Source organism: Alosa pseudoharengus, unplaced genomic scaffold, assembly GCF_046254945.1.
Source record: "Alosa pseudoharengus isolate Yale_2024_CS ecotype anadromous, Long Island Sound unplaced genomic scaffold, YU_APseudo_1.1 YU_APseudo_1.1_scf_4, whole genome shotgun sequence".
NCBI lineage: Eukaryota > Metazoa > Chordata > Actinopteri > Clupeiformes > Clupeidae > Alosa > Alosa pseudoharengus.
This window is the reverse complement of record NW_027468774.1, coordinates 40,167,133-40,311,311: the sequence shown is the minus strand read 5'-3', so window position 1 is coordinate 40,311,311 and position 144,179 is coordinate 40,167,133. Positions and strand designations below refer to the sequence as shown.

Genomic DNA, 144,179 nt, shown 5'->3' with positions numbered 1-144,179 from the left:
TGAAAACACATAATAACTAATGTGATGAAACTGTCAGCACTACTCTTTCCATATGACTGCTAACTTAGGTTAGCAGTTAGTCATTTTTTCATTTAGTCTCCATAAGAGAGATATCTTATCCAAACGCAGAATGCTGATTATTCAAAGCAAGTTATGGGATACACAACTGTGGGATACACAGATTATTTGTGGGCTCCCAGAGAAATGGCTCCTTAGTCCTTGGTGTTACATTATTGCCTTGTTTTACCCATTCAGTTTAGAACAGAAGGGAAACGTATGAAAATAACAAATGAAAACACCAAAATGCAGCCCAGCCGTCAGGCCTAAAACCCGGCTACATGGCATCTGCTCACCTTTGGCAGATTGATTTGAGCTTGATGGCTAGTGCCAGTGTCATCCCTCCAGCTGGAAGGGGTACCCACGGGAACAGTTGCCAGGGCGCATGATGTCAGATATTGAGTGGTGCGCTGTGATTTGTGGAGGCATAGTTGTTGACTCAGCTGACTGACCTTTTTGTGTGTGTGTGTGTGTGTGTGTGTGTGTGTGTGTGTGTGTGTGTGTGTGTGTGTGTGTGTGTGTGTGTGTGTGTGTGTGTGTGTGTGTGTGTGTGTGTGTGTGTGTGTGTGTGTGTGTGTGTGTGTGTGTGTGTGTGTGTGTGTGTGTGTGTGTGTGTGTGTGTTCCTGTAGCACCTGGACTGGGCCTGCTTGGAGCCCCGCTCAGAGCATCTCCTCTGTGCTCATCTCCATCCAGTCCCTGATGACTGAGAACCCCTATCACAATGAGCCTGGCTTTGAGCAGGTAAACACACATTCACACACACACACTATCTCTCTTTTTGTCTTTCTTTCTTTCTCTCTCATCACATGCACACATGCAGGTAAACGGTAAACACATACACCTCTACAAACCCCTATCTTGAAAAGGTCAGATGTACACAACTGGCTTGTCATATTCAAAGAATGAACTAACTGCTAGCATAACTGAAGGTATGGCCTCTAATGTCCCAGACCCTGTGTACAGCGGACAACCAGAAATATTATTATTTTTTGTCTCTTAATGCATCTATTCCTCTGAGGTTTGGCTCTCATTAGCTTTTCTTTGCTGTGTGTGTGTGTGTGTGTGTGTGTGTCAGACACCTATTCCTCACTGGGCTCTCATGCCTTTCTGATGAAAGCCATCTGCTGAAGACTAAGTGCATATGCCTTACCTGTCTTCTCTTTCTCCTCTGCCCATGCTGCGGTGCCTGTCGTCTGCCCTCCAGGAACGTCACCCAGGCGACAGCAAAAACTACAACGAGTGCATCCGCCATGAGACCATGCGGGTGGCCGTTTGCGACATGCTCGAGGGGAAAGTGCCTTGCCCGGAGGCTCTGTGGTGAGTGACCCACCCAGGAATCTGAATGGAAACCTATAGTTTTCTATGCATCTACTCCGATAAAAGTCCCTATTGCTAATCAGTTTATCTGCCATGAGTTAAGCTTAAGAAGTCTCTCTCTCTTCTGTGTGTAGGAGTGTGATGGAGAAGTCTTTCCTGGAGTATTACGACTTCTACGAGGGCGTCTGCAAAGACCGCTTACACCTGCAAGGACAGAACATGCAGGTAACATTCAGAAGCAGAGTGGATCTTTCATATGACTGCGTGAACAGTTTTACATCTGCATCAGGATCACATTGGCCCTCATTTATCAACTGAGCGTAGAAACCAGTGTAGATCCGAGGGCAGAAATCATCTTACGACGGGGCTCACGTGTGATTCATGAAACTTTCGTATCACTCCATTTCCAGGGTAAGAATAAACGTGTGTTGATGAATGTGGCGGCTGGAAACAAGCGTAATTTAAATCACACCCTATATGCTCGTTTTAAAGGCCTCGCCCCTAGAATTTACGACATGGAGGTGCACTATACGTCCAAAAGACAAACGTTTGTGACCTCAAGATAGCCACAGTGACGTTGCAAGTCCAGCTGAATCTTGTTCATTTTGACAGCTAGAAAAGTGTCATCAAGAAAGCTGGGAAACAATAGCGATTTAAGTGCAACAGACTTTATTTTCGCAGAGAGAACACCTCATACTACAAATACATTCATTACAAAACCATACAACACAGCCATTTGCCAATAATAATAAAAAATAGTTTATGACTGTTTTCCAAAGAGAAATTATTCTCTCCACATAGCCTATGGCTATCCTAAGCCATCAAATGTGTCAACATAACAGGCTACATTACGGCAAGTAGGCTGCAAATGTGCAGGGAAAAGTCTTAGGTCCAAGATATTCCATGAATTCAACTCTCAACTTCCCAGTCCTCCGTCGATTTACTGCTGCCCCATGCTATGCCGCATCAAAAACGTACACGTACACAAGTTGAGACTTGACGTGAGATTCGAGCGTAACCACTGCTCATGTTCAAATTTATAAATGCCCTGCTTTGCGTGGAAATGAGCGTACGCCTGTCCTACGCCTGTTTTATGTCATACGCACGACCAATACTGTAAATGAGGGCCATTGTATCTCTCCCTTAGTTGTTGTGTGTGTGTGTGTGTGTGTGTGTGTCAGCCAGCCCATGTTTGCGTATGTATATGTGTGTGTGCCTACAAGCAGATCTATCTTGTTAGTCATTCAACAGCTATATAATTAACCTTGTCTGTAATTTATCATGTCTGTGTGAGTATTTGTGTGAACTTGGGTCTCGTTTGTGTATGTGAGTACACACTGTGAAAAAACATTCCTCATGCTTGCATGTTGGTGCTATTTCTTTGGATATGGTTATGTGTGTTTGAGTGTGCATCCATTTAAAATAAGCATGTTGTGCAATGTCTTTACATACAGTATGTTAACATTCTTCAAATATCTGTCTGCATCTCCCCCTCTTCTTGCTTGCTTTCTTTTTAAATCTCCCTATATGTATTTCTCCCCCTCTTTCTCTCTCTCTCAATGTCTCTGCCTTGCCACATACTTCTCTTTTCCCTACCTTCCACAATCTCTCTCTCTCTCTCTAACCCCCCCCCCTCTCTCTCTCTCTCTCTCTCTCTCTCTCTCTCTCTCTCTCTCTCTCTCTCTCTCTCTCTCTCTCTCTCTCTCGCAGGACCCTTTTGGGGAGAAGCGAGGCCGTTTTGACTACCAGGGCCTGCTGGCCCGCCTCAGCGCCACCCACAGGCGGCTGCGGGAGAAGTGTCTGTCGGAGGAGAACGACGGCGACTCCGACTCGGACACCAGCTCCTCCGGCACTGACCCGGACAGCCAGGGCAGCTCCCAGCCGTAAGCGGGCCGCAAAGCGGGCTGGCGGCGGGGTGGAAGGGGTCGCGCAGTAGTCGTCATCTTCTGCGCTGCCTTTTGACTTTCGTTTTCTTGTCTGGACGCTTCTGTGCAGGCGAAGGGCAGAACCAGAGATTTGGGCTTTTCGGGTTGTAGTTGGTCGAGGCGCACAAGTGAGATGCAAAAAAAGACTCCTAGCGATAAGTCTTCAAATTTGGCTCCTGTCCTCACCATAGCCAGTGACCAGCCTTTTCTTTCATTCTTCTATTGGCCTCTTGGAAAGCCAGCAACCAATCAGGGGCAGGTTTTGACGGGGGAGTGGATGTCCGAGTATGTGGTCTGTAACTGTGGCAACTCGACTTTCTCTGGTTAAAGATGGAGGTAACCTCCAAATATCCCCTATCTCCCCCTCAAATACTCACAAACACGCATATGACTCAGATACAAAACATGCATATGACAAAAACATGCACACACGTGTAGTAAGGTATGGATTCACATGTGCACACATTCGAGTGACATACCCACTTACACACACACAGAGACCCACATATACACCATATTACATACACACCACACATCTAATTTCATTTACCCATTATCTCTCCAGCCCTACTTGTTCCTTAAGTGTGTGTGTGTGTGTATGTTTGAGTACATAAACACCGATATCTCCTCTTCATTGAGCCACACCACTTTGAGAAGAATAAAATTATGAACCAAATCATAATTGCATCAGAAAATTCATACTGAATTGCAATCCATGGATCTAAGAGAAATCAAAGCATAAATTCACACAAGCGTGAAACTTGTACATAATCTATATATATAGAGCATAGGTTGGAAATGATCGTGTTGATGTTGGACTGATGCATCTAATGCAAACAAATGATGACCAATGCATCCGGTGCCAATGTAGGGCGACCAGCATGGCCGCTCCTCTGGCTCCAGAGCTTCTTTTCAGTATGGCCTGATGATCTCAGCTGTGCAGTACTTATCCAGGGTCACCCCTCTGTGATTTCCACATACTACAAAGAGCCTTTGGGCCACCCCAGCACAGCACATCAGATGGATTCGGGGTTGTAATATGGCTTACAGTGGCTGAGTGGCCACCCTCAGAGGGGACTCTCTAAAGGGAAGTAAAAAGGAATGTGCTCGGAGACAGATTTTTTCTTTAGTTCAGAGAACACTCACAAACCTCTCAGGCTTTTTCATTACCCTGTCTGACGCCAAGGACTCAAATCTAAGTGGCAACCCCAGACAAGAGGAAAGTAAAAGTAAAACAAGCCCGCAAAAACTTTTTTTTTTTTACATTTGTATCCTTTTTTTTAATTTCTTTCCTGTTGTTGAGGTTTTTTTTTTTTTTCATTTTGGTTGTCTTGGTGTCGACTTTTGTGTTCTCTGTGCACCTTTCAGCACTATTACTTAAGCGATATTGGGTTGTCATGGAAACTGAATGCGCTGAGCGCGTGGAGACAAAGCGCTGACATCTGGGAGAGCGGTGAGGTGTGAAAGGCTCCCTTCCCATTTGGTCCATATTTCACATTACAGATGCACTCTTCCTCTTCTCTCGTGATTTGAGCGGTAGACTAGACTAGTTGGTTCTTTTTGATTGTTTATTCGTTTTCAGCTAGCAGCCATTTTATTTGACCAGAGCTCAAGATCTCAATTTTGAGAAGAACTCTCAGTTGTGATTATTGCTGGCATCTGAAGGGTCCATTTTGTAGTTTAAGCATCTAGTGACCGCTGATGTGATCCTTATTCAGGTAGCGCCTGATTCTGGAGTGCCTAGGACCCTGACCTGGGCTGTTTTCATTCTTGAGTTATAGTCCCGGCAATGTGACGGGTGGAAGGCTGCAGGGTGGACAGATACATAGATTGCATATTCTGTAAGAAACCCTTTGTCTGCATTGTGTATTTTTTTTTATTAAAATCAACTCCGCTTGAGTGATTCGCAGAAGATTCATGGGGACCTGCTACTGACAATTGTTTTTGTTCATTTTAAATGCCAGCAGTTGCTGTGGTGTCGTCTATTTTTTAGGATCCTGTCCTATCCGCATTGCAAAATATGTAGGTTTTTCTGGTGTACAGCGGTCTATATGTCAGATGTGATATTCTCCACTGGTTGTGTTAACGTTGTTGACCAACAGCTAGACACCAAGCAAAAAATTAATGCACATAAACTCCTATACCGCTGCTTTGCTGGGGCCCAGGTCATGCTTTCCCAGAGTGGTCAAACAGACGGTCCTGGTTCAATATGCACGCGGCCACCAGTGAGAAGATGTCTCTGTATGCACCCCCCTCCCCCCAATACGACTTCTGGACAACAGGGCTTATTGTTGTGAAGTGAGTCTGTACTCTGTACGTCGTTCCTTTTCTGGTTGTATAAGCTGTGTGAAAAAGTGATTTTGTCTCCGGAAGAACTGACGATGAGACGGGAGAATCCTCCTTCACATTGTCTTTAACCTGTTCCCTGTTTGTGATGTCATCACACTCTCTAATTGTGTAAATAATATACCAGTAAATGTATCGATCTATTGCAAATGTATAAAAAGAATAAATAACATCAATCTTGGTGCCAGTTACCGTTATTATACCATTATTTACATTATTTAAAGCAACACTGGGCAAAAATGAGTTTTTGTGGTATGTTTTCAAACACAACTAGTTTTGACATCATCTGCAAACTCATTTTGAAAGGATAAATGAACATGCCTGATGTTCACAACAGCCATCCAAGAATGCAATGCATTATGTAAGTAGTCTAAGTTTTCTGTTCCAGAACAAAACAAAAATGTAAAAATAACTTTCACAGCCAGACATCGCCAACTATGTTGCCTTTTATTGTGTTAGCTAACTGGTTTTAGGCAAAAACTTAAAACAGATTTCAATAGACATTTGAACCAAAAAAGTGTAGATGGGTAAATGTGTTTATATTATTTATAGGCCTTTACAGGGGGTCCCACATGCGGTGCGTTTGCAACTACCAAAAGCCAATAATTTATGTTGTATCTTGTGCAGTGTAATGTGAAATAGGCTTGGCTGTTGATTGACTATTGTGGGATATTCCCCTATATTTCAAGGAATTGAATATCTTTCCTGTGTATGTCGAAAATTAAATTATTCAAGAATTAAGAGCATTACATAGTAATATGAGCCAATCAGATTGAGAACATCACTGGCAGAAAAGGTAGAATTTCATTGAGGGCCTGTATTCCCATGAGCTATAGATAAGATAGTTGGGAAAAGCAGAGCGATTGATATGCTTTAGTGTAAAATGGTGGTCACACATATTTCAAATGTGTTTTTTGTACTATAATCTACCATACTTAATGTATCACACATCTGGGTTGATTAATAGAAATAAAACAAAAAATATTAGGAATGATATAGTAGTAAAATAGACAGACATAGCAGGGACTTGTGAGTGTCTTTTGGATGCAGGAGCCATATTTTAAAAGAGGGTTCTCTGAGGCACCCAGCCAGGAGAAACGACATGTCTATATTGCTTTGGGCTAATGCATGAAACATAATAAAGATTCAGCAAAATGCTAAAGGAACACATACAGCATGCAAACATTTGGGTGCCCCTGGTCAAAATGTATGTTACTCCTAGCTAATTAAGTACAATATTACCTGATTTCCAAAAATGAAAAAAGTACACATTTCTTTAACATTATAAGTGATAATATTTCATATTTTATAGTTTAAAAATAGCAACAACAACAAAAAAGTTTGAGGCAAATGTTTGGAGGCCTGCAAGGTTAGTACCTCATTTGGCAAGCAACTTGTAAACACATTTTGTTGCCAGCAAAGTCTTTCAATAGGTTTTTCTACCATTGTTTCCTGCTTGTTTTGTGAGATTCTGGGATTGTTTTGCATGCACAGGTTTTGTTTTTAGGTCTATCCACAGATTTTAATGATGCGTAGTGTAGGTCAGAGGACTGTGAGGTCTGTGGCAAAATCTTCAGCAGTACTGAATCTTTTATATGTATTGAAGTATGGATTTTGAGGTGTGTTATTAGTTCTTAAAATATATCCTCTTTTGATCTTCAGCTTTGTTACAGACAGTGATGTTTGATTCCAAAAATTAATTGAATTCTCTACTAATGAAATTTTCTTCTGCCACTGTTTAACCTGAGTATTTATTAAGCTTTGAAATTCACATTACTTTTCCATAATGATAGGGATACGAGATCTAAAACTATATCAAGATATTTCATGGTGATATGAAAATAATATCATAGTATCTTTTTGGCCATAAATCACATCATCTTGCAGTCTTGGCAGCCAAGCAAACAGACAATTAAAACTCTTTCTTTACCATCATCAGTTAACTCTTCTTACAATTGCGATCTGAGACCTTGGTTGAATTTATCTCTATCAGGGTACCCATACTTAAGCATGGTGCAAAACAAAGTAATGCATTCATTTCACATTTGACTCTATGGCTTTTGGAGATCAGTTACTTTTCTAACTATTCAGTAAAAAAAAATCAGGGGGGTTTGCATCCCACTATACATATCTGAAAGTTTGGTACCCACAGATGGTGCCAAATCAGCTGACATGGTTGAACTTTATTTATGCAATGTACTTGCCAACATTCAATGCAGAGTCAGACATGTGCAAGAGTGTAGGAACATACTTTAGCCAGAAGGTGGGACCCTAAGCTAGTCCTTCTCGTACTATACATTTTTTTAATGTAAAAACATAGGCCCTTTTGGGTAGGCCTACGTGTGGCCAGATTACCATGGTTCGATGTGATTGTGTAAACAGTATTAAAGCCAAAAACAACCCTAGGCACCCTAGGCTATGACACTTTTTAATTGATGTGTTATTGTTAGCCTTAAAGACAGACATGCAAGGCATTATCCCATCCATATACCACACACTGCCTGCATGAAAACATTTACTGACATGGGACTGGACATCGCCGTAAGTTATGCATGAATAAACCTACCTATCAGATTTTGTGTTGGTGTTTACCAACACCCAAGGCTGTGTGTGTGTGTGTGTGTATGTTAGTGTGTGTGTTAGTGTTAGTTATGACTGAAATAATGTCATCCCATTCAATCCACAGATTTCTTGGACAGAACAAAATCTGTTTTACAACAAATTTTTACAACCTTGTGTGGGCCCATACTGGAAAAGCTTTTCAAAAATCTGATAAGAATGAAAAGAGAGAGGCTTCATTCCTATGGTTGACATCCATTCTCAAGCACAAGTTTGCTTGCAGTGACCACCGTGATTGGCTGATAAACGACAGGCCTGTGCTGATGAATAGGCATGCTGCGCTAAATGACTACTGCAAAGGACAAGAGACGAATACATTTAAAAAAAGTAGACAGGCTACAAACTGTTGCCTGACCTATTGACAGAGTATGTTCGGAATTGTTTTTAAAATGCACCTTTATGATGACACCTTAGCATTGACAGGAAAGTTAATTTACAATAAAATGTTGCATGTAGTTGACATTGATTGAGTTTTGCTTGTTGGTTTTATTGCATCCCTTTCAAAGCTGCACAATTATTGCCTCACAATTGTGTGTGTGTGTGTTGTACAGTATGACTGACTCATGTATACATGACAGACATGATGAGCCAACAACTGATAGGCCAGCTTGTGTTGTGTCTGTGAACCTCACAGACAAAAGGCAGAGGAATTCATTTAGAGAACAGGAGTTTCATAGTTTCATTCAGTTATTATGATTGTATCTATTCAGAAAGGGCAACACTGATGCTGATGTAAGATGTAATGCAGATTCATGATGCAGGTTCTTAAATAACTTATTATTACAGGTCTAACTTCATGTCCAAGTGCATGTCAGATGCTGAAACCGATCCATAGCTACAGTCACTTAGTTCACTTGAACGTGCTATTTAATTACTCTCTTCCAAGGCTTTCTCAGATCAGGTTGCAGTGAGGTGACTAAGCAGCAGCTCCACTATCGGAGCTCCTGGAACACCAGCGGTCAAACAAAGCCTGTGAATCCGATGCCCAGACGCTACATTGACAATGTCATTTTTGCTCACATATTAGATTGAACTGAATAAAAACAGTGTGGCTAAGGCAAGGCTGTAATCATAATATACTTTGATGGGGACCATATAAAGACATAAATTGGTATGCCACTATTGCTGTGTTTCTCAGTGTGGTCCGGGGACCACTGGTGGTCCACAAGCTATCCCAAGTGGTCCGCGAGCAGACGTGGTAAAATATAATATAGATGAGTTTTTTGCAATATTGAAACACTGCCTATGTAAGCTACACCGCCTATGTAAGCTACACCAGTTTAAATCATATGAATCCTCTGACACAATAAGCAAGGTGCAAAGACAATAAGCAAGGTGGTTCAGTGAGTAGGCCTAATGTGTAATATACTGTTGAGTGGTCTGTGAAGCTTTCTTTTATTGGTTAAGTGGTCCTTGGTCTGAAAAAGTTTTGAGAAACAACAGGGTTTGGTTACAAAACACTGTCAATCCATTTTTGAAAACATTAATAAGTCTTGTTATTTAATTGTGTATTTCAGGTAATATCAATAAAATTGCAGTTCTGTTGTTTTGATTGAGTAAAGATAAATCAAATAACAATACCCAACTAAGTGATTTATGAAAATTCATTGAAATGGAGGATATAACATGGAACCAAACTCTTCAAATAATCATTAGTAATCACAAACTGGAAATGCTGAATAACTGACAGAGAAAGAGAGTGCAGAGGTGAGCTGATCTCAGTTAAGTGAAGAGACCTGATTACAGATAATTGCAGAGAAAGCACTGACTTGCCTTGCACAGTAATCCTCTCTAAGTCTTAAGCCATCGCTTACTGTATGTGAAAGTCGTAGAACACCAAATATGATGCTATTACAGTGGAAGTTTGCCACACTGTGTGCAGGGACTACAAGAGATTTATCAATATTTCTTGATGTGGCATTCAGATCAGAAATGGTTAGTTGTCCATTCCTGAACATCATGCAAGAAACTTGTTTACTGATCATTTTTCTAATGTTTTCACTCTGGTGCCTTTTAGCCCCTTCAGACCTGTTTTTTTTCTGTTGAGCAAAAAAAAAATTATTCAGCTGATTTTTACTCCTCTCCAATGTAGAAATAAAGGGGAAAACATAATTATTTGCTAAATCATGTCTTTATTACTATTTTTTAATGTCCATTACAATGGACGCCTCGACTAAATAGGTGTAAAATGACATAAGGACTTAGGGAAAAAACACTATGTTTTTTACATAGTAGTATTGAAAGTAATAATCACATATGACAAACATTTGGAACTGAATGTTTGCATGTGTCTGTATGTATTATAATGTCTATGAGCAAGTCAAAACATGAACATTAACTAATGTGCCGGATTGCGTCCACACAATACCTGTGGTGAATGTTCAGCAGTTTTCAATATACACACACAGTTTGCATTGTTTTTTGCTTTTTGTACTGTTGTTTTCACACAGTCTTATGAACTGAACTGTTAAATTGATTTTTTTAATTACATGTTCCAATACGGAACACCGTGGTATGTTTGCAACATATTTGTTTGCGTATATGGAGGGAATGTGCTTTACTGAAGTGTGTGTGCTCATTTTACTAAATTGTGCGCTCAATTTTGTAAATCACGTGCTTGTTTTACTAAACAGTTTGTTTATTTTACTACATTGTGGGCTCATTTGCTAAATTGCACTCTCATTTTATTTCATCACATTCTCATTTTAATGTTTGGAAAAAGAGCGCACAATTTAGTAAAATAAGCGTACTTTTTAATAAAACAAGAACAAAATTTAGTCAAATGAACACACTATGTACTGTAGTTAAACGAGCGCACAATACATAAAAATGTGTGCACAATCTAGTATATCGAGCGTACAATTTAGTAAAGCGAGCACATGATTTAGTAAAACGAGTGTATGTTTTCTCTATACATAGAAAATCTTGCAATGACACCCCCCAGGAGATGTCATTGCAAGATTGTTTTTGTATCAAGATAAAATACGCTTGTTTTACTGAATTATGCACTTATTTTAATAAGGGTGCGTTTGTTCTCAGCCACTCCAAGTTCTCTGAGCCAACTCTGAAACTTTTAACCATTCGTAAATTTGGAGCGTGGGTGGAATTATCGTTCATTTATTCAAAGTGTCACACTCTCGGGGCATCCAGAGCGTACTCTGGGTACTGTTATACTAACGAGAATAGATTGTAACATAGTTAGTACAGAACCCTATAGCGGTCATTGCAAGATATTTTTTGGTATATATCCAGAAAATGAGCGCTTATTTTACTAAATTGTGTGCACATATTACTAAATTGTGCGCTTGTTATACTAAATAGTGCACTCGTTTGACTAAATTTAGTAAACGTGCACACAATTTAGTAAAACTTACGCACGTTATACTAAATAGTGCACTCATTTTACTAAATTGTGCTCTCATTTTAATTGTTGTAAATTGAGCGCACAATTTAGTAAAACGTGCACACGATATAGTGAAATGTTATGTAAAATGTAATAAACTAGTTTTTTGAACTTCAGAGAGCTATTCTATTTTCAGAGTGTCAGATTGAATTTACGAATGCACCCTAAATTGTGCACTCGTTTTACTACATAGTATGCTTGTCTACTAAATCGTCCACTCTTTTTAGTAAATAGTGGACTCATTGTACTAAAATGTGCACTCATTGTACAAAAAATAGCACAATTTGACTAAATGAGCCAACCAATTAGCAAAATGAACACACTATTTAGTAAACCGAGCACACATTTGACTGAATTCAGTGCACAATCTAATAAAATGAGAGCACGATTTAGTAAAAATGATGACACATTTTAGTAAAATGAGTGCATATTCATCCAAAATAGCTGAAATAAATAAAAAATGCATTCAAAATTATAGCTTGGGTCTTGAGGATATGTCAGAACCATGCCTGGTGACACTAATTAAATGAGTGTTGGCCAGTGGCGTAACTATAGTAGGTGCAGCAAGTGCAGTCGCACCAGGGCCCGTGACCTCCCGGGGCCCGTTGCTACCCCCGCCCTGCCTCCTTTTTTTTTTTTTTTTACAACTTTAGAATGTTAGAGCACAGAGAGTGAAGCGTCACTTTGACGATCAATCGGAAGATGAGCGCTTAACCGATGCAGAGAGATACTTCAAAGTGCAGGTATTTAATGCAACTCTGGACATCATAATCAGTCAGCTCTCCCAAAGATTTGCAAGTATGCGGGAAACTTGTCATGTGTTTAAGTCTTTACGTCCTATGACCCTTCAACTCGCAAGTGATGATGAACTGCTTGAAAAGGCAAGACGTTTGTCAGACCATTATAGCAGGGACATTGCACCGACATTCCCAACACAACTCCTCTCATTCAGGTCTTGCTTTAAAGCAGAGATTTCACAGAAATCATCTATTTTTCAACTTGCCAAAATGCGGGTGGTAGATTATGACAGTGTAACATCCACATTCGGGGAAGTGTGTACTCATGTTGTTTCTGACATTGTGACTGTGGCAACAGCTAAGCGATCTTTTTTCAAACAGCAGCATGGGGCAGGATAGGCTCCGTGGGTTAGCTATCCTGTCCATTGAAAATACGAGAGCCAGAGCATTAAATATTGGGAACATTGTTGACGATTTTGCACAACGAAAGGCTCGTAAGATGGCCTTTTTCTAATGGCCTAATTCACGCATATTGGGGATTGTATGCATATGAATGATTATATTTGGTTTCTGGACGGTTAAATAAGTTAGGCTACATTAAGTTTTGTTTCTGCGCAGTGCGAGTATATAAGCAAGCAATCTACGCTTGCAGTTTCAGCAGAGGGTTGAAGAGGCGCATTGAGTGTTCCCATAATTCCATGCGAGTTGATGTTAATGCAGTAATATTAGATTACCCTGGCCTGCAGGCTGTTAATAAAATTATTTTTTAATGTTTTCACATGTAATGGATATGTAGTCGTGTGTTTTTTATTTGAAATTGTAATCTGTAACTACTAAACTACTTCGGTGCCTCAGGCCCTTTGCATAAACAATTGAAGTCACCCTTAATGTGTATTGCATGTATCAGAGCTAATTCATCCTGGGCCAAAGTTCCTGGGTATGGGGCCCGCGTAGTGCTCTCGCACCTGGGCCCACCATTGGGTTGTTACGCCACTGGTGTTGGCTAACATCTCCCAACACCTGATGTCCATTGGGATGGACATTAAACTTTGAAAAAATCCTGTACTACACTGTTATGAAATATATTCAAACTAACTTCAAATATCATCACCTGCAATGGTTAGAATTATACTGAGTGCAAATTGGTTAGGCTATCATAAACATAAATTTATATTTATGAGGGGGAAAAAGGTGCTTAGTCCTGTTCCTATCTAGCTTCAGAGCCATGCTTGTCTTGTCTGATGTCTGAAGTGCTCTCAGATTAAGTTACAGGCCCTAACTGCATTCTGATTGGTTCATCAGGATCCAATCAGTTACAACGCATAATTAAAATGGTGAAATCACAGATTTTCATTGGTTTAGACCCAAAAATATGTCATGTCCATTCCAATGGACGTGGGGTCTGAAATTGTGGCCTAAAGAGAGAGGGGGGGGGGGGTGATGCCAGTTGGGCAGCGATAGAAGAAGGGATAGAAGAGTGTTAAGCTCTTTTACAGCAATGCCCTGAGTTTACAAAACAAAGAGAATAAAAAAAAACGTATGTGCTGGCCGGAGCAGCGTTACTCGCCAGTGTACCCAAACCTAGCACAGACAGACATGAACAAACAAATAGGCCTAATAAACAGTAAAAATAAAACATCCATGTGCTGGACGGAGCGGCATAACTTGCCAGCATACCCGTAACCCAGCACACTTATTTGAAATAATTACTTAAGACATGAACAAACAAAAGAACATTAACAATTGTAGCACCAAAGGGCATACAAATGCTTTACACAAAGACAGGGACAAAGACAACAAACAAGTCAGGTATGGTTCATTGCTGAAGAGGTCAAACATATTGTAGGCTCTTGGCGATGTAGCCAAGATATTCTCCATTTATATTTCAAAGAGACCTGCAAGTTATGCATACATTCAGTTCTATCATGCATGTTCTTTGGAAATCCACAGTCCTACATATTTGTAGTTTTCACTTCAGCAGCAGTAGCAGCCTTTTTGAAACTGTTGTGAATGTAGTGATCAGGGTTTAAACCTTGCGCAGGGGGGTGGGTAGGGCGCTGTCGTTCCAAAGAAAAATGGTGCAATTGGTCAGTGACCCGTCCTGTGACCTCTTGCCACTTTCCTGAGCACAGGCATCTTTTCCCCACCCCAAACCATGTTTGATTCACATCTGTCAAACCAGGGGTCAGTTTCCAAATAAGGAGAAACCTGGAAGAGGTTGTTTGCCTACTGCGATTTATGTGGCTCAATAACTCCTCTCTAGTGACTGCACTGTTGTTGTATCTGTCTGTCTAACGTGCTCTTCCAGTAGATTGGAAATTTTTAATTAGTGTAGAGCATTGCCAATGAATGGTGGTCTGTCCATTTACAAACAGCCAATCTAAATGTCTGAAAGCTTGGAAATAATGAATATGGATAAATTAATGCAGCTCGGTATTACCAATCAGCTCCTCTCTAGGTGCAGCAAAAAAGAGTAAATCAATGGTGTAGTCTTGTTAGATGTAGTGGGTATACTGTGATGTAGTCTTGTTAGATGTAGTGGGTATACTGTGATGTAGTCTTGTTAGCTGTAGTGGGTATACTGTGATCCACCCCAAATGTTAATACGTATCCTTGCCTATTTTAAGTGAGTATACTGAGATGATGATGCTTTTTAAGTGGGTATACTGAGATGGTGATGCTTTTTAAGTGAGTATAGTGAGATGGTGATGCTTTGTAAGTGGGCATACTGAGATGGTGATGCTTTTTAAGTGAGTATACTGCGTAGTCCAGCGTTTCACGTAGACTACACCACTGGAGTAAATACACTGCTAAGTATACCTGACTCACCAAACCGTTCTGTCATGTTGTAAATGAGGGATGTTCAGGTCTATCTTTCATGAGAAAGATTGTCAGAGGGACAATATAAGTTATTTTTATATTCTTTTGCAGGTCTCAACCGTCTCTGTCTGGTTGTTCCCATGTTCCTCTCTATCTATCTGTCCAATCCTTAGACTTAACCTAATATTAGACTCATGAAACCCAAATGAACAAATTACACCACTTCTACTTATTTGATTTATTAAAACTCCAAGAATACGGTGGATTGATTTTCTTTGCATGACTGTAATTGGCCCTATTTTAATAACCTAATTAAAGAAATGTGCAGAGTCAGTGTACTCAGCCCAGCTTGGTTAAAGCCAGCTTTATGGAATAATCTTGACCATTAACATCAGTTGTAAATTGAGTATTAACCCACAATCTACTAACTTTCCTGAAGTGAATATTTCTTCATGTGTAGTTTATGTGACTAGGACAGGTGGACCCTAATCTTTAAGATCACTTGTCAGTTCTAGCTGTGAGCAGTCAGATGAAAGTGTCTAGCGATCAGACTTAATCTTATTCTTAAGAGTAAGTCTTATATTGGCGGTCCTGATTCCACAAACAGAGAGACAAGAAAAGAACAGTCAAAAGTATAGAAGTGTTCAGTCATCAATACAGTTCTGTCTGCCACTGAGTGCAACCTCAAATCACATGGTGACCTCAGGTTATTCCTCCTATAATAATTTTTACAATGATCAGTTAAAAAGTGTTTTAATTGATTTTAGTTATTGTGATAAGATTAGATATCCCAAAGCCAACATGTTCAGGATATAAGATAAGTGCAGGTTTTCTATTTGTTTACTGGATTTATGTAAATGTGCACTCACTAATAAAACACACATTTATTGTTTTAATAGTTGTAGGTCTGGTCCTGCCACAGATGTAGTCTTAAAACAATTGCATTTGATAGACTGATATCAATGGGACACATGCAGGAACTACCTTCAATATTAAAGAAATACAAATTTAAAAGTGTCTCAGTTGGACAAGTGATCTGTCATGTGAGATCCAACATGTGCTGGACAGGGTGAGCCATGCATCATAAATAATATGGTGGATGAATTAGGCTGTGGAAATTCTCTCATTCCATTTATGTACTATGTACCAGACACAATATGGTATGTCATGGGACCACGTGGCTCATCTGAATCATCTTGCCTTTACAACCAATGTCAACAGAAACGAGTACCCCTTCTTTTAATGACTCACTGCCATAAGCTAAGGAGTCAACTCTGCAGTGGATGGTGCACTTAACTCGTGTATAACGCAAAGATAGAATAGAAATCCAAATTGCAGATTAAGAACATATCTTATTCACTTAGTTACATAGAAACAACTAAATAATAAATTAGTTAACAACCTGGCTGTTTGTCAGAGAGGGTCTGTATAAACCGTCTTTCCAAATTCAAAGTGTTTTGAATTATTTAAATTCAAAATGATTATGGTATTTTTTTTCAAGCAGCATTTATTTACATCAATCTTGAAGTATGACCTAGAAGGCTTCTTCGCAATAGGATATGAATTCGTGCAAATGCTATTGATTACATGAACGAATGCACGCAGTAGCCTACCATACAAAGCAAAAGCAACTGTTGCTAATTTAAGTACATGTTCACATAACCATACATTTTACATTTCTCTCTTTATATGCTTGAAAGTGAAAACGAAAATGTTATTATCTCATTACGTTAATAAACCTTAATAAACGTTTTTAATCAAGGAGCAATTTTAGAAATGTTTCTTAATGTACCGGTTTTGTAGATAACCTTTTTCTGTAGCCTGTTCCACACAAACAACTCGTATTTAGCCTAGGGTAAACTGTAACATGTTTTTGTAATTTATTTGGTCTTAAATTCTCCTCTCAATTATGTTATAAGGGCTAAAAGAGAAAGGCATGGTATGTGGTATGCAAACGTATGTTTCAAAAGACTGAATGCACAAATATGTGCGTAAAATGTGAAACAATTTTATTGCATGTGTGCAACGTTACTATAACATATACATATATACATCATGAAGACCCAAAGGGGAGTCGACGAATTACAGCTTAAGACCACAAATCAAATCTGTTATTGTCCAGAAATTACGTCAAGAAAATGTTTTCATTTTATTACTGATTAAATCCATACCGGACACGTACAACCCAACATTAACGGAATTTATCTTATTCAGTAATATGCGGACAAATAATGCATAGTTTTTAAAACGCCATTGCTATTGTTTTTGTTAGGTTTGTGTGTGAAAATTTACCTTTCAAGGAAATCAGAATTTGTTCCCTGATGTGGTGTTCTACTAAGATGCACTATCTCCAAAAGTCCACATGGTGGTAGCATACACGTGCAAGACGAAGCTTTGTTGAAGGAGTGTCAAATGTAGTTAAAGTTAAAACCTCTTAACAATTATTTGTCGGTGAATAGATTGTTTACCACGAGTGACATAGTGGTATACAAGATATTATGACCTAAAACTAGTTAGCCCAATAAAATAACTTAAAACCAATTACAAACAAGTCCAGAGCTTAGAGAGCATGCTTGTCCTGTTCAATTTGAGGGGAAAAAAGGGGGCTAATGATATTTATCAAAAGCGCGATATGGTTTTCAACAGAAAATGCTACATTGTGCGGATTTTTTTATTTATTTTTTGCTGCTTATCCACGTTTGTTTAACGTTTAAATCTGGACTTGTGTCATTGTAGCGAACAATTAAATCGCACTAAGATTGAGATTTAAAAAAAACAACTTTTTACACTACTGTGTCCGTTTATTTAAAGCAAGTTTTTATCGGCACCAAAACTCCCAAGTTGGTTGCAGTGAAGTATTCGCGCGCCATATGTTGGTGAGCACATTGCTTATTGGAAGTGGTCTTTTTTTTCTCTCCATTTTGTTTGAAGTCGCAAACAACTCGAGCGTGGGTGGACGCTGTGGGAACGAACATGCACGTCAGAATTATTGCATAGTGTGCTCTTAATTTTCAGACACGAACTTTGTTTTGCTAATGGGATTTACCTGAATACCTCCTGTGTGTATGTATACTCTCCAGAGTCTTTTAAACAAACAGTAAATGTCTTTAATAACTTCGATGTAAGAGTTATGATATGCCTAAAGGTATATGATTTGCCTTGTCTTTGTTTCTTTCCTTAACTGATTGGCTTAGCCTATACTTTGTTTCTAGGTTGTGTGTTTCTAGGTTTCTACTGTGTTTTTTCAGTCATGCAAGTATGCAGGTTACATTTTACAAATTTGTAGCTAAACTCAATAGTATCTCTGAACAGAGATAAAAAAAATATATTTAAATGACTTTAAAAACAAAGTCAATTCTGACACTCAGTTTTGCTGTTCCACTAGGGTTCAAGATACCAGGCATTTTAATTAATGATAGTAAAGGAAAGGCATATAAAGTTGATTAATAAAGAAGTATAGCAAAGGTTTACTACATCACATGCCTCATAGACTTCATGCAAATATTTTTTTCCATTTTCTGTGTTTACAAATATTGGTATATCCAAAGAATATACGCTTCCCAACTTGGGCCACATGGATGAAATTATTGACCTCAGACTTTACTTTGTTTTTGATGTCCAAATAGTGGTTGATTCATGGTCCACACTATTCTGGTGATCCCTCTTAAAAAAATCATATTAGATACAGAGATAATGGCTTCTCCATGCTCTCAATTACATGTATGCCTGATACATTAAATTTCAACTTGACAGTGGAAACAACTGTTCAGTTGAGATCAATACACAACAGGATTATGTGAGTGCATATTTTTATACTTTGGCTTCAAGATTTGTGCAAAATCTTTAATTTGTTGAACTGTTGGATCATTTGGTTCTGTAAGCATCCACAATCACACAGACTGTTTTGTTAGAGCCCTTCTTCTTACTCAGTTAAATCTCCACAACAACCAAAAAAGTGGGATTCTTTTTGTAACAATTTTTTTCAGCAATTCAACTAATTTTAACTGTAATACAGACTACATGGGACAGACAATTACAGAATTGAACACAGAAAGTCCTCTAATACACACAGGACTTTCGATCAGCAGTCAATTATTGTTCTCATGTACCACAATCCCATGGAAGGACTAAACCTGGATTAAGGGAGTGCAGAAAGGGTAAGATTGGGGGAGGGTCCTCAGGCTGTGAAGATTATATAATATTTCTGCAAAGACAGCAAAGAGGGGCTCACAAAGTATGCAAGGCATTGTGGGAAACCACTGACTTGTCAATCACTCTCAGTTTCCATGGGAATGCAGTGGGGGGGCTGACCAACCAATTTTGAGTTCAACCATAGGTGAGGAAGGAAACCGTTGCCAGCGCCTCTGGGAGAGCTCATTTCAACATGCTGATTTTGTGACTAACACACATGGAGGCACCATCATGACCGACAAACAACAGAAACGGTAGACATCATCAGAAGAACACATTACACATTTGTGCTAATCACATTCTGTATTATTTCTGCATCTGCAAACCATGCAGCCTCAACTCATCAGAAGATTTCCATATCATAGCCCGAAGTTTGCACAAAGCACACACTTCTTCAGGCTCATTGCTCGCTTTTTTTACATATACATATCCATTTCCTTTCCCCTGACATTCTGTGGCTTCCGTTAGAGAACAGCCAGCATCTTTAAGTGAATGCATGGTAAAGCCATACTGAAGCCTACAGAGCTGTGGGCCCCACTCCTACAGGTGTTTGCATGCATTTGATGTAGCAGTGTTACAAAAAACACCTGTATGTTTTCCACAAATACATGGCTTTGAAAACCGTTTATAAAGGTTCCAGTGACTATTCGGATCTTGCTGAGATAATGAGGAGACTGAGGCAAAGCAAATGACGAGGTGTCAATTGAGCATTTCCTTGATATGGGGCATGCCGCTGCAGCACATACAGTACACATATATCTAAAGGATCCAAATGAGTGGTGATGAAGCATATTTGACATTGTTAGTCTCTAGCCATTTTAAGGTTACATATTAACGTATTGTTCTTTTTCATTCAGACCTCCATCCAAACCACAGATTATGCATGCCACACAGACCAACCCAACATACCTATCCTCCTTATGATGCTTTATTAAGACAGCGTTTGGCAGCTGGATTATTCAACAACATTGCGTTGTAATACTTTTTGTCACTAGCCAACATTTCAGACAGTCCACGGCATAATTTAACCCTTGCACAATTGAAGGACACAGATTTTATTACGCACAGGATTTTCTTGTTTAGGACACTGCAGCTATTCAGATGGTCAGTTTAAGAATTCCTGGTGGCCTGGCTAAGGTTCCAGAATGGATCTGCCATGGACCAAGGGAAGATTCTCCCCCAGGTCAAGGCCCGATCCATTCTGGGCTGACATGGGGACAAGTCACCGGGCAAGCATTAGAAGTAAACATCAATTAGCCTTTCTTAAAGGAAGCATACTATACAGACTATTAAATTGGCAATCGACTAGGCATATGCCATCTCATGAAAAAGGCAAAATGTTTTGGCTGCTGGATCAGTTTGATTTAACCCAATCACACAGCCCCAACCGATCGCTCTCAAAGAGCCACAGGCTGGTGGTGATCTGTGCCACAAGAGAGACAGGTCTACTCCAAAGAAAGCTCCCTCCTGGAATTGCAAGAGGTCTGCATCAACCAACCACAGAGCAGCCTTCCCCACCCCCACCTTAGCCTAAACCATGCTCCCTGTGCAGGGTATGCTGCAATCCCATCTGACTGGGTGTGTATTCTGAGGCTTTTCAGACCCTTTCATGTCAACAAGTCTCCACCATGACAATGTCCACTGGAAAGGGCCGTCATCATGAAAATTGAAAAAAGATTTAAATCTGAAAAACATGAATGAAGCTCCCAACCGAATGCATGGAGAACACCTAACCACTAGTAGTGCTAGTCTTCTAATCTAAATCTTCTGATAGGCTATAACAGTGTGTCTCTTTGATTGTTTTGGCTACTTCTGATAATATGTATTAAGTATTATGTACAGGTTTGCACCCAAATCCACAAACCCAGGAGTACCCTACATTTTGAATGAAATGAATGTGCTGTCTTCTGGAAGCAGTATAACTTAATTGTAAAAGGTGTATCCTGTATCCTTATTTGTGAGATTTCCACCATCCACATCATGTGTTATGCACTACCACTCAAAACGTTAATATGTACTGGAGAAAGTGAGAAAACAACTCATGTTTGAAATATAAATATTAATATCAACCTGGTATAATTCAAACCTCCCCCAATCATCTAAAACCACTTGTCGGGTTGTAGGATTGAATAGGTTGTTCTTGCAAACCCATTTCAGTTAGGTGTAGAATTTCACTGTATGCATTACCATTTGTAAATAAATATCAATATATGGGCATCTAGGCATAGCCTAGGTCATGTTGGCCCTATAATACTTTGCCCTTTATTTTTTAGCAATATTGCACTACGCATAAACATTTGGCTACTGGGCTGCGCATGGGAAACACAGTTTCAAAGCAGTGGCCATTTTCAATAAAGGTTCAAATCAATGTCCGTTTATGCGTAATATAAATTGATTACTCCGGAACACAATAAGCTATGTTGATATGTAGACTGTGATAAGCATTAGGCATATTGCCTTCCTATTGAACCTCATGAAGATGTAAATTATCCCATTCAATCACAAATAAATCCATAAAATAAATACAGGTAAGAGATTAATCAAATACTATCTTGTGTTACGAATAAATGATAAGTGGCTGGCGGATCAGACTGATTCCGTCACTTCGCCTATTACGGCCAGCCATTTTCTTTAAAACAATGACAGGCTGATGTGGCCGCCACGTCAACACATTTCAAACAGATACGCACACTGCCTGCATACATAGGCGAAAAAGGCTGGTGCAGTATTCTAAATTCCGGCTTATTGTAGTTTCATTGTCGCCACATTTGTTGACGTGGTCAGGTTGTTCAGCTGCAATATTGTATCTGATTAAGCGCAACATGTTTGGCAACAGTAACACATTATACAAAATGCATTAAGCTAATCGTAATAAAGGCTTAACCACTCCTATTGTGAACTCCTCTGATCGAAAACACCCATCTAATGCGAATGGGCTGTAGCACGCTTTGAGGCCTACTGTTTTCAAAATCCTCCATTTTGAGATCCGCTCATGATACAAAGCGCCACAGCACCACCATGGAGGCTGAGGGGAGTTGCCCAAATCCGGTATAGTGGAAGGTGTGCACTTAATCTGTGGAAATGGTCCTTTTACATTATCCCTGACTTTGCCTAGCCCACACCCCCTGTTACGGACGGCAAACTAGCCATGCTGACTCTAAACTACACTGGCCTAGGTCACAGCCCAGCGGCAAAATGGCCTAGGAGGGCCTTACATTTTTTTGTTTAAAACTTGAGGGCCTACGTGAACTTCCGGTGTGCAGTTATAGTCTAATTGCAAAAATAATCAAAGCAATTTTAATTGGTTGCAACATTACAAGAAGTATTTCCTGCGACATATGTCACATTCGGGAATTTGATGTGCAACTGTTGGTCTGTGCAATTGGTTTGTGGCAAACCAAAGCCCATATACTGTAGCATCGTCCCGCCAATGGCCTCATAAGGCTTTAAAGCGAAGTCGTGTTGCTTATTCTGTCAGATATAGTAGTCCAAGGAATTTAAAGACGGTTAAAACACAACTAAGTTGTCATTGTGTGTAGTAGCATATACAGCTTAATGCAACACTACGAATGTCATACAGTCTAGTACTGCCCTCATGTTTTCATTACACAAAGCCTTTTCAATCGGCTCGCCTCCAAATAACCTACTCTCCGATGGTTTTGCCCCTCATATTACGCTTGAAGACAGACTGAAGACACATATCTTCGGTCAACAGTGCACTACGTGTGCATGCTTATTGCTCATCCACAGACAACGGGAAAACGCATTGCACATATAAAGCTTAATTTCTCCAGCACACCCATCCGCTGGGCTGCTCAGGGAGAGAGGAGGGCGGCCCTTTCGAGCTACTCTGAGACCACGTGGTTTCCTCTTTGCAAACAAAAAATTAGTAAATTCGAGTCGGTTTAGAGGCGGTGCCATTCCTAGTCAGAAGGATCTGTGACAGTGCAGGGTACAGCTCGAGGTTGAGGGGCAGAGAGAGGAAAGAATTTCTCCCGATCCCGCCATACTTCTACCACTATTCCACCATAACCACCATCAGATTCATTCAAATTGATACCATTTCTACACTGCGAGAAATTCGCCTGGGTTGGCTACAGTCAAGGTTTCTCCACTTCTCTACTGGACATTATCAGACTACAGCATTAGTCCACCATTAGCCGAACTTTTCTCCTTTTTTGCTTTTGGATATTGTTTTGAATTCTAAAATTGCGTTTGTACTTACAGCTCATTACCGTCTACAAGTGCTTTTTATAGCGCCTTATAGCCTATCATTTCTTGTGATATCATTTAGAGCGTTTCGATCAAGTTTTTTTGTTTGTTTGTTTTGATTTCTTAATTTCACTGGAGAGCCTCATATTGTCATCATGAACAAGCTTTATATTGGAAATCTGAATGAAAACGTGACTGCAGAGGACTTGGTCAAAACCTTTGATGACTACAAGATTCCATACTCTGGACAGTTTCTCATGAAAACTGGCTATGCGTTTGTTGATTGTCCGGACGACCAATGGGCTATGAAAGCCATTGAAACATTTTCTGGTAAGTTAATTGGATCTGTGGAGCGCTTGTCAACCTTTACCTTTTTATAAAAAAAAAAATTCACTTGTGACTCTGCCGACTGTGTAAAATACATAGAGGACTCAATGCCCACTCCCTTGACATCCCATGTCCCGAATGCAAATACTACTTTTGGAAGACTGGCGGAGAAATAAAGCCATATCGATAATTTTATTTAATTGAAACAAGGTAACTGATGTAGGCTAATGTGCTTCCTCAAAAGATCCAACTTTTTAAAGAAGGAACTCGACGAGAGGATATGCAACCATGTATAGCATCGACTTTCTAGTAGCCTACCATAATCTGCTGTAAATGTATTTTCAGTCAAACATTCTACATTGGATCACGTTGGGAGGAAAATGGCATTGGTGCTCAAATGCATAGACTACATTTTGGCCTCTTGTGAACACGGTTTCATTGTAGGTCAAACGCTGAAGCCACTTGGAAGCTTTGCGTGGTTCAACATTCTGTATGCTCGTTCCAGCTATAGAATCACATCGCACCCCTCCCCCTTTTGGTTAATAGGACACTATAGCCAAGATAAAATACTAACGTTATTCATGTATATTTAACGAACAGACATTACAACCAATAGTTACCCGGCGTGAAAATACGATCACACACCCCATTTGTGTGATGGAATAATACACTTTTCGTACACGGGTCACATGTAGGCCCTCCTGGCTAAAATGTATCTTGGCGATTTTCAACATATGTAGCATGTGATGTGCTCTATAGCGCGAAGGTCGCCATGCTTTTTGTGTGTTACGCCTTAAATAGATCATTACAACAAGTTCCAGGCACGTAAATGGTTTAGCCTCTGTTCCTACTAAATGTTAAACCATGCCTGAAAAATGACAACGTGCTTCCATGCAATTGTTATTGGAAATTATCTGTTTTTGAAAATATGGGGTATGGTGCTAGTGTGGGAAGACGACTAGTTATGCCAATGCACAAGTTGTGTCATTTAAGTAGCTGGAAGTTGATAGAGTAAATGCATGGCAATTGTTGAATAACTATTCACTAAACTGTAGGCCTACGTGTGTAACTTTTTACTCTTTTGCCTCCTGCTTGCCTCAAAGTGGCCTACATTGTCTTAGCCCATACGACACATTGTTACAATAATTGCAGCGAAACAATGTATTTGATATAACGCCCTAAACTAGATTTGAAAGAGATGTGTACCCGCTAGTTTTCGCTGCATATCAGTCTATGGGTTTGGGGGATCAAGTCAAATTAATGGCGATGGTGGCCTAATTTTTGTGAAATACATTTGGGTTTTTTTTCCTCAGGTAAAGTGGAACTCCACGGCAAACGCATTGAGGTCGAGCATTCTGTCCCCAAGAAGCAAAGGTATTTAGCTCTGTTTTTCTAAATAAGCCTTACAGGGTTGCTGCTTCGCATTATAGCATATACATAGAAGTACCAGATTGTGTGCTGGGGCTTGTGTTGTAAAGAACTTGCTGTTTCTTGACGTGATCCTGACACGTAGATTGTTGCATGTGTGGATGTACACAATTTGAAACCTCTCAATCGCCATGTTGCCTGGGTCGTAAAGGGGTAGTCCTCATACGCTGAACAGACAATGATGTAGGTCTGGTTATTCATCTACGTAGATGTTCATACACATATTGTTACATGTATATTCTTAGACGTCTGTCTCAAGGTGTATGATTATTTCAGTTTGCAGTGTTGTCTTATTCAATGTAGGTCTTCATGAACCACAAGAAGCTGATATGACACAGTTTTCTGAATATTGGTTGCAACGTCATCATTCTATTCGCACATGCTCACTCCTCTCTAGGCCTTGCCACCATGTAGGCCTGTGTGCTCGTTAATAAGTAACTTTGTAAACGTATCGTACTATAACTTAAAAACGTTAACCGTATAGCCTAGCCTATGCATGAGTATGTTACGGGGACGGATTGATTAAGCCAACATGTTGTGAAGTCGTCTTATTGTATGAGTAAAATGGCTTTGATTTTTTCCCTCCCTCACACGCTGGCAATTCCCCCCCCCACACACAGTCGACTTGGTAGGCCTGTCAGGCCTTTGTCCATACCATTCATTTCAGCTCAGAATTTAAGTATACATCTGTTGCATGCGTTTTTTCTGTTTATAGTGCAACATCAATACAAAGAAACATGTAGCCTGATAGTAGGGTTGTGATTAAGATTGCACGAATACTTACATTTCCACGAACTAGGCCTACCACTGGCATTAAGACGTTAGAGCGCGGACCTTTATTAATTAAATAACTATATGGATTTGTTAAACGTACGAACCTCCTGCAATCTGGTTAAAAATAAATAATAAAAATGGTAATCTTTCGAAAGTCATTAAATGGTGTAGCGCTTCGTTGTGAATATTCAAATTGTTAACTGAATTAAAAATGGTGGCCTCGCGCCCTCTCTACAACACAGACTGTTCCGTCAGCCTATGTTGTAAAAAAAAAAAATACTCCCATCATCTGGAGTGCACTAATGTGCTACAAAACAAATAAACTCTTATTATATGTAAGTATGTTAAATGAAATAGGCTAATGCGTAATACGGTATCCAAGTTGGCCTAGTGGAACGTTGTGGGTAGACACCTTTGAGAATTTTTTTTTAAATTAAGCAATACAACATATCCAGTTAATATGAAGTTGTTTTTATTTGCACCACAATCGGCCATATATGATTTACTTACAGGCTGGCGTGAAGGGTAGTGGATTAGCGCAACTAGGACGCAGTTTAAATGTATAGTTAACCTGTGGTTGTATCGCACATGCAGGGATGATTAATTGTATCGCAGAAACTATTGCTGACTTAAGAGCTAATGACAGGAAAATGATTCCTTTGGTGTATGTTTTAATTAAAATGCAATAGTAATTCTACGTCAGGAAATATTAATTTAAATAAACTGTTCCATGCATTTAAGTCATGACATCATGGAAAAATCAGGGTCACGTATTAAGCTTTACACCATGCAATGGAACCTTTTGATAGAAGCTACATTTGTTTGAGCTTCAATAGACACGTGGTCGCTCCCATTGCAAGAAGTCGACTAACGTCACTGGATTGGAAAATGGCGTAGGCCCACACTGTATGCACCTACATGGCTGTAGAGCACTGGGGCACTCCATTGACCAAAGACAACGTTGTTGATGCCCAGAATCTCTATAAATTATCATTTGTTGAAGCTGTTTAACCAGCATAGAATGTTATAAGGAAACGTAGTTTGCAAATTGAACAGATTATAGAAAATGTAATAAAATACTGGAAATGACCCATGTCACATGTTGACGGACTACATGGTGAATTCTGCACATTTTAAACGCCATGCGTATTTCAAAGCTATGTGTGCGCCATGCATTTCCATTACAGCACACATAGTTCATATATTTAAAATAACTTTTGAAAAAGAAATCTTGCGTAAAGTACTTTCTGTTGGCTACGTGTCGCGTATAGCCTACTGTTGTGTGTGAATATGGCGTAATTAGTTATTTGTAGATATATTTGCTCTCTCCCTCGGTTTCTCACTCGTGCGTCTGATGAACATTTAGCTTTTTAAAAAGGCCTGTGCATGTGCGGCCATGCATACATATGGCTGAAATATGTGGACTCCCCTTGTAATATCTTTCTCTTTTATGCTGATCACCAGAGTTACTACTGTGTGTAAGTGTTAAAACGTAAGCCTAGCTGTTAAGGACAGGAGTTGGATATTGCGTTGGATGACGTGGAACTTATGTTTTTTTTTTTGAGAAACATGAAGGGGGGGGGGGGGGCAGGCGGTGTATGACTCCATGCAGTTTGTTCAGGTCCTAGTGACACAGACTTCCAACATTCCGATTTTGTTGTTGGAGTGTGTTTATATCTGTTGGGGATGTGGGTGTGCAGGACAGCTTAGTGCTATTTCTCCCAGTAGTTGCTGGTACAAAGTGGAGAATGGACTGAAACTCCTCCTTGCGTAAAAAAGGTGTGTGTGTGTGTGTGTGGGGGGGGGGTGTTGGACGAAAAAAAAAAAGTTTCACATTACATTACTGCATGTCTCTGTCATCCAATCACTACAGTCTGAAAGCAGACCGTTGCCCAATCATTGCACTTGTCCACCATGAACCTACCTTGCATGGGCCATTTCAAATGTGCTGCAGCTTCATCTATGTACTAACAGACTTAATTTTAGTAATAGAGCATTATTAAATCATTAGGTTGATGATGCCATGTTGGTCTGGCTGCTAACACCCATGTTTAGCTAAGTATCATCCTGATTGAATCCTAATGGATTGTTTTAGCGCTCATAGGGTTAAGGTCAAGCGTATCCTTGCTGCCACTTTCAGAGCAAACATTTGCATGAAAAGTTGTCTTGAGAAACTGCTAAGTTCTTAAACGAAATCACAATAGAGCATGTGAGCAAGCTTGTGAGTTAACTGCCAAAGTTGGAACGTATAGCTGTATTGCTATATCATATCATGTACGTATGATGAATAAGGGGACACTTAAGGAGACTTGTTGTGCTTTCCTACTTACAACTGATCATTGTTGACAGGTACAATATATAGACAATATTATACTTTGTGATGCCAATATATTGAGAGTCATATAAGGCCCTAATAGTTTTGAGGTAATAGCATAGGTGATGCATTCTTGTTGTGTTGCTGAGATCAGTTTGAATATGTAGTACAGTGTGGGGCACTGGAGTAGGCTACTGAATGATTTTCCCCAACTTTGTTTTTATCAGGTGTGTTTTCCCCAAGTGGCTGATTTGTAATTCATGCATGACAAATGATGAGTGTAGACACAGAAAAATACAGCTGATTTCTAATTTCCTTTACCTGGCAAAAATAAGTTAAAAAAAAATGTATAAAGAAGAATTGGAATTGTTTCACTATCCACAAATATGTACTTGATGATAGTGAAAAATGTCTTGATTTAATGTGGTGATTTGTCATTTTGACTACCCTCTCTATTGAAAGTAATGTTGACTTTTGAATTGATCAAACAATTTAATAGTCCAATCAAGACTTTTGTGTGTGTTAAAAAGCTGTAGTGCAGCATATAGTGCTAAATCCAGTATTTTTTTTTCTTGCCAAAAATCAACCACACTAACCAAAATTTTCACCAGGTCTTGAGTAGCAAAGTCCTCTCCTGTTGTGCTCACCCCTGTGCGTTTTCTCCCTGGCTCACCTTACATAACCATGCTCTGTGCACAGTATGAGAAACGTCAGCGTGTACTATGGAGAACAAGTGTATTCCTGTAAAATAGGGGGAAAAAAGGGATTGCCGTTTTCAGATGGGTACACTCACTTAATTGAACAAAATTTGATCATATATTTTTTGAAAAGCCTTTTATTTTGGTAGAAGTGAAGTTGTTCATAAATTCATAATTTCTGAGTGTGTGTGTGTGTGTGTGTGACAAAAACAGAGAGCAATGCTCACCTTGTTCTTGCTATAGGGATGTTGTATTTGTAGCTCATTTGCACATTGCTGTCAAGAACTTTACTTCTGAGCTTTCCTTTTTGTTTTTCATTTGGTAAGAACAGTTTTTTTGAACAAATGGATGTTTTCCACTTTAATTTTTTAAAAAGGCACCAGAAAGTGAAAAACAATTACCCATCAGCTATGCCTACTGTTATGTCATACTTGCCTCCCACGTAAGAATGAGATGAAGTTGCTATAGGCCTATACCAACTGTTAGGGTTGTATTGGTCTGCACTGTCAAATGGATTTGTATGTTTTAGATGGCTAAGAAAAGGTGAAAAAAGGAATGTGCTCCCAAACCTGATTACATTCATTACTGTAATTGTTTGTTTTGTAAAACTCTTCAGTAATTGCAAGCATTTATCCCCTAACCACCCATTACTATTTGCTTCTTTTAAAGATACAGATAGCAATGCAGGGTATTCAAATGAGTTGGCAGCATTTACATGGTGAACTGATAAATGTGAAGATAAATGTGGCAAAGAATATTCATATGTGGATTTATTAAGGTTAAGTCATAGAGAAATGTATTCAATTGGTTTCATTAAAAACATAAAGGCTTTGTGTGTGTTTACAGTATACACAGAGATTGCTTATACACAGTTATTATAGGCATTGTTAAGATGTATGATTTCAAAGCTTATACAGCAACTTTGATGTCCAGTCCACTAAAACGTAAGTGTTTAATGTTCAAAATGACAAAACATTTAAAGGTGTGTCAAAGACTGAAGAGTTATTTCTTATGTAGAGGTTTATCAAATGCAAGCTTTGATGCTGTTGGATCTCAAAATCATTGGCATTTAGTTGAGGTAGCATGCAGTGGTCACATTGACTTTGGCACCTTCCCTGCACGTTCCCTGCTCTTGCTCATTACTTCTCTCTGTTTCTCCCTCCCTATTTCTGTCCCTTCGCTCTAGCGCTCTCTCTCTCCCTCTCTCTCTCTCTTACTCTCTCACTCTCTCTGTCTGTCTCTCTCTCTCTCACTTCCTCCCTCCCTCCCTCTCTGTATTCTCCTCAGTTGTAGTACTACGGAAGGCAGGGGGTGGGGTGGGGGGAAGGGCCGGCAAGCTCAAGGGGGTGCGACCAATCAGGAAGGGGGAGCACCTGTGAGTCGTTCCGCGAGAAGCTATTGACGACATGGCAAGAGGCGGTCGCACGCGCTTGCAAACACAATGTGGGGGAGAAAGAGAGAGGGATGCAGAAAGAGAGAGGAGAGAAGGAGGGAAGGAGGGAGGCCATCCTTCTCGTGATTACGGCACACATGCACATGCAACTCTGCCTCTCCACTTAAAGAAAGAGATGGCTGCATGAAGGCTACGTATGCATTCTTCTGATTATTTCATTTTTTTCCCCCTTTCCGTTTTTCATCTTCATTCTGCCTGCCTCCCTCGCATTGTCTTTGTCTTGCAGTCACTCTTTTTTTCCTCTTCCGTTGGAGTCATATGATCAGCTTTGCTCTCTTTGGGGCTTGGCTGCATAGGGCTTGTGTGTGTGTGTGTGTGTGTGTGTGTGTGTGTGTGTGAGATTGGGGGTGGGGGGGTGGTATTGAGGTTGGGGAGAGGGGGGCGGAGATATAGGAGGCTCTACTTCCTCAAGGACTTGCCTTTCTTTCCGCCATCATAGCACTATAACCAGATCAGGATATTTCTTGGGGGGGGGGGGGGGTGAGATAAAGGGAGATAGAGAGAGAACGCTTTGGGAAAAAAGGACTTTGGAGTTTCTCTGCATGTGTGGCCGGATCTGTGGATGGGTGGGGATAGTTGTGGGGAAAGGAGGGGGGATTGGGGTGAGAAATGTATGCCTTCCCTTCAAGACCACTCCCCCCTCTATAGACTAGTGCTTCACCAACATGCACCCCTCCCCCCACTTAGAACCATCTGTCCTGTTTTAAAGGGGCTGAGTCTCTACCTCAATTTTACCCCCCTTTTGCTCTCTCCCGCTCGCCGTTCGGTTTGCAGTGACTAGCCCTCATCACCATTTCCCATCCCCCCACCCCATCCAAGTCAACACACTTTGCTCACTCATGCTCTCGCATTGGTCATAGTCACACACACACACACAGCCACGGTCATCATTAAGGCAGAGAGTGGTTTGGAGCACTTTGGTAATTTTGATAAGAAATTTGAAGGCTTTGACATAAAAGAAGCCATTAAAAAGGGAAGTGGTGGAAAAGTGTGTGTGTGTGAGGGAGAGAGAGAGTGAGTGTGTATGTTTGGGGGGGAGGGGGGTGCAAAAGGGTCTGGTTGATGGGTGGAAAGGTGTGTGTGTTTGTGTGTAGAGGGTTATAAGGCATTCAGTCTTGAATAGAAGTGGTCCCTTGTTGACCGCTTGGTGTTGAGTCCACGTAGGCACAGTGCTATGCTTCCCATGACGTAGAAAGGTCAAATTGCCACAACCTGGCAGTGACATGGAGCAGTAGACCAACTCCTAACCCCCCTACACACACACACACACACACACACACACACGCACACACACGCACACACACACCCCTTTAGCCTGCCCAATTCCCATCCCCCACTCCCTCAAATGTGAGCACGCCAACTCATGCTATAGCCCATACGCCATTGTAGCATAGGGATGAGGCGGCGCTTGTGGAATGTGTGCAAGGAATGATTGCAAGCGTTTAGGACGAAGGGGCGCGGTTGGAGCCTCCTATGGTGGTGGTGGTCGTGGTGGTGTTTTTAGGCAGAGGTTGGTGTTGAGAGGGGGAGGAGGGTACATTTGAGGCACCTTCACAAAACACAGGCGGCATTACATCAGATCAGCGTAGCACCCTGCTGCTGAAGATGGTTCTAGAAGCAGTTTAGCTCCATATTAATGAAGTCAGTTTGTGAAGAAAGGAGGACAAGGTTTCCTTTTCCCTTCCTCTCGCAGTGACTTGATTCAGCTCTGAGAATACATTTGTTATTTAATTAATGTGAACATAAGTTATATGGCGAAACATGCCTGCTTTGCCTAAAATATAGTAAATATACAGTTTATTAATGAACATTGGTCACTGATGCAAAAAAGCTTTAAAGTTGTTTGCAGGAAAGTTTAATTATTTACATTTCACAAATTCTGCAACGTGTATACATTGTTCATTTCAGATTTTGTGGCGCTTAATATAAGCAAGTTACTGAGACCTCTTGATACCTGGCTTCTAAATAGTAGAAGACTGTTTGTCTTATAATGCACTATTAAGTCTTAAATGGAAAACTGTGTTTTTTTTTTTTTTTTTACTCAACCCTAAGGCACTATAAGAGAACACTTCAAGCACCCCCCTTACACCTCCCGACCCAGCTGTTTTTGTTGTCTGTGAGACTGAGGCCCTCACACCTCTAACCCTTTCATTGTGTGCCTCCTGAACTGGCCCCCATGGTAGGCTTGGCCCCAGCCAAAGGCCATAGTAAACACTACCAAAGGAACAAGAGCAAAGGAGGAGGGGAAGAGAGAAAAAGAGGGAGGGAGAGAGAGGGAGAGGAGGGAGGTAGGGGAATAACTTGTAGGGGGTGGTGCCTCTTAAACCTAAATTCTTTACATTTTTGTATACGTTTTTCAAATAAGAGGAATTGGCAGTAACAACGACCACATGTCTGGTGCTGTCCAATGAGGTTGTGAAGTGGGGAAGGGACAAGAGGTTAAATAAGCACATAGCTTGCATTGGAAGAGTGAAGATCTGTTTTGCTGTTGTTAAACAGTACCACTAATTAACTATCCAAAAAAATTAACCAGGACATATAGCTGTATGTGAGTTATGACTATTGTCCATATGGTTTCAGTTCTGCTGCATGTGGCCTGGGTTTTGTGCTTTAATAAAAAAAAAAAATCAGTTTGGTGACTAAAACTTGCTTTGACCTATGGCACACTTTTGGCATGTCAGTGAAGAATCTGTGTGGATATGTGTTGCTTTTCAAGCATAGGCCAAACAGATCTGTTGGGTTCATGTGAAATGTGTAGTAAGAGTAAGGAAACAAATACAAAATGTCTGTTCATACTTTAAAAGGATTCTCTTATGTATATGACTATATCAGTTATATCAGTGGTGGTGTGTAGATTGAAAGTGTATTTTGCTTATGCCTTTGAGAACAAAGTCATTGCTTTTCAAAAATGTCACCAACTTATGATCTAGTGGCGACTAATGGCCTAGTGGTAAGTAATAGGTAAGACTAGGTCCTTTAAAACAAATCTTGTCCAAGATGAGATTCCATAGTTTTTCGCAGTCATCCTCTTCAACAGGCATAAACTTTCACTTCCTTTTTTCATGTGGGCAAGCATGTGAGGAGTCATTTTGTTTGTTTGCATGCATACACTTAAACCTTTTTGTCTTACGAATAGTGTAAACCAGTATACTAGTCTAATGCTTTCCATGTAGTGTTGGATTGATTACTTGAAACGTTTAGAGTTTTTTTACTGTTTTTGTCCTGTTGCATATTATGCTAAGAAAATTAGGAAACTAATATCTGTTTCATTTAAATGGTGTTAGTCACCATTTTCTGCTGACATGTTAAGATTTGAACACTTGGAACATTTGTTATAGTTAATGACTTAATGTATAGAAAACAGATTTTTCTGAATGAAAGGTTGTATTGATTTTGTTGTTAATGGCATAACATAATAAAATAATGTATAAATGCAAAAGTTAACACTGAAATAAATGCTATATGTTAAATGTAATTTATAACTGCATCTGTTACTGTATTTAAGCAATGCCAAATGGTCTGTATAGTGGAATAAATTGAGACAAAAAAAGAAGGGCTTTGGGGTCCTGTCCCTGGTGAAAAGTAATGACAATGTGAAGCAATCAATTATGTTTCAATATAGTTTCAAAATGGTGCTAGTTGCAACATCTTGCCACAGGATAACGAATTCAATGAAGGGAGATATTCTGTAAACCTGTGAGGTGTACTATATGAAAGGACAAAGGTGTAGAAGTAATAGATGTTACATTACTGTGCAATGGGTTATAATGGACCATGTGAACACACATAGCCTGTCTAGTCCCACTAGTAACACAAGAGGCTATGGAGAGTTTTAATGTTAAATAAATTGTGGTCAAACTATGGAGAAACTAATAGCTCAAAGTTGAATTAAGATGTTAAAGTTGACAGGCAGTTGAGTAAAACGTGTAGTAACATGTACCACATAACTATCTGAACTGATTATCTATGAAGAAAGAGCATAATATCACATAACCGAGCCCTCTTCTCTCACCCAATCCCGATCATCAGAGGTCTAATGCTGGCTTCAATTTCATTTGTCCTTTCTGTGACAATGCATGCACCAAATAACTGTGGTTCTCCCCTGTTAAAGATTACAGGTAAATCTGAAACACAGTAACACACTCAACGGATACAAATGCATACATTTGTAATTTATTACATTTGTAATTTATATAGTAGAGTGATTTTTCCTAACTCTATTGATTACCTTCATAAAAAATAGTTGGTGCCATGTTAAGGTGTTCATAATCCCAAGCAATGGCTCTAAGGCCCTACAGATGGGAGTTGTTATTTGTGTTATTTGAGATGGGTTATTGTCTCATTGTTATTGTCTTAAGTAGAGAAATTGTACATAGAGTTGAGCTTATGGAGATGGTGTAAGAATTTTACTACCTAGCATTGCCATCATCCTTGTGCCATTTCACCATACAGTTTACCTCTCGGATATGCTCAGGTCTCTTTCTCTAACTCCAAATCAGTTAAAATGGAGTCTCTAGGTCACATGTCTTGCCAAACAGGCATGTGCTGGTATGGGAACACCCTCCCTCCCTCCCTCTCTCGCTCTCTCCCTCTGTCAGTCCGTCTCTGTGACTCTTTCTTTACCTTTCAAACTCACACACAAGCAGACACATGCACATGTGTATTACCCACTACACACACAGCACACTATACTCACGCTCGTATACAGTCATACATACATACATACATACATACATACATACATTCTGAGATGAAGCGAAGGAAAGGGGTATAAGAGTAGGAGGGGCCCAGCTCTCTTTCTCTCTCTCACACACACACACACACACACACACACACGCTCACACACACACACACGCTCTTGCTGTCTTTCTCTCTCTCTCACACACAAACACAAACCCACATGTGGTCATGCCTTCTCCATGCAAGCAGTTCACCTCACCATCACACAGCATGGCGGCGACAGAGCCCAGGGGACACATGTGCATGTGAATGTGCTGGTCAAATCTTATGGAGTAGGCCATTTATTGAATGGGCTTGGCTGACAATTGCCAAGCAAAATGAGCTAATTGTATGCAAGGATTTCCAAACATTAACTTGGCAGTCAGTTCAATTGAGCTCTCTGATGTTTGGCATTTGGGCATGGTGTTCCACTTTTGGCTCATCCTATCTTTACCAGTTCTGTTACAAAATGATTAGTGTGGTTTGAAATGTAGAACTGGTAAATACTTTTCACCAGAGCCACAGGTAACAATGTATTTCTCCTGTGTATGTTCACACAATTCAATACAATATTTAGTTTGCCATGTCAAGTGGAAAGCTTGATAAAAGTAGAGTATTATTTTTTGATCCATGGACTGTTAAATTCAACTTTAGAAAGTGAAAGGTACACTATTGTCCAGTGTTAACAGAACTTGGAATGAAACGAATGTTATTTTCAAACACAACAATCATGTGTTCACCAGGCGAGTAGCAGATCCAACACATGCATGGTTCCTATATATGACTTGCAATGAGCTCTTGACTAAATTTATACTCTACCATGGAGATCTCTGTTGCCAGGATCATATTGGAGTTGTCATAGTTTGCATTTATTCATTTGAAAACAAGTGTGCACAAAGCTTCCTAGAAAATAACGGCAAAAAAAAAACAGCTGATGAAGGAAATATTGAGCCCCTGAGTTTGAATTCCGGCAGGCAGTAATGTGCATGATGACTTGTTTTATTGAAAAAAGGAAAATAATGATTTGTAATGAACATAAGTCGCAGAAGAGCCAAGAAAAGAGATGAGCGCAAAGCTTTCTGATAGAAGTGTTGTAGGAAATATGTTTCACCTGTTTTAAGGAAAACAATAGAGGGGCGAGCATGGAGCTTAGCTGTGCTGGGGAGCTTTGGTGTGTTCTTGTGCCCATGTCCACTTTTGGGGACATTGTATGGACTCTCTGGGTTGGCTGCTTCTAAACAAAGTCAGCCACTTACGTCACACCCATAGTAGGAAGAAACCCCTCTTGTGTGTGTTTTTTTTATTCAATGTGGACAACTTGAATATAGAAAGTGAAGAGCTTGAATATACCTCCTTGTGAGAGACTGGAAGATGCTAGTTGTTCCTTTACAGATGTACTCCTGAGTGTCCTTCAGAATTAACTAATTTTGTTGTCCTCGTAGAAAGGCAGAATGTGTGTAGTTGATTTTGGAAGCACCTTTTGTTTTGATGATCATTGAGTGGGATCTTGTACCCAAAATACATTCAGTGACTCCTCATCTTTCATCTACAAGTGGCAACATATTTGGAGGATTATCTTTTTAAAAATGGCAAATAGTTTAAAAAGAATGTTCGTTTAAATAGTGCAAATCCATGAGTTGAGAAAGATACTTAACTAAAGTGAACAGTTTGAATATTTTCTTATCATTCTGGAGTGAGTGTGTTTTGGACTTGTAATTCATCCTTATTTCACCACTTCTATCAAGTTTTATGATGGATTGAAAACAATTTGCTAAACATTTTAAGGGCTTGTTTTAATTGTAATGGTGTTCAAAGTTAACCATATTGACTGAGTTTTATAACCTGATTTTAAAAAAAATCTAAAATGCACTTAGAATATTCCATGTGTTTTTCGTTTCTTGATCAGATTATTCAGTTTAATTACATACTGTTTAGCATGCCAATGATGCATAGTACACTTTAATAAAATCCGTTTGAATAGTTAGACATAGTTTGGACATGCTTTATTTGAAGAATGCACTTTTTAGTGCCTTTCATTTAGAAATATTTGTATCCTCTGCTTTTTCAGTATCAGATATTAAAACATGTTATGGGTCACATCATAACCAGCCTTTCACAACAACAAATAAGTGTAGTGAAACTGCTCAGTCAAGAAAAAGCTGGTTAATGGTTCAATTTGTGCTTGAAGGGCAAGGTATATTTTCAGTTACCTGAAAATTAAAACACTGGACAAATGGCTATCTTGAACGGGTTTTCAGAAACATTTCTACCATATCCAAGCAGACAAGTAAGAGCAACTGAGTTGCCATCTTATTGTACTGATTCGGCAGTACATTTTTCTATAATGTTTGCTCAAGCACAGCAGTCCATTCTCTCCGTCTTGACGTCTCCCATTCATGTCTGTCACTCGGGGCTGTGCTGTCCCTCTTTCCCACATTGAGGTCACTTTAGTCGATGCGTTTCATTTAGTGCGTTTTCTATGTTCGTTTATATATTTGCCATTACAATGTCTTTCATTATGATAATCGCGAAGCTGCCGTACAAAAATGTTTTAATGGAAAGCGTCGTTGTCGGTTGATTTGTATGTCGACGAAAGAAAACTTTGCCAGTCTTTCTTGAAAGAGAATGTTCGTTGTTTTTGTGGAACAATTAGGCTAAATCCATTTAACGCATGAGAGCTGAGCAGTTGGTTATGGTAGGGTTGTGATATGAGCAGACATGATGCATACCGAATATGATTGACTCAGAAATCTGAAATGCAGGACTGCTCACAGTTGAAACGGCGATCTAACCGTACGTTTACTTTAAGGGGTGATACCGCATGAGAAGATGAGGGAATATTGTGTGACGTTTGAGAAGCTTGAGGAATACATGCAGCGTATAATGACCGTGTAAGTCCATCCATATAGCCTACCTGAATGTTTGAATGCCACCTGTCGGTGTCTCTTCATCTAATTATTATTTTGGTCGCGGGTATGTTAAACACAGGTATTTAAGGCTACTGTCAAAGTGCACTGTTACTTTTGACCGTGCTACTCTGTTTTCCCGATGTGCTTAGTGTTGGATAGGCGAGCCTCCATCTCTGTTCACCGTACCCCTATGTCTTTCTATGGTGGGCGGTGCTGCAGCTCTGCGCGCCGCCTCTTTCACGATGCTGTAGTACTCTCGAGTAGTTTACTGACTTTATGAATGAAGGCAGGCTTCCCCTCGACGCCAGCGAGAGGCTGTAACGAGCGCTGCTCGAGCTGTGGGGGAGGTGTGCGCGTGAAGCCACCGCACGGTTGGAGCAGCAAACGAGAAGATTTCTCACATGGCTATTGTCCTTTTTAAAGCATCCGTCAAACAGATAGATACAATGCGCGCTGCACTTAACCACAGCATCCTGACATTTACTGTGGAGAAAGTCCGTTTTGTCTAGCCTACATAACGAGCTTATTCTCTAATGTCAATAAAAATAGGTATTTAATGTTGACATTATGCATGAGGCATTTTACTGATACATCGCCTTACGCTAATCCATCGATGAAAGCTTGTTGCTTTGTAACATCAGCTTTGACTGTTTTCAATCACACCATTATTATCTTATCTGCCATTTCATGCCAGACAAAGCTTGGATCGTGCTTTATTCACCGATATGTAGGCTAGTCTTTGTGGCTTAAGAATGATGAATGACCTTCAATATTGCACCCATCTTCTGTACACTTGCATGAATCCAGAGCAATGCTGGGAGTTCTAATGTGTTTCATCTGACTGTTACTCGTTGTGGTAATTGGGCGTTGTCAAATGAAGATGGCTGCCTATTCGCTGGCTCACATGGTTAAGGCTTAGCCGGGTCGACTCTTGCATAGGCCACTGTGATGTTGCCTGGAGGAAAATTCACCTCAGGCTAGATATAGACAGGTTTGGAGTAGGCTATATGGTCGATGCCTTTAGACGAGGGCACTTTTCGTTTACTCAAATTTCAATTGGTGACCAGGGTTAAAATGAGTAAACTGACTCCTGAAGTTAAGGCTAATGTCATTTTAATTAAATCCATGGCACAAGAGGCTATATCATTCCGTTCTCTGCTCTTTTTTGATGGACAGTGTTGGCCGATCATAAACTGAGTGTGTCGTGTTTTACGCATCATCACTGGGTTCGGGCAAAGTCTATGATGTCCAATCTCCAGCCCACAGCAAAATGATGGAAAAGTGCAAATATATCTAAGTGTTAATATAATTGGTTTGTCATAAAAGTAGATTTCTTCACTGAAGTCCACGAATCTGCCAAGGTAATTTGAGCTCAGTCACGTTTACACCCATCCTTTCCGTGCTTTCAAAGCAACGTGTTGATTGGTTCGAATGGTTTATGGCTCGGTCCGATCAATTATGCTCGTTTCCAATTTACAGAGTAGGTTTGTGAACACTGAATATTTCGAGAACCATGAACAGTTCGTGTTTGGCGAAAGTAGAATTAACTTCAATGGTTGAAAGCGAATGGGCTGATAAGGCGTTTGTTTTGTGGTAAATGCATGATTACGCTCATAGCACACCTTTCTTCCATTTCTCTAGATTGAGCATATAGCGCTGCTGATCAAGACGTTGGTTATTGAAAGTATTTTACATTGAACAGTGACATAAAGCAGCCAATTTCGTGCTATGCAGCAGCCACGTCCTTCCACATCGAACGCTGTTTTGATGCAAAATGGGGCAGGGGTATTCTGCGCTCTCTTTTGGAACACTTCTGCAGGGCCTGGCAGAGAACAAAATGGCGCTCAGTGTGTGCGTGTGTGTGATGGTTAAGGCTCTTTGAATTCCGATCCCTGAAATGACTTACCACCTGGGTACAAATTAAGGATATATCCATTGTGCAGTTTGCAGGTTAAAAGAAACGAATGAAATTCGCATAAATTGAGAGAACCCCTCTTTATGGTGACACGCTTTTGAGTCGCCAAAATGTAAAAAAAAAAAAGACCTGTCAAGACGGTTATAAGCTGTCGAGAAAACTTTGTTTTACAGGAGTGGTATCAGTGAAACTGATGCAATTTAATTTGAATATCATTCATGTTTTATGTATTTGCCGTCCATAGTTACAATAGCCCATGATTCAGGCTCACAAAATGGAGGCTCGCTAGACTTCCATCTTCTCTGCCGTGCAGGTCAAATTTAAGTGAGGCGCGAACTTTGACCCAGAATGAAGACACATCCCCTTTATATGCCACTAAATGGATACCAGAGTTGATGTTCTCACCCTGGCCTGCCTACCATTGCCACCCACGATACAGACTCCACCCTAACAGTATGCTCACCAAAAAGCACGCACACAGCCACAGACACACGAAGGGACAGACCACTGTTGGCGCATGCAGTGACTGTAAAACTATGCGTAGCGGAGATCATTGTGTAAAACAAATGTTTCTGATATAAACATGAATAAAATAATGCGATCAATAAGTGTAGGCTTAAATGTTCTTTTGACTGTTTCATTGCAAATAGGCTACAGGCCCGAGGACACATTTTAAAATGATTATTATTTTAAATATGAAATTGTTACATCTGACGAATTAACTCAACACAATTGCAAAATTATTCTCTGAATATGCAGTATGGCATACATCTTGGGTCAAAAAGATACATATTAGAGTTCAGGTTATTTGTTCAGGTGCATGCATAAGGTGCATGCTCAGCAATTATGCATATTCTTAACCATTACTGTTGTAACCTCAACAACAATTAAAGTAATGTCCATTCCAAACATGCTTCTCAATACCGGACACAACTTCATGCTTTATTGAACACAGTGTATAACATACATGGAAGAAGTTTTTCGTCGCCAAACAACCACACCCCACAACACCCCCATACGTCATCACTCACTCTTGCTCTCACATCACACAGACACTCAGGCAATAAAAAAATCACATAAAGCCACCGTTATGACAATAACATATAATATTACACTGTGCATGTTTTTACATGAACTTCATCATGCATCCCACATGTGTTTTACATTGTGAAATCAGGCAATGAATATTCTGTTTAAACATCAAGCATGCAACCTTGTGTGAATAAATGGTCTTTTAAATTGAAAGGGGTTGGGTGAAGGGGCCATTCTCCACAAACATGGCGGCCTTGTCCTCAACTAAAACCTCAACCCCCTTTGAAATGTCCAATTGTCTTCGTCTGCCCTCCATTGCTGTCCCTGCATGGCCTCTGGCTCCTTTTAGATTTTGTATCGAGATCAGTCCTAGTCCACTCTGAGGTCAAGGGTCGAGTTAAAGGTTGGGAACTATTTGTCTCCACCTTGAACAGAACAGAGGGAAATCCTTTGCGCCACCTCCCCCCTTTTTTTTGTCTTGGGTGCTGTGGAATTTCACAGGGGAAAGAGGGAGGAAGAAAAAGAGAGGGGGAGAGGGAAAGAGGAAGAAGAGATGAAGGGGAGCGAGCTTCATCTTTTGAGCTTCAAACATGATGATGATGATGATGATGGTGCAAGGTTTTGTATTTTTTCTTCTTGTTCTGTTCCTTTTTTCTGTCTACCTTTTCTCCTCTGTCCTCTCTGGACCGTAGGGTACTGACGCAGAAGACTAGCATTCCTCTGTTAAGCATACCACTCTCCTGAGTCCTCAGACATGTAGCAGAGAAATGGCCCCCAGAATACACTCATGCTCAGCTCACTCACTCACTCACTCGCTCAAGGCTTAAGGATGGTCCATATAATGTGTGTTACGGATGTGTGTGCCTGAATTTGTGTTAAATAGCATTAGATTTAGTCTTCCCTTAACCTTGTGTTTTAAAACTTGTGTGCATGCAGTTATCATGCAAAGTCTATGCAGACACAAAATGTAGGTTCTGCAGTGGGCCATCCTTGTGATGAAAATTGCATCGTGTGCACTGTGCCTTGGCCTAAATACCCCCCCCCCACACACACACACTCACACACAAACACGGGCACGTGCACACACAAAAACATGCACACACACACATACACTGATGACAATAGCTCACTTTTATCATATCAAGATCATTGTCTCCCTTAGAGAAATGATCCATGTTTTTCACATGAAAAAGTGAAAAAGACACAGAAAAAACACAAACTCCTGTTATGGGAGCTGATGTCCATTCATTTATTTTTTTTCTGTCTCTTTGAGAGGATGGTGGTGTAATATATCTTGCATTTCTGTGATTTCTACTTCTCCATAGTTAGCTTTTTGCTAAGGTGAGTGTTTGTGGATCTACCATGTAATTTTTTTTTGATAAATTAATACTAAATCTGTATAGTCTCAGGGTTGATAGATTTGCTTAGGGGATGTTTTAGTGATGTATTTGCCGTAAATCTCTATTTTTGAAGATAAATATTTTGACTGGAAATGCAACATCTTTTCAAGATGGAGCAGGTATTTAAAGTTTTGTTTGTTTTATTAACTGCACTATGACTTGACATATCAGTCCTTTTGCTGGTAGATTTGCACTTATTGCCGTGTTGATGAACGCGTTTGGACACACTAGCTGTCCTTTGATCAGCAGTTTTCTGACTAAGGGCTCGGTAGGCTTACAACTCGCTGTGTGTCACATGCCTGTTGGCCAAGACCAGGATAAAAGGAATCTCTCTCTCTCTCTCTCTCTCTCCCTCTCTCCCTCTCTCTCTGTCTCTGTCTCTCTGTAACTCTCTCCCTCCCTCTTTCTCTCTGTAACTCTCTCCCTCCCTCACAAACACTTACTTGTATGCTCATGGTCAATCATCCATTCTTATACCGTATTTGTATAAGAAATACACGTACTCCACTCTTCACTTTCATCCCTTCCCATCTCTTTATCTACTATTCTTTCCTTCAGAAAGTTAATTTATTCCTTCTCTCTCTGTCTGTCTGTCTCTCTCTCTCACCCTCTCCACCACCTTCTCTTGGCTGCTGTATTTCTCCCTGCCTTTGCCCTGTTTCTCAGTGAAAGCAGTCTGGCTATTTAAAGCATCAGGCTCAGTATTACATTCATGGGAGGGCTTCTGCTGTCCATTCAGGAAGCCCATGGAAAGCCACACTGGCCAAGCTGGCATGGTGCAGCGGCGGCACCCTCTCCCTGCACCACGCCCCCCTCCAGCACCGGGACTCTGTCCGAGGAGGAGGAGACTGAGTGTTATGATCTGCCAATGCCTTTGCACTTGTGCACCAACAATTAAATATTCATTCCGATTTTTATGCTTGCTGGTGCCTAGATAGCTTCCATTAAATATTTACCCTCACTTTTCGCCAGTACTTACAGCTTATATAGTTGTCCTGCACAGCATGTGGTGTCAGTCACTGATTACTTTTGCACTCTCTCTTTCTCTTTCTCTTTCTCTTTCTCTTTCTCTCTTTCTCTCTTTCTCTCTTTCACTCACTCACTCACTCACTCTGTCTGTCTTGACCATTCAAACTCTTCTTCATTACCTCTTGGTAACCATTTAGATCATCTTCAGTATGCACTCAGAAAAAGGCTAACTTCAAGGTGTAGTCTGCTTCTTTTTTTATTTACAACATATTTAACAAATATATACGCTCCTGAAGCATTAACATGGTTTATTTATAGTGTTACAGATATTTTGATAATGTACATATAAAGGCTTTATTGATCGGTATAGGCTTTTAATCTATGTGCACAAAATATGAATAAATTTAAACCTTTGGTTTGAACAGAATTTCAGAGATGAATCATTAAATTATTGATTATTTAATGTAATAGGTTTTTAGGCATTTATTCAGTTATTAAACATAACAACATACACAAGACCACAGCTAAAAATATTTTGAAAAGGCTTCTGTGGTGCTAGACTATCTTGTGCACAGTGGCACTTCTTCAGAGTCTGGTCAGCTCCTTCTCCTTCGCTCCATGGTCCTCTGTTTTTACTTCACTCATCACTGTTGGGTGTGTCTGTCTGGATGCCTTGAGTCACAGCCAAAACGGCGCAAAGGGGTTCCTCCATGTGTCGGTATCTCATCTACAAGTGTGTGTGTGTGTGTGTGTGTGTGTCGGTCGGTCGGTCGGTCGGTCGGTCTCCTGCAACCCCTGAGTCTTGAGCTGGACACTGATGCACTGGCTTAAAGCAAACTGCAGCTCTCTGCATCTTCCCGTGTGCGCTGACCATGAGGCTGGTTCAGTGGAACCTTCACATAAGCTTTAAGCAGCTTAGAACTTCCAACCATGGGCCCCAGTAACAGAGACAGAGCAGGCCAGAGGGAGAGAAGGAATGAGGGAGGAGGAGGGGGGGGGTAGAGTGGGGGGTGTTGGTAAAGGGAATGTCCCCCTCCACCCACCCCAGCCCCACCCTCTCTCCTGGCGTCCATCCCTATGCCGGACGGGCAGCTGACCTGCAGGGCTTGTGCTGCCGCTGCCGCTGCGGACGCTTTCTCACTGTCTGTGGGCTTTTTTTTTTAGCCCCGTACGGGAATGGTTTCACCGAGAGGGAGACCAGCTTCCTATTGTTAGCCGTGACCAACAGCCAAAAGGCTTCAGTAGTCCCAGTTATGGGCAGAAGGAGAATTGTTTTTGCACAGCAAGTGCCCTGTTGAAGTGCCCCTGTGTTTATTGGGTCTAAAAATAGAACTTAAAACTCTTTTAAAAACAATTTTGTTAATTTAGCCCCTTTTAATTGTTATTGCCATACATAGCTTGTTTTGAACTTGCAGAAAATAAACAATTAAAATAACATTTTTAAAAAATTCATTAGTGTCTGTTTATCAGTTTTAATGACGCAAGCAGACCAAGTGTTGACTAATATATTGTGTTATAGGCCTATGAAATCATCGGTGAGTTTCATAACTAGTCATGAAATTTGTCTTGGCTTCCGAAACCTGACCCTGGAAAAGTTATCACGTGGTTTTAATTTGTGACCTAGTCTTGAAAAATGGGTTGTAAGGTTGCCCCCTGAACAGTCGTGAGTGCTACAGAATTGAACGGTCATTCCCACCATCTGTGTGATTACAATAAATCTCAAATTAACCTGTGGATTTTGTTTTCTGAAGCTTCATCAAACATCATACAAATGTGTGAGATTTTTGATATTACGGCTATTATGGTGGATTTCTTGTTGCCGTTTACTGATATGAGAAAATATTCATCAGTCATTTACCACAGGATGTGAGAAATTATTTGTATGCATGATTGCCTACTTTGGTTTAAAAACATAAAATGAGTGAAAATACATCCTGGTGTGTAAGTCTTTTCCGTGGCACATGTCTAATGTGCACATCACTGTCTCCGACATAATGGACGGTGATCCATTACCGCTGTCATGTCGAAGTGAAGACCCATAGGAAACAATTCTAGAGGTGAACACACATGGCAGAAACTTGTAGAAAAAAAAGGTGCCATAGAGGGCCTCTATTGGTAAACAAAGATGCTTTGAAGTTGTGTGGCATTAAGGCGTTTTGCTGAAGGATGATCTGGAATGCCAGTGGTGTTTTTTAGGTGCACAGCATTGCAGCTAGTGTTTCCCAGGTACTGTGAGGAGCACTGAACAGAATCGTAATGGTGGTGAGGGGGGGGGGGGGGGTCATTCTCTCTGCTAGGAATACATTGATTCCATTTTTATAAATGATTCAGTAAAAATATATAAATTGTTTTATAAATTAGGAAAGGCATGTCAAGCCTAATGTTGCCATACGCAAAATAATGATCCCATCCTCTGCCAGTGAGGCACAAAGTTTATGAATTCACAACTGGTGGATCGGTGCATGCCCTACTCTGTCTATCACACATATAACCATACACCAACTATATTTGCCTCAGCAACCCGACTGGACTATGCTGTGAGATGGACAATTTTTAAGTTAATTTTAAATCTCTATTTATGCACTTAATATACTTAATATATATCAATCCCATGTCTATTTTTATACCTTTGTATGACTGCAGATGAGTGGAAGTGTTGTTATGTTGTTGTGTTTTTGTAAGCTACTGGACATTTAGAATCTCCCTCCTGGGATGAATAAAGTGCTATCTATCTCTATCTATCTATCTGGACCACAAGGAACTGTTTTCTCTCTCCCTGTGGGTATCTGATGTGACTGATTAGCATAGCATGCAGTAACGTGTGCTGAAAGACAGCTATGTGTTGGTCAGAAGGGTCTTACCAATTGTATTTCAGAGAAAGTTTGGCCATGTGTTTAGGTTATTCACTATTCATATTGAATAATGTCATATTGAATAATGAAATCATTTTTTGTGTTAATACTGCTTTTTGAGATTTCACTAAACACTGCAGTACATAAAACAGACAAAAACAATGCAGATGCTGACATATAAATTCATGTAAATAAGATGTCTTAAGGTGGCATCATGAAGATTTTATTGAAAAGCTGGATTGCGCTTGATTAATTACAGTGTGATTGTGTGATGTGACAGTTTTCAAGGCATCATCTGATTGTCTTCAAAAAAAGAATTGTATTATGTACAGCTGTGATCGCTGCAGTCATATGTCTTTATCTTGTCACTTGACACTTCGAAAAAAATAGCTTATTTTAGCCTTTTAATCAACACATATGATGTATTCAAACCTATTCAGCTTCCTAAATAATTCAGCATTTAGTGCGTTTCAAATTAATCATAGATCTCAGAACTTGTTTTAATCTCTGTGAAGTTTGTTAGAGGTTTTTCATTAAAGTAGCTTTAATCGTTTAATCAAACATAACCTGTAATTCACCGTACTGTATTTTTATTTTTCTAGTTTGGTGCATTCATTTAAATGATTAACTGTTCTGTGTGTGTATCTGTGTGACTAACTGTTAACCCAGTATTATTTAAAAGGATTTTTCTATAACAGCCACGAAACCCTCATTTCAGATATTAACTGTTGCATTGTGGGCAGCAGAATGTTTGTTTCTGAAGTTCCCTGTGAAGTAGTTTTGTTACTGGAAGACTCGCATGGCAGTCTTGGGTACGTTATGGGGAGGAGATCTCAAGTCACCCAACCCATGTACAGTATGTTGGCCGAGGCTGTTAGCAATGCAAACTGTGTGTGTGTGTGTGTGTGTGTGTGTGTGTGTGTGTGTGTGTGTGTGTGTGTGTGTGTGTGTGTGTGTGTGTGTGTGTGTGTGTGTGTGTGTGTGTGTGTGTGTGTGTGTGTGTGTGTGTGTGTGTGTGTGTGTGTGTGTGTGTGTGTGTGTGTGTGTGTGTGTGGGTGTGTCAGTGGGTGTGTTGAAGTGACGCCATCTTGAAAAGGCCAGTCTACGGTTAACCCCCTTCTCCTATTGCCGTGCATAGGAGCTCCTAATCAGCCAGATCTGTTGTACCCAGACCTTCTGTCTAATACCAGTCCTCTTTTTTTTCTTTCTCTCTTTTTCCCTCATCTCTCTCCTCAGGCAAGTGAGCGGAAGCTGGGAGTGAGTGAATATATGTGTGTGTGTGTGTGTGGAGGGGGGGGTTCAAGGGGAGAAATCGGGGAGGGGCGCATTGCAGAGAGAGAGAGAATGCCCTTTGCTGTCTTGGAAGCTCTATTGTTTTCTTTCTCTTCCTCTTCCCTCCATGTTAAACGCGCCACCCCCACTCTTCAATGCTGCCGCAGTGTGATTGGCTGAGTAGACAGGGGATGTAAATGAGACAGGAAGTTCCTCAGGATAGAGGGTGAGGGGGAAGACAGGCGATACGCCACTGGCACTTCCTGCGACTCCATTTCCTGTTTGACCTTTCACCCCAGCTCTGGGCCTCACATGGTTAATTGGGGGTACTGCGAAGGCTACTGTGTGTGTGTGTGTGTGTGTGTGTGTTTCGGCACAAGAGCACACACTCCACTCAGTTTAACCGTTTGAGGCCCCTAATGCCGAAGCAAAGCTCCTATGTGGTCTCACTTTCTCTTGCTCTCTGAGGATTTTGCAAACACAATGTCCCAACACTGCAAAAATACACTGAGTCTAGCAATATGCTTTTTTCTGAATACATTTTTCTCTTCTTGTGGTTGTTAGTCAGCACATCTGAAACTCTACTTTCACAATTTACAATGTAAAGCAGCTTGTCAAACATGTCAAGTTTTTATCATTTATTCTAAAACTGATAGTTCCGGTCCTTGATTGATTGGCTGAATCACGTTCGATGCCGTTGTAAAATGCAGTACAAACATACACCTTGACCGCATTTCGTTCTATATTACTGCGCTAGCATAACTTGATACAAAAGTTAAAGTAGCTGCGTCTCGACGTTGCTTGGCAACCATTCAGATAGAGGAAATATATAACTCGTTATATTTCTAGTTGCTGTGCCTTTACTTTATGGAACTTTGCCAGGTATTTATAGTAAGAGTTTTAGAAAAGCAATAAGCCACTCGAGTCCGTCGGTCACACTGATTCTACAACAGCTAAGGGGGGTTACTCCGCTAGCGTGTCATGCCTAACAACGCCCCTTAGCTGTTGTACAACTTTTCCAGAGACAACCTTGAATATTTCTGGAAAACAATGCCAAAATGAATTCTGCATATATTTAAATAGTATTTCTCCATAGAGGAAGAGTCCAGGTGCTAAGATGGCCTGTCTGCAGTCCTGATTTGTCAAATTAGGTGCATGATGAAATGAAAAGCATGACTAAGAATACCCCATACTGTTGAGCAACTGAAATCCTATATCGGGGAGTAATAGGACAACATTTCATGATCAAAACTGTAGCAAATGATCTCCTCAGTTCCTAAATATTTACAGAATTGTGTTAAATGAAGAGGTGAAGCAGCACAGTGGTGAACATGCTCCCGTCCCAACTTTTTTTGAAACATGTTGCTGGCATCAAATTCAAAATTAACATATACTTTCCATGAAATAGTTGAAATTTTCATTTTCAACATTTGATATGTTTATATGTTTATGTTTATGCTGCTAAATATGGGTTTACGAAACTTGTATATTATGACATTCTGTTTTTATTTGCATTTTACACAACGTCCCAACTTTTTCTGTTTTGGGGTTGTAGAATCAGTGTAACCTATGGCCTCTCGGGGCTTATTGCTTTATTTATTTATTTATTTAGTTAGTTAGTTGGTTGGTTGGTTGATAAGGACGGACTATGATTGAGCTTTTTGGGCAGATATGCTTCTGTCCAAACAAGTTATGCTCAGAACCGGTTGCCGTAGGTGGACATACCTCTGGCTGGGTAGTGAGAGAAAGTGGAATTGAACATTATGTCCAATATGTGGTTTAATGTTCTGCATTTCTCATTAGTGGGTCACTTTGATACTAAAAGTATGATTCTATGTAATGACTGTATGATATCTGTACTGTCCCTGTGTATATCTGTGTGTGACTGTATTTAGAGATAAGCAGGAATATTATGTCTTTGCAGTGTTTCACTGTTCTGCATGGCTGCGTCAGTAGCTATCTGCTCCGGATTGCCAGGTTGCCACTAATCAGAGTCTGATTCAGTGTAGTCCACGTGAGATGGGATGACCAACGCCATCTCCTGTCAGCTTGGAAGGATACTTAAACCCTAACTATTTCCTTGTCTAGTTAGAGCAGCTGATGGATGTTTAGGTGAAGTCATGCTGTCTCTCCCTTGATGCGCATCATTGTAAATAAACTCTGTTACTGATTTTTCATACTATTGGTCTGACTGCATCTCTATTAAATCTATGGTATCAAAATTACCATTAGTAGTTTTGTGTTTCTTTTAGAGTGTGTTTTTGGAAAAATATACTCTCTATCAGTCAGTTGTTGTACTTTAGTTAAGTCTGTGTGTGTTCTCCAGGGACCTTAGTCCTAATGTGTATGTTTAACTGGAATGCCCCTGATTTGGTTTCTCTGGGCTCAGTGGAGTCCTCCTATCCTGCTGACTCTATCCCATCATGCAACAGAGGTCTGCCAGTGGGGTGCAGGGCACCATCAACATCCTTTCTCATGCTGAATGACAGGTGCTCCCTCTTCCCACTCTCCAGTAGGGGTTAAGTCATTTAAAGACCTTAGACGAGTCCAGGAAGTGACGTCAATTCCGGAAATAAGTACATAATTTACTTTACTCTTTATGGAAAATACAACTCCCTCTCCCACTTAGGTGAAGACCCAAGTAACACCCCCCTGAGTGGCCCACTGCTTGTTTAAGTTGATGTGTGTGTGTGTGTGTGTGTGTGTGTGTGTGTGTGTGTGTGTGTGTGTGTGTGTGTGTGTGTGTGTGTGTGTGTGTGTGTGTGTGTGTGTAAGCTGCTCTATTTAACTTTGTTGAAGATGGAATGTGGGGTTGTCTCAGTCTGACCACCGGTTTGAGAAACTCAATGCAATGTCATTCAGTGCTAAACACCCTTCCCCACCCCCCTCACCTCATCCCCTTTTCCACCTTTACCCTTTACTCTCTGCTTTTTTCTCTCTCCCTCTGTTTCTTGCTCTCTCCAATCTAACTACTCACTCCTTCATGGATAGCCACTCTCCTCTGTGCTGCCCAATCATGTTGCCTTTTGTAAGTGAATGCACCATTCAGATAAAGGTAACCTTTTGAAATGTTGATACCAGTGTGACCCTTCCCCCACCACTCTTTACATAGTAGTATAACCGACCCCCCCATCCCCTTAACACACACACACACACACACACACACACACACACACACCACACCACAACCCCCTCTGAGCAGACAGCAGACCCCTCCCATCCAGGGTTTGTTGAAAGAATCCTAACCTTTCACCTGTGGCTAAAGCTTCGCCCCCTGTCTTGTTTTTTCATCTTTACTTCTGCTTCTTACCCCCCCCCCCCCCCCCTCTCTCTCTCTCTCTCTCTCTCTCTCTCTCTCTCTCTCTCTCTCTCTCTCTCTCTCTCTCTCTCTCTCTCTCTCGTCTTTACTTTTCTCCACAGTCTTGTTATTTGTTTTCCTCCACATTTGGTCTCTTCTTTCCCTCTTGGTTATATCCGTTCTTCTTTCCTCAGCCTCAGTTCAGACGGTTGGCTGTTCTGTTCTGTTCTGTTCTGTTCTGTTCTGTTCTGTGGGCTTCACGTGTTTTGAGGTTCTTATCTCCACACCAGTTTTGTGGGATGAGATGATGGCGAGGGTGTGGATAATTCTAGCCTTGACCCCCATACATTCCCCCCCCACGCCACACACACACCCTACGCCATCCCACTCTACGACCCAATCACCCCATCTCGTAGCTCCCACCAACCACCCATTACTGCAACTCTCTAAAAGACACAACAGACAAAAAGCCACAAACAAAAGGGGGTTGCAACTGTGTCATTCCCATCAGAACCCTCCATCTTAGCTCTCGCCACCTCCATACCCAACATGCCTTGCATCGTCTTAGCCAATGAGAGGTCAGCGTGGCGGTGTTGGTTGGCTGTGATGCGTTATTATTATTATTATTATTATTATTATTATTATTATTATTATTATTATTATACAAGTTCAAAGGTCGAGGGTGGGGGGTTGGGGTTGATGCTTGAAGGTCCTGGCTCGTGGGGGGGGGGGCTGTTTAAAAATAGTGTGTGTGTGTGTGTGTGTGTGGCCCCAGGACCAAACGGGTGGGAGCAAGTCGGAGGTAAGGGCCACAGATGACTAGTGGGACAACAAGAGGATTGTATGTATGTGGAATAAGAGGAAGAGTGTGTGTGTGTGTGTGTGTGTACAATAAGATAACTGTATAATTATGTATGTATGCATGTTCTCAGAGGGACAAAAAAAAAAACACACAAAAATGCACATCTTAGTTGACGACCTCTGTCTTCGATCCCTTTGGACGATGACTAACTGCTCCGTAACGCATCCGTGTGATTGCTCCTGTCACCCTGACCACAACCTTTTCACCCCACTGGCATTCCTGCCCCCAGCTGTGGGCGGTGGCGTTCAGCTTAATCCAACCACCATTTTAGGGAGGTCTGACCTGCATGGTGCCGCAGAGCGGCAGCTCAAAATGTCCGCCATTTTGTGCCACAGAAGTTGTGGTGGAGGTGATTCCACGGGGGCTGTTTTGGTAGTCTGTTTTTTTTTTTGTGGGTGGGTGTGTGAGCGTGTTCGGGTCGAGGCCGTGCTCCTGGAAGCAGTCTCCGTCGCCGTGAGACGCTTTGGTGGTGGTCTGTGACATTGGCCAATCTGATTGGCTGCTGCGCTTCCCTTTGACATGCTGAGAAAAGGAAGAGAAGGGGAGTGGAGGAGGAGGAGAGGGGGCTGGGAAGGGGAAAAGAGGTAGAGCAATGGGTGTGGCCACATAGGGGTCAGAGGTTGCCATGGTTATGGGTCGGTGGTTGGTGGCTATAGGCGCTGACCTTTGACCCATTTCCCAGCCATCGGAGTAAAGTGGAATGGAGGCGGCCCTCCGAGGCCCCTCCCATGAGCAGCCTGCAGCCACCAACTTCCTGGATGGAGCTGTGCACATGCCCCACTCGCTCAGCTCGTACTCGCCCTCTTTCCCTCCCGCCCTCCCTCGCTCTTTCTCTCAAGAGCGCCCTCTAAAGGCACCAGGGAGTTGCACAGGCCACATCCAGTCCTATTCCTCAGTCAGTTCTCAGTGTTTCTCAGTCTCTGTCATTCTAGCTCTTGTGAGCCAGGCAGGTGGACAATTTTGTTTTGTCTGCTTAGATATGAATTTGATCAATGAGTCTGAGGAACCCAGTGTATCTATAGAATAACCAGTAAAGCTAAAACTACATTCTAAAACTGATAGTTCCGGTCCTTGATTGTGATTGGCTGAATTGCGTTCGATGCTGTTGTAAAATCCAGCACAAACATACACCTTGACCGCATTTCGTTCTATATTACTGCGCTACCATAACTTGATAAAGTTAAAGTAGCTGCGTCTCGACGTTGCTTTGGCAACCATTCAGATAGAGGAAATGTATTTCTTGCTGGAAGAATGATTATCTAGGAATAACTCGTTATATTTCTAGTTGCTGTGCCTTTACTTTATGGAACTTTGCCAGGTATTTATAGTAAGAGTTTTAGAAAAGCAATAAGCCACTCGAGTCCGTCGGTTACACTGATTCTACAGCAGCTAAGGGGAGTCTTACTCCGCTAGCACGTCGTGACTAACAACGCCCCTTAGCTGTTGTAGAATCAGTGTAACCTACGGCCTCTCGGGGCTTATTGCTTAATTCATTCATTCATTGGGAACACATGTGTTATAGATTACCTGTTATATAAACATGTTTGGAGGTGTGTGTCTGTGTATGTGTGTGAGAGTAAATGTTAATCAAAATGTAAATAGAATTGAACTTGTTTTGTTACTGTTGCCAGTGACTTGTAATAGTTTTTTTGTTGTACTTTTTATACAAAAACGATGTACTCTACCTTCACCACCTGTTTTGGACACACTTTATATTCTTTCTCTATCACACACACTTATATTCTCTCTCTCTCTCTCTCTCTCTCTCTCTCTCTCTCTCTCTCTCTCTCTCTCTCTCTCTCTCTCTCTCTCTCTCTCTCTCTCTCTCTCTCTCTCTCTCTCTCTCTCTCCCTGCTTTCTCTCTCTCTCTCTCTTTCTCTCTCTCCGCCCATGGGATGGGATCCAGGACAGCTGGCACAGTGCTACAGCAGTCGGCAGTGTCCAGTTTCAATATACCCATTCAATATACCCTCCTCCGCCCACACACACACACCCTCGGGTTTGCGTTAGCAACAGGCTGTAGGATGTGCACACTGGCAGTTCTAGTGGGAAGCGCTAGCTCTTTCCGGTGCGTTCCACCAGAGTGCTCACATCTCTCGCTGGGCAGTTTGTGTGGCGGGTCCCACCTCGTCTGTGGCACTGTGTGCCAAGGCTCATTAGTGAACGAGCCTGATGTCCTTTTTTAACCCTTTGTTGAATTAGCGTTTAAAGGGGAAGTATGAACAATGTTTTGTCTGACTTTCCAGTGGTTTGCTGCCGTAATTGGATACTGACAGTGGTGCTAGTTCCTGGAACATTGCTTTCTTGGCCTGGTCTTTTTGGACATAAATATTTGTCCGAGGCTTCAGAATTCAAATATGTGTGTGTGAATACATGTTTCAGACATGCAGAGTTTCAGCATTTGTAAACATTAATATATGCACATTTAAATATGTCCACAGACAGTTTGTTTCCATAGACTTTCACTTTTTGAAAGTCCTTATCTAATTAAAATATTACCTTTTGAATAAACTATAAACTGCTTACTATTTTAATCCCTGGTATAATGCAATACCTAGCCTGGTGTCAGCTGTTGTCTTTATGTTCCGCATAGGGGTGTTCCTGTTCAGCCATATAGAACACTGCTGAAACATTTGACTTCGTCTATTTGTAGGCTGCCCTCTTACATACTCTATATACGTTTTGGGCTGGTGGCCAAACTCAGAAAAGCCTTGATGTCTGTGCTGTAAAGGTGTGTGTGTGTGTGTGTGTATACAAAGATGTTTCTCTAATTCCTCCATCTCTCTCTTTCTCTCTCTCTCTCATTTCAGGACCAGGAAACTCCAAATCCGCAACATTCCACCACACTTACAGTGGGAGGTAAGTAACGTCTCCACCCCCTGTGCGGATCAGCCCAGCTCTCTTGTCTTCACACCATGTCTGTCCAAAACCTTGATGAGAGTCGGGGCTGAGCTACACCAGGCACGTAACTGAAGTGTTCCGTTTGCGTTGCGTCTGCTGCAACAATTAGCTTCCACTATAATCAATGGAAGTAGCTACACCAGACGTGATAGCGGCACGTACGTTTGAAAAAAATAGACCATTCACCTAAAATGGATTTTACGCGTCGCGAACGGAATGCTTCAGTTATGTACCTGGTGTAGCTCAGCCCTCAACCTCAGTCACCGTGACCTTAACATACTTGGCAGTTGTAATTTAATTAACATTGTGCAACTATTGGTTAGATCTGTAACCGCTTTAGTAGAGATCTTGATCTGATCTGGACCAGGGAGCTGATCTGGAATGAGCAGCTGTGGCATTTAGCAACTGTCTTGATCAAATCTGATTTACTTGTGATCACAGACAACTTTTTCTTTACTGCAGGGAATAAGGAACAGGTTAATAAAAAGATTATCAGAAAACGGTTTAGAAAGTTTGATCAGCCAAAAAAAAATTTTGTTGTGAATTACTGAGAAGAATTTTTTTTTCAAAAGGCACCAACACCATCCTTCAAAAAAAAAAAATATGTAAAGCCATTTTTGTGTGATCTTTTTCAGTGAAGTTGGCATTTCTGCATTATGGGGGTGTGTATGTGCAAGAGTGTGTGTGTGTGTGCCCGCGTGTATGTGTCTGAGCGGGGCGTGGCACTGGCCACATTGCCGGTTACAGGCCCTGGCAGCTCCAGTGGGCGGGACCGCCCTGTCCTATCCAGCCAGACAGGACTCCCTGATCTACCGCTTGCCCTTCTCCTGCCTGCCACACGGGGGCGACGGCACCCCCGCACTGCCCCCTCACGCACACTGGTACAGTACAGTAGAAGGAGCTTGCAGAATGGCTGGTACATTCTGGTTTTGGACTCCACCAGCATGTAAAGTCAGTTAGCATAGGGCTCCAGAGCAGGCAGGTGAGCGATGAAGACGCACAGGCAGCCAGTCCGTTGAGAGACCTACCGAAGCATAAATGAATTCATTTAACACTAAGGTCCCTAACTCCTAATCAAGGTTTCTTTTGGGTACGCCACTGGGTTTGCCGGTAGGATCACAGGGATGTTTTTTTCTACTAACTCCTTGAATATATGTTGGAGCAAAGTGATCTTTGCTGGGAGTGGGGTCTGGCTATAAAAAAAGGCTGAAACACCCATTTAAAGGCGTCATAGCACACTTATAAGCATACTGCCCAAATGTAACCCCCACAACATACTGTGACCTTGCAGTGATATTGTGTTTGAGCTTGGAACTCTTCAAGCTCATCAGACAGATTGTACCCCTGAGGAGATGAAAGGGGAAACCCTGGACATGAACTCAAGAATAAAGAGTGAGTTACAGTTTGTCTGTCACTCATGATGTGTGTTCTGTCACAAGGCTAGCAGACTGTTGTGTCTGTGTTTTCCCAGGTGGGACATACGTTTCCCAATGCTATACCTGCCTGTTAATCACCCTGTCAGGTCGCAAGCAGCTGCAGTATATTTGGTTGGAATAAATCATTCTAGACGGGAGACTGAACTTGAGGTTGTCGCCACTCTCTAGCCTGTAGTGCCTGTGCATGACAGAAGGTCAGCAGGAAACGGCCTCAGGTGGTGAACCCCCACATCTGGTACCGGTTGATTGGGAGTTATATAGTTATCACTGAATTTCTTCTTGTTCCCCTCTTGTGATGCCTCTTGCACACATGACATTGAGGAGAACAGCAGAACTGACACTGAAATGAAGCGCTCAGTTTGCAGATCCTAAAAATACTGCTGGACTGCTGTAATTTTTTAAAATCTACAGACCCCCATCATGTCTGGTGTAATCAGTTCCATTGATTATAATAGCAGATGCTCCATGGAAGAATCACTTCAGTTACGTGCCCAGTCTAGCTTTCCTGTAACACTCCACTTTCTCGGTTGAAGCCAACTTGACGCACACCTGACGAAGCAGACAGACCTCCACCAGCCCTGGCCAAGTTCTGAACTGTAGCTGGTATCTAGAGACCTAGCTTGTCTGCCGGCCCACCAAACACTCTGCTAACCCTCATCCCAGATATGTCTGGTGCTGCAGGAAATCCTGAGAGCCTTTATAATTTGCTGCTCATCACTGATATTATGCTTGATTGGGAACAACGTGCCACAAATTAAGCTGTTGATATCACAGGCTACACCAAAAGCACTTGTGACACTGCTAAATACAAACAAGCTCCATTCGCTCACTGATAATATTCCAGTCAAAACTAATTTAATAAGGACTAATTACATTCATTCATTTGTGGTGTAATGCCAGTGTGTCATTCAGTGATTTGCCATTTGTTCATTTTGCGACTGATTTCAATCTGCTACCTGATAAACCTGAGGAGCCACAACCAGAGTTTTGCTGTTTTCTCTGAATCTGTATGGTTCTTCAAAGCCCCCGTAGGAACAAAATAGCTGCAATGCATCTGCTTGCTTAAAAACATTCCCCATTTGGCCTATTACACCAGTAAAGGACAACTAGACAGGCTAATTGAGTAAGGTTTGGAGTGGAGAATAAGATTTCAGGGAGGTAGTTGGAACTTTTGAGTAAATTTGGAGTACTACTCAAGTTCATCAGGTTTGAGGATGTGTTTCTGAGGTAGGGCTTTAAGTCTCGATATAACAGCCTCTGTCCATATTTGAGTGAATGGTAGCCCTCCATATCTGTAAAGATCAGAATGAACGATGGCATGAGATGAATACTTAAATAACTTTCCCAGCAGTCCCTGGAGGATTAGTGACATTCAGTTCATTTTTTATTTTTATTTTTAAATTGACCATGTTCTTACTGCTGCACAGGAAGCTTTTCATAGTTTCCTTGGACACACATAATTGATGCTTGTGTGTGTGTGTGTGTGTGTGTGTGTCTGTGTGTGTGTCTGTGAATGAAAGACAAAGACACACACACAATTTCAAGTTTAAACAGTCATTGGTCACTCCAAATCATTGGTATTTGTAAGGTCACCTTCGACTAGGTCCTGTGCCATTATGGAGCCCAATGTCGGGAAGCAGGCAAAAGGAGAATGACTCAGGCAAGACTGTGAAAGCTTTGTAGGTGCTAATAAATCCTTGCATGGACCATTTAAAAGTCTTTCTCTTCTTTCTGTTCTCTCTCTTTCTCTCCCTCCTCCTCTCACCTTTCCCTCTACGCTCCTTTCTCTCTCTCTTCTCTTTTTCTGTCACAGGTGCTGGATGGTCTGCTGGCTCAGTACGGAACCGTGGAGAACTGTGAACAAGGTACGACCTCACAGTGCGGACACTAACTCTCCACTCACACACTTGCAAACGCATAAAGATGGCCCACTTTAGATTGTCTTCCCCTGAAACCCCCCATCAGTCGGCAATGCTGTAGCGAAGCACTGGCTGCTTGAGAGAAGCGACCAGGGATAACCTTTATCTGTTAGCTGTTCAATTCAGTAGTGGCTTGAAACGCATGGAGGAGTACACTGGGCAAGCTCTGGGCTATAGCCCAACCACTTACAGTTAAGTCTGTGACTGAGCAGCACAAGAAGACGGCTAGCAGCCCAACATGTAGCTGAGTTAAATGGGTTGGTTTCCCAATTTTTTTGAGCAGTAACTGAAAATAGGCTCGTGTCTGTCAGGTTGATGTAGAAGAGCGTGTGTCTGTGGTTTGCAAAATGGATATTTTCAATATGCTTGCTTCCTCTCTGCTTGTTTTTGGTCAGAAGCTAGGATTTATTCCAAGCCAAGTGGCCAGCGGTACACCACATGTTGTCTGTCCACTGGGGAAAAATGACCATTGGCTTTTTTTTGTGTTTCACCATAAACATTATTAGGATTTAAATGTTGACTCTAGTTAGAAATATCTATGTAGTTTCAAACAAACCAAGTGTAATGTTTTGACTATATAATTATTCAACAGTCCCAGTGAACTGTCCGGTGTGTGCTTTTCAAGCAGATATTTTGACTTTGGCTTCTCCTGTGCCTGAGGGTCAGGGTGGGGAGCGGAGCGGCTGTGCTCTACACCAGGGGTGACTGGGGAGGGATTTCCATCTCATTCTGTCCACCTGTCCTTGCGGATTCGTCCTGCCATTTGCGGTCAATCTGGAATGCTATAAGCTCATTACAGGGGTCCAGAGCTACAGCGTTGACTCACCTCAGCTCCTCTTCATGATGGCATTACTCTCATGGCATTCTCTTCCTCTTCCACCAGTGGCTTCCATTTAGTCACCAGGACATGTTTGGTATTACACTGGTGGGCATTGGAGGTTCTACAGAAGCCTGCCATCTCTATCAGGTCTTCTGTTCTGCCTTGATGTACAATATTCTTTCAGACTGGATAAAAATCAAATCGATCTTCAAGGCTTTGAACACACCACCAAATGAAATGCCAAAAATTGAGCAAGTTACCTTTCTTGTATTTTTGATGTTGCTGCAACAAATGGTGCTCTAATATAGCACACATGCACAAAATTGGTTTTATGTTTTTCATGGTTCTCTTGGCCGAGCGACCCACCATGTTCAAGGTCGCCTGTCCAAATGGGATGACTATAAACACAGTTATTGAGAAGACTGCACTGCAGAGCAGGTGGCATCTACAGACACCCAATACATGCAAGTGTAGGAGAAACCTGTGACCTGCCTGAGAGAGGATTTATTGACCTCTAGCCATTATCCACCTTTTCTAAGCTGTCATAAGTGGCCCTCTGGTCAGAGAAGTGTCAGAGAGTGGGAGGGTAAACGGCTCAGTGTTGACCCTGCTTTATAACCGCTCATATGTGTTTATGTGTATTTGCTAGAGGTGCTTTATTTATGAAAAAGTGGCTTTTGATTTAATGAAACTGCCTCTATGTATTTTAATCTTGGTTATAATCTTGCATGGTATTTTTCTCCATGATTAATGTTTTCTTTATCAGTATGTTTGACGTTTTTATCTGCACGATTACACAAGAGATCAGACAACGTCTGCCATTATTATGTTGGTCAATCCTGTGTTGTTGCACAACTGTCACAGTCTGACATGGAGGCTGCATCTAGAATTGACTTAAGACCGGCAGAAGGGGAGAAGAGAAGAAAAGGATTCTCCCTTTTGGAATTGTGCGGTTTTGGAAATGGCAATATTTGTATGTTAATGAAGCATCTCTCTTTCTTTCTCTTTTTTTTCTCTTTTTCTTTCCATCACCTGCTTTCTCTCTCTTCCTTCCTTTCTTTCTTTCTTTCTTTCTTTCCTTCTTTCTTAGTGAACACAGAAAGTGAGACTGCTGTGGTGAACGTCACATATGCAACTCGGGAACAGGCCAGACAGTATGTATCCCTCCATTACTTTAAAGTTCTGAAATTGTTCTCTCTCTATCCTCTCTTTCTTTTCTCTTTCTCTCTCTCTCTCTGACTTTCACCGCGCTTTTGGAGCGCACCTTTCTAAAAGCGCTCGTATTATTTTTTATTTAGTTCTGCGTCTCAACTCTGACATCTAGTGTATATGAACCAGTACTGCAACTATTAAAATTTGTGGTCCGGTGTTGAGCGCTATTGGTCAGTAAGGTTTCCCTGAAAATGTGCACTCTACTGTCTGATATCAGTCATTAATACTGAAGTTGTATTTTGCTGACTGAGCAGGAAACACTGTCTGTGTAACACTCATTTCAATTATTTGTAATGTGTGATATCAAATTCCACTTGTGAAACATTGTGCTGTAAATGGAGACCATTCATTTGATTATTGCCTTCCGTGACATTCTGCAGCTCTGCTCTAAAGTAAAGGCAACGGTCTTTAAAATCTTTCCCTTTTTGAAATCCTTCCCTGTCTTCAGAGCCATTCAGAAGCTGAACGGATACCAGTTTGAGAACAATGCCCTTCGCGTCTCCTACATCCCAGACGAGACCTCCGAAGCTGATGGACAGCGTGGCCCTGACAACGGCCGTCATTCCGGGTACGGCTCCAGGGGCGGTCCCCGCCAGGGCTCGCCAGGGTCGGGCATCCCCATCAAGCACCAGCACACGGACATCCCCCTGCGCCTGCTGGTGCCCACCCAGTACGTGGGCGCCATCATCGGGAAAGAGGGCGCCACCATCCGCAACATCACCAAGCAGACGCAGAGCAAGTGAGTGCCCAGGGGAAGGCTGCTTCAAATCCACACATTCTGCTGTCATTCATCACTTCGGTTTGGTGTGGAAGATTGGTGTGGTGTTTATTCTCACATGCCATCTTCTCTTCTCTTGTCCGCTCGACTTTCTCTTTGTTTTTGTTTTCTCCCCCCCCCACCACCATGTCTTGTCATTTTTCTTGTTCTCTTTTCTTTTTCCTCTGCCTCTCTTCTTCCCTTTCCTTCTCTTCTCTTCTTGTTCCTCTCTTCCCCTCTCCCTCGCTCTCAGGATTGATGTCCACCGTAAGGAGAACGCTGGCGCAGCCGAGAAGCCGATCAGCATCCACTCCACCCCAGAGGGCTGCTCGTCCGCCTGCCGCATGATTTTGGACATCATGCAGAAGGAGGCGCAGGACACCAAGACGTGAGTGTTGGACACCCAAACTCAACACCACCCACCCACACCTGGCTCCCCCCAACAACTAGCCAAGACTGTTCTGAAGCTGCACTGAACTGAACAAACAGGAACATTGTTGATGGTTCCTGGATTGTTCTGCAGCTAGGCCTCTTAAGACAACATTAAAGAAAACATCTGGACTCTTCAGGAGTGCTGTAGCGAGCATGGTGTATTTTACAGCTGTGGTTTTCCAGAAACTTGTAAAAATAGTAGAAATCCCAATTCTAGTAGTAGAAATCTAAAACTGATCGTTCCGGTCCTTGATTGTGATTGGCTGAATCACATTCGATGCCGTTGTAAAATGCAGCATAAACATACACCTTGAACGCATTTCATTATATATATTACTGCGCTACCATAACTTGATAAAGTTAAAGTAGCTGCGTCTCGACGATGCTTGGCAACCATTCAGATAGAGGAAATATATTTCTTGGCGGAAGAATGATTATCTAGGAATTACTCATTATATTTCTAGTTGTTGTGCCTTTACTTTATGAAACTTTGCCAGGTATTTATAGTAACAGTTTTAGAAAAGCAATAAGTCACTCGAGTCCGTAGGTTACACTGATTCTACAACAGCTAAGGGGGGTTTTAGGCACTTCGCTAGCACGTCGTGCCTAACAACGCCCCTTAGCTGTTGTAGAATCAGTGTAACCTACGGCCTCTCAGGGCTTATTGCTTAAATATACACTATATAGACAGAAGTATTCAGGTGCCATTATACCCACAGGAACTTCCAAAAGTGTGGAAGCTGTAACAGCTGCAAAGGAGGGCCCAACTCCATATTAATATCTATGGGAACGGGATGCCACTGAAGTTCCTGTGTCTCAATACTTTTGTCTAATTTGTGTATTATAGGTTTGCATGTCGTAGTTTGATCGAAGTGCAGTTCAACACTATGGTGCATTTAAACTGAGATCGAAGTGGGAGTCTTGGTTCAATGTGGACAAGCTGAAGTTGTCTTTAAAAAAAAAAAAAAAGTTTAATGGCCCAGCGTGCATGCGTTCAGCCTAGTATGACTCCCAGATCCCTACCAAGAGAAAAAATTGCAACCCTACTGGTGTCCTAAAGCTCTGAGGCAGAACATATGAGAGATGGCAGGACTGTGAGTTGCAAATGGTTGTTTCCCAAACTAGACAGATAGTGTACATTTGTGTGAGGGCGTGTGCTCTATTTGCAGCTTGTTTGCACACTCCATTTACGAGCTTACACATCGTTTGGCAAAGGATCTCTTTATTGGTAACGGGATAATGTCTCTGTGTTAATCTCGTAATTGACGTCGGAACCCCTTTCCGTGAACAACTGCCTAAACGCCATTACAGTACATTTTTATAGATCCGTTTCCTAGTTTATCATGCAGGTCACACTCCTCCCTTGCCCCCCCCCCCCTCCACACACACACACACACATACACACATAATGAGGCACTGTGCCTCGAAAGGCATTGCTATGTATGGAGCTGCAAGAATTAGTGAATCACAAAGTGTCTGTCTGTCTACAGTGCCGATGAGGTGCCTTTGAAGATTCTGGCCCATAATAACTTTGTGGGTCGTCTGATCGGTAAGGAGGGTCGCAATCTGAAGAAGGTGGAGCAGGACACGGACACCAAGATCACCATCTCCCCGTAAGTGTCGACTGTCTCAGACACTCACTCACAAACACGCTATGTTGTGTGTTCCGAAGTTCCTCTCTCAAATTGACTGCATTATTCAAAGCTTTTGTTCACCACACATTCAAAGCATTCATCAAATGATGTCAAAGGCCCGCACACAAGGCACTGAACTGACTCGATACCCGTCACACGGGCATTGTAGAAAGCTTAGTCTTACTGTTCGTAGTCGTACAACATTAGTGTACTTCTCAGGCAACGGATCTGACCTGGAAATGACTCCGGGGGTGGGGGGTCAGGGTGCCTTTCAGGGTCAGCCTCCACCTGGCAACCCTTCCGAGTTTTAATGCCAGCTCCCTTGTTGCTCTCCAGGCTGCAGGACCTGACTCTGTACAACCCTGAGAGGACCATCACAGTGAAGGGCGCCATTGAGGCCTGCTGTTTGGCTGAGCAGGAGATCATGAAGAAAGTGCGCGAAGCCTACGACAATGACATCGCCGCAATGAACGTGAGTGGTGGTGTGTGAAAATAGCGGCTGTTTTATTTGTATTTGATGAAGTGTGTGTTCATAGTTATGCTGCACATTTGTGAACACAATAGTGGACTGTGTAGCTGTGACAGGACTGAAGTGTGTGTGTGTGTGTGTGTGTGTGTGTGTGTGTGTGTGTGTGTGTGTGTGTGTGTGTGTGTGTGTGTGTGTGTGTGTGTGTGTGTGTGTGTGTGTGTGTGTGTGTGTGTGTGTGTGTTCTTAGGTTTCATTTTTTTCTTTTGTCAGAATTGTATGTGCTTTGTGCTGTCTGGAATCCATTAAATAATAAGGAATAATTCATTAAAGAGAGCCTCTCTGTCTCTCCCTCTCTGCCCATGTCTCTCTCTGCAGCAACAGACTCATCTGATTCCAGGGCTGAATCTTGGCGCTCTCGGGCTCTTTCCTCCCTCCTCGGCCATGGCCCCTCCTCCTCCAGGAAACCCAGCTGCTGGCGCCCCCTATGGATCGTTCGGGGTAAGAACTCTCCTTGGATTGGCTGTCAGCCTACACACCCCCAGATTCCCTGCATCTGTCCGCATGCTGTGCGCGACAGGCGATTGGCCGTTAAATAAAGCTGGACTTGAGCAGGAGCCATGTGATTTTTCTGAGCGGTCTGACGGTGGGGGACTGCCGTCATTGGCTCACATCACATCAGGCTGCAGCAGACATCAATTTTATAATATGGTTTCATCATAGGTCTAGTTGCTGGTGTTATAATGCTGCTAAATATTTCGTTTTTTTGTAGATACTATTAGTGTAACCAATTAATACAATACAATCCACATGTTAAGACACGTTAGAGTCCTACCAAAGCTTCATGTGGACTCATGTGGTTGGCCTCAGATTGTGATTCCTTCCCCTGCACAAAATGGTACTAAACAACTAATGGATGAGGTGGAGTTTGTTTTAGCATGCAGTCATTTTACACAGGTGTGTGTGTGTGTGTGTGTGTGTGTGTGTGTGCGTGTGGTGTGTGTGCACACGTGTGTGCGCGTGTGAGTGTGCGTGCGGTGTGTGTGTGTGCGCAGCGATTTTATTCTCCGTTTTAATATGTTTTCAATAATGCCCCATTGCATAAGGTTCTGGAATTTATCATATGTACATTTGTGTTATCTATGCCATTCTATTTGTTCTCATTTCTAATTTATATTATTTTATTTTTCCTTTCTTACCATAATATTCATTAGATGCTGATATGGCATTAAACTTAAAGTACTACTGCTCTTCATTGGCACTGCCTGAGGGTATCCGTGGCTGTAATTTAGCTGGTCATTAGCAGACCACAGAGGAGCCACAGGAACAAGCGTCAGCTACTGTGTTCAGTCCAGAATGTCACTCAGAATGATCTCTAATTAGCTAGTCTCAGGCCAGGCAGTGTTGTATTGCTGTCATGTTCCTGATGATGCTTACATGACAGAAGTGTTCATGAGTCAAACAAATTATGCAGAAAGGCATTATACGACTGCATATGAACGTGCACTTCTACAAGTGAATAAACATAAGAGTTATCATGACAATTTGGACTGCTACCTTAATTTTCAACAATACCTGCATGTGCTTGCCACTGGGATTTACTTCTGGCTATAGTGCAACACTCTAGGCAAACACACTACACACCACTAGTTGTTCGGATGTGGTCCATTTTCAGCCCTTTCAAGCTAAATGTTCAATCAATTGACACTTTTCTTGCTATTTATTGATCTGGAGTTTGGCAGTTAACATTATAGCTGGTGACTTTATGATCATGTTATGATGTTGTTGTTCATCTCCTCCTATGGTGATTAACACACCTAACTAACCATGTGGGCTCCACAGGCTCCAGAGCAGGAGACTGTCCATGTGTACATCCCAGCCCAGGCAGTGGGTGCTATTATCGGGAAGAAGGGCCAGCACATCAAGCAGCTCAGTCGTTTTGCTGGAGCCTCCATCAAGGTACGAGAACACGTCTGACTAATGTGTACACACACACACACACACAGACAAACATGCACTTTCCTTTTATCTATAGTTATCTATCTAATTATAGACCTGTCAGACTGTTGGCCTTCATGTCTTTTTTTGTTTTCTTTGTACATCAGTTGACAGAATGTTTTGACTGATCACACGGATTCTGTCTTTCCTTGTAGATTGCACCAGCAGAAACACCCGACTCCAAGATGCGTATGGTCATCGTGACTGGACCACCTGAGGCTCAGTTCAAGGTACCGTACATCCTTAATGACCACGGTTACACTTTTGAGGGGTACAATAGCTCACACAACAGAAAATTAATCTGGGACACTCACTTGAAGTTTTCATCTTCATTTGATCTCACTGTAATAGTTTTGTAATAATCCTCTCCCTCCTTTGTCCACTATTAGGCCCAGGGCAGGATTTACGGCAAACTGAAGGAGGAGAACTTCTTCGGCCCCAAGGAAGAAGTCAAACTAGAGACGCACATCAAGGTCGCGGCCGCAGCTGCAGGCAGGGTCATCGGGAAGGGTGGAAAGACGGTAAGAAACTGGTTACTGTGAACTTGTGGCCAGAGGGGTTGGCAAGATGACTAGCATAACGTACAAACTAAACCAATCATGTTATAGCAGATGCATAAATCATGCAGTGAAAGAAATTGCTAGTGCTTAGTGTTTTTTGCCATGGAGATATGGCAACATGTTATCCATGATCCAGAAAGTAGTTGGTGCTACCACAACACTTAGGCATTGCTGTCTGCTGGTTTTGTATTTTTGATTTGTATAGAGGCACCATGAAAAGTATCTAAGGTTCTGATAAGCTTCTTTACATATTGTATACCTTACCTTACTCTTTTGTATACAAAATATTTGTATTTTGTATACATACCTTATACTTTTCACATGGATGCAAAGGTGTCAATTAAGGTGCTCTCTCCCCCATGCAGGTAAATGAGCTCCAGAACCTGACTGCTGCTGAGGTGGTGGTCCCCCGAGAACAGACCCCCGACGAACAGGACCAGGTCATTGTCAAGATTATTGGCCACTTCTACGCAAGCCAGGTAGGGCCAGAGTGCTGTGTCCAACTTATCTACTTCCTGCCACAGGTTTCAACGGCGTACTCCAGTCTTGTACTCATTAAACCGTGCTTTTATCTTTGGCAGTACCTGTTTGTATTTGACACCAGACAAGAAAACAAAAATTCAGGAAGAAAGCACTTTTTTTTTCTCTAGTCAAATATTTATCACCTCTTTCTTTCTTTCTTTCTTTCTTTCTTTCTTTCTTTCTTTCTTTCTTTCTTTCTTTCTTTCTTTCTTTCTTTCTTTCTTTCTTTCTTTCTTTCTTTCTTTCTTTCTTTCTTTCTTTCTTTCTTTCTTTCTTTCTTTCTTTCTTTCTTTCTTCCCAGCTGGCACAGAGAAAGATCAGGGACATTTTGACGCAGGTCAAACAGCAGCAGAAGCCGCATCAACAGATGCCCGAGCAGGGTCTGGCACAGCAGGACACAAACCGGAGGAAGTGAGCGCCTGGCCACTTCTCTTCGCCTTGCCCACTTTTCCCCCCGCCCACCACCTACCCCCCGGGGAGGGCGGAAGTGCGGAGGGGCAGAGGTTTGGACTGATGGACAGATACTGACAGATGAACGGACAGACATACGGACGAGACTTTAGACCAGAAGTTCGAAGAGCGTGCAAACGGACGGACTGATGGACGGACCGAGATAGCGACACACAGACCCAGCGGCAGACAGGGAGAGGAGCATCAAACGAATAGAGGGATGAAGCCTGAGAGAGAAGACAAAGTTTAGAGGACAGATACATAATACAAAGTGAGAGAAAGGAAAAAAAATAAATAGCTAGAGAAAAAAACAGAGACCAGATGCCAGACCAGAATTAATGACCAGTGATGGCAGGGCCTTGTGGTAAAAGGGAGTAAGGTCGCCCTCTGGTGGATGCTCATAGAATTGCAGCTCACCAAGCCCGGGAGCTAAAGCATAGTAAAGCCTCCCAGTTATACAGCAGACCTGACATCAGATTTGCCTTAAGTTGTAATACTAAAAACAAGGAGTGGGGCTTAGGATGCTGCACCAGGGTCTGCTGTTAGAGGCAACATCCACCTGCACTTGGGCTCAGCCAAGAGGTCTTTCTACTAACCAACCTCCCCTTTTTTGAGTCCTCGCCATCTCTGGTCATTTTGATATTTTAAGGGTGTTTTTTTAAAGGAAAAATAGAGCTATATGTATAGAAATGTTTATTCAGAGGTATTATAAAAGAAAATGCAGTGCGGCCAAGTCTGGAGAAAAGGGGGCAGTGGCGGAAGTCATTGCATATGGCGGGTGCGTTGCCACCGGTCAGGTGACCCTGTACCCGACCAATCAAACGAGTGCCGAGGGGTTGCAGTTGTTGACACTGCTCTTTAAATCCCCCACATAGGAGAGGTTGTGGGGGTTGAAGATTTTGGAAAAAAGCAAAGAGAAGAAAATAAAGAGGTTGTAAATATAATCTTCATAAATGTTTATTAAAATACTGTGAGTGACCGACAGCAACGAGCTGGGCACCAGGACCCAGATGAGGTACAGTTGGAGTTCGGGGAGTGCCCCAGAGTTGCCGGATAGTCATTGCGGTGAGAGAACAGTTAGTGCGCGGGTCGAAGCTGACTCTGCAGTTCTATTGCAGAGCACCAGCTCAAAGATGCAGCCTATAATGCCACGTGTGAAAAATATACGAAAATGTAAAAAAAACTAACGTTTGGCCGAAAAGCAGCCAGCGATGCTGGTTGGCAGATGACCCGCGCCCAAATGGCATATTTTATATATATTATATATATATGATATGTGAGTTAACCCAGCCCCTCAGAGAATTATAGAGAGGGAGGGCAGAGGAGGAATGTTGGGTGTAATTCAGTACAAGGACATGGCCATCTTATAGCTGCTTGTGATGTAAGTGTGGCTTCCCCTTGGTTCATTTTTAAACTCAGTCTTTACCCTCAAAGACCTCCATGTGCAATTTTGTTAAATGTAAGGTATTAAATGTCATCATAAGTAAAATCTGAATAGTTCTGAATCACATGCAGAGGTCTTTGTGGGACAGGAGAAACCTTATAAGTGGCTCTAGGATGACCATGGTGTGTCTGAACCCGACATGTTCTCCCCGAGCCCTCACTCCAACCTTTAAGGTCAAAGGTCACAAGCAGGCAAGGTCGTTGGCTACGCCACTGCCACTCTTTTCTCCCACTTGGCTCAGAGTCTGCCGGAGAGGGCACCAGAGGTCTGGGCACGCTCTCCCTTAATAGAGAACAGATTAGAGAAAAGATGAAATTAAGAAAAAGAAAAACCTACCTCAGGGTATTGTTACCTCAGTATTCCTAATTTTCTTTTCCTTTTTTTTTTTTAGCTTGCTGGTGTTTTATATAAAAGCTGATGGTCCTGAATATTTTATTTTTTTAAAAGAAGAAGTAATTTGTTTAGGTTTTTTGTCTTGTTACTTTGGTATTTCTTTTTTCTTATATGTGTGCATGTGTCTTTGTGTGAGCTGTTTTTTTTCTTCTTTGATATGGATTTCAGATTGAACCAGAGGTGACCCTGAAAGTTTGAAGTGGGTGGTTCTCGAGTGCTTTTTTCCCCCATTGTGGTGGCAGTTAGGGTAAACCTCTGGGACTTGCCTGAAGCAAGCTTTGAGCTAATCTTGAAATCACACTTTTGGCCAATGAGAAGTGGCTTTTCCATGAAATGGAGAACACTTGGTCACAACTGACAATGTCACCTCCAGTGTGGGTCTTGCCAGTATTTTGACCCAGTCAAAATATGTGTATTTATGACTTTTTGTGTTCTTTTTAAAACTCTGGTCATTCAAGTGTTTCCTTACCTGCACTACAGGGGAATGGTCGCTTGATGGCAGAATGCTGACACTGTGGAATGCTGAAAAACGTAACAGGTGGCGTTGTATGATGCCTGTTTCCACAGCAACCCTCCATGAGGTGACGTTTTCTGTTGTACACAGAGGGCTGAGGTGGACTGTATCAACCTCGTGCTGTCTTCTGCACTGTGCAGTGCAACTTAGTGACGTGGTGAGGGCCTTAAAAAAAATAACCAACGTGCACAAATAATAAACACATAACAACGAAAACATTTACACAGAGAGACACACACACACACACACACACACTCAAACACACAAACACACACTAAGAATGTGAATAATTATTACCTTACAGCGCTGGTGTAACTGCAGTCCCCCTCATTGCCTTGAGTGTATCTGAGTGTGTGTGCGAGAGTGACTGACAATATGTGTCTAAGTTGAGTTTAAGAGCATACTTTTGTTGGGGGTAGCGGTGGGGTGAAGACTTCAAAGGAGATTCTATGGCCTCTGTCTGGTTTTTTTGTTTTTGTTTGTTTGGGGTTTTTTTTGCTTGTTTTGTTTTTCCTTTGGACCGGGGATGCTCAAAAAATCTCTGAGAAATGGGAGCAAACAAAAAGAACAAAAAGGTAAATGATCACTAGAGATCTAACCTGTAAATAAGATCTAAAAGAAAGCAATTGTGAAGATTTTTTGTATTTTTAAATAACTTCAAAATCAGTGGACTAAACTGATGACAAACGTAATGATTCTGAGTGCAAAGCTAAGTAAATGTCTCACATTGATAGACCACTGCCACATCATATTCTTTGAATCACAACCAGTGTACCACACAACTGATATCATGTTGGACCAGTGGCTTAGTTAAGGAATTAGGAATTTACTTTTCGATTTAAAAGTCTTTTCTTTTTTGACTTCCATTTCGCTTTCTGCTAGCGGCAGCAACATCTGCTGCTTCTGTAGTAGCAGGCCTGGTTAGTACCTCTTGACTTGGCTGTCTCCTTGGAGACGACCTCTCCCTGCTCCCGCCTCAGGTGGGAAAATAAGTAGTGAAAGTCTCTTAAAAGTCCACAGAGCTGTAACCATAGATACCGAGATGTACACTTTTAGGTTTATTCAGACTGCAGCCTTTATGACTTTTTTTTTTTTTTTTTGGTTTTTGTTTAGTCTTTTTACTTTGTTTAACAGCAAGCTTTATTTGGACATGACATCTGGTTAAATACTGTTTCATTTATAATGGAAGACTTTGACTAAATTTATGAAATATGACCGAAATCTCCAGGAACCTTTGAAACTTGATGCAAAGTTGGAAAAGAAAGAGAGGGTGTTTTTTGTTACTTTTTTTTGGTTTGTTTTGTTTTTGAAGGGAGGCATACAAAAGAGGAAAGGAAGATGGACCAATCTCTGTTTTTATGGAGATGGGTGGAGTAGAAATGTATTGCCTTTATGTCAAAAAGTGTGAGGAGAATAATTATTTGTTAGGAATTATCTACATACAGCTTATTTTTGTTGCCTAAAACAAACACTTGACTAAACTGTAGCAGGTTGACTAGTAATCTAACACAGGGGAGGACTACACTGCCTCCTCTCTTGCTTGCGCTTTTTTGTCCTCCGTTTTCCTTTCCCTCCCATTTGTATGCCCCCTTTTCTCCATCCCCATAAATGTTTTTAAGTTCATTGGGAATATTTCCTGTGCTCCAGTCGTTCATAAGGACCTTTCTTGACACTTTCTGGAGTACACCCTCTCTTACGCTGGCCTCGTTTGTGTCCGTTTTCTCACTTCTGTTCAGTCACTTCTGTTTTTTTATTATTATTATTTGTTTCTGTGACTTTAGTTTGGAATATAGATTTGTTTTCCAATCATATTTTAATGCACAGATCTCTTCAGCAGCTAAATCAGTTGAAATACTAACAAGAAACTTATGACGTTAAGTGAAACCTGTGCCAAACGGAGCTCTTTGGGGTAGTCAGAGAGATACCATGACTATTACGCTCTTAATAGTCTATGGATGCTTGAAGAGCATTCATACAGACCTGGTTTAATCACAAAGTGGCCCATGTTTTAGCCACAGTGCTACGATCCGTTTTATCGCTCTGTTGACAAACTAAATCAACAACACACCTTTCATTTGTCCTTTCTTATGCAATTTTGTGATGGAAGCCAAATTAACTTTTGGCATACGTCACAACGACTGTTCATAGCCCTCTAAGTCTTCTCATTCATTGGTGGAGGGGCGTGAGTATTAGATTGCTCCACTTACTACAGCATATAGTTTCGCACATAGACAACTGTCAACCTCAACCACGTCAGGTGGATTTGTTTTTTAGAGTGAAACACATCACGATTCTCACCTCCCACTAGACTCTGGCCGAAATTCAAAGAAGACATTGGGTTCTACCAAGACGTAAAAAACCTCACATAACTAGGAACGCTACCTCAAGACTTAGCCATAAGATTGTTTATATCAACCAGACAAGAGCGACAGTGCATGTTACATTTTGATTTTTTTTTTTTCTTTAATTTATTTCATTTACTCATTTGTTTCTCTTACACTTTTGGGTTAAGTTTACCTCTCCGGCTTAGAGTTGGGAACTTAAATGTAACAAAATGAAGGTGGAGATTGAGGGAAGGGCTCCATCGGTGACGGGAGGTGCTGGTTGGTTGATTTGTTAATTGGGGGCAGAGATTAGTTGACTGTTGGGAGTGGGCTCTTTGCAACTCAAGACTAGCACAGTAGACAAGGAGGGCGGCTTCAGAGGCGACATTGAGGATGGGAACAGCATGCGCTCATAGAAGCCTTTGGTGGTTTCAGGTGGAGGGTCCCAAGACGAACATGGAGAATGAGAATTATTATGGGGTGGTGGGGATGGAGCACTGACCGTAATAGGTGGAATTACTTGCCTTGCCTTGCTTTGCACTGCATTAGGACAGTCTCTGTTTGCACCCCTCCACCCCTGCACTCGCGTTCTTACTGAAGATTTTATTACTGTATAGAAGCCTGTAGCGCTCTTGTGCGGAACGAGCTATAGGTGGGCCTCAAGTAAACTTTGTATACCTCAGTTGATGAAACACTCTTGTGCCTGTTCACGATCCTCAATGATCCTTATATGGCCCCGCCCTTCTAAGACCCTCTGTACCTCCCCAACCTGACCCTTGATCCTTCTTTCTCCACAAACTTCTTTTTACCGATATTTACACTCTGAATACCCCCTAACCTTCTCCCCAAGCCCCCCACCCCACCCCCGTACTCACTTTATGAATCAAGGGGCACGAAAACCTGTAACCATGTAATATTTTTTGTTGATCTACCTCTTAGGAAAAAGAAAAAAATAGGACAATGGTAAAACGACTTGGAAAAAAAGGACACAAAAAAAAATTGAAAATTGAAAATGCTCAAACGAAAAATAAAGTAAATGAATTTCATAAGCAAGTGGGTAGCATCTACATATACTGTAGTGGATAGTCTATTAAAGGAAAAAAACTTACTTCTTCCAAAGATGATTTTTTTTTTTTTTGTTCTTTCCGCTGTTAGAAGTCATTCTGAAAGGATTATGAAATGGAAAAAATATGCTATGACAAGGGTTAGGGAGGGATAAAAGGAAAATGTCAGTTTCATTATCCAATCACCGTTCTTTATCTTTTCATTTTTTCATTAGACTTACGTTTAACCTCAAAAATTCTTTTTTTCTTTTTCTTTTTTCCTGATTGCTTTTTAAAGAAAATGACATAGGATTGTATCTCTTGTGTTTGGATGCATTAGATCTCTATCTCTCTCTTTCTCTGTGAAGTGCAAACATAACACTCTGTGAGATCTCTCAGAGCTGCATGATGTGGAAAAACAAACTCATTCTTACTTTATCTTTAATGATTCATTCGAAATAAAAGGACATTTATTTGCAGGCTGGAGGGTGGGAGGGGGGAGAACAGGGGGGCAAAAGAGTTGCAGAGGAGGGGAAACTTTTATCATAGCCGTGTTTCTCCTCACCTATCTGCCTCTCCTTTTCACCCCTACCCCCTCCAGTGCCTGGACTTTACACGCAGACTTTCTGCCTGCCTGATTTATTTTCTTTAGTTCATCAACACTTGTTTTTAACTCCTTGTAAACAATACAGAGCATAGATATGAATGTGATATTAAAAGATGAGAAAACCGGAATATCTTTTGTGGTTTTTGTGTGCTGTTTTATTCACTCGTTCATGTAAAAATGCATTAGACATATGAAGAGCTCTTCTCTAAACTGCTATATCCTCCATTTTAATGCACTTTCATCATTTTTTCCAAGTAATTTCAGTGGAACTGTAATTGTTTTATTATTATTTGATTTATCTTTACTCAATCAAAACAACACAACTGCTCTTATTGATATTACCTGAAATACACAATTGAATAACATGACATTAATCTTTTCAAAAATTGATTTATAGCATTTTGGAAAAGAGCTCTTGTATAGAAGATGGGTCATCACAGTCAACTGGTTTTAATTCTGTCCTTCTTAGTCTTATGCTTAATGTCTTTTATACTTAATAACTTTTTAAATTAGGGAAAATTTAAGTTCTTAAATGAGAATAAATTGGGATACAAATTGCAGATTGTTTTACAAATTGTAGAAGTAATGCAATTGGAAAGATTTTAAAGGGACATGAAAGTGTAGTCCCCAGTATTCATTCTTAATCTTATTTGGAACTGTTTCCCTTGGAAAATGAGTGACTCAGTAAAATCAACCAAGCTCAATTTGTAATTAAGGCATTAGGGATTATGATTATTTATTGTTGTCTTTCCCCATTTTGCAAGTTTTTTTTGTCCTCAAGGAATCCTATAGGTTGTTCTAATTCGAAAATTAAAGTTAACTTTTAAGTAGGTTTACACAAACATTATGAAAATAAATGCACAAACTACTTTACATAACAGAAATGTTGTTATGAAGCTTATGCATAGCTTACATTTCACTTAGGCTAGACTGCCATCTCTAAATAAGGTGCTCTGTTGGCTAGACTTTTCTGGCGATTTTCACTTGAATCAAATGGTAAAAAGAAAATAGTCCAATGCATTTCAGTAGAATTATGGACATTTTCTAGTGGAAAACATTCATAAGATATTCATTTGGCTTAAACGTTTGTTGTGGTAATGTAGACATTTGTGTTTCTCATTTAAAGCCTTAAAAGCCTTACATAAAGTAGCCTAAGGTCATCGAACTATATCAGGCAGCCTAATGTAAAATGGTTCACTGTCGCCGACTCGCCAAGATGAATAAAGAAAATATATAGCTGTCTACCATGTGACTTGAGAGGCTTCTTCCTGATTGGCCGAATTATGACCAATCGCAGTTGGGCGCGTTTGGTTCAAAAACAGAAATGGCGATGGAGGTTGCTCCAGTGTAAGTGCAAGCTCATACTTTAGGTTACTGGTTATTCGTTCAGTGATGTGTTATTTTCCTCTAAAGTCCAATACGGTGCTTACATTCAATGTTGGAGAAGTAGTAACCAGCACAACTCATAGCAGCTACTGAATTTAGTATAGGCTAGCTAGCTATCGTTAACGTTACATGTTAACGATAGCATTAGCATTCATTGTTTTGACAACGTCAAGTAATGTTAGCTTCTACACCTCTTTCCTTGATTTACATGTTGCGAAACAGGGATATCAAGAATCGACAATACGCTCGCTTTGTATTGACCCAAAAAGCGTAAAGCGAGAATGTGTCAGTCTGATTTAGCTAACCTAACGCAGATATCATGCGTCCTTGTGATCAGGTTGCTGGAGAGGTCCGACCCCTCCAAGCTATTCTGCGAGGTAGCGGACCCACAGGAGAGAGGCGAGACGGAGATGATGGTTTCCTACTTGATGGTAAGACAGACTGCATCTATCAAAATAGATGCACAAAAATAGGTTACATGTTTTGGATGTCTGGGTAACCCTGCACTATACGAGCTTTGAACCTCCAATAAATAGAGATCTCTCTCTCTCGCTCTTTCTCTCTGTCTGTCTCTGTTTAGGGCTGTCGTCAGAAACAGAAGCTGATGTGCCAGCAACTCTGTATGCTAGACAACATGATGGAATTATTGGCAGAGCTAAAATCTCCGGTGTGTTTCCTCAATGGCCCGTCTCCTAAAGCCACAGGTAAGATTCTGTTCGCCGACCTCAACTGTTCTGCCATTACCCCTGACTTAAGCCAAAAAAAGTCACTATCAGGTTTGCTTGTGCTCTGCCTGTTCAACTAAATGGACGTGTATTTTGTTTGGAAATGAATGAACAACTGCATTTCAAACCTTGGGTTACAAGAAAGATGGTTGCTGTACTTCCGAAAACCCTTGTTAAGAATGCAATGTGCAACCCCAAATCAGAATCAGAAGTTGGAACATTGTGTAAAATGCAAATAAAAACAGAATGTGATCATATACAAATCTCGTAAAACAATATTTAGCTACAAAAATGACAGACAACATATAAAATGTTGAAAATTAATTGTTTTACTATTTCATTGAATATATATGTTCATTTTGAATTGGATGCCAGCAACATTTTTCAAAAAAAGTTGGGACGGGGACATGTTTACCTGCTTCACCTCATTAAACATTCTACAAATGTTTAGGAACTGAGGAGACCAGTTGCTAGAGTTTTGAGAATGAAATGTCCTATTCGATGAAGGATTTCAGTTTTACAACAGTGTGGGGTATTCTTAATCATGTTTTTCATTCCATGACTCACCTAATTTGACAGGTCTGGACTGCAGACAGGCCATTTTAGCACCGGACTCTTCCTCTATGGAGAAATACTGTTTAAATATTATTGAATCATTGCTTTCCTGAAATATTCAAGATCTTCCACGAAAAAGATGTTGCCTTGATGACATTATGTTGCTCAAAACCTGTATTATTCACGATTGATTGTGCCTTGTCAGATGTGCTAGTTGCCCATGCTCTAAGCACTAATCACCTTCATCAGATGCTAAGTTTTGAACTGAGCACTTAGTTAGATAAGTTGGATAAGCCCTCCTTGTTAGCCCAGATGAGTCCATGATTTCCAAAAATAATGGCAAATGTTGATTGATCTCACCACAGGACATTTTTTTACTTTACTTCAGTCCATTTTAAATGAGTTCAGGCTCAGATAAGATGGTATTTATGTATCACTGTGCTCTTAGACAGTGGTTATCAGAGGTTTACCTGAGCCCATACAATGAGTTTCATTACAGAAACAGGTCTGGTGTTAATGCAGTGGCATCTGAGGTCCAAAAGACCACGGCCGTCCAATATTGTTTTTCAGCTCTGTTTGCCAAGATTTCTCTGAATATTGATATTACGTACATTAGATGATGAACTCCCAAAATACTTCACAATATCATGTTAAGAAGCATTATAATTATTGTTTCAGCATATGCCCACACAGGTTTGCAAAGAGTGATGAATACCTCCACATCATTACTTCTAATAGTAGAGGTCCTGGGTAAGATTTGTATGCACTTAATTTAGCGGAGAATATCTCAACTGTTATAGACTAATATGACCCCACTGAACAACGTGGGATGTGTGCCAAAATCTCTACCCGGGACGAAAGTCCTGAAAATGACCACAACAGATGACACTTATCACGCTACAGGTGAATGGGACTTTTTTTTCCCCTTTATAGATATCCCCATACATTTCTACCAGATTAATCTTCATATTAAGATAAATACTTTTTGTATTACACTTTGCCTAAAAAAATAAAATATGCAAATTAGGCAATATCTCATTAAATATGCGTACATATAAACCCTTAATGCTACAGATTTTCTGAGGTCATCACAATGTTCACAGTGACCATAATTATAAGGTCTTTGAAGACTGTAAGCATTCTGATTTGATATAAAGAAAATAGCTAAAAAAAACAGTCAACCTATACAACTAGTGACATACATGAATTGCCAGTTATTTATTAACCTGAACTTTAAAAGCTTACATTTCCTACCTGTTCTAAATATTGCGGTCATCACACCAGCACCTCCAACTTTTTTTCTCCAACAAAAGATTACTTTTAGTGTCCTAAGGTCATAGCAGAGCACATGGCTGTAAAGCAAGATGACTTGTGAGATCAAGAAAAGTAAGGAAATCTACTCTTTATTATTTGTGTTGGCATGTGTCTTCTTACGTGTCATTATCATGAGTTGTAGTTTGGTTGTTTTAAATAATTATAATGAATTTGTATCAGTTTTATATTTAATTTGGTGTGTATTGTATCTAGCTGCTAGTGTTTTTGTTTTGTTTTTTTGCAAAATGGGGAAAATATTATTACCAGATTGTCTTAAACAAGTTGATGAAGTTACAATGTCTTCATGTCATGAAGTTATTCCTCACAAAGAACAGATAAGTTGGTACATACCAATTACTCATATTTGAAACCTTATTTTACAAAATTCCAAAAGATCTGTAGAAAGTGAGAGAACACCTTATGGATCTACATCACTGACACTGTCATCAGGTGACACAAATGTCTTTGTGTTATATATGTCTATTATACCACATAACAATTGTGCTGGCTCATCCGCAACTCAGGAGTGAAAAGATCAATATTACCACTTCATGATATCTGCATAGCGCTGGGAGACGAGCTCACACAGTGTCTCCCAGCACTACATGTGCTGACTGGGTGCGATACAACCAGCAAAATATCAACCAAACTTGCAGCTCTGAATACTGTCTACAAACCAGACAACTCTTTTCTGGTTCTCAATGTCAACTGTCCACAGCTAACAGAGTGCAACACAAATGGCACAAACATTCTTGGTCAAATGTCTCAAACCATCAACGGACATGGAGACATTTGACGACCTGCGCATTGCTGTGTTCGATAGTAATGCCCTTAAGATGGACTTTGAGAGAGCCGCTTGCACCTCAACTAATGCAAGAAAGAGCCTATTCAACAGCAGCTTGGGTCCAAACACCATTTACAGACACCACCTTGATCTTAAATGCAGATGCTTATGGTTTTGTAAGAAAGGGCAGTTTATTAGTCCCTGAGATTGTAATCTCAAAACCTGAAGGTTTACCAGATCCCTGCTCATGTGGCAAGTGTGCACACAAGAATGGGTGTCCCTGTTGGGTAGCTGGTATCCGTTGTTGCAAGTACTGCAAATGCAAGGGAAGCTATAGTTGTAAAAATCCTATCACTGAATGAGGTCTCACAGTGTTTCCCACATAATTAAATTATATTTGTGGTGGTAGGTTTGCAGAATTAACTTGAATGCAACAGTTTTTAACAAATTAGCGCAGCGTGGTTATGATGCTAACCAGATTTAAGCACAATTTAGTACAACCTGGAAAATCATGTGTGGTGGTCAATGTTGATATTGTGGTGGGCCGCCACAAATAAGTCAATGTAGAAACACTGCCTCATCATCGTCCCCATACATGGACTCTGTTGTGAAAGTTTTACCTTGCAACACAGGGAATAAACCTGTTGTTTTGTATTTGTCACTTTAACTTTCCAATGATAATGCCAAGGTTGGATATAAACTTAGTTTTTGCCCCAGGCAACATTGTACCATTGCGGAATGAAAATCAATATTTTACAGATATGAAGTTATAATAATACAAATTATCATAGGAAATAATCAAAATCACTGTTATGTACTAGTTAAAAACTCCATAAATCACCCCAAACATTCTCCGGTACAGTATACATACACACACAACCACACACACATATCCATGAGTTTGCACACTTACACCCATGCATACTCATGTATGCGTACTGATGCACACTCATGCAAGTTACCTGCACCTGACTTTCTGAAAGTTTAGTAAGCAATTTGTCTCAAAAGAGAAACACAGGGGGTAGGTAGGCCTATAGCAAATAGAGGGATCAGTCAGGCCTCAAACTTGGGGCTACAGGGTAGCAAGTCTGCAGCGTCACCACAACATCAAAAAGCCATGGATGTTGGTATGATAGTCAGGGCACATACTCAACCATAGTGATGGCATTCTATAAAACTTCATGAAGCACACTCATGCGCTTCCCTACTTAGAATATTTGGTATGGCTATACAGCATGCAAATCCGTTATGGTTCAATGTTGCAGTTTTTTGTAATTTCCTATGACGCCTACATTGATATGTTATGAAAAGTTGTTGATAATACACCGGTAAATGTATACCTGATAGTCACAGTTGATAAAAATAAAAGGTTCCTAGGGTTAACCTTTGAAATTCCATAGAAAATGCTTGGGGTCATTTTTGACCCCACATATGGAAAAGTGTGGTACTAACACAAAAAATGCAATTAATTAAAAAATATACCAATTTGATACAAATCCAAATAGCCTCATGTCATAGACAACCTATTTTAGGAATACATGGAAGACTAAATGATAACAATTTAAAATGACCAAGATATTGCAAAAAAACATCCGCTGGGGTCATTTATGACCCGACTTATGCATCCCTTGTTTGTATACAATTAATTTTCCATTCAATACAGTACAAAACACAATTAAAAATATCAAACCAGAATTTGTACACATACACTACATGGTCATTGTAAACATTGTGATCACCTCATAAAATCTGTACCTTCAAGAATTTATATGTACGCATATTTAATGAGATATTGCCTCATTTGCATATTTTATTTTATTTTTTAGGCAAAGTGTAATACAAAAAATATTTCTCTTAATATGAATATTAATCTGGTAGAAATGTATGGGGATATCCATAAAGGGGAAAAAAAGTTCCATTCACCTGTAGTGTGATAATAGTGTCATCTGTTGTGGTCATTTTCAGGACTTTCGTCCCGGGTAGAGATTTTGGCACACATCCCATGTTGTTCAATGGGGTCATATTAGTCTATAACAGTTGAGATATTTTCCGCTAAATGAAGTGCATACAAGTCTTACCTAGGACCTAGACTATAAGAGACTCTGCCTTTCTGGGATGCTCTTTTTCATAGCCAATCATGTTGTCAGTTATCCTAAGTAGTTGTAAAATACTTTTGTTTCCTCATTGAACAACTTTTCCAACATTTTCTTGGCCCCGTCCCAACATTTTTTTAAAACATGTTGCTGGTATCAAATTCAAAATTAACATATTTTCCATGAAATAGTCATATATGTAATTTTCAACATTTGATGATGTGTCTGTGTCCTATTTGGAGCTAAATATGAGGTTATGGGATTTGCAGATTATGACATTCAGTTTTTTATTTGCATTTTACTCAACGTTCCAACTTTTTCTGATTTGGGGTTGTACCAGTTTCAGCTTAATTTCACTGCTGGTTACACCCCTTAGAAATTGGAAGTAAATGAAGGTCCCCAGACCCATTTCAGAAGTGGAGTGGTGTTTTGTCAGGGTGCATGTGAACCCTGTAGCCTAATCAATTTAATTCCCTGTTATAGTAGCAAAAAACCTTTACTATCAGTATGTATTCATGTAGGTACCGGTAAATGTATCTCCTCCCAATGCAGACAGCAATTCTAGTTCAACCAACCTTAATCAAATTGCTCCTTACTGTCCTCTGGGGTTGGTTATGCATCAAATTGTATTAATTCTGTTTCTGCCAATTGAGTTTGGTTCTTACCGATTCCCCATTTTGGTTCCAAAAGGCAACATTTTTTTTAGATAAAATGCAAATCTTATATTCTATTGTCTATTCCAGAATGTAGTCTACATTCTAAGCCTGAAGCCGTTAACTGAACATTCAAAAAGTGAATACTTATTTACATGGACATGTGCATTAACCCTTAGAACCCGATTGACGCAAAGTGCGTCAAAAAACACACCCCTTCTTCTCTGTTACATTGCTCCGGAACGGTTCATCGCAGCGAGATGAAACCTTTATTGAACGACAGAGCAGAAGTGGGGCTTTCCAACGAGACTACACACTTGTCTGTACGATCAAGTATGAAAATTTAAAAAAATCATGAAATTAAATCAAATTGCATCATATTTACAGTCTATACTTCTCTGCGTTCACCTGCACACACATTACTCTAGTTTGAATTACTCGCGAACCCGTGATCGCATCGATATGGCAAGCATATCAGATGAAAGAGGAGGCACAGGGCTATCCATTGGTACCATGTTTATCGATCCTTCGGGCTTATAAAACCAGACGAAGTGACTGCAAAATAATAACGTCATGTACACAAACCAACGCTGCACACTCATTACTCTCGTTTGAATTACTCGCGGACCCGTGATCGCATAGATATGCCACGCATGTCAGATGAAAGAGGAGACTCAGATCTATCATTTGATACCAAGTATATCCTTCTGGGTTATAAAACAGACGAAGTGACAGCAAAATAATAACTTCATATAGCTGGACTTACCCCACGTTTTTGTCTGTTCTTGTGGCAAAGCATGTTTATAATCCAATGCTATCATGTGTTTCTCTATGGCAAAGCATGTTCATATTCCGGTTTTGAGATCCTAGCAAATTCCTGCATGGCATCCAATTCAAGGCTCACATTGCATCCCAATTTGTTCAACAAATAAACACCTTTTTTGCCTTTACTTTGTTCAAGGCAATGCAGTAAAAAGTTGAGAATTATTATGACAGCATACACACAGGCACGCAGGCTAACACATAACCTCGGGTCAAGTCAGGTCAGATCAGTTCGTGTCACAGATATGGAGCTCAGAAAGGTCACTATAAAAAATGGCATTTATTTCCGTAAATCACACAGCAAATATTTCTGTAAATTGCTCAGCCCCAGAGTATCCCTCCAACATGGCAATTATATTGCCCGATTCAGGACAGTCTGCCCTACAACCACATGAAATGCATGTAGAGCTGTGAGCTTGCTGTGGTGAGATACATGTCAAAATATAAGAATTTTTATAATACACTTTTTATATTTTAATTCTTTAAAAATCAAAATAAAAAAATGATGGCAGATCTGAATAGCCTAGACTCTCCTGAAAAAAACAATATATAATATATGTGTGTGGCACTTACAATGACCAGAATAAATCCTTATGAATAAAGGTAGTGAAAATGCCCTAAAAACAGCTTAGGGTTCTAAGGGTTAAAACACTAAGGCTTTAATACTATATAGCCTTACCACCCTTTACTTGGCTGTTTGGTGTGTATGCTCAAAGAGGCATAGAGTCCAGACTGCGTATGAACGTCAAAGTTAGAATGCAAAGTGACAAACATAGACCCATAGCCCTTAACAATTCCAGTCTCACAATAAGTTGCTTCAGGAACACAGGAAGGAGGATTTGTAATTTGATTGGATGTTGAGTTCCAATATCAGCAACCTTTTGACAAAATTAGACTGCCAAAATATTTATTGGCCTTCCTGGCCCCAGTTCACTTGTTCACTGCCAAACAAGTGTCCAATGAATAAACTTGGCCTAACAGTTTTTCTACAGGTGTTCTGGAGTAAGAGAACAACTGCACAACTTGCATTTGAATCAAAGCATTCTCAATCAACCCTTACTGAGATATTATGTTATTTGATCCAAAACATTGGCATATGCACATCTGTGGTAAACCATTAAAAACAGAAATTCCATATGCCCTGCCACTGGCACACATGCAAAACATGCATTCCAGGCTCAAAGTTGTTAGGCTTAATAGGCAAAGAAATTACCTGTTTGTGTGTGTGTGTGTGTGCGTGCATGCGTTTGATTATTTGTACCTGTCTGTGTATGTGCAGAGAGTGAGGCTCGCAAGCGGTGGAAGGCCCTGAAGAAGGAGTACCAAGATGGCCTGCTGGAGGTGGAGACTCTGATCAGCAGCTTACAGGAGCGCAGTGACCAGCTTCAGGAGCGGAGGGACCGCCTAGAGACACTGGTGCTTACTCTCGAACAAAAGGTATTCATCACGCTTATCGTGTCACACCTACAGTATGAAATACTAGTAGTATTCTTTCCCAGGATAAGAATCCTGCAATATAGTTCATGATATGTTTGCACAGTTTTGTGGGTAGCCCACCCCAATGCAGAACAAGAACAAGCAGGATGGAAGTTCAAGCCATAGGCCATAGTGAGAGTACATTGGTGATGATGGCCAAAGTGGAGCTTTTTTTTTTTGCTTGACTTTGAATGGCTCTCAAACTGATTTGTGGCCAATAAGACTATTTTCATATTAGAATTTATATTGTAAAAAAAAAGTTTTTAGTTCTATATCACTCATCCCTGACTCACGTACACTTATGCTTACATTTTTACATACACATATTCACTAATGCAGTGGAGGAAAAGTGAGACTGAATACATTGATTCTCACTTTTGAATAGAGAAGTCTATACACACACACACACAGAATCAGAAGCATTTGTATTCATGTTAGAACACAAGATACACATACATACACAAGCTCACATATCTGCGTTTATGTTGAGACTGGATTATTGTTTCAGCCAAGCAGCATCCATCTGCATCCCTGAATCATGATGGATGGAGTCTCAATGATGCATAATAATAATAATGATAAAAGTCATTTTTCTCTTCGCAGAAGGAGGAATGCCAAGCAGTTGAACGCATCAGGAAGAAGAAGAATCAATCAGTCGAGGTAGGAGTTTTAAATGGCATCCTGACCTTTTCTGACAGTTTTTAACGTCTTGCTTTGCTTCATCACTGTCCTCACTCTCTGCCTCTCTCCACTCCTCTCCTCCTCTGTCTTGCTGTTCCCACCTCAGAAGCACGTCAGCCTGCAGCTGGACGAGTCTCTTCTGTCGGCCCAGCAAGCTCTGCACTCCTGTGACAGACAGCTGCGCCAGCTTAAGATGGAGAACGATGCCCTCCAGTCACGCTTGGACAAATGCACAGAGCTTAGAGAGCAGTAAGACCCATTACGCCTCACACTTAGATGCGCAAATTCATATATAAAAATATCGGCTGTGGTGTAATTGTGTGTGTCTGTGTCTGTGTCTGTGTCTGTGTCTGTAGGCTATGGAGCTGCCTGGAGGCGACTCAGGGCCTGACACAGTACAGGGTGACTTGTGTGAGTCCGTCTGAGATGCGTGTTGAGTTGCGGCCTGTTTGTGAGAAACTAGAGCCCCTGAAGCTCAGCGTCACCCTCAACCACCAACAGCACTTCCACTTGCAGGTGACCCTTCACCTTTGACCTCCTCCACACTGATGTCAAGACTGTATCTCTGTTCCAAAAGTGTTTACATACAGTGCTGCTTGAAAGCATGTGAACCCCTTCAACAGTTTGGAGTTTTCTGGTGTTTTATCAGGATTTTCTTATTTTATCCTCACCAATTTTTAAATATGAACTGTCAGGTGTATATATTTATCAAATTCATGGACTTGTTTAGAGGAAATTGTGTGAGAAGCCAAGAAAACATGGAATTAATGTACAAACGTAAGTGAACCCCCAGCTGCATTGGTAAAGTCAAGTAGGTAATTGATTAATGTAAAACATATCTGGGTGCAGAAATAATCAATTAAGCATACTAATAAAACAGACTTCCTTTGGAAAGAGTTTGAGCAGCCATGATTAAAAGAGGGAGGAAATCCACTAAACCACTGTAGTGCCAAGGCATGCCCACAGGATGCCCGTCAAAACCACTGTAGTGCCAAGGCATGCCCACAGGATGCCCGCCAAACCACTGTAGTGCCAAGGCATGCCCACAGGGACCAACAATGCCAAGAGGAAAGGAGATATGCGAGGACATAAGGAACAGAGTAGTGACAGCCCACCTGTCTGGGGAAAGCTCACTAAAAGATTGTCTGAGGACTCTCTTTCTGTAAGATTGCAGCTCCATTTATCTACTGTAAGACAAATTATTTGCAAATGGAGGGGATTCAACATCACAGCAACATTTCCTAGAAGTGGATGCCCATCAAAAGTATGACCAAGATGCACCAGAAAGATAAAAAAAATGGCCAAGGAATGGCTTTAGATAAAGAGAATTTGTGCTCTGGATTGGCCTAGTCAAAGTCCAGACCTCAATTCAATAGAAATGTTTTGGCTAGATCTGAAGCGGGCAGTACATGCTAGTTGACCCTCCAACCTCTCTTAACTGTACAAGGAGGAGGAGGCAAAAATCTGCAGTCAGATGTGAGACACTGGTTACTGGTTAGGTACAGAAGACGTTTGGTTGTAGTGGTGCAAAAGGAGGTGCTACAAGAAATTAACTACATGGGTTCACATACTTTTGCAAATGTCATATTTTGACTTTCTTTTGTTTCTGTCTATTACTTGACTAGAAGGTCAGCTTTACAAATTGGGGTTTAGACGTGCATTAAATAAGGTTATTTATTTGTATTTTTTATTATTATTTATTTATTTTAACAAAGTTAAAAGTTCACAAACTTTCAAGCAGCACTCTACATTTGCATTTACGCATTTAGCTGCCTCTTTCATCCAAAGTGACTGTGAGAACTAATGAACCTGTGTGTGGTACAGTAAAATGCAGACATAGCTTACACATTTTTTCCTGTAACTATTTGTGCTCAGCGAATGACACTTGTTAGGACCTGCTCTGTGTACAGCCAGTTGAATGTGGTGTTTTAGCACTTTGTTCTACCATGTGAAACTCAAGACTATGCCAAAAGTGATGTCATTCAGCAAGTACAATTAAAAATACAGTATAATAAAACAAAAATCAAAAAATTGATCCCTCTGGTGGTCAGTTGAGAAATTGTTTTCCTTCCCCTTTTTTCTAAGATAAATTATGTATAGCCCTTTAAACCATGTATTTGGGAAATGCACTGCTGTGCTATTCTTCAGATTGTCGTTCATTATTGTAGTTCTATGTACATTTGCTTTAAGAGGGATAGAAAGGTATGGTATGAGCAATTTACATGTTGACATAGTACTCAAGATCTGAAATCCCACATGAAATGGAACAGTTCAGACTAGCTTCTTGTTTGAGCACCGAATTTGGTTTGGCAACCAGTAAGATCTCTCTTTTCAAGTGGTTTACGTTCCACATGGAAGCATATCGTCTTGTTGCTGTATGTGAGCACAATGTATTGCTTGTGAGCTAATCTATTATTGACCAGGACAGCCGAAATTTGACTTCATGAGCAATTTCTTAATTATTCTCTGTCTGTCTCTCTCTCTCTCTCTCTCTCTCTCTCTCTCTCTCTCTCTCTCTCTCTCTCTCTCTCTCTCTCTCTCTCTCTCTCTCTCTCTCTCAGGTGTTTCAGGGTACTGCAGGTCTCCTGGAGGAGACAGTGAAGGGTCCTGTTGAGCAGCTGAGTGCTGCCCTTCTAGAAGTCATGCACCATTACGTCAGCCAGGGGGCGATGTTGACCGAGGTGCAGGCTCTGCACTCCAGGTAAATAAACACTGGGGCATGTCTCGCAACACACTTAAGCCCCATTCAGATTGCAAGAGACCATGTAATGTTAATGTAATTCAGCAACCAACAGCGAAAATATTGAATGAATTGCCATATTATGTGAACAGAGCTTCACACACATGTATGTCTCTAGACCAGGCACAGACGAACTCTGGTCCGAATCTAGACCCAAATACAGTTTAATCTGCACCAAGACATAGATCTGTGCTCTGATTTACCGTCAACTAAGTGGATTTAAATAACACAGTAAAAGATTCTGCACTGTTTTTTTAAAAACATTCTGCACTGTAAACTCATCACAGCACCACTTGCATGCTCTCCTGTCAAGTCCAAGCATAGCCACTGCATCACAATCACGTTACGGTCTACGCTCAAGTCACAACTTATATTCAACAGTGCAAATTGTAAACAAACACAGTGGCTTGTATTTCAGGGGGGCATTTCAAGTATGTGTTTAGTGACTATCACAGATAAGCTAACTCGGATTCAGTAGCCACTTAAAGCAAGAGCCCTATAGCTATGTTTTGTCAAGAGAATGCCTCTATTACAAGGTCCTCAGCATAGAAGGAAGGGGTGTCATTGGATAGGCTAATGAGCTAAGAAACTGAATCACAGACTCTTTCATACTGTTCCTTCATAAATTTGAACTGATTACTTTCAGTTGTACTATCTGCTATCATTATGTACCATGATAAAGTATCATATTTTGGGCTTGGTGACACACAGGTCGTTGAGCTGTGTATACTGCCCTGAAGTAAGTGAGCACACAAACACTGATGATAATTAGCACATACGGATGCTACTCACAGCAGGCTCTGCAGGTCACCGATTGGTTCCCTGCACTGAGGTTGCTTGTTAATATGTTGGCAAATCGATGTTGATTTATTTTTGTTTAATAATTTATATTTAATATATGTTGCTTTAGATTTATGTAACTATAATGTAATCAGATCAGGATCGCCCCCAGTCCCATTGGGGAGGGGGGGGGGGATTCAGAACAAACAGGTTAACCACCATTTTACAGTGTCTTAAGCCCAGATGTTACTTGTTGGCTCTGATGATAATTCATCTTTCATAGAGATCCATAAGGCCTAGTGTCTGAGATTTGCTCTATGCCCACTCCCAGGTTTGCCATTGACTGGCGCCCTGCCCAGCGGCTACTGGTTTTCCTGAAAACAGCATCGGTGGTGTGCCACCTGGAGGTGGGTGAGGGTTACCCCTCGGGTGGCAGTGCCACTCTGCTGGCGGTGCGAAAGGACGCCCATGACCTCGATATCACCACCCTGCAGGTAAGCGCTGCAGTGAGTTTGGGTGTGTTGGTATTGTGTTGGCATTGTGGATGTGCTCGGAGCCGTAAGTCTATGTGTGTGTCTGCTCACTTGCCCAAAGACATTACACTGTGTGCAAAATTATTAGGCAAGTTGTATTTCTGAAGATTAATTGAATAGTTGAACAAATACAATGATGTCAGTCAATCAAAAATGTTAATGAACCTCAAACCTGAATATTTAACAAAGAGAAAGTGAGTTTTGGCTTTCTCAGGGGAAAATCTATGTGTGCAGAATTATTAGGCAACTATTGGTGAGCAGAATTATTATGCAACTAAATAAGAAACTAAAATGTTCCCACCCCACTTGTTTATTTTCATTTCTAAGAGTAAGAATAAACAAAATAAACAACTCAAAATGTACAAATAAACACTTCTGACATTTCATGAAATATTCAGCGACCAATATAGCCACCCTTCTTTTCAAAACTGTCATGATCCTTCCATCCATGAAGTCTGTTCATTTTTTGATCTGTTGATGATGAACATTTTGTCCAGCAGCAACCACAGCTTCCCAAATGCTGTTCAAAGGGGTGTACTGTCTTCCCTCACTGTAAATCTCACATTTAAGAAGGGTCCACAAGTTCTCAATGGGTTTAGGTCAGGTGAAGATGTATTCTGACATCTTTAAAGTCTTTGCTGGCTAGCCACTCAATGGAGTACTTGGATGCATGCGATTGAGCATTGTCCTGCATAAAAAACATGGCCTTCTTGAAGGATGTATTTTTTTCTGTACCACTGCTTGAAGAAAATATCTTCTGAAAACTGGCAGTAGTTTTGGGAGTTGATTTTAAGTCCATCTTCAACCCGAAAAGGTCCAACTAGCTCATCCTTAACAATAGCAGCCCATACCAGTACCCCACCACCACCTTGCTGGCGTCTGACTAAGTGGAGCTCTGTGCCCATTAGTGATCCAGCCACGGGCCCATCTGTCTGGTCCGTCAAGAGTCACTCTCATTTCATCTGTCCATAAAACCGTTGAAAAATCTGTCTTCAGATATTTCTTGGCCCAGTCTTGACATTAAACGTATGAGTCTTAAGTGGTGGTCGTGTTTCAGCCTTCCTTACCTGGGCCATGTCTCTGAGCACTGAACACCTTGTTCTTCTGGACACTCCAGGTAGGTTGCATTTCTGGAATAAGGCCGCACTGGAGGTCAATGGGTTCCTGGTAACTTCATGTGTAATTATTCTCACGTCTCTAGCAGTTATTCTGCGCCTTTTTTTCTCCACACGTTTCTTGCAACCCTTTTGACTATTTGCAACAAAACGTTTGATTATTCGGTGATCACGCCTCAATATCTTTGCTTCTTCAAGAGCGCTGCATCCCTGTGAAAGGCATTTTACATTTTTTTGCTTTTCAGAGTCTGTTAAATCTCTTTTTTGGCCCATTTTGTCTGAGGTAAAGAAGCTGCCTAATAATTATGCACACCTTGATTGTAGGGTGTTGATCACTTTAGGCCACACCCTCCCTCATTACACAAATACACATGAACTGATGAAGCATAAATCCAATTAGCAGTCAGGTTTATATAGGTTGGAGTTGGAAATATGCAGAAAAATGATGATAAGGTCAAAATACTCACTTGCCTAATAATTGTGCACACGGTGTAGTTACGTAATTAACGTATTGACCGCCTCACCACTTTGTTTTAGCTTAAGGGGAAAATATTTTTTCTGGCTGAAAAGAACCATATTGTGCAAATTATGCGTGAAAGCAGGGCAATGATTTGTTGAAAGGAACAGGAACAAAAACAGCCTCAGTCCAGCACCCTGTTCTGTACAAGCAGATCTCCCAGGGGGGCAAAAAACTGACCGGTTGCAGTAAAAACTGACCGGTTGTAGTAGGAGAACTCTTCAGATACATAAAATGAAAAAGCTGAAAACAATGTTTCTGACAAGAACCATTTTATGCAAATATGTGAGAAAACAGAGGATTTCTTAGAAAGAAGAGAAATGTTTTGTTGAAAGGGAACAGAAAAAGATGCAGCCTCATTCCAACCCCCTGTTCTGTATTAGCAGATCTCCCAGGGAAAAACCCTGAATGTTTATAGTAGCAAGACTATTTAGAGATTCATGTACACATGTTTGTACACATGTTTGTTTGTTTATTTCTGTATAGAGAAGTGTGTGTCTGTGTTTGTGTGTGTGCGTATACCATGCCTGCATGATCATGTATGTCTGTCTCTTGACCAGCCCCCCTCACAGAATCCTAGCCTGACGGAGTGGCTGGAGTATCTCTCATGCTGTCCAGACGTGTGAACGCGCCCTTAAAAACAAAAGCTGACGACATGAAGTCCCACAACACTGTGTGTGAGTCAATGGATCTAGCCTAAAGGTAGCCAGAACATGAATCACAATCAAGACTCACCTACATGAATCACAAGGGTGATTCATGTCACATATTGGACAAAAAAAAACAGGGCATAATGAACAAAGGTTCACAAACCCGAGTATGATCCTGGGTCCAAAATCCTGCAGTGGCATGAACCCTGATTGGCTGAGAAGATCTTGAAGGGTGATGTGCACCTGGACAAAATTACAGCTTAGTATTGATGATCTGGACTGCATTGTCGTAACATATACTCCTCTGCTTCATGGACCATTACAGTTTCCCATGCTTTTCAGTTGGCATAGAACCATATGTTGTTTTTTAAAGTCTCCACAATTGACACATGCATTGCTTTCCTTAAGTTTATTGCTGACTGCACCTTCTCCATGTATTTGTGTTTAGTTTGTATGTAATTAACCTGTCCTTTCCTCTTCTGAGGCTGTATCATTGCTCTCTTCTTTCCTGCTGATATTGTGCTGTTATGTGACTTGGTCAATAAAATCTCAGTCTGAAAAGAATACCTCTGTTGTCTGAATCATATTAGATTGCATTACATTGGATTCAACTTTGTCAATACCTTGCCAACTATCGGTACAAAGCCAAATAAATGTCTATAGCCAGACCGACAGTATACAATATCAATCTCTAGATATAATCAGACAGAAATAATGCAGGGTTTACAGACAATGTGCAGACATTATTTTTCATGAGCTGATATATTCATGTACAGTTTGAACACATTAGATATAATCAAATGTCTGTCTTTACTTTGAAAGTGAATATATAATGCTCAAAAAAATTAAGGGAACACTTCAATCATACACTGGATCGGTACTCTGACACTGTTTGGTTCTGAGCACAAGTAAAACTTTTAAGGAACGTGTTTTATTTTGCAAGAACTGTCAGACATTCTGTGAATGTAGTTTGAGAATGGAGAAAAGGGTGGAAGGTTTCAAAAAATGTGTTTTAACGATTGTGGAAAACTAAGCGTTCCCTTAATTTTTTTGAGCAGTATATTTATCAGGACCGGTCAGCTGCACTGAGCATCAAATCAACCCATTGCCCATCTTCTAGACCAGTGGTTCGTGGGGTCGTGAAATTATTTGACATTTTTCTAAAGGTTTTTAGTCAAAGGCTGCCATTGACAGAATGCCTTTGATGTTGACACAGCCTACCTATGAGAGAAGACATTTTCTGCCTCTGCTTCCAATGCCCATCTCACAACATTTCGAAACCAAATTCCGCCGTTTAGAGACAAGGGGGTCGCGAGACTTGGCCCATGTTTTTTGGGTGGTCGCCAGACAACCACTGTTCTAGACCAATATTTATTTATTTATTGTGACGATAAATTAGGTTATGATTGGTTGTGATGTTTATATTAGATTGGGAATAACACACAAGAAAACACATCACAAAACTTGATTGATGTTATTTCAACAGATCAAATTATTCGCCACAACTGCATATTGAGGAATTTACTGAGGTTGTATTTTGAAACTTGCCAGTACAAGATAAATTATTGTGAATTATCCACTGTGGACAGCACCAGAGTGAACCCTCACTCTATTAAAAGGCGTTGAATTTAAAAAAAAATAGTAATAATAATGATAATGCAAGAGCGTGTACAAGAGACTTTTGTAAATAATTTGTTGAGGACAATACCAGTGTCAACCCTTCAAGGAGATGATACATGGGGCAACTCTTTTGAGCAATATTAATGGGGAACCACATAACCAGTTACATTTATTCATATCAGATTACAATGATGATTTGCCTACTGATTATTAAAGTTATTAGTTACTATTAAAGTTCTCCAGAAAAGAAATAGTGGCCTATATCAATGAGAACGTGCCAAAACTACAATAATGAAGAACACTTCCCAGCAACATTCCTCAAAAGGCTGCCCCGTGTATCATCAGCTTTAAAGAGGTAGGACAAAAAGAAACAATGCTTGTGCAATCTCTAGACATGTCTATTTAAGCCTTGCAAAAAGGTACAGCATTATTAGTTCTGTACCTGATAGCCCCGATCTAAAGAGCAACTACTGAGAGTCCATCACTTGAATGCAGTGATGTGATTTCACCTCTAGGAGGCACTAGATTAGCATGAGTTTCTTGGCACAAACCTGTTGCATTCTTGCATGCTTTGTAACCTATGACATAACAGGGTTAGGTAACACAAGAAGTTCCTTAACACCTATCTTACTCTGTCTCTGTTTCCTAACCCATAGTCTCCTGCTCATTTTACTAGAGTTAGGTTTAAGGAAAGCAAATATTTATAAACAAGCTTCACGGAATATCAGAGACATGTTTGTGAAAGGGGTTGCAAACTGGGCCAGTTTCATAGGATTTGATGCCTGTAACTCTTTCCCCATTTTGTCCTCTCTCCCTTCTTTTCCCTCTTCCTCTTCCTGCATTCATTCTCTCTATCTCACTCGCTTTTTCTCACATGAGCTGATAGCTGATTGGCTGGTGTGGCTGCTGGCGCTTCTGTCGAGTGGGCCAATCACAAAAGAGCCGTGAAAAGTTGGTTATGCGGGCACTTTGACCTATTTCTGATGGCCATGTGCTCGTCTCACTCCTGACATTGGCCAGGAAGAGAGCAGACTGCATTGTCCTGTCGCTTTTTTCTGGGTCGGTAGCACTGAGGGAGAATATATGCTCTCCGATAAGCTCGCCAGGTTCTGTCACTGTTACTGGGGGGACTGGATGAGACACTGCATGGAGACTATGCTTGCAGTGCTGCTAAAATACTGCAATATATTTTATATACTTAGTTGTTATTTAAAATGTTTATAATTAGGTTTGGCTTGGTTTGGTGACATGTTATTTGTGGTAATTTATCAGAGTGAATTCTCTCCTTCTCATTACAGCTTTGATTTACACCTCCCAAATACAAGCCATTCTGAATATCATGATTCTGAATGAATTTTGGAGGATGTTGCATTGTCTTTTCACATGTGGTAAAATATTCTCAACTGAGAAATGTTTCCACGCTACAGGGTATTACCAATTACTTTCTTTCTTTTCATTTCTTACCACAGCCAACAATACAGCGAAATACGACAGCACACACTTTGTAGTCACATTATATATTTTTTTATTTTCTTAGTTTTTTTTCTTACTTGTTATATTTATGGTTGTACAAATGGATAAAACGCACATTTTGGAGTACAGTAGAACACATGCTTGTCTTTGAGTACGTCTTAGTTTGTGTATCATACACAAAACTTATAGATGATTGCCCATGTTTCTTCCGATCTTGTTCGGGCAAGACATGACATTCAATAGTCCCTTCATCTGGCTTTACCGTGGACTTTTTAGCTTATTTCTTTTCCTTCTAGCTTAGCACAGTGACTGACTTTGAAATGACTGCATTTTACCTGGTCCCCTGGCCATTGAAATGACTGCATTTTACCTGGTCCCCTGGCCATTGTACATCTATGATATGGCAGAGAACCCATGTGCTGGCCCAAGTTCATGACTGGGACGTGGGTCACTGTGTTGTGGGAGTGATAAGCACCAGTTTGTTTGTTTGTTTTTGTGAACACCACTGCACTCCCTGAACAACCATCTGAGTCATAAACAGATGAGGACCAGAGCTGTGCCCGGTTTACTACTGCCCCAATATCCTTCTCATGGTGCTTCTGGTAGAGCAACTCGTCCCAGACACAAGTGAACTAATAATACAATCAAACTACTGATCAAATTTAAAAGGCAAAATAATACACACTGAGATAGCAAAAAAATGTTTTCTTTTAAATGTCTTTATGACATAGAACACATTATAGAACATATTAGAAATACATGTTTGAATATTTTTCAGTAATAAGCACTCCATTTTGAACCGTATACATTTGTGCCCACACAAAAGATTCTGCACTTTTAGCAGTTTATCTTAACAAAAAAATATAGATATATATATATTACAGTTTTTAAGTATCTTCAAGTATTTATCGGTATACATTTAAATTCATATATGTGTGTATATATAAGCATACATATATACACACAAACACACATATATACTTATTTCAATATGTACATTTTTTACAGTGTCAGAGTTGTAGTGTACTATGTGTATGTATACATTCACCAATCTGAATGTGTATATACTTCATTGATAAAACAGATCACCAAATAAAATGATGCACATTAACATATAGGTCTGGTAAAGCATAGATTTCAGAGCTGGTTTTGTGTTGAACCCCTTTAGACGAGGGTCCTGCTGGCCTCAGATATCTGATTGTTTGATTGTGTTTATGCTTTCAGTGTCCAGTATCCTAAAACTCGTTTGAAAGGACATTCATCCCATTACAAAATCACTAAACCCATCCCCATTACCTTGTCCTACAACAGGACAAGGTCCTATAATGTCCTAAGATGGGTGAGGTGGAATGGACCGCTGATGTGAAATCTCTTTGCTGCCTTGGAATTGGCTGTCATTTTGGAAGTTCATGTGAGGATGCATAAGCCTTTTTTCATTCAGGATAACCAAGTCATCTGCAGTCACTCAGTGTCGAACTGATTATCCCTTCTGATACTGTATGAGGGTTGGCTGGACAGTCGTTTGTCGTAGGACTAGCTGCATCGTGTATTGTTCTTTGAGAGACAGCTTGGAAGCGAGATGTCACCCACACACACACATAAAAAGCTTCACTCGACCTCTGTCGACCATCTGTGGTGGTCTAGCACCTTTTTCAAAGGACCCCCCAATACAGCTGAGGGAGTCCCTGGGTGACAGCAGCCATGTCTGGGGGAGAGGAGGGTACTCTTGGCACCACTCTCCTGTATCTGTCTCTGGAGGCCTCATGCATCCACGCGGAAGGACAACAGCTTCTCGGAGTGCATGTTGTTGAGTGTGCGCAGGTCTGGCAGCTTCAGCAGCAGTTTGGTGAAGCGGGATGGGTCCCCTGGAGCACCACTGCTGACCAGAGTACGGAGAGCCCGGATGAGGCTCTCCTGAAGCATCTCCACGGCGTTCACATTCTCAATGCCAGACCGATCTGGAGAAGGAAAGAGGGAACAACAACCAGGAATGAAAAGCGATTCAGAAGTCCACTCTATCCTCTTGTATCTCCTCTGAGTATTCTACAGTGGGAAGTCAACTTCATTGTATTAGAAGCCAACGTGACAATGGGGATGTTCTACATGTCTCTAGAGTATGCTAACTTGGAAGTTCTCGCTTATTCTTGTTCACAAGTGGTCCACTCACCAGCTGAGACGAGCACCACGGCGGTGAAAAGCCCCAGCTCCTCTGGGGAGAGCTCCAGGGCATAGAGCTTCTCGCTGAAGTCAAACATGGCCCCCAGCAGGGCCCCCATGCCCATAGAGCGCAGGGCATCCAGGCTGTAGGTGGTGCCAGAGATAAAGGTTACCGTCTGCTCTTTGAAGTTGAACAAGGAAGCAAATCGCACCATGAGCACCTGCGAGACAAGAGGACAAGTGTTTTAGACTCAATAGAGGTCAAAAGTGCATTTGATTGCATATATTTGTTTCATTTGGTTTCGTTTGTTTTCCGTGAACTACTGTGAGGGCTCACCTCGAAGGTGCCGGCTTTGAGGAGGGTGACCTGATCGTGCTGAGACAGCGTGTCGAACCCTGGAATGTGTTTGGCGAACTCCACCACCTCTCGCACGGCAGGGGTGAAGCTGAGGGAGAAGTCTTCCCAGATTTCCTGAGCAGACTTGTTGGGCTGTGTCTGAGGGTGCATGTTCATCGGACAAGCCTGGAGCACAGAAGGGGTGAAAGGCAGCGGTCAGATAATTTGCATTACTAGTAGTGACTTGTCTTATTTGAGTATGTCTTATTTGAAGAGCAATGTGGTTTAACAGGATGTCATTAGAGAAGAAGTTGTTGTTTTGTAGACTCACCAGTAGGATACTCTTGCGGTTCTTCCACGGGCAGTTTTGCCCCTGGGGGGCGCTGGTGAGCTGTGGTCCCAGATGCGACCCCACGAGGTTGCTGTTGTGGACCCGACGACTGTTGTTTGGTTGCGTAAGCGCCCCGTGTTGCTGCTGCTGGTTTGCGGCCGAGGTGACTGTTGGAAGGAAGCAACTGTTGTCGGGCGCCACCTCGTAGCCATTCTGCTGCTGCCGGGCAGTGTTGTTGTCATGGTGATAGATGGTGTTGTGGCCATTGAGGTGGTAGCCGGTCGTGCAGCGGTTGTTACCCCAGTTGTCAAGCTCGGGGCTTTGCTGCGGGCTGAGCTTGTCGTGGCCGTAGACAAAGGTCTCCCGGTGCGCCCGTGTGATGGCTGAGATGGTGAGGTCCACGCCCGGGCTGGCGCACTTGGGGGACAGGGAGTCCTGGGTCATGGGGGGGCTCTGGGAGGGAGGCTGGCCCGAGGGAGAGGGCAGGGTGGGGGCTGGGGGCGAGTGAGACGGGCCCTGAGGGTTGGTCGAGGGCTGTGGCTTGGCTGCCACCGTCAGGCCCGGGCAGGGGGAGGAGGAAGAGGAGGAGGATGAGGTAGTGGAGGTGATGCTGGCCAGCTGGAACTCGCTCTGCAGCTGGTTGTTTACCATGTTGTTCATGGCATTTTGCATCTCGGCAAGCATGCGCTGTTTCTCACGCTTGGGAATGCGGCCAAAGCGGACAGCTGAAAGAGATTAAACACACTCAGTTAAACTTAATAGCCCACAGCAGGCCACTTACTTAGCTATAATCGACCCTCACTTTCCATTTTTAAACATTCCCTCTAATTTATCGCACCCAAGATGCTGCATTGTTTCTAGTGTGAAACCTGGCGAGTAAACGGCGTTGTGCTAATAGCATTAGTCAGGCACTTCACAGTGGTGACGAGCTGTAATCAACCATGGGTCTTGCAACACTCACCATCGCGAGACATCCCCACAGAGAGACACTTCTTGAAGCGACACTGCTGGCAGCGGTTGCGGTTGATGCGCATGATGGTGCAGGTCTCGTTCTTAAGGCACTTCTTGTACTGGATGTTCTGCTGGATGCTGCGTCTGAAGAAACCCTGCAGACGAAAGGCAAGAACAAGAGTCAGCCATCTACCATTAAGACATGGAGTATGTGATCTGTATATGTGGATTTATGCGAGCATGAGCAAAGATGCAGTGGTGGGTCTATGTATGTTTGGCAGGTGCTTACCTTGCAGCCTTCACAGGCATGGACACCATAGTGGAACCCCGAAGCGACATCACCACACACCTTACACAGGAGCACCATGCCATTGAGCTCTGGAAAACACACACAGGAACATACTCATTAACACCGCCTCTGCTAACCACATGGCACTGCATTGCCAACTGCAAATTTGGGTTTCTTCCACACACAAGAGACAGGAAGAAGGTGGCAAGATTTCACGCTCACCCTAGGGTGTATTCCTTCACACGGACACACTCACACACACACACACACACACACACACACACACACACGTTCACTCACACACTTTATTTCTCCTGAGGGCACCCCTCCACACTTACTGGTGAGGCTGGCCACAGACTTGCTGGGCGAAGAGCGGGCAATGGTGACATCCTCGCGGCCCCTGGGGGAGCCTCCGGAGCTGGACGAGTTCCCGTCGTCCCCGGAGCCTGAGCTGGAGCTGGAGCTGCTGCCGCTGGTGTACATGCGAGAGGAGTCGTGCGAGCCGTTGGGGGAGGGTGGGAAGCCAAAGCAGGGCTGGGACAGCGACTGCAGGCTGCTGTTGGAGTTCTCGCTGTACATGGACACCGGGCTGTTGCGGTTCGGGGAGCCGCCGCAGGAGCCAATGTACGAAATGACGCCCCCTAGTGGAGAAAAAGAGAGAAGAAAAACAAGCACATTAGCCCACCACTACAAGTGATTTTCCATGCTTTCCCTCAGGGGTTTGATTTTAAAGTTAGCAAAGGAGGGGGAAGAAAAAGGGAGGGAGAAAGAGAGCATGACAACCTACTAAGCAGAACTTTGGACGTATGCCCAGAGTTCTAAAACCGTGCCGTGGAAAAGGGCCGGCTGCACCAAGGCTCCAAATGTTCCCACAATTACCCATGGAGCCGCAGTAGCACAGATGGAACCATGGCAACGCATAGCGGGAAGGGGGGGGGGGGCAGTGTTTCCTGGAGGATATCCAGGAAGATGGAGCAGTTGGAAAACAGGAGCGCTTTCTAGGAACACTTTGGAGCAGGATGTACTGGAGAGACTTTAGAAAACAAAGTTGCCACGGCAACGCCCATAAAACTCCACTAGCTTGCCGCTGCTGCTGCCGTGCCGATGCCTCTGAAGCTTGCCATGGGGTTCCTTTCTCCCCAGGCGACCTACACAGAAGGGAACAGAGGGCTGCCCTTGGCTCTCTAGTCATCCTGGGTGGCCCTTGTTTACCCTGGGTACACAAGCTTGCCGGTGTGCTGTGTGTGGGCACACACACGTGTGTTCATACGTCACCCCACCCCCCAGTACCCTAATCCTCCCGACTGATGTTGGCGTGGCATGCCCGCTGTTCTCACTTCCTCTCTTGCGCTCAGATCACATTACCACGGCAGCAGGGCCACCTGCACCTGAAGTGCCTAGTGTACACTGGGGCGCTCTGCCCTTGGTGGCGTGTGCGTGCGTGTGAATGTGTGTTTGTCTTTCTGGATTTTGTGTGTATGTGTGTCTTTTGAGAGACAATTGAAGAGGAACAGGAATGATTGAATGATATTGTAAGACTGTGTACAGGAAAGGTGTTTAAGCTGACAGTCTAACTCTGAAACATCTTCACCTTATATCAATCTCATCGCTCAAGTTTGAGTATTCAGTGTGGTAAACAAGTTCTTTTATCAGAGATGAGAGGGGAGTTTATTGCTATCTAAATTGCCAGTCATGTACTGAATTGACTGTTAGTTCAAAAGTCTTCATATGTTTTTATCAACTCTGTTTACAGTTTGTTTACTCATTATTTATGTTATTATTTTATTTAAATCTAAGAAAGGACGATTGGTATATTTATAATGAAGTAAAATACATAAATGGAGTTTTTTTTAAGATCTTATAAGGAAATAGAGCAACTCTGTGCGTGCTTGTTGACATTTCAGCACTCCATGTTCAAATACCACTATGGCTGGCAATCACCCAGCAAACACTTCCAGTGCATAGGGCATGTTGTGCCTGTTCTATTCTGTACTTAGAGCCATTCCAAATGGGAAGGGAGGCAGCCCCAGAGGGATTACATAACTGTAGCACAAAGGGTCATAGGGTCACTATGTCAGGTGTAGCCCCAACAGCAAGACGGCAGTCGCCTGTTCTTTTCTCCGCTGCATAAAAATACCCCTCCCTCGGCCAATCCCCTACTCCTTGCATCTTTTAGTGAAGAAGGACACTCTCTCCAGTCAGTAATGACATTTATATGAAAGGATGTGTTATATTAGTAGCATATCGAAAATATATAATGACAGCATATTCTGTTTAAATGACCTGACTGAGTGTAGCTTCTATGACATATTTCTGTCGTTATCCTATTATCCTATTTACAATTCATTGTAAAATACAGAAATATGTTCAGATTAGTTGACTTGCTTTATTATGTCCTGCAGACCGTTGCGCTTTAAAAATGGATAATCAGGCCAAGGCTCCAGTTGTTCCCACTGACTGATTGCTGAGAAAAAAACAAAGGCTGAAACCCGTGTCGGTTCCGTGAGCGGCCATGTGGGACAACTTCAGTGCTTTACACCGAATCACGCCCCCACTCCACGTGCACTGTAGACATAAGGCTCGTCAACGAGACTGGAAGACTAAGACCCGCCCACGGAACGCCCATTCTTCTCGTAGTTCAGCTGCACGTTCCACCTCAGACACACCTCGAATACAGTAACCTATCCTTGGCAATCTCCCCTTTAGAAAAATACATCATTTTCACCGCACTGCAGTTTTTCTGTTGTTGTAAGAATAGCCAAGCAGTATTCTCTTCTTATTAATTTCCCAGCCAATGAATCATTTTAAAGTATGTCATATTGTTCACGTTGAAGCCTTTATCGTCACTATATAGATGGATAGTGTTTTATTTTAAATATGCAATGTTTCAGGTCATTATTACAAAATCAGAGCCTACGCGTCCCAATTAGACTGGTTACATCTAATTCACAGCCAACAGGTATCTTACGGCTATTGAGGGAGGTGGGGGGGGGGGGGGGGGTACGTTTTAGTGGATCAATTTCATGTCCCACTTTCAAGCGCAGGTTTGAGAAGTATATCCGTGCCAGTGGCCACTATTCAACCACACGCCATCCAATCGCCTATCGCACATGGCTCTTGACGATCCGTCACGGATACGAACGTCAAAGGGCGATTATGTAATGAAGGCGCGCGTTTGCCAATGGATAGAGGCGGTGTGCTCGAATGAAAACAAAACGCACATGGCTAGATTCTGCTGGCCATGTGAACCAAAGCAAGGACATGCGCCGCCACTCGCATCACTGGGGTGTCTGTACACCTGACTTTGCTGCCATGACCCAGTTCCCCGTACTCTTTTTGAACAATTTGTTTTTGCATTGACAACACATCTAATCAAATATAATCATTTCAATACAATATATTAGGAACATGAACACTTTCTTAGTCATATAGAAGACAATTACAGTGGGAATTTGGTATGCCTGTTGTGATCCGAGTTCGAGTTTGTCTAATTATGTCAAAATTAGCCTATATATCGCACCAGATAAACTAACTAATGTAAAATACACAAATTATTCCATGTGAATCATTAGGCTACAGTCTGGAACCATAATCAACACCCATCCAGATATTTCACAGGCTACATATGAAGCTACTTAAGTGAGGCTGGGGCGAATGATGGTGAGGTGCATGGGAACCCAAAGACCACCACGGGCTGAATTGAATTTTCCGTGATGAGCACGCTGTGTTGACGCACTGTGAACTGTGCCAAGTTCCACTTAACTTCCACCTGCACCCACAGTGATGCACGACCTGAACTCCCATCTCTCTCACGCTCCTCAACAAGCATTCAGTACAACACTGATTCTGCAGCACAAAGTGATGGAGACCCCAGAAGACACCAGGTGCTCACATGAAAGCATCTACCTAGTATATTACAAACACTGGCTGAAATGAACATGATATCAATAATACTGCATAATTTACCTGTATTATTGTTGGTGTCCATTGCCGTGGTCATCTTAAGTTCCAAGAGAGTCATACAGATAATGACAAAATGAAGAGACCGTCACTGGAAACGGTAAGGATGCAACGCTCCTGCCTCCGGATATTTTCTTCGCAATATCTGCTCTGTTTCACCGATGTGAGTTTTCTGCTATAACCATGCCATTCTAAAGTTTAGAATGTTATTTGTCTATCCAAGATAAATAACTTCCCTCAAATTAAACATTTACGCAAAATGCTGGAATTTCTAAGGAACAGAACGCAACGCACAGCTATGAATAAAGCCTCCTCGAAACGTGATTAATTCAATACCAGAGGAAAAGTAAAGGGAAAGAAATCAGGAGACTATGATACACCCCTGCTGTCACTCTCTCTATCTGTGTCGCTCTGATCTGCAGTTTGAAGTCGGCCTGGTTTTGCTCCGCTAGCTTCATCCCCAGAAACGGGAGAGCATCAGCGCAGGCGCAGCCGCTTGCCGCTTGCCGCACGTTGCAAAAAAACGGGACCATGTGACCCTCGGGGAGTGCCTCGTGCCCCAGTGACACACTTTTCTCGTGAAGACATTTGAGTGTTCTTTTAAAAAACCCGCGCACGTGTACTATAGTGTCTATGGGATTTGTAGTGTTTTGCACTGCATTGGCGGCTACATTTATTCAAACATTAAAGCAAATGTACAGAGGCGTTTTCAGAACTATGCACACGAGCTTATATTTGAGATTATTAGTGGTGATTTCGAAAGAAACTTTGCATGTCTGCAAATACATTTTGCTGGGACCATGCAGGGTTGGGGTACAAAGGTATGCCGACAATATATCTCCACATTATCAATTAAAATCTCGTTCCACATCCTACAAATAGGTTAGGCTATTATCGGTTTTGGTTTTTTACACCGATTTTTCATCAACGATTCCTGGGACGCAGAAACACTGGGGTGCATGTAGCCCCACTAGGCTGATAAGAAATATAAGCTCTTGGTCCTGGGAAACCATTACGCTTCCGCACTGAATAACTCGTAGATGTTGCACCCAATATGACATTTTTTGTGGTCTCAATGAGGTGGATCAATTCAGCTCATAGCCAAGTGTCAATTCAGTAGTCAAAACAACTTTGTGTCAATATGTTGGTAACTTGTAGCCTAGAAATCTAGACGCACCCTAGCGGCAGCAAATGTAATTTGCAGCCAGGGTAGGTAACTTGGGTCCAAGTTCACACATGCTGCATTGCTACATTCTTCAGATTTACGTTTTTCATGCATAATTTCATGCAATTCTGTCCATAGGGGGCGCTGCAACTGACATATTTCATAGCTGCTTGGTCTGTGATCACTACTTGGATGTAGGCATGTGTATTAAATTAGTTTGTGAGCAGCATGTATGTTGTGGGCTGGATCGGATTACACACACAGGTATGCACGCAGTCACATTGCAAACGCACACACACGAACTGGCAACAGGTATGCACACAGTCACAGTGCAAACGCACACACACGAACTGGCATAATGGCAGATATGGTAGAAATCCAGACATACTACAAAGCAGTGTGTAAAATCATAAAAGCAGAAGTATACTTGTGCAATGCGAATACAGACTTACATTTAGGTGTCACCAAAGAATTGTTTCTGTTGTTGCCGACTTGGTGTTGCAGGAGTAGAGTATGCTGAACTGAATTGGATTTTTACTTCCTGTAACGTTACCTCATGGGCCCTAGGAGCCTGGACAGCTTGATCTTGACATTTCATAGGCTATTAATGCCCCTGTGGCATCTGTCAGTCTGTCAGAGCAAAGTATGCAGTATATGAGGATAATAATATGAGAATAATTCATTAATGTGGTGGAGTATTCCAACAGGGTCTGATTCGTCTGATCCCTTGCCAGCAATGGTTTCACCATGAATTTCCATGAGAAAGATGTGGTGTTATGATCGGTGTCGGCTACAGTATCAGATTTCTTGCTTGCATACAGATACATTAGGTTACACTAGTTGTTGATCATCTAAATAGTCAATCATTTAAATTTATCGAAAAATAGATATTCAGGAAAAGAACAAAATTACACAGAATGTCAGATCAAACAAGTCAGCAGCAGAACACTAGCTGAGAAATGGACAAAGCATGGTTGCAACTGACCAATGTACTGACATTTAAATTCAGGTTTACCTGAGTCAATATACCTTCAAACTGGCTCCCTTCACATACTGTGTTCCCATGATGGGTTACCTTGTTTTTTCATTGAACGTACATTTAATCAGTAAGGTTTCTCGGCCAATACAAGGAATTTGGTCTCTGCATTTATCCTATCCATGAATTATTGAACACATAGTGAGGTGAAGCACACACTAACCCGGAGCAGTGAGCTGCCTTACTACAGCGGCACTCAGGGAGCAGTGAGGGGTTAGGTGCCTTGCTCAAGGGCACTTCAGCCGTTCCTACTGGTCAGGGATCGGTTCGGCAACCCTCCGGTTACAAGCCCGAAGCCCTAACCAGTAGGCCATGACTGACCCTAAACCTACCAAACTCTGCATAATTGGGTTAAAATTCTATGGTTTCTGGACCTGGTTTAAAGAATACACCGGCAGCAAGGGTGGCCCTCCTCAATCACACAAGTCTGCACCAGTAAAATATTAAGAGTTATGTGCAAAATGGGGCATTCAGATGTGGTGCTATGAAGGCCAAATAGTTGTTTTAAACATCAGTATCGGCCACGAATTTCGCTATCAGTGCATCCGTGAGTGTATCTGCATGACAGGACTGGACCGACCTCTTTCTTTGCAACATAAAAACGTTTTTCTTTGCACCAGAAGTTTGTTGTCCTTTGCTACCGAAGAAAACATTGTGTTGATGTTGGCACATATCTATGTATGTGTTCTGCTCACTTTCTTCTGACTGCCACATCAAATCACCTGTCTCATTTTGTTTCCAAAATAGCCTCTTGGTTTGCAGATGCAGGAAGGGCAGCTGCAAACATAAAGCACATAAACAAATTATTGTCCCTTGAATTAAATCCATAAGGCTATTGTTCATTTCTATGTCTGTGTGTCCTCATGTGTCCGAAATAGCAGCAAAATGCTTTTATAGATCAGAACAGAAACCCATCAGGCGCGCATGTGAATCTAATTGTAGCTCTCAGTAGGGCACCGGCAGTTGAATGAAAACAGAATTGGCTTGAGCATCCTTTTTTATTGCATTGTTTACAATACATGGTTATAGTAGGCTACTATCTCAAAATCTTGCGCACATCACGCAAAGCACGTTGTGCTAAACAGAGTTGGCGTCACCTTTGTTTTTGCGCTGTAAATAGCGAACATGCGCCAAACAGCCCTCATGTCACTCAGTCAAGCATGTTTGAGACACCTGGCTCACCCTGCACGAGATGTTGACTGTGGGATCAAGGCCATCGGATAATGACTGTTCCTGGGGATGACTGAGTAGCGTTTTGCTCACGTTTAAACGGCACGCCACTAGCCACGGCGGCGGCGCGCGTGTTTGCACAGTATGCTGATCACTAAAGCATTCAGTTCAAGATAATCACCCCCGCTGCGGTTGTCATCCGTATGCCGGAAACAATGAAAGCAATTGGCTTGCGTCTGATATGAGACTTTTATTGCATTCTTTCAGTAGAGCGCAGCAAAGCAATAACTATTCAAGTAACACGTGTGACTATTTCAAGCACATACCAGATCAAAAACATCCACCCTGTTGGAGTCACGTTTGTAAGCATGCACATGCAATGGACTGAGTTTTTTTAAAACACTGTGGACAAGATCACCTTAGATCACATATCCTTGCACAGACGATGGCACATATATTTTGAAAAAGCAATAATTTGTATAAAGAGCTATTATATTCCTATTCCAATCATTCTGTCACTATTTCAAAGACTAAACACGCAGTTTAGAGAGGTGTGTGAAGTTTTTATTGCAACTCAGTAGTGTACGCATCTGACAATGCATCTGACAGTGCATTATAAAATAAATCATAAGACATCAGAGCAGACAAAAACACACGCATTGATCTCGTGCCGGGGGCATCATAAGAGGAGATTTGCCAGACCGTCCCCCCGTGCTGCCTCGGTGCCCTTGCTATTAGACGAGACACCGGTTCCCGTGTCTGTCCTCGTGAGAAAACCCAAGCGTCGTGATCGCGCATTTATCGCCGCGTGCCTCTGTACAGTCGGAGGTGGTGTTTGTAGCTTTCGCAGTAGCGGTCATTGTGGCGCTTGCAGTATCTTTAAATAGCCACACTGAAGCGCTCCTTCAATTGGTACAATGTTCCTCCCATTCATTTGAAGGAGCGCGCGCACTTTTCCCACACGTAAAATGTTTTCCGAATGTCGAGTCGACTACAATTGGTTACCATATCGGTTCCCAAGCAGCAAGCACTATTCCTGACTAAACATGACTATTCTTCAAAAACTGAATCCTAAGTCATTGCTTGAAGAAAATGCTCCCCAGGGCATCACCATGCGTGTTGTTGACACCAAAGAATTATCACTGAAGTGTTCTACATAATTTGCCATTTCTCGTGTTAAACTTGTCTAACTCAATATTCGAAAGTTACACTGTAACAGAAAAAGTTGAGGTGCAGAGCTCCGAGAATGTAGGTCATGTCGCAAAGCAAGCCGCCTCCTAACCTACTGTCCGCGTGACTCTACGGAGGAAGGAGCGCTCCTCTGCCTGCAGTCGCTGCGGCCATCAGGGCAAACAACGATTTCACTGTTCTTTTCAGGGGCTTGACACTTCAAACTGTGAGATGCTCATGATCTGGATTCTCAATGTGTATGGAATATGCTCAGACACTTGTTCTGCTTATGATGACAGCTGAATGTGATCATTAATGCAGACGACGTTTCCGGGTACAGCCAGAGTATCTTGCCAAAACAGTATAGCAATCGCGTAATCTATCTGTTGCAACATGCATGCAATAGCCTAGTAATTTGTATTCTTGCCGCAACCTAACAGCAAATGCAGACTAGGTTTATGGTGACGCGGCCCCTTTACTTCATATTTGAAGGCAGCTGTCACAGGGTCCCGTGCTACATGTGAGCTCTCCGATATTGAGGACAGCGCACTAGCGCCTAGGAGCGTGAGAGGGGAGTGTCGTCACCAAACACTGCAGCGGGTGTGCGCGGTCACACGGCCGATCCACGTGAGGGGGCGCTCTTACGACGGCAGCACTATAGATGTAGAACAGCCGAATGGGCGTGTAGCTCGCGCTCTATTTTCGTGGAAAAAAGCAAGTCAGCGGGCAACGTGGGTCATTAACCAGTGTAAACACCTCGAGGAGCGGCTGTGACATGTGAGTCCGGTGCAGTAACTCCTTGGTGTTGTTTTCTACATGGTAAACAGCCATGGCAAAAATGAGTAACCAGGAACATTTCTGATGATCTAAAATAATTGACAAACACTTAGGGATGCAAGAATAGATAGGCCTGATTGTAGCCTTAATACAAGCTACTAACATGCCTATTCCGAAAAGCCCACTCAATATCATTATTATAGGCCTATTATTATTTATGAGGCTATCATTAATAGACTATTAATGTCATCCTAATGTCGTTGTTGATAATCATGGTCTTCTACTACACCTCAGCCAACTAGGCTACGATAGGCCTATGTTACAACTACTGATAATAACAGTTATGATAATAATAATAATAATAATAATAATAACAGTAGTAATTTATAATAGCCTTGGGTGTCATAATTGATCATAGTGTAGCATATGGCTACTCACTCATACACAGCCATACATGGGCTTAATAAATGGTTTAATCAATTCTGGAGTTAGGCTAATTAGTACTGGCTCTAGGTCAATTATGAGGACTTTTATTGACTAGTCTAACTCATATTAGCAACATTGCTGCCTGGCATCATTAAGAAAAAATAACAATATGTATTAGCCAGAAATGAAAACTTGGAACAAGAATGGGCTTTCAAGCGAATCCATGAAATGTGCCCAAAATTGAGAGAGATTTAAACCAACTGTCTCCTCTAGTGCCGATCTATGCGATAGGCCAGGGGTCTCAAACTCAAATGAGCTGGGGGCCACTTCGGCCAATGTCATCTGATTGGAGGGCCACATCAGTGTTGAAGAATAATACAAAAAAGAACGGCTATTTCTGAAAATTCTGAAAAAAAATTTCAAATACTACACAAAACTGCAAAGAGAAAGTGCAAATCTTTTTATCTCTTTTTAGACACCTGTGCTAACAACCTTAGCTTATAAATAAAATAATGATAAAATAAATATTAATACAAATTCTAAAAAACAAAAAGCATAAAAACAGGTATGTGTGTGTTTCATTCCAATAAAAATATTTTCTTCTCATAACTTATTTAAACCTGCATGGAAAACTTTAGGCACCAGGGTTAAGAAAACAACACCATTGGATTTTGACATCAAAATTTCAAAGGCTTGAAAGTGGTCTTTGTAAGGCTTTGCAAGGCTTGCTTGCAAGGCAAGTCCTAGTGTGAATCTTGAGTATAAAAAAAGTTTATGAAGGGGGTAAATGTATCTAATTGGGGCAGCCGTGGCCTACTGGTTAGCGCTTCGGAATTGTAACCGGAGGATTGCCGGTTCGAACCCCGACCAGTATAGGCACGGCTGTTGTTGCAGGCAGCTCACTGTTGCACCAATTGGTAGCCAGTCAAATTGACAAAATGTCATCATATAGGATAACACATTTCCTGTCTGTAACAGCCTTGGCAGCATGGTTGTGACATGCGTTAGGCCTATCCTTCATTGCAACAAACCTGCCACTTAAGTCTCTTTCCTCTTTATGGTTTGGTAGCCTATCTTCATTTAAAGCATGAACAGACGGTGGACTTTCGGGTCACGTCAGGCCAAAAAGCCATCCTTTTAATGTTTGAAACTAAGCATTGGTTTCTTTCACTGTATATATTTCACTTTTATTGTGGCAGAACAATTTTCTGCCATAGCTTAGGCTACAATAAAGTTAAAACCACTTCAAATCTATGATTGAGCAGAAACTACTTTTGAATCTGTTGGGACCAGACAGTGGTTGGGACTGAAGATCAGATCCCCTTCAAATGGGAGGGTGTTGACGCATGCGCAGTACATTGTGTTTTAAAGAAAATCCGAAACTAGGGCATGACGGAGATAGGTGAGTTCGGGCGGGGACGGGGTAAATTTAAATAGGGCTTCAAACTAAATACTATGATGCTTTAAACAACCAAATAATTGTCTTTACTCGTAATTGCCTTGTCAAAATATTGCAAATTCTAAAATGGCGCCACTATGAGCCCTTTACTGCAAAAGAAGCACTGCTAAGACTGTCATTGTTTTGCTGTAGATCTAAAATGGAGGACGCAGGACTAGCAAGCAGGTTGCAGCAGGAGATGTTTTATGTGCCAGATAGAACCAGCAAATAGTCGTCATGTAATATGCATGCTATGCTGTTTAACTGCACCCTTTTACTTTCTAATTATCGTTAGCCACTTTGTTGCAGTAGCCGACCAGAAAACGTCAGCTGCGAGTTAATGCTCACGCTGCAGTGGGTTAAATTAACTTAAAAGCGTCTTCAAGTCAGATTATGTTAGCTATCATAATTGACTAAGTCAAGCTTTGTCTCATAAGGTTAGCACTGAATGACTTATCATGCATTGCCTAGACTTTGTTAGGATGCTTTGAAGTCCGACTTCCTGGTGGGAGTTAAACGTTGACGTTGTTAGCCGTGGAAGCAGTCCAACCAAACGTGATGTAGTAAACTTGACACATAGGTATTTAAGGGGCTTATGGTGTACTGAAAACATATATTTCAGGCCGGTGCAACATTGTGGTGTTATTGAGAACAACAGTGTTTATAGAGATCACTTCAACGTCAAGTACGATTGTTTTGATTTCGGCCAACCCGCCCCTATCCATTGCGTCATCACGTCTCCTCCGAAATCCGAGGTGACATCAGAAGCGACGCGTTTCGACCATAGACAGGAGAGCATTCTTATATGTCATTGGCCTGAAACACATTGTTGGAGCATGTTTTTTCTCCTCTGACTACCAATAATAAAATGTTGCCTTTTTAAAAAAATCTCTACAGGTATGGAAATGGACCCCGGAGGGGGTGTACTTGCATCCAGTGATTTTCTGCCTCCCTCTCAAGTCCAACCAGGGTGCTCAGGGTGGTGAGCAGGTGTGTTGTGTTGACTATGAGATCCACTCTGTTAACAAGTGGAGGGCTTCATCTGGACACAGGAGCACTTGACCTTGGCCTTACCAAAGCAGTAGTCCAAGAATTCCTTGCAGGCCAGGAAGAAGACACTCGCCACTTCATCCACACTCTCCCCAATCTGATTGGCACCTTTCAGCACACTAGTGGGCCGGTCCTCCGTAACAAGAACAGGGGCCCCGCCCGAACGTTTGCGTGCAGGCCAGGGCAGTCCCCTGCTTTTGGGAAAGGGCACGTTGGACTTTTGGGAAGTGTCGGGGCCCTGACTCCCACCTGCAAGCAGATGGGGGGCGAGGGAATCCTAGTGAAAAGCAAATCACTATTCGGACACACCAACAAGAGTATGGGAAAGATGGACCCTGTGGTGTCGAACGGTAGCAAGCAGCCACGGGAGGTGGACGATGTTCAGGGCGCCGTAGGTTTGGGGGAGCTCCTGGGGGGGCTACCAATGCCCTCACCTGAGCCCTGCCCCGAGGGTAAGAGGAGGAACGTCCGCAAGGGGCCAAACCATGGCGCAGCGCAGACCAACTGCATCCGGCAGATCCTGCTACTGCAACTGGAGCTCATCGAACAGCAGCAACAGCAGCTGCAGTCCAAGAACCACGAGATCGACGACCTCAAGGCGGAAAAGGAGATGGTGCGTTTGCTAACAAGGTTCCTGTGAACCATGTTGTGCAGTACAGATTTAAATATTTACAGCCTTTCAAGATTAATATAAACAGTACATAAACATTACTATACCATGACATTCTGCAATATTTTGAAACAGTTTTGATGATAAAACTACTATAAGCAGCATGCATATTGTTGATCTGTACACTCACAAACCCAAATTTGTACAGGGTCTGAGGAGTGAATTTATGTTTTCACTATTTATTGCTCTATGAGTAGAACCCCCTAAACACACACACACTTGCATATTCTGCAATAATATTACATGCGTTAGAATATCTACTTGCATAGTTCTTAATAATATTATTTGTCATGACTAATAGTCAAATGTGTCAGTCCTTGCCATATGCATCACCTCTGCTCTACTCTGCTGCAGTTGATCGCACGTATCGACCGCATGGAGCGGAGGTTGCAGCAGACTGTGAAGAAGGCCGCGCCACGCACCCCCCAGACGTCGTCTACAGCCACGAGGCGGAAAGAGCCGGAATCCCTGTCTGAGACAGCGCAAGGCCCAGGGCTGTCCCAGAGAGGGCTGCACACCCCCAAACAGCCATATTTTGGCCGGGGCGGCAAGGGCCATAAAAGGTGAAGAAAGCCAATTTCAATTTAGGGTTATTGTACAAATGGTATTTTGTTCACTGCCATATAACATGACCATAGAATTAGGGTTAAGATATTGGTATTAAATCTGTTAATACTGCAGCCTGGATTTGTCTGCCTATAGACACCAATCTGTGGTTCTGCCCTACACAACATATGCACAATAAAACAAAACTCAAATTATATCCTTTAAGTCCTTTTTTATTTATTTGAATTGTACTAGTTTAAAACACTCCCAAGCCAAGAGTTAAGAGAACATTACATTAGACTGTATAGTTTAAATTTAAACATATAAAATAAACTAATTAGTAGGTCACAACAACGATTTTATCGAAATGACATCACAATCTCAAACTTCAAAATCAAAAGTAGAATCGATGATGCAGCCACACCCCCAATGTCACATCCAGCAGGCATGCCAAGAGGGGGAAAAAACACACACGTCTTGATGCGCGGCGCATCAACATTATCTCCTCAAACTAAAATACACATCAACTGAACAGGAACCCCTCCTGCTTCTCTGAAATCACCGGTGTGGAAATATTTTGAGGTTCATTCATTCATTCATGTCAGTTAACACTAACTTAGGCTATTCAACTTTGCAATTAAAATTATAGATAGAGTCCAAAATTACTTAGGCATTATTATTAGGCATAAAACGCACATTAACAGTGTAATATTCTGTAAATGCCAACATTGTGCCTCTTCAGAGTGTGCTATGATAATCAAATTATCATTCAGTGTTCATGTCTATGTTTGTGTTAGTAGCTCGCAGTAGTAATGGTTCCATTCAAAATTAAAATCCCCCCCCAAAACATAACTGGAAATAAGGCTAAAAAGTAAACAATAGTAATATAATGTTAAAAAAAGATAGAGAAAGAAAATCTAATCGAATCATGACTTTCGAAAGTTAAATCGAATCGAGGATTTAGAGAATTGTGACGCCCCTACTAATTAGGTTATCGCCTATTGTCTAACCCCCACCCTCTACTTCCTGTAGACGCTTCCTATGTCAAGAGCCCCGAGTTGGCCGGTCTCGCCGCGGGGGAGGCCCCCGCTCCCCTCCCCAGAGAGTCGTTGTCTTCAAAGAGAAGGAGGATGAGGGGGATTACGACGAAGAGGAAGAGGATACAGTGCGGGAAGACTTCAGCCTCCAGAGCTCACCCAGCACAGGGGAGGACGCGGCGTCAGCGAAGCTGATGCAAGAGCTCCCTTACCTGGCCACCACCGACATGTACCTGTGCTGCTGGCAGCCGCCACCCACCTCCAGCTCACCCTGGCGTGACCCCTCTCCCACCCAAGATGACATGGTGGACGGTGGGTGTCAATGACAATGACCTGACCTACCTCACCTACATGTTAACAATCCCCACCTTACAGAAGGCAAGCTTTAAAGGAGAATTCCGGTGATTTTCCACATAGATCTTTGTTTCTCGAGATCACGAGTACTGTTAAAAAATAAAAATAAAACAATTGGTTCCACCTAGCTCGAGTTGCTGCAGCTACACTCTGGGGGCATGTTCATGAGAAATCACCTCGAGAAATAGAGATCTATGTGAAAAATCGCCGGAATTCTCCTTTAACAACCTCCACCTTACAGAAGGTCTGCTTTAACTTATCAGCCTGCCAATACTTTTCCCTGATAATCACTGTACTTGTTTTGGTCTGCAAGGTCACCACAGGACAATTGTTTTTTATGGATTAATAGGGTGGAGTCTGCCGGAAATGAGCGTAGTTCAGAACACAAATGAACCTTATCTAATCTTCAGCCTATAATTTAGGTTAAATGTTAACCTTACACTGTTCTACCATGGCTCATTTTGATCAAAAGACACACGTCCCCTACACATGCTGAGGTTTCTAGACCATATCCTAGTGAAATCTGGTCCATACTTCAAACTCATTCAAACTTGTGAAGTTGGAAACATAATATATTGCCTCAATAATAATCAATTAATTATCATTAAAGGTTATGATAGTTGACTGCTCTATTTGGAATCTTGCTGTGTGTGTGTGTGTGTGTGTGTGTGTGTGTGTATTAAGACTATGCAAACATTCAGTTTCACAAAAACACACAGAAACAGTTCTATAAAATCTAATTTGTCCAGGCATGGCTCCAAACCCTCATCATTATGTAATACCGGATTGGACATTGATCAATCTGTAACCTATCCAGTATTCATTTTGTTATCATGCACAACTGGGTAAACAAGCCAACAGCTGTTGCTTGTTGATTTCAGCAGTGGAGAGGAAGTACAGTATTTCCTCTGAACATTTCCAGCATCAGGTACCTAAATGTCCTGTCTGTTGTTTAACTGACCTGTCCTGCTGATCTCTGACTAACCTGTCCTGCTGCTCTCTAACTGACTTGTCCTCCTGCTCTCTGACTGACCTGTCCTGCTGCTCTCTTATGGCCTATGCAGACTACACGATTTCAGCCCGATTTTGCCACGATTTTATCATAGCCGACAACTTTCCAGCGTCATGCCTGAATATGAAAAGTCGGGAACGACGCAGAAGGAGTAACGCGTCTTGTAATGTGACGTATTCAATGACCTGAGATTTATTGTCTGCGACCTTCCACGACTCCACGACCAAAAGTCTGGCTTGTTAGAATTTTTGGGGAATCTCCTACGACTCTCGTATTGACACTGACAGTATGACGACACGCCACAAGTAGGCTACGATGGGCTAGATGATCTTGTAATGAGGCTAATCTCCCGACCAAGATGTGGCAAGAATGTATGTTTCTATGATCGTCTAGTCTGACATGGTCAATCGTAAAAACCATCGTGGAAGACAAAAAAAATTGTGTAATCTGCATAGGCCATAACTGACCTGTCCTGCTGCTCTGTGACTGACCTGTCCTGCTACCTGCTCTGTGTGTGCAGTGCCCTCCTGGAGAGAGAACACGGTGGCTCCGCTGGGAGAGAAAGAAGCGGCTAACATCCCAGAGGTAAGCTGAGGAGCCAGAGCTGAAGCTGAGATGTGCGCTAGAACCATATAATAAGAGAGTCACATTTACATTTATTTAGCTTAATTCATTTAGCAAACACGTTTATCCAAAGTGACTTATTATGTTAATTATGTTACAAGGGCTGTTCTCCCCAGAGCAACTCGGGGGTTAAGTGCCTTGCTCAAGGGCACAAAGGTGGAAGCCAGGAAATGAACCCACAACTTTTCAGGCTACTGCATGCTAGCACAGCTCCTTAGCCACTGTGCTACCACCGCCCCAATGGAAGTCATATTTGCTAACGGTCATGGGGTTCATGGACTGCAGAATAAAAACATTTAAACAAACCTTTTCAATTGGTGTCAAACACGTGATTTAATGCAAAGTGATAAATAAAATATAAACACTGCAGTTCAGTTTCAGAGCAATCCAGGATTTTATGAGGTGCGATAAATCCATTAAGGGATTTGATCAAATATTATTAAACTCAATCTTTTCTAATAGTAGTGTTGCTGTGTTTTTACATAGCTCTGACGCGCACTAGTAGTGTACCACACATTGACAATTGTAGCAGATATATTGTAGATTTATTTATTGTAGATGACATTTCACATCCTCTCACCCAATTGATCTAAATTCACCACTAAAGACTCACTGTTTTCCATTCCCATCCTGTGTCTCCCCCAGAGCCTGGAGGATATGGTGTTCCGGAAGCGACACATTAAGCTGGAGCTGGACGAGAAGAGGAGGAAGAGGTGAGTGCCTGGGCTCAGGGGCAGAGCCCTCACAGGGTGTGGCAGACAGTTTATATACAGTACCCTCCAGAATTATTGGCACCTCTGCTAAAGTTGACTAAAAGGGAAGCAAATTCATTTTGAGAAAAAGGAAAATCTCATAAATAAATAAATATTTTTAACCAAAACACTTCGTTCACAATTATTGGCAGAAACAGAAGCATTTTCCTATCTAATTTAAATTTATTTAAGTTAATCAGAGTGTCTGTGGACTTTCAGAAGTAGTGTGTGTGTATATATGTGTTTATATATATATATATATATATATATATATATATATATATATATATATATATATATGTGTGTGTGTGTGTGTATATGTGTATGTATGTATGTATATTAGGGCTGTGAATCGATTAAAATATAATTTTTGCTGTGAAAGTATTTTAAATATTTAAATTCAAATGAATCATTGAATAATCAGCATTAGTGACATTAAAGTTGAAAAACTCTTTTATTATTATTGTCACTGTTCAAATAATGGCCATAATAATCTATGATATGACCTAATATGCTGAGGAAATAAATTCAAAAGTGCTTCAGGAAGTTTTTTTTTCACATACAAGGCATTTCAGGCCACAGATATAACCTAGGAGGGGACACAATAAAAATAAATTAACACTCCCCTCAATGTCAACACTATTTCTTTGCATTAATGTGCGACTTTAGAGTTGACAAACTCCAGTGATATGCAAATTCATTGCTGCAGACATTGCAGAGGACTTTATTTTAATTTAATCTAAATTAATCATTTATTTAGACAGCCCTAATGTATATATACTCTTTTGATCCCATGAGGGAAATTTGGTCTTGGCATTTATCCCAATCCGTGAATTAGTAAAACACCCTCAGCACACAGTGAACACACAGGTGAAGCATACACTAATCCCGGCGCAGTGAGCTGCCTGCTACAGCGGCGCTCGGGGAGCAGTGAGGGGTTAGGTGCCTTGCTAAAGGGCACTTCAGCTTCCTACTGGTCAGGGTTCGAATCAGCAAGCCTCCGGTTACAAGTCCGAAGCGCTAACCAGTAGGCCACGGCTGCCCTAAACAGCTTGACAGCCAGGACAGTGATGACTTTCTTTAGCTCCATCAGCTCAAGGGGATAAGGTGCAGAAAAATGCTTCTGCACCAATTACTAATAATTTGATATGGAAATTTTTGATTTTCTTGTTTTTGAAGTCACTTCAGTGTCTACTTTCAGCTTTTGAAATCCTTCCTCCTGCCCCATGTATCTACCCCCTGCCCTCCTCTGATAGATGGGACATCCAGCGCATCCGTGAGCAGCGCATCTTCCAGCGGCTGCAGCAGCGGATGAACAAGAAGAAGGCCATCCCTGAGCCCGAGCCCCACTTGCTGTCCTTCTACCCCGAAGCCGAGGACGGTACGGACCCGCAGGCGAGGCTCAGGCTTCTCGGACCTGTGCTGATTTCCACAGCAAAATGTCAAAAGTCAGACAATCGTTGTTAGCAGAGACATTCTTTCAACAAAAGTCAGATGATTGTAGTTAGCAGAGGCATTCGTTTGGGGGGGATTTGTAGTTTCTCTTCTTTCTTCTGATTTAGTTTTTCTTGCATTTCAGTTGAATCCATCATGATCACACCTTTCCTGCCAGTGGTGGCATTTGGTAGACCTCTGCCAAACATAAAACCACAGTAAGTGAAATAATGGGGGTTTTTTAACACCGAAACGTATACATTTGAAGCAGTTGCAACAGGCTGATTTAATTTCATAATTACATCATTGTCCTAGTGTATCTCCAAGTATGTTCAGCATGGTGTCTTCCTGTCTCCACAGGAACTTTGAACTCCCGTGGCTGGATGAACGTGAACGTGAACGTGTCCGATGTCGGCCGGAGGTATCCGTCAAGAAGAAGAAAAAAACGCCCCATAGAATGTGCCGGAAGTGAGCCTTTCTCCAGAGCACCCTGACCCAATCAGATGAGAACCAGAGTGCTAGCTTCCCCCCACGTATAGATGGAAAGCCTGTAATAGGAAAGCCTGTAAAAGTAAAGCCTAGCTTAGTGAATGTAGAAGGGCTGGGAGTTTGGGTGGGGGGAGGCAGTAAGAAATGTATGAGCAGCAGTGAACATTTGGAGGGAAAGGCGCAGGTTTTCCAGGTTCTGGGGAATGGAAAACAGTTCTCGCTGTCAAGAGCAGCACGTAGTGGAAGACAGAGAATCCCCTGCAGATCATTTGTGATGTTTCGGCCCTGTAAATCTGCCCCAAACTCAGCCTAACTGGAAGTACTTATGAAAACAAACAAACTACCCCAACTTGCTGAACTCTTATTGTAGAGGGACTTTCTTTTTTGTTCATCTTTTTGTTTTTCTTCAAACAGCGCAGAATGTATATGTTCAGTTCTTTGTTGGCAGTTTATCAAGCTTTTTGTGTCATCTATATGCCAGACCTACTCATCCACCTCTCTTAACAAGAGGGAACACATTGAGGACAGAGGAGTGAACAGGTTACAGTTCAAAAACCGTCATAAAAAGGTGGTATATTAAGATGTGTTAAATTCGTCTTGCTTCTCTACTTTAGTTGAGAGGGAATGTTCTGTTCAAATGTACAAAAAGATTGCTAATAATTTGTTGTAAAAAGAAGAGGAAATGTTATGTTATAAAAAAAATATGTGAGAGCTATTCTTGTGAAGATATTCCAAAACATTAAACTTGTTAACAACTGAAATATAAGTTTTTACTGTGCTCTGTTGCTTACAATTTGGCCAAAACCCACAGATTATGGATCGATGTGGTTTCATCATAAGTGCATAATGTGTGAATTGTATTCATTAAAACATCATAATGTGTGATATGTGAATTAGCATCCACAGCAAAAACTCTGCTTGGCCAGGCCTTCACTGATCATATTTTACGGAAAGCTCACTTCCTCCTGCTAACAGGCAGTTCTCTGGTCCAGCACCACTTGGCAGTATAGGTTCTTAATGTCTGCATGGAGATTCACATCCTGAGAGGAGCTGTGTATTTGAATCAGCCTTACTTACCAATTTTATTACACATGTTAAAAACATCATTAAAAATTAAAAATTTCTATAGCACATTTCATACACAGGGAAAATTCAATGTGCTTTACATAAACCAAAGCAAAGAATAGTAAATAAAAGCAAAATACAATAGCTTAAATAGTTTAGAAAATAAAGTACATTGATAAAATAATTAAAACACATAATAACAAAGTGCATTTGATCAGTTAACAGAAAGCTTCTGAAAACAGTTTGGTCTTAAATCTAGTTTTAAATTTTTTATGTCATTCGTCAAAAAACCTGGGCCGCATGCAGCACAAAGCTGCTTCACATGTATAAGTATATATACTCTTTTGATCCCGTGAGGGAAATTTGGTCTCTGTATTTATCCCAATCCGTGAATTAGTGAAACACACTCAGCACACAGTGAGGTGAAGCACACACTAATCCCAACACAGTGAGCTGCCTGCTACAGCGGCACTCGGGGAGCAGTGAGGGGTTAGGTGCCTTGCTCAAGGGCACTTCAAACCGGCAACCCTCCGGTTACCAGTCCAAAGCCCTAACCAGTAGGCCACAGCTGCCAGGAGGTTTAACCTGAGAGGTCTGGAAGGTAAGTACTAAAGCATGTCTGATCACATAATTTGGACCTGCACAATTTAGTGATTTATAAACAAGCAGTAGTGCTTTAAAGGCAATTCTGTGAGTTACTGGAAGCCAGTGCAGAGTTAAGTATCAGAGTAATATGGTTAGTTCTTTTAGCTGCTGCATTTTGTATAATCTGAAGCTGTTTGTTGATCTTTTTAGGAGGTCCTGTGATCAACCCTGTTGGAGATAAAAGCATGAATGAGTTTTTCTAAACCATATTTTGACATGAAACCTCGACAAAGCGATAAAAGCTGATGAATTGATTGGCTATTGAACTTTTTTGCAGGTATCAGGGACTGTATAGCTTGAATTGAAAACTATTGTGCTCATTTGGTAGTACATCTTCTGTGCTCTCCAGCCACCTCCCCATCATCATCATCTTCCTCATGCTCTTGTCCAGTAAGGGAAGTATCTCAAATTGCAGAAAAGTGAAATGAAACTACTATTGCAACACCCCCAGCCAAATTACCTCTTTATAAACACAAAGACTCACTCTCAAAGAACAGTGTCGAGATACTGTTTAATCAGACTCTGCACTGCATAGCCTACTTGTGACTACAACAGTTATTTTCTTGGAGTTGTGATTTCCTTGAACAGCATTAAGAGCAGAAGCTGTTGTAGTCTACACAACACAGTAAAACCGGCCATGGCGTTGACAAGGATTCTGGGACTGCTGTTGGTGCTGGCATTGTTTGGGTGTTTAGCAAGTGCGGCGGAAGGTAGGTCATATTCAGTTTTTTGTAGGGAGGAAGAGCTCCACTTTAATTCAGATCTATTGAGTCGGCCTTATGTTTTGAACTTATACGGGCATGTTTGTGAACTGCAAACATTTTATATGTGTGTTTATTTGATTATTTGTCTGTTTCTGGCAGACTCTGTTGACTTCCCCCCCGGCTGCCCTACAACTGAGAATATCCAAGAGATTTGTGGCCACAGTAAAACAAGGCCTCGGTACCCCAACCTCCCTGACCATGGCTACCTTCTACGTGAAGCAGACGTTATTCACCGCACTGAGGCCTGGTACAGCCAGCAGTGTTGCCAGGGAAACTGGGAACAGAACACGAAAAAGACAGTGTGCTGCGCTCAAAATGCAGTATGTAGATGCCACAATATAATACACACACACACACACACACACACACACACACACACACACACACACTCTCTCTCTCTCTCTCTCTCTCTCTCTCTCTCTCTCTCTCTCTCACACACACACACTCAGACATACACACACAGATATATGATTATGATTTGAATTCATTTTAATTTAATTAAGATTTTAGTTATGTGCAATTTGACCACTGCATTCTAAATTTTTTGCATAGCTGTGGGTGTTCTAGCTTTCTTACTACAAAATGTGTTCAGCATTGACAAACAGTTGCTTCTAGCAAGGTGAAGGTATTGTCAAGTATGGCCAAAAGGAAGGTTGTTGCATCAGTGACATTCAAATCCATTTCTTCCTCTTCTATTTCTTACACTCTGTTTTTATTCTTTTTTTCTTTCTCCGAGTTTCACCAGCTCACCCCCCCCACCCCTCCCTCTCTCTCTCTCTCTCTCTCTCTCTCTCTTTCTCACTCTAACACACACACACACACACTAATGTGTTTTATTTCCCCTTGCAGTGGAAGAAGGCGCTGGCTCTACTGTGTGAGGAGGAAGCAATGATCAAGACCAGGCAGCGCCAGTGTTGTCAGATAGAGGGAGCGGCCAGGTGGAGATGCTTTGACAGCATGGCGCCCAACCCCTCTTACCAAACCACCACCCCATACTCTGGGCCTGACGTCCTGCCCAAAGGTCCTGCTTTTAAGTTCCCCAGCACCTGTTCCGCAAAGGAACAGTATCATGCAGGGCAAAAAACAAATTGACATTTACAAACCGTATTTCCAATCTTTGTCACCATCGCTTACTATACTCCACAGGGTCCATGGGCTCTAAGTGTTTTGCGACTGTCTGCTATTAAGTGCACTATAAAAATCAATCAGATTCGGTTGAATTGTCATCCGATCATCCTAATTGGCAATGTTTAGTACTGCTCAGTTTGAACACAGAAGATATTCACATATTATTTACAATTACTGTGAAAATCTTCTGTAAATCGTATTTTCATGAATAAAGTTTTTCTATCATCATCATGGCCATCGTTGTGTAACAAAGATGTTTCCCCCTGTGTACTATCACTGTTGTTCTTTGCTTGATGAAATGCATATAAAAGTCAAGACATTGATTTTAAGGTTTGTTTGCAATAACTCCAGCTGATGGAGTTGTTTAGGGAGTAAGTTGCAGAGAAAAGTGCATTGAATCATGTATTTTGCAATAGGAGAGTGCGGATTTAGCATATTTCAATCAAATAATGGCCTACAGCTCCCTCCACATTATTGCCGTCCATTAAAATTAGAAGTAAAAGGAAGTATAAAAATGATATTTTTCACAATTTATCTTATTCTCATGTCATTATTGAAAAATATGAAGCGAAGGATCTGAGACCATTCCCCCTCACAGAATCTCTCCAAATGGTCCAGATTCCTGGGTCCTCTTTTGTGCATCTTCAGCTCATCAACTGGTTTTCCATGCTCAGATCAGGGGACTGAGATGGTGATGCAGGTGCTTGATTTTGTGTTCCGTAAACTATTTTTGTGTTGATCTTGAAACATGTTTTGGTCAATTAACCTGCTAGATGACCCATTTATGGCCCACTTTTATTGTTTTGGCAGAGATAGACTTTCTAAAATGTCCAGGTATGGAGCTAAGTTAGGCAAATATCTACATTTTCGCAAAGCAATCCCTAGTTACAAAGGGCAGCACACTTTCCCTTTATTTGAATCGTATTCTCTTATTTTTACCATGTTGATGAATGACTTTGACCTCTGTAGCACTTTATTTTTTATACCTTAGTGAAACAGGAAGTCATGGATTGCCACTTGAAAGTTCAGAGACACACAGATTAATTTAAAGAAGTTGAATATAATGGGAAAAGCTTCAGTTACATTTTTTTTTGTGAGACTTTCTGTTGGTTGTCATTAAGTGTCCATGTTTAATTCTTGATTAGTTTTTTTTTTTTACTCACACTGCACTATATCTTGTCCTGTCTATGCACCACCTGTCTATGCTTTTTATATCACATTGCACTTTTTTGCACTTCTGTTTAGACGCAAACTGCATTTTGTTGTCTTTGTCTAATCTAAACATTTCATTATTGTTTTCATTGTGAGAATAAGATAAAGTGAAACATATAATTTGTATACCTCCTTTTAATAGTCACTTGAATGGGTGCTAATAAATGTGGAGGGAGTTGTATTATTTGGTTGAAAAATGCTAAATCTACACTTTCAGTTCACAATTTCCAATTGCAAAATACATGCTTCAACAGATGCATCCTAAATCAACAATAACTTCACTTTTTCTTTGATTTGACAGTCAGCTAAATTAAGCATTAAGTTCAATTCAGGGATGTCACCCAAACCTCTGGGGCACAGTCCAATCTAATGCTAATAATAATAATTTGCTGCCAACAAGGCAACAGGAGCTAAAAATACTTAACTTATTTTTATTAACAAGAAACTTATTTACTGGGGCACAGCAGTTCAATGGGATACATGCCCCAGTAAAATGGGTCCAGTGACGCCCCTGGTTGAATTTCCATTCTATCTTCCTAATTGCCTAATGTATGTTTAGCCCTTAAAGGTGTACCATCAATCTGCTGGGGGATGTTGGAAAATGAACGTTCTAAAGAATATCTGGGTTCATTGAATTCAACATAGAATTTTAGAACCTTGAATTGTTGCAGAACGGAATCTTATGTTAGAATGTTCAAAAACCCACACCTTTAAGGGTTAATATATGCTACAGTTCAGTTTGCAGACAGAAGATATTCACATGAGTAACAATTACTGTCTGCTGCCTGGAAATGTATAAATAAAAGAGTCTGTCCCTGCAAAAAGAATAAAGGTAGGCCAGCAGGTTAATTGACCAAAACATGTTTCAAGATCAACACAAAAATGATTTCAGTCCCCTGATCTAACCTGTTGAGGAGTACGGTCACAAATATGTAATCAGACGCAGCTGGGCCCCTGGGAGTACGATCACAAATGTCATTAGAACGTTTTCGAAAAACAATAATTACCCTCAGGGACTTTTCTGCCATTAAACAATTTTAACCATTTGAGGAGTGAGACAATGTCGCAGCTGCCGACAATATATCAGTGTGCATGACAGACAGTTCAGCATCAGCAACCAATCGAACGTACCAAAAAACTTAAAGGAAAAGCAATACACTTTTCTCCGCAACTTACTTCCTTGATCACCTCCATCAGCTGGAGTCATTGCAAACAAACCTAAAAATCAATGTCTTAAGTTTTATGCATTTCATCAAGCAAGGAACAACAGTGATACATATTACAAAGGGGAAAACAGCATTACACATTGTTACACAATGATGGCCATGATGATGTTGGAAAAACTTTATTCACTTTCATTAAAAAAAATGGATAAAAGTTTCAGTTACATTTTGTTTGTGACACTTTCTGTATAGGTTGTCAATGTCAATATTTATTTCTTGATGAGGTTTTCTTTATTCTCATAAACTTGCTTCTCTTCAAGGTTGGATATTTCATTATTGTTTTCATTGTGCGAATAAGATAGATTAAAAAAATATATACAGTATGTCAAAAAGCATCACCTCTTTTTACTCAGTATGGTGCCAATTAATGTGGAGGGAGTTGTATTATTTGGTTGAAAAATGCTAAATCTACACTTTCAGTTCACATTCTCATATTGCAAAATACATGCTTTAACAGATGCATCCTAAATCAACAACCACTTCACTTTTCTTTTGATTGCAAAATCAACTGTCTCAACAGAACTCATTCTCAACACTGCATGAATTACTCAATTTGGGTAGTGATATCCATGAAGCGAGACAAAAAGTAAGAAAGAAACGTATGGCTAATTTGGATCATGGACAGGATGCAATGACACTGATTCACCTGTATCACATCCCTGCATTATCTTATACAAATATTCAATTAAAACTGAAGAAACAACTGGTGGGGAGATATACCTAAATCAAGGGACAAAATAGAGAGACATTAGATTTAGAACTAAATGAATGCAGGTGTAAAGTTACCCTGCCTTTTCTAATCAATCTAGGTCAGACAAAATGTTCTCAATAGCATCAATCAATGCTATTGGAGAGTATCAGAGCCATTTAGAGCTAATAGCCTACGGCTCTGAATATTATAGAGCAGTGCTGCCACCTGGTGACAAACCAAAGAAAATATTGTAACTCCCTAATTATCCAAGGCCAACTAAACCACCAGCATTATATGTAGCATATTTTAGCCAATATCCAGCAAAGGCAAAGTAACATGGATGCAACATGATAATTTAAACATGATGGGCTCATATATAAATACCCAGCACTTCAAAAGAAACACATCAGTTAAGCTTAATATTCAGTTTCCTTCTTTACCTTGAACACTTTTCACTGTATATTTTGATCCCGTGAGGGAAATTTTGGTCTCTGCATTTATCCCAATCTGTGAATTAGTGAAGCACACAGTGAACACACAGTGAGGTGAAGCACACACTAATCCCGACGCAGTGAGCTGCCTGCTACAGCGGTGCTCGGGGAGGGGTTGGGTGCCTTCAGCCATTCCTACTGGTCGGGGTTCGAACCGGCAACCCTCCGGTTACAATTCCGAAGCGCTAACCCCTGTTGCATGTGAATACTATATTCTGAATAAATAAATCGGTTATTACATGAACCTTTATTTCACCAAGATGCCAGATGTTTTGCTCTGCACACTACTGAGTCCTCAGCTTTCACCAGACCAAGCTCAATCAATCTTATAAGATTGAACATTGGTCTGGGGAGTCCGCTATGTATTTTCTACTCCACAAGAGGCGTGATCAACGGGCATACAGTAGTTCAAATGACCATGTAGCCTACGCAATTGGATAGTCATTCACCAATCTGACCAATGAACTGGGTGACATTTGCAGAGCGACATGAAAACTCCAGGCTCTCCCGCTATGGTCATCGTTTTAAACCTGCCAATAGGTGAATAAACCAGCTTATGATTGGTCCCAGGTTGCAGGGCGAAAAAGAAATCGCAGGCAGATCAGGCTTTGCCTAACATAACAGAGCAGCACCTCTAGCCTACTCCTGCACAGCAGCCCCATACTCATGGCACATTCACAGAGCTACACTGGCCTCTCAATATGTATATATAGGCTACCTATTCTAGCACAAACTAGGCTTGGCCTATCTAGATAGATAGATAGATAGATAGATACTTTATTGATCCCCAAAGGGAAATTCAAGGTCTCAGTAACATACAGATATCACACACAACATGCACTAACAGCAGAAAAAGTAATAAAAGTATATAATATAAAAAACACAACTAAGCAATAAGGACAGTAGAAGATAAAGAATATACTAAAATACAAATTATACTAAATAACACTAAATCTAAATCAAATCTAAAACAGTATCCACATAGTATGCTTAGGGGTGATTAAGCATGAGGCGCTTGCAATGACTGAGGCAGGGACTGAGCCTGTGATTCTCTGTGCATAGTAAGGTAAGGTGCTCTGTGAGAGTGAGTGTCATGGTGATGGTGCAAATGAGTAAGTCCAACAGTGCAACAGTGCAAGAATAAAGTCTACCAGCATAAAATAAATAAGATAGTAGACAAAGTAATATATAAAAAAAACTATAGAAAAACTATATCAGTGCAAGAATGGGTTGACGTAATAGGGTTACAGCCATTATACAAGTATTGATTATAAAGCATTAAGTATTAAGTATAGGTATAAGTGTGACCACAATCCAGCTGTGGGATGGAGGGAGGGGTTATGCATAATATGTGCTAATATAGCATGCAAACAGTGAAGCAGTAAGACAGTGGTAAAAGTGGCTAGTGGACAGTACACAAACATGGAGAGGGTGGAGAGGCAGACAGACTATGCAGAGAAGTCTCTCCTCTTCCCTTAAGTGAAGCATTGAACAGTTCAATGGCCATGGGGACAAATTACTTCCTCAGTCTGTCTGTTGTGCAAGGCAGTGAGCGAAGTCTCCAGCTGATCAAGCTCTTCTGCTTTGTAATAGTGCTGTGGAGTGGATGACACTCATTGTCCAAAATGTTGATCAGTTTGTTCCGGGTCCTTTCATCAGATATTGAAGTGATGCACTCCAGTTCAGCTCCCACTACAGAGCCAGCCTGTCAAGTCGCCCAGCATCCTTCTTCTTTGTGCTTCCTCCCCAGCATACCACTGCATAGAAGAGGACGCTGGCAACAACAGACTGGTAGAACATCCTGAGGAGCTTGCTGCACACATAAGTATAAGTAAGTATAAGTATATATACTCTTTTGATCCCGTGAGGGAAATTTGGTCTCTGCATTTATCCCAATCCGTGAATTAGTGAAACACACTCAGCACACAGTGAACACGCAGTGAGGTGAAGCACACACTAATCCCGGCGCAGTGAGCTGCCTGCAACAACAATGGCGCTCGGGGAGCAGTGAGGGGTTATGTGCCTCAGGAAGTACAGCCTGCTCTGCCCTTTCTTGTAAAGTGCTTCAGTATTGGCTGACCAGTCCAGTTTATTGTCCAGGTGGAGACCCAGATACTTGTAGGTGCTTACCACCTCCACATTGACCCTCCACCACCATCTCCTTGGTCTTTGAAGTGTTGAGTTGAAGGTGATTGAGTTTGCACCATTGCACAAAGTCCTCCACCAGGCTCCTGTACTCATCCTCTTGCTCGTCCCTGATACACCCCACAATTGCAGTATCGTCAGAAAACTTCTGCATGTGGCATGACTCGGTGTTGTAGCAGAAGTCAGATCTACAAATCTAGCTCACAACTGCATCAGAGCACAATGAGCAGTGTATTTGTACTATTTAGCCTACTATCTAGAGACACATGACATAAGTTGACTTCAAACGAGAGTTTCATGCATTGAAAAGGTGTCACTTTAAATTAATTCAAATACAGGCCTAGGCCTATTGAGAATTGCTCGTCTGAGCGTGTGTGGTTTCCGGCCTTTATATTAGTAAAAGCAAATGTTCATTAAATTAGCATTAGTTTGTGCGGGTGTAAGGCATTCCATTGGGTGTCATCAAAATTAAAGCCCATATGGAAGTATCATAATATCACTAGGCTACAAGCCCACTAGGGCCTAAATGGCACTACAATTTGAAACTGTCGTAGCCTACCAACCTCAAGGTAGTTTACCGTCAATTATCATATAATATATTTTATTAAAACTAAATATGGGCTAGGTTAATGATATTTTCTACAAAAATTAAATCTCTCCTTTTTCTCGTAGTCGCCTTGAGCTGTCGCCTCCTGACAACACCTGACGCATTGACGTAAGCGTTTCGCAATGAGGATGTGACGCAGCACAAAACGCCCACAATTCCTTGCAATATTCCGGTTTCCTTTCCTTCAGTGCTAAGATGGCGGACCGGCGACGACGAAGGAGGCGCGCGTCTCAGGACAGCGAGGAGGAGGACGAATCTGCCTCTGGTTCGGAGGGTGAAAGACCATCTTCTCCTGGGGCAAAGACCCGTGTAAAGGAACCTGAGCCCGTGGAGTCGCCATCTGTTCGAGTTGTGAAGAAGAGCGATGACGAATCGGAGTGTGTGAGTGCCCCCCCTCTGAGTTGGTGGTAGCGATCTTAACTGGCTAACCTAGCGTAGTGAAGAAATTACGCTTGGTTTCATGTAGAAGTTTCCTAGTCAGGCAACTATCTTCATCCAACTGCACAGGAAAAGGATAATTACCTCAACCCGACAACTTCTTCAGTCGTTCATCAGTCATGTCCAAAAACGTTAGCAAAATCGGCACTACTTAAATATTAGCTGACTAGCTAGCCAGCTAAGTTGGTAAACGTTTGAGATGTCTGTTAAGTAGTAGTTAGCCTGTACCAGTTCACACTAGCCAGCCCTCGCATCGACGTCAATGGTAGCATTGACGGGGTAACTGGTTAGCAAGAGTAGATTGTTGTTACATCTGATACATTGTTTAAACACGATTAACAGTTAGTGTTAGGGGCTTGAAGTAACAGTTGTAACGTTGTAACGGAAGTCTTGGCAACTCACCATCAACAAGGCATCTTTGACCCTCCAGTAGTATGAAAGCAATCATTATTCAAGAGGTGTCGCCTTTTTAATGGGATAATGCTGCTCATTATTGTGCTCAATCGCGGAAAGGCAAGAAATCCAATTGCTCGTACTGAGTCTTCTTTTGCTATCAATAATCTAATGTTATTTTAACTTTATGTGGTAACGTTTGTTCCCAGGGTTGATTTTGACATTAACAGTCGGCTTTCAGGGGGTCATGGCTAGTGTGTTGAACAATGCGGATGCAACATCACTTGCTAGTGCTGTTGATTTCCTCACTGTTCTGTGCGTACCACAATATTTTGTGTTAGGCTAAAGCACAGGCTTAGCCACTGTGATGTTGGGCGCATACACAGATGTGCGTGGACCAGAGCGCCAAAACGATTTTACCGCGAGGGCCCGTTTTCGGTCTCACAGTAGGCCTAACCTACTAGTGTGTGATTGTTGTTGATGCATTCCATTTGCCGTTAGGCTATACCATCTCACATAAGAGTGCCAGTACCTAAAATAGTAATTATAGTGAATATCTACAGGATCGTTAACTCTGAAGTCCACATGCTCGTGCTTTAAATTTTCCCATTATGGCCAGGGCCCAAGCTAACTAACAAATGTTTTCTTTCATCCCTCAGGAAAGTGAAGATGGTGTAGGTGAAGGTAAGCCGTAATCTTCTTTTTCTACTTGTAATCTATTTAATTGATTTGCTGTTGTGAATTGTTGCTTGCCAACTTTAAATTAACCAAATGTGCTTTTTGTTTATTTAACCACATTTTTGGTCGATTATGTTGGTCACTAGTGGGCATCGTTAGTGTCAGATAAATAATAAATGGCAGACTGAATACAGTTTTTGTTAACTTTCACTTTCTTTTCTTCGCAGCGGTGTTATCGGACTATGACAGTGCAGATCCTGAGGAGAATGGCTCACATTCAGAGGTGAGTTGGCACAATAACTCCTGGTGCATTAGGAGGTTAGAGCATCTTTAGTAGTCCCCCTTCGTAATCTCAGCCCCTAATGCATTGTGGCAGTGCATTGCTATTAGTCATCATGGAGGCTTGTCTGTCTGTCTGTTCTATGACCTGCAGCAGGGACTGGAATGGCACAGGGCAAGCAGTCTCTCTACCAGCCTTTTGCAACCATCAGTTGCTTTAACACTTGACCTGACTGGCCTACTCTTTATGTGTTCTTGTGGTGGAGTGTTCAGGTCGTTATATGTCAGCACTGGTCACAGGGTTTGAGCTTTTTTATAATTTGGGACAACATGGACAGAACAAAAGTGATCAGTCATTTGCTCTGATATCGGCCTGTTGTAGACCACCAGTAAACTGGGGTTGTTGTGTTCGGTGTTGTCGTTGTTGTTGTTGTTGAGAGAGCAGAGGCACACAACGACAGGATGCTGTTTGATGTGATGGGGACGAAAGCAAGAGAGACTTGGCTGCAGTGCTGTGACTTTGAGATTTAGGTAGGCTTAACACAGCGGCTCATAGATTTTGTTATCGTCAGATGCTTGGTCTTGATAGCAGCTGATCTTGGGAGCGATGTGACAGTGGCTCTGGCAGTCCAAATGGCTACTACATTTGTTTGCACGGTCGGGTGTTTGATTGCTTGGAAGAGAAGGACCTCTGGAGAGTTTTGGTTGATAATTGCTTACATAATTCCTCAGCCCACATGGGACCACAGCTTGTGTAATACCCCGGCACATCCAGATGGCTTCCTTTCTCTCTCTCTCTCTTGTTCTCTCTCTACACCTCTTCGTCCTTCCCTCTCCTCTCCCATCTGTCTTCATCCTTCTTTATTTCTTTCTCTCTATCTCTCTCTCTCTCTCTCTCTCTCTCTCTCTTCCCCACCACCATCCCTCCCCTTCTCCCCACCTCATGCTCTCCCTCCACTGCCAAAAGGCAGACTTTTTATGACTGGTGTCCTAGCAACCCGTCTCTGTCCGCCGGTGATGGTTGCGTTCAGTTGGCTGGGTACATTTCCACTCGTCTCCTTCCCAGCAGCACTCAGCCTGTCTCTGAGAAGAGCCCAGGCCATTTTGTTTTTCCTCTGCATCAGGACCAGCATGCACCCCCCGCCCCCCTTCCTCTCCTCTATCCCCACTGGTTGTCTTTCATTGAATATGATGGGGCAAGAGAGGACTTTCGGGAGTTTGCCTGGTGGTTCATATCGTTCCTGAATGTTGTCTGTTGCATTATAATAAAAGCCAAGAGCTCAGTTGGGACATTCTGAAAGCTGTCTTGTTGAACTAGGCTTTTGTTGGAGTAAGTGCTATATAAAAGGGTGTGGAGTTTATAGTTGGAGAAAGATTTAAAAGCTAATTTCTTTAGAAGTGGAATAAATGAAGGCTGAATAGAACTTGCTTTTTTTCTTTTTTTTACTTTTCTTGCTTAATTTCATATGATCACTATGTACCAATGCATTTGGCCTGTCTGCTATGCAGGTATGCTTGGCTGATTTGATGGTTGACTGGTTTGAAGTCTGCTGATCTGTTGTGCTTGGTATTGATGGCTCAAGCTTTAGGCCTAGGTGTTTCACATCAGACTTTTGTCCAGTCTATCTGGTTGGTTTTCTAGTCTCAAAAATTATGTTGATGGTGTCCAATGGTCTTCTGTAGTGACCATGGAGTGATCCATTTAGTCTTTGATATCCATTTCATCTCTGTTCAACTTTTGGCTCTATGGTAACCTATATGGTGGAATGAACAAATCTCCAGTCTCCCATGGCAAGATTCCATCTCTAGGATCCATTGAAACTTATGGAGGAACTTATGAAAGTACAGTCAAAATGCTTTGTGGCATGTATGCTTGTTGGCCAACTGAATGGTGGTGAAGGGAAATTCAATGAGAAGTGTGTAACACATGTAACATTGTATGCACAACCGATTGCAGTACTCCATGAAGGGCCCTTTACATTTCTCAGGCTGCAAGGTGTATTGTTCTGTCTGTGCTGTTGGGGTACCCAAGATGACTTCAACCTGTCTCACTGCTTTTTGTAGGGAGGAGAGGAGGATGAGGACGAGCCAGAGGAAGATGCATCTCGGCCCGCTGAAGCCCCCGTTGCCGAACCGGATGGCCCTGTTGTGGAGCTCGAGGCGGCAGAAGCAGAGGTCGAGGGTGTGGTGGAGGTGGAGGTGGTGGTGGTGGAGGAAGAAGAAGAAGAAGGTGAGGCTGTAGAGAAAGAGGCCAAGACGGAGGACAAGAGCAACCTCGCCGGAGAAAGGCAAAGTGGAGACGGCCAGGTACGTGCGAGGCACTCAATCACAATGCTGTATCCACACATACAACGGTGTTATTAAACAGCACTCAATCACAATGCTGTATCCACACACACAACGGTGTTATTAAACAGCTTACCACGCTTAATTGTCAACAGCACACTGGATTTAATCATTCACCTTTTATGCACCATGTACAGCAAGCATACATTTGTATTGGTGTGGCGATATAGGAAGTATGCCATTTGTCAAGATGTTAGCTGTGAACTGAACCAATCTGTAATAAATGCATAGCTTTTGTGTTTGAGTGCACTCCCAAGGACAGGCTGCAGGGATGGGTTGGAATAAAAATAGCTTTCCACATGACTCAGAAAAGAAGTGACTGGAGCACAAAGTGTGTGAGTGTGAGAGATATCGAGGGGGAGACATCTTTTGTGCGTACTAGGGGTGGTACAGTGAAAATCTTGTTGTGTTGCTTTTTGCATTTTGTTTGTGTCTGTGCGTGTTTGTACGTTTTGATGTCCAGCTTGACAGAAAGATCTTGTGTGTGTCTGTTGGCCTGCACAGGAGAGTACAGACGACCCTGAGAATAAGGGCGTGGGCAAAACGGGCCAGAAGTTGGACGACGATGAGGACCGTAAAAACCCTGCGTACATCCCCCGCAAGGGCCTGTTCTTCGAGCACGACGTGAGGGGCCAGACACAGGAGGAGGAGAGGTATGGAACAAGGAAGAAGAGGGAAAGGGGTGTATGAATGGATGGGTGTATGAATGGGTGTATGAATGGGTGTATGTATGGGTGTATGTATGGGTGTAATGTATGGATGGATATACGGGTGTATGGATGGATATACGGGTGTATGTATGTATTGGAATGTCACCTATTTCTGCCCTTTAATGTGTCACTTAATATTAATTTCTTTACAAATACGGCGGATCCCTAAAGAAACGCAAGCACCCACCCCATAAGTACATCTAAATTAGCTATGTACCAAAAATTACATTTTACCGTGAGCTGTAAACAGTGTTGTAAGGCTGCGTGTACAAATCCGTTTGGAGCTCCAGTGGAATTTTGATTTTGTGACTAGAATTCTCGGTCTAACTGTTGATGTGCCGAGTGAGTGGGCGGAAATAGGCATCCACCAGCCCAGCACCAAACTCTGAGCACGGTAAACAAAATCAAATTTAAGACAATCAATGCTCCCGTTAAGAACCAAACCAGATTTTGTTCAAATATACACACCTGTTACACACCTGTTATTTTGAAGTATTAAAAAACATTGTTGTTTTAGAATTTTCGAACGAAAGGGGCGGAAATTGATGCTTTTAGGATATGGCTGTGTATGGATGGATGGATGGTTGTATGAATGTATGGATGGTAGGGCTTTGACTTTTGCCCAAAAATCATATTCGAAGTTTGTTTTGTTTATTAGAAATAAAAAGGGAGGGGGGAAATATGGAGTTCATAATCCTTATGTAATATGTATCGTATTACTCAGTGTTAGTTCTTGTTTTGGAATTAATAAGAGTTGGAATTGAAAGATTTCTTGTAAGGTCTTTTATCAGTATGTGTGTGTTTTTGAAGAGATTCATTTTGGTGGAGACCAAAATGATTAGTCTAAACCCCCACCCCCATTCACTCCAGGCCTAAAGGTCGCCACAGGAAGTTGTGGAAGGACGAGGGTCGCTGGGAGCACGATAAGTTTCGAGAAGAGGAGCAAGCCCCCAAGTCCCGCGAGGAGCTGGTCGCCTACTACGGCTACGATATCCGCAACGGCACGGGACCCAGCGAGGGACGACAATACCGCCCACGCAAGCCCAGGTGCACGCACGCACGCACACACCTTAGCTCGCGTTTCAGTAGAACATAAATGCAGTCAGATCCTGGTGAAAATACAGCCCTCATCGTTTATGTTTGCGAAATAAGGATGAGACTCAGATTCATGTGTTAGTGTATGTGTTCTATAACTCTGAGGCTTGTTGGGATATCGGCTCAAAATTGATTAATGTTGTGTGTTTTTCCTTTTTGCGTGTGTGTGTGTGTCTGTCCCTGTCCTTGCACTCGTCTTAACCTCTCTTCCCTTCCCTTCCCCTCAGGCACGGCTCTCCCCCGTCCCGTGACAAGCGTTACCGAGACCTACCGTCTGAGAAGTTTGTGCCTCGCTCCTGGCAAGGCGCCCGCAGTGCCCCTCCTCTCCCGGGGCCCCAGTCCTCGGGCCCTCCGCACGGCCCCAGCCATCCGGCCCCCTCCGGCCCGCGCCCCTCCGCCCCCAGGGTCTCCTCCTCCCACCCCTCGGCCAGCCTCTCCGGGCGGGGCTTCCAGGCCGGCCGCCCGCAGCAGCAGCTTGGCCTCCACCGGGGCGAGGGCCGCGGTGAGAGGGGCCCCAACGGTGCCGGTCCCCGCTCCCAGCGGCCGCAGCACGTGGAAGGGGAGCGCGGCCCGCGGCTGAGGGGGACCAGGGGCCCTGGGCCTGGGCTGCAGTCGGAGCGTAGCCCCTCGGTGGTGGTGGAGGACGTAAGGCACCTAGGCGACGTGGACGACGACGACGACCTGGATGACGAGGGGCCTGCCATCACCATGACGACCACCTTCACCAGCTCTAGCTACAGCCACTACAGCAAGGCGGAGCGCGACATTGCTGTGGCGGCTACTGCTGCGGCGACGGCCCCATCGTTACAGTTCTCACGGCGACAGCAGCAGCAGGACCCCTTGCCCTCTTCCCAGCAGCAGCAGCAACAACAGCAACAACAGAGAGGCACTGGCGGCAGCGGTGGCGGGGCGTCAGATTTCCCAGCATCCTTGGCGGGCCGGGACTCGTCGCCGCCCCCCGAGCGGCCGGTGGAGAGGAAGTCGTACTCGGCTGCCCGCAGGACTCGAGTGCGGCCCTCGGACATGGGCAAACAGGCGTCTCTGGACGAGCCTGTGCTCCCGCAGACCTCAGCGCCCCCTGCTGGAGGCGGTGGTGGCAGCGGCGGTGCCAATGGCGGGGGGATGAAGGGCGACCACTGGCAGGGCGGGCAGGGGGAGAGCGGAGCCCCAGGCCCCCTCACAGGCCTGGACCAGGACCTCGCCCGGCTCAGCCTGGCCGGACAGAACTGGGCCCAGAGCCCACCGTCGTACCTGCGCACAGACCTGAGGGGTGAGTTTCATAGCTGTCCACATCTGCCCTCTCCTGTGTCCCTGTTGGTGTTTGTGTCTGGTTGGTTGGCTTGTGACTGTTGAAATCTGTATTGAGAACTGTGGAAGGAAATGGATGGTTTTTGACAAGCAAGAACACATTTCATGTTTGGGGGTTAGGGCTGGGACAATGCGTCGACATAATCGATGACGTCGACGCAAAAAATACGTCGACGCAAAATATGAGCGTTGATTCGTCAAGCATAACATGTGCTAGTGAATACCAAAAGCGATAGCGATACCAAAATTATGACTTCGATATGATACCTGCCATAAATATCATGATGCTCGATACTGAAACGATACTACGGCGAAATCCTAAGATATCTGGAAAAGAAAGGACTCCTACCTCCTCCAAGTGTATTGGGTCATTTGTGTTGAATTCGGTGCACTTTTCTAGTGTGCAGTTAAATTCTGGGTTTTAAACTTCCTACATAATTATTATTTTTTATAGTTAGTAAAATAGTAGGCCTACTTTGTGTGATTAAGTCCTTTATTGTTTGTTATAGTTAATTTACATTGTGTTGTGTTTTGGCAATAAAGTAGCTTTAAATAGTCAAACTAGGGTAGATCAAGGTCAGTGTTGAAACTACTGCATGCAAATCACTGAATGCTAGGTCTTCGTCAGATAGGCCTACACCATTACCTGTTGCAATATATCTCTGTGTGCATTCCTACATTACGTCCATTTCTTTGATAACATGATTTGCTACCACGTAACAATAAGCCGCTATTATTATTAGGACTCACCACGCTTTGGTGGTAATATGCTGTGGGCTTTAATTAGCGCATTTCGGGTAGCCTATTCAACATCTGGGCAATAATTATTGAACAAATTGCAGTCTACATGCCATGACAAATATTACCAGTACTGACCGAACATGAAATAGATTGTTTAGTTATGGTAATGATATTCTGGCGTGAACATTGCGCTTTCATCACGTTAGCACCCTATGATTAGGCTACAGCTCGTTATGTCTCGTCAAAATGATTACCTCGTTATGTCTAGGGGTGTCACGATTCTCCAAATCCTCGATTCGATGTAATTTTCGATTTTAAAGTCACGATTCGATTTTCGATCTTTTTTAAATATTACTATTAATGCATTCCTTATGTTATTTACTCTTTTTGGCCTTTTCTTTTTCGGGGGGCTTTTATTTTGACACCGCTTTGAAACCGTTCCAACCGCGAGGTTGTAGCAATGTAAACAGAACTTTAGGCTAAAACAGAGACGTGAACATAGTAAAATTAAACAAGACAGAATGTTAATTTGATTGTTTCAGCACACTCCGAAGGGACCCAAGGTTAGTGTTCATGGAATATGTACTTATAAATTTGCATTTTAAGCCTTAAAGTAACTTTGGACTGTAATTAGACCATCTTTTCACTTGCTAAGTTGAGTAGGCTAAGTTAGTTTTAATTGACGTGAATGAACGAATACTTCCACACCGGTGATTTCAAAGTAGCAAGAGGGGCTTTGATTTCGGTAGGTTGATGTGTAGGCCTATATTTTAACTGGCTGCAGCCTAAAATTAGAGGAGTGTTGACGCTGCAGTTCAGCACGTGCATGTGTGTTTGTGCTCTTGGCATACATGCTGGACCTATTGGGGGTGTGGCTGCATCGTCGATTCTACTTTTAAGTTCGAAGTTCGAGATTGAGATGTAATTTCGATTGATTTCGAAATAAAATCGAAATCGTGACACCCTTAGTTATGTCTCGTCAAAATTCATTGATGAAGGAAGGTTTGCTTTATCCCAGAGAACCATAGGCCTACTCGTTTCACATAGGAAGAGAAGAGCTTGGCACTAACCATTCGTGTTTTCTATAGCATATTTGTTAACCTGTCGTTCTTTGAACTCTTTAAAAATGTTGGGATATGTCTGCGAGGTGTTTAGCCTAGGCTACTGCTTATAAATGACTTTGAAACATATTTTACAAACGGACCTCTGTGTACCTGATGGCTTGCCTTCACTATTCCCGATGTATCCCATATAGTTCCAGATTTCACTTCACCTTTTGTTTTATCCACAAGGCAGAGGACTGTCGGCAAAGAACTTTGTTGACGTTAGCTGCGCACTCACTCACTCAGAGCTGCCTGCTTCACACGCCCACTTGCCTTGATGCGTGCAAGGAGCAGTGAGAGCAGCAGTTCACACAGACGCAGAACGTTATTATTTTAATAAAGTATCGATTCTAAAAACGTCGGAAATCGTATCGTTTTTTGCGTGAAGGCATCGTGATACCTTTTTAGTATCGATACACCGTGCAACACTAACATGTGCTGCTAAATATTTTTAATTTTACACCTACAGTGTTTTCCATACATTGACTAATTTGTGGCTTGGCACCACGAAATCAAAACCGGCCACCACACATTGTAGTCCTACTATTTAAATTAAAGATAAGATCATTTCATTGAGCTGCACATTACTCACACAGCCTTTCCTCGCCCCGCCCGCTCTCTCTCGCAACGAGCCCGCTGCTCCTCTGCGTGTGCATTTAACAAATTATTCACGATTGTTGAAGGATTGTTGTTGCCACATAGAAGCACTGCATAGAACGCAGTGGGCTAAATTGCTAAAAAATCCGCTTAGCATCGTGACCATGCTGTGCAAATTTGTTCAAAACGGCAGCATTAAAGTTAAGGTAAACTCTGCTGAGGTCTTATCACAACATAGTACATTGAGGAGACTAAACTAAGTTAAGTTACAGTATGCAATTTCAAAGCTAACGTTAGAATACTGTTTGGATGTCAAGTTTAGCATGCTTATTTGCAGCTGCTTGTATTTGTTACTCAGGCTCATTTTATTGACTCTGAATGTTTGCAAAATCCCGATGTAAATGGAAAAGTGTTTTCCAAGACTCAAAAGTGCTTGTCCAAAGGAGAAGTAGGAACCGTTATTTGAACTAAGTACGTTATGAATTGCATCCACACATCAGCAGCCTTTTAACTGTGTTAATGTTAATTGCAAGGATTCCCACACGAACGTCTTAAAATGGCACTCAATTAGACATACACTACTGAACTTTATTGAATGCTACCTCTGACTAAGAATGCATTACTTTGCACTTGTATAGTCTTTTATTTTGGAATCTTAAGAGCAATAAACATATATTGCAATGTTAAAGAATTCATATTTTTTCATTCATATATGTAAATAAACATGTATAAGTTGCTATTAGTGAATTAATTGGGAGATAATCGAATCGAATTCGAACTGAACTCGGACTGAAAAAATGAATCGTTAGATTAATCGATGCATCGAAAAAATAATCGCTAGATTAATCGTTTAAAAAATAATCGTTTATCCCAGCCCTATTGTGGGTGTATCTTTGACATCCCTGACTCAAATGAGTTGAGTAAGGTGAAGGTAATGCAAAGTGTTAAAGTTGTTCTTCAACTTGATTCATTCATTTCAAACTTGTTGAAAGCTGTTAAGAAGCTCTTACTGCCCTCCGTTTCAAGCTAATGGCTGTTTGGCAGCTTTTCATTGCATAACTCAACCGAATATATAAACGGATGTATGAATCATTGGCTTTTAAGCCCCTCGATTATGTAATAAATCCCAGGAGGTAGAATGGGAGACGACCTACCGCTGTGCATGTAAATGAACACTTTATGACCAGCTAGTGGAACTTGGCTGATGGATAAAAAATAAACCCCATAGTTTACAACTCGGTTAGCCTCCTTGTGTTCCTGTTCAACTACTTTTCTCTCTGACAGCCATGTTGCAATTAGTCGCAAGTCAGATTTTTAAATGACGTGATACTCATATCTGGTTAGTCTATTAGTCAATTGTCTCTGTGTGACATCCAGTTCATGCCTAACATCAGAGAACAGGGACACTGCATTATGCAGCTTTAGTTTACAGACCAGTATGAAATGGTGCGTAAAATGACGTTTGTAATGAGTATGCCCTACTGGTGTCGTCTGCGTCCCCCAGGTACTTCACTCACTTTACATTTCTCTTTATTCTCCTCCTATTTCCTTTTCCTGCGCTCTCCAGTCAGGCGTTCATTTCTGTGTGTTTCTGTCTCTGTGAATTTGACACTGAAGATGTTGGATGGGAATATGCATCTTCAGTATGTCTGTCAGTTCCAGCTGTTCTGCACAAAATCAGATTTGAGTGGCGTGTGATGTAACGCTCCAAATCCACTTGGGCTGCAGTCTGTGCCCCCTTGGTGCGCGCCGTTTCCCCTCTGCTCATTTCCAATTGAAGGCGAGACTGTACTTTCGGCTTTCACAAGTGCTCAATAACCGTACGCATACGTCTGCTGAAGTGCTTTGAAGTAAATGTTCCCACATTGGCGGTGTGATTTCTAATGCTAATAAGGACTGTTGGGTCCATTTGGTTTCTTTTAAAGAGGTTTAGAATGAGGGATCAGACTCATCTGCTGTGTTCTCTCTTAGAAAGCGGTGAATGCACAGTCCTTCCTAATAAATGTTCCTATTTCAGCTATGTGATGTGCTGTGTTATGCTGCTGCTCATGATGATGGTGATGATGATGATGATGATGGGCTATGTTATGAGATGTGTTTATTTTCCTTTCAATTCATTTTTAAGGTGTGGAATCAGATTTGTTTGTGTCTCAATGAGCAGATGGAATGTGGATTGTCTTAGTACAGGAAAGAGTTGCTAACAGGAGTCTCTCAGATGACTGCAGCTTAAAAACTGGATTTACCCCAGAGCAGGCTGTTTGTGTATGAATCTTGAGTCCTCTCATCACTTAATGTTTGTCCTGCACATGTGCCTTCTTGCTCCCTCTTCTCTGTGCTCTCTTTCTCTCCCTCTTTCTCTCTCTGTGCTCTTTCTCTCCCTCCTTCTCTGTGCTCTCTCTTTCTCTCTCTGTGCTCTATTTCTCTCCCTGTTTTCTGTGCTCTCTCTTTCTCTCCCTGTTTCTCTGTGCTCTTTCTCTTCTTGTTTCTCTTTCATGGTGTTCCCCTCATCAGGTATTCCCAGCTCTATGCACATGGGTGGAGCGCCACCGCCACCACCACCACCATACGCCAACATGGATGAGATGGTGAGTTGATTGTTACAGTGGAGCTGCTGTGTTCTATAGAACCAGCTGTTTGGTTGTCTGAGGAAAGCTACGCGTGGAGCGGATGTCTCTCTAACCCCCCCACCCCTCCTTTCTGTCCTCCGCAGGGTGTTGGAGGAGGCCGGGCGAAGCGCTACTCGTCCCAACGGCAGCGGCCGGTGCCCGAGCCGGCGCCTCTGCACATAGGAGTGATGGAGGGCCACTACTTCGAACCCAGTGAGTGCATTCCCCCCAGCCACCAGCAGGGGGCACAAATACCCCATACTGTTAATTTGTGTGTGTGTGTGTGGGAACAAGCACACTGGCGTATGTCTATTCTGTTGCTGCTTTCAGACATGGGTATAAGTCCACATGTTATGCGGATATCAAGCGTTTGGCCCGTATATCTGAACAATATATCCTGACATTTGGAACTTCGAACTTAACTCTTACACTACTCCCTGAATTTGGATGGACATTATGTAAATAAGCTCGTGTCTGAACAAAGCGAAGAACATGCACGCAGAGATTCTGTTCATGTGCGTCGGTGTCGCTCACACATAATGTCCACATGTAAGAATCTGAATCAGTTGAAGGGTCGTTTGACAAAGATCAAAGATGGTGCAGAGGACATGTCTGAAAACGGGTGTAGTCGCACTCTTTGCTGTGGCACTTTCAGATTTAACATTACGACTACCAGTCAACTGGAAAAATCTGAGTTGTGGCTCTGGCAGGTGAAGTGCAGTATAAGCACTTTTCTTGTTGTATCGGATGACTATGCTGAATTTGGGCCAAAATAAACAATAAGTAAACTGTTGGAGCTCTTTGGCTTCATAGCATATTGACTTGATAGATGTGAGTAGTTAGCAAATGGAAATGTCCAACTCTGTATAAAAGGATATCACATACTGTTTTCTCACAAAAAGCTCAATTTAGGGGAAATAGTTACTTTGGCTAAAAGCATGTGCTAAAAGACGTAAATGCAACTGTGAATGCTTCCGGAAAGCATTAAAGCGTCTTTTACTGTTCTAAGTGGCACTGCCGTGGTCTAATCTAGACATGAGCTGAAGAACACTGTGGTGTTCTAGAATGTTCCTGCTGTGTGGCTCCACCTGTAACCTTTCTCTCTGTTCCTGTGCTCTGTCCTCTCTCTGTCCCCTCCAGTGTCTTACCAGGGACCAATCTACGCCCACGGCGACAGCCCCGCTCCCATCCCGCCCCAGGGCATGCTGGTCCAGCCAGAGATGCACCTCCCACACCCGGGCCACCCAGGTCAGTGCTGCTGCCATGTCCAATCCCATCACGGCGGGGTCACTGTGGTCATGGAGATGTGGCTTGCATGTTTTCCTGTATTTTTCCGCCCCCATATCTTTTTAGTATCTATGCCGTAGTTCTTCTTGCTCTCTGAGTGTGTGGGAGAGCTTGTAATAGTTGTTTTTGGCATTTAGTAAATAACATTTAATTGTATGAAAGTGGTATTTGCTCTTTAGGCTATAGTTTTATTTTTTTATTTTTCATGGCACTTACCGCTACAGACAGTGTGTTGATGTGTCGTGATTGAGTTGGATGTGAGTCCGTGTGTGACCCTTACATAGTCATGATCACGAGTGCCTTTGAAATGAAAAGTAGTTGCACTCAGGTAAAGTAGGCCATTGTTTTTAACAGTGCGATTGATGTGTTTTCTCCTCCTGGTATGTCTGTTTTGTCCTGATGGCATTTAATACCTGTCCTCTAGCTTTGCTTTGCTTTGGTTTCCTCCCAGCTGCTGAGGAGATGTGAGCACTGCAGGGAACTGACGGATGCTCTGTTTTCACTGTCTGTCACTATAGCCTTGGTCATCTTCTTTATGTACAGTTTCAGAGTGAATAATCTAAACAGTTTTTGTTCGCTCTCTCTTTCTCTCTCCTGTCTCTGTTCTGTTTGTCCTCTGTAGGTCTCCATCCTCACCAGTCGGGCGGACCCATGCCCAACCCTGCCCTCTACGCCGCTCCGCCTGTTTCCATGTCGCCGGGGCAACCGCCGCCCCAACAGCTCATGGCTGCCCCCTTCTACCCGCCCCCCGGGGTCATGACCTTCAGCAACACCAACTTCCCCTACTCCCCAGGGGCCACGCTGCCCCCCATGTACCCCAACCCACAGGTGACCCGACCCCCCCCCCCCCCCTGTTTCTACACACCTTTATGAATATTAATATGATTTATTGGCTCATGTTCACAATGAGTAGTCACTTTCAGCAGTTGAATATTTAAATATATTTACCGTACTGATTATGTAGCGGATAAAGGATAAATTACATTGTGTCAGATGTGATGAACGATGGGGGAAGTGTCCTCAGTGTTTTTTCAGTTGTTTGTCCCTGTAGGGCAGGCCATCATCTTGGTCAGACACATCACTTGACCTCTGCCTGTATGGCTAGTTTGATGTGCTGGTTAACCTGGGGTGGCTTCCCGCTCTGCGCTGTGTGCAGGCCCAGTCCCAGGTCTACGGGGGAGTGACGTACTACGACACGGTGCAGCAGCAGGCCCAGCCCAAGCCCTCCCCACCCCGCCGCTCCTCCCAGCCCGTCACTGTCAAGCCGCCCCCGCCAGAGGTAGGCCGAGCCTGGCTGAGCCCAGCCGGAGTCACGCACACCCGTCCTGCACACCTACTCCCACTCACATGCACACATGCTCACAAATGTCTGAACACTCTCTTAATAAACTATTCCTGTCTCCTGTTTCCCTTCTCCCTTGCAACAGTATCCCAGTTCTCTGTAGTGCCCCCAAGGTAGATCTGCATATGAAGAATTCTGTTTCTGATGTGTAATATTGTTTTTTTAATTTAACTTATTAGTCGTGTGTGTGTCTGTGTGTGTCTGTGTCTGTCTGTGTCTGTGAGTGTGTCTGTGTCTGTGTGTGTGTGTGTCTGTGTGTCTGTGTGTGTGTATTTGTGTTTGTTCTGTTTGAGCTCAATAGCCCATATCTTGTTCTGTGAAGTTTCATTTAGCCCTGTTCATGTTCCATGACCCGACTCCTCTCATTTCTCCTGTGTGTGCTCTCTGTCGCCCTCTGCAGGACCGGGGAGGTAAACAGAGTGAGGAGGTGCGCTCTTAGCCCCCAGCAAGACGACGTGGGGCCAGGCTGGGCACGAGGTCGGCGTTCGAGGACCAGCACCACTTGTGGATGAACAGATTCATTCTCCTCTTTTGTTCCATTTTTAACTCTCATTCTTAGTAATATGTTGCTAACTTTGTTCCTTTTTATTTGATAAAAGATGTTTGTGTTGTACATTTGAGTTCACTCGTCCCTTGAGCCCCACCGCCCTGCCGTACTACTAACGTTTTAACTCCTCTCTTTCTCTTGGCGTGCTCTCATCTGATCTGCACACTCTCCTTCCCTCCTTCTGTTGTTAGTCTGCATTTTGGTGGTGACTCGCTGGCATGACAAGTCTATCAGGATCATGAGAGATCTGACGTCAACCCAAGGGGAGCTAAGGTTGGAGAAAGGTGAAAGTGGCCTAATGGTGACACTGTAAATTAGCCTGCCATTGCCACATCACCAATGCACCTCTGCGTCGTCAGATGGACCTAATCCATTAGTATGCCCCCTTTGAGCAGTGGGCCGCTCTTGAGTTTGAATTTGAGTCTGCGGTCCTTAACTTGGACAAGGCCTCCCTGTCTCTCTTGGTTGTAAGTCGACTCAGTGGGATTTGTTCCGGAATTCTCTTCCAAGTCACAGTATCTTGGCAGTGGGATGAGGGAGGCAAGTGTTTACTGTATAATACCTTTAAACAAATGGGATTGATGGGTTTTGGCTGCTCAGTCCTCGACCACTCTCTGGCCTCCATAGTCACTATGCCAGTAAGGTCTAAGAGTGGAACATGTGCTTAGTGAAGAAGGATTCTCTGGACAGTCCTGTGTAACACTAGAACATCACTACACACATCTGATACTGTCACACCTTACACCACCAGTGTTTGTCCGTGAAGAGTTTTAGAGAGAGAGGTGGTTGGTCCCAATTGTTGTGGTCAACTATGTTTTCATTGAAATGAAAGGATAAAATGGAGAGTATTAAGTGTATTTAAGGAGAAAGTAGAGGTGTAGTTGTTTGTCCAAGTGGTGTTTCAGGAAACGATGGCATCAAGTCCTGATAATTTGGCCGTTTACCCCCACGGTTATTGGTGCTTAATGTAAACATCCCTTTTAATAAGCCCTACTCTCTAGAATAGTCTCTAGAATTAAATGCACATTAAATACTTGACCAATTCCCCCACAGTATGGTTCTATGTAAGGCGATGATGGTGCTAGCAGTAGCATGTAGCTGAGTGCGATCCTTTTTTTTTCCCCCCACTATAGAGAGGTGGTGGTTTTCTCTCTTTCCGTTTCCCTTCTGTTAACTTCCACCTTGTGCTGTGTGGAGTTGAAAATACTGTATTATCAGAGTAAAACCCGTTAACCTTTTGGCTGAAACTGAAGTACTTGACAGTGCAACTGCTTGGTTATAACGTTTTTAATGTAAGTGTGTATAGATAAGTGTATATTGAAGCCTGTGGTTTATTGAGCTGTAATACTTTTGTTGATTATTTCTTTTTACATTTGTTTCTAGTTACCCAAGGAGTACTGTCAGCTTGAGCTAAATCGTCAGGGAAGCCCTGGCCTATTCGTTTTCATTGGTCTTATATTTGTAGTGACGGGGGGGTTGGTTAAAATGATTATAGAAAAAAGTAATAAAAGAGTGACCGTATTGTGGCCAGAGTCAAAGATGGCAGCCCCCTTTCTATTACGCTAAAAAATAGAAACTGAGGCTCATCTAGAAGCCCCTTGTTTCCCCAAGGGGGTGAGGTTGCTTCGGAATTGTACCTTTGCCTTTCACTAATGCTGTACAGACATGCATGAGGATAAATATATTTCATTGTAAAAGCAATTGTAGTGGGGCGTCAGGGGCTGAAAGCTGTTATATTCTGCCCCATGCAGGGGCATACAGGATGCTAATGTTATTTTTCTTTATTAAGTAAGCAAACAAACAAACAAAAAAAGATATGAAATTAGTTTCCTCCCTCCTATGTTCCACAGGAAACCTAACAGTATGTAAACGGAAATAGTCGCAATGTTTGTTCTGTGTTGATTAGCTATGACTGATTAATTTTAAGAGTAATTTAAAATGTATTGCGTTTATGCCTTAATGATGGAATCGGTTTAACATATCTTTGGTTTTGTTTCGAATAGACCTGCCAACACTGTGAGGCTGTGTGCTTGTTTCGTCAGTGGTCGAATATACAAGTTTTTTTTTTCTTTTTTTTTTGTGGAGAAATTTGTCAGGAGGACTATTAAAAAATTCAAATCCGAAACCGTTTAGTGGTCAAGTTTGTTGTCTTATTCTATTCAGCTCACATTAATTCTGTAAATATTGATAATACGGCACTGTTTTGGCTTCTTGATTTCTAGTTCTTTTTCGGCTCTTTGAATAAAGAACACATCCACAAAGCCTGAATAGAACCCAATTTTCTTGTGTATTTTTGTAACATCTGGTGTGAAGATATATTCTCGACATTTGAAGATTGTGTTTACAATCTTTCTTGTCCCCCCT

General features: G+C 41.9%; 6 protein-coding genes and 1 long non-coding RNA gene across 10 annotated transcripts in view; 6 read left to right on the top strand and 1 right to left on the bottom strand.

Moving 5' to 3' along the window:
* ube2z (ubiquitin-conjugating enzyme E2Z) overlaps window positions 1-5,833 on the top strand; it is a 9,692-nt gene extending 3,859 nt beyond the window's left edge. Inside the window, exons 4-7 of the mRNA XM_076266300.1 lie at window positions 688-799; window positions 1,263-1,375; window positions 1,510-1,600; window positions 3,086-5,833. Of these exons, the coding sequence (XP_076122415.1) occupies window positions 688-799; window positions 1,263-1,375; window positions 1,510-1,600; window positions 3,086-3,262 (493 nt within the window). The 3' untranslated portion in view covers window positions 3,263-5,833. The remainder of the gene's footprint in view (window positions 1-687; window positions 800-1,262; window positions 1,376-1,509; window positions 1,601-3,085) is intronic.
* A 17,541-nt stretch (window positions 5,834-23,374) lies between these two features.
* igf2bp1 (insulin-like growth factor 2 mRNA binding protein 1) lies at window positions 23,375-73,154 on the top strand. Its single transcript, XM_076266298.1, has 15 exons — window positions 23,375-23,958; window positions 25,269-25,329; window positions 54,661-54,709; window positions 58,001-58,052; window positions 60,017-60,080; window positions 60,587-60,877; window positions 61,149-61,283; window positions 62,818-62,940; window positions 63,298-63,433; window positions 63,806-63,928; window positions 65,270-65,386; window positions 65,581-65,655; window positions 65,815-65,946; window positions 66,351-66,464; window positions 66,809-73,154. Exons 1-15 carry the CDS (start codon window positions 23,784-23,786, stop codon window positions 66,920-66,922), a joined length of 1,761 nt encoding a protein of 586 aa, XP_076122413.1. The 5' UTR covers window positions 23,375-23,783; the 3' UTR covers window positions 66,923-73,154.
* Window positions 73,155-74,589: 1,435 nt separating this feature from the next.
* Window positions 74,590-90,658, top strand: LOC143103291 (uncharacterized). 2 transcript variants are annotated; one of them, XM_076267105.1, is made up of 10 exons: window positions 74,590-74,629; window positions 75,006-75,099; window positions 75,249-75,372; window positions 82,894-83,051; window positions 83,694-83,750; window positions 83,878-84,020; window positions 84,128-84,287; window positions 86,333-86,472; window positions 87,623-87,785; window positions 90,017-90,658. In XM_076267105.1, exons 1-10 carry the CDS (start codon window positions 74,607-74,609, stop codon window positions 90,080-90,082), a joined length of 1,128 nt encoding a protein of 375 aa, XP_076123220.1. In that variant the 5' UTR covers window positions 74,590-74,606; the 3' UTR covers window positions 90,083-90,658. The 2 variants fall into 2 exon arrangements, with proteins under 2 accessions (XP_076123220.1, XP_076123221.1); XM_076267106.1 differs by lacking the exons at window positions 74,590-74,629; window positions 75,006-75,099; window positions 75,249-75,372 and adding exons at window positions 75,812-76,851; window positions 77,262-77,334.
* A 3,244-nt stretch (window positions 90,659-93,902) lies between these two features.
* nr1d1 (nuclear receptor subfamily 1, group d, member 1) lies at window positions 93,903-101,629 on the bottom strand. The gene is made up of 8 exons (XM_076266297.1): window positions 101,231-101,629; window positions 97,603-97,905; window positions 97,265-97,353; window positions 96,986-97,130; window positions 96,025-96,749; window positions 95,694-95,879; window positions 95,367-95,577; window positions 93,903-95,157 (listed from the first exon to the last, which is right to left on the bottom strand). Exons 1-8 carry the CDS (start codon window positions 101,283-101,285, stop codon window positions 94,961-94,963), a joined length of 1,911 nt encoding a protein of 636 aa, XP_076122412.1. The 5' UTR covers window positions 101,286-101,629; the 3' UTR covers window positions 93,903-94,960.
* Window positions 101,630-108,306: 6,677 nt separating this feature from the next.
* Window positions 108,307-117,140, top strand: msl1a (MSL complex subunit 1a). The gene is made up of 9 exons (XM_076266296.1): window positions 108,307-108,370; window positions 109,304-110,069; window positions 110,481-110,689; window positions 111,705-112,021; window positions 113,596-113,660; window positions 114,345-114,412; window positions 115,708-115,832; window positions 116,031-116,103; window positions 116,246-117,140. Exons 2-9 carry the CDS (start codon window positions 109,413-109,415, stop codon window positions 116,355-116,357), a joined length of 1,626 nt encoding a protein of 541 aa, XP_076122411.1. The 5' UTR covers window positions 108,307-108,370; window positions 109,304-109,412; the 3' UTR covers window positions 116,358-117,140.
* A 1,424-nt stretch (window positions 117,141-118,564) lies between these two features.
* On the top strand, window positions 118,565-120,204 carry LOC143102593 (uncharacterized). Its single transcript, XR_012982608.1, has 3 exons — window positions 118,565-118,794; window positions 118,948-119,168; window positions 119,698-120,204. It is a non-coding gene; the product is annotated as an uncharacterized LOC143102593 (long non-coding RNA).
* A 6,335-nt stretch (window positions 120,205-126,539) lies between these two features.
* On the top strand, window positions 126,540-143,940 carry casc3 (casc3 exon junction complex subunit). 3 transcript variants are annotated; one of them, XM_076266294.1, is made up of 14 exons: window positions 126,540-126,726; window positions 127,836-127,860; window positions 128,082-128,137; window positions 130,198-130,440; window positions 130,984-131,132; window positions 132,060-132,236; window positions 132,512-133,554; window positions 138,545-138,618; window positions 138,744-138,852; window positions 139,780-139,887; window positions 140,549-140,754; window positions 141,083-141,205; window positions 141,354-141,381; window positions 141,669-143,940. In XM_076266294.1, the coding sequence occupies exons 1-13, from the start codon at window positions 126,541-126,543 to the stop codon at window positions 141,369-141,371; spliced, it is 2,517 nt and encodes an 838-aa protein (XP_076122409.1). In that variant the 5' UTR covers window position 126,540; the 3' UTR covers window positions 141,372-141,381; window positions 141,669-143,940. The 3 variants fall into 3 exon arrangements, with proteins under 3 accessions (XP_076122409.1, XP_076122410.1, XP_076122408.1); XM_076266295.1 differs by having other exon boundaries at window positions 141,354-141,416; window positions 141,669-141,733; XM_076266293.1 differs by lacking the exon at window positions 141,354-141,381.
* Window positions 143,941-144,179: the final 239 nt, after the last annotated feature.

Coding starts and splice junctions, on each gene's coding strand:
- msl1a (XM_076266296.1), top strand. CDS start 109,413: ATGAGATCCACTCTGTTAACAAGTGGAGGGCTTCATCTGGACACAGGA. Junction 110,690..111,704: donor GGCGGCAAGGGCCATAAAAG/GTGAAGAAAGCC, acceptor TACTTCCTGTAG/ACGCTTCCTATGTCAAGAGC. Junction 116,104..116,245: donor CTGCCAAACATAAAACCACA/GTAAGTGAAATA, acceptor CTGTCTCCACAG/GAACTTTGAACTCCCGTGGC.
- igf2bp1 (XM_076266298.1), top strand. CDS start 23,784: ATGAACAAGCTTTATATTGGAAATCTGAATGAAAACGTGACTGCAGAG. Junction 63,929..65,269: donor CCCCCTATGGATCGTTCGGG/GTAAGAACTCTC, acceptor TGGGCTCCACAG/GCTCCAGAGCAGGAGACTGT. Junction 65,656..65,814: donor CACCTGAGGCTCAGTTCAAG/GTACCGTACATC, acceptor GTCCACTATTAG/GCCCAGGGCAGGATTTACGG.
- casc3 (XM_076266293.1), top strand. CDS start 126,541: ATGGCGGACCGGCGACGACGAAGGAGGCGCGCGTCTCAGGACAGCGAG. Junction 126,727..127,835: donor GCGATGACGAATCGGAGTGT/GTGAGTGCCCCC, acceptor TTCATCCCTCAG/GAAAGTGAAGATGGTGTAGG. Junction 133,555..138,544: donor CCTGCGCACAGACCTGAGGG/GTGAGTTTCATA, acceptor TCCCCTCATCAG/GTATTCCCAGCTCTATGCAC.
- LOC143103291 (XM_076267105.1), top strand. CDS start 74,607: ATGGCGATGGAGGTTGCTCCAGT. Junction 83,751..83,877: donor AGAAGAATCAATCAGTCGAG/GTAGGAGTTTTA, acceptor TTCCCACCTCAG/AAGCACGTCAGCCTGCAGCT. Junction 84,021..84,127: donor TGCACAGAGCTTAGAGAGCA/GTAAGACCCATT, acceptor CTGTGTCTGTAG/GCTATGGAGCTGCCTGGAGG.
- nr1d1 (XM_076266297.1), bottom strand. CDS start 101,285: ATGACTCTCTTGGAACTTAAGATGACCACGGCAATGGACACCAACAAT. Junction 97,131..97,264: donor ATGCCTGTGAAGGCTGCAAG/GTAAGCACCTGC, acceptor TTTCGTCTGCAG/GGTTTCTTCAGACGCAGCAT. Junction 96,750..96,985: donor TGTGGGGATGTCTCGCGATG/GTGAGTGTTGCA, acceptor AATCTCTTTCAG/CTGTCCGCTTTGGCCGCATT.